A 144,179-nucleotide genomic window follows, 5' to 3' on the forward strand; every position below is an offset into this window, starting at 1 on the left:
TACAGCGACATAAGTAGTGCTTCTATTCTGTCAGCATTGTTCACTCTTTATAAGTTTGCATAGATGCCACGGGTCCCTCAGCAGCAGCTGACCACCCAACGCACTCCGTGGTATCCAACGCTGAGCGGCCTTTACTGCGAAGCTGTCAGCGGAAGCCAGGAGGCGACCCGGGCGGCGCCGCAGGTGTGGAACCCACTGCGCCCTGGCCCCGCCCCCCACAGCTCCCTGGCCCCGCCCCCCACCGCTTCCCTGGCCCCGCCCTCCACAGCCCGCCTGGCCGCGCCCCGCTCCACACAGAGCTTCCGCACCTCCCCGGGCCCGCCCCCTCAGCAGAGCCCGCGGGATCCAGTGCGCCGGCGCAGGCACCACCCTTCTCGCTCGGCCCGCCTCACCGCCGCGTCGCTTAAGGAGCCGGCCGGGCGCCCGCCTTTCCGGCTCGCCCCGCCTCCGCACGTCCTGCGCGCTTCGCTTGCGGAAGCATGGAGGGCGAGAGTACGTCGGCGGTCCTCTCCGGCTTTGTGCTCGGCGCGCTCGCTTTCCAGCACCTCAACACCGACTCGGACACGGTGAGCCCGCGGGGCGAGGCGGGCTCCGGCATCGCCTCGGGAGAGGCCCCGCGCGCGGGCGCCCTTCGCCGCCGTTACCCCCGTCCCCGCCCATGAGCTCCCGGCGGCGCCGCGCCGGTCCTCTGCCTTGGGGCTTTGCCTTGTCCCGCTCCTGGGCAGTCCTAGGTGTGTCTCCCGCCTGCCGAGTCTTTTCCAGGAGTAGCCGTTCCTTTTCTAACCAGAGTTTATTTCTTCGCCCCGACAAGTGTCCCACACGCCCGCGTTTCTCTTCCACACCCCCCCCCCTTTTTTTCTGGTTAAACTTCGTTGTAAAAGGATGGAGAGTTCATACAACATTCTCCTACGACGGTTGGAAGGTTGCGGGTTAACTTTCCGTTTCTTCTAAGTGCCGATTACTGGTTCTCAAAGGCCGCTGAATCTTTTCGTGCAGAGCAGCCACTGTGTGTGTGTGTGTGTGTGTGTGTGTGTGTGTGTGTGTGTGTGTTGAAATTGTAGGCTAGGAGATGCGTCCAGTGGCAGTGCTGGGGCAAAGCTTAGTGGACGAAGAAGCCTAAATTGGTGTATGTGAGATCTGATTTTTGTTTGTATTGGTGTCAAGTTTATGAAGTAAGGCCTCAGCTAGTTCCTTTGTTGATGCTTTCAGTTACAATGAAAACATTTAAATTTATCCTCAAATATTAGATATTCTTATTTCATACTTCTGCCAGGTTCAAAAGTCTCTGGATCCAATAGTGAAGTAGTGTTTTGAATACAGTACACGTTTTGAAAAACTTATGCAATCATAAAAATACTATAAAACTTCGACCCCAAGAAATACTGGCTTAGATTTAAGTGTTTAGTATGCTCGTACAGTTTAGAAACCTCAGTACTGAACAAAGCCTACTGACATCTGCTAAATATTGTCCTCTTCATTTCAGCGTCCTACATTTCATAAGGTCTATTGTTTCCAAAATCGTTTTTTGGCACAATCCTAATAAAGCTGGAATTGATACCTTTCATGTATACAGTTTTAAAGTTGGGGGGGCTGCGGTGATGGTTCTTCATTTATTTATTTTGAGAGAAAGCACAGCAGGGGAGGGGCTGAGAGGAGACCAAATCCCAAGCAGGCTGAGAACCAGCTTGATGCGGGGCTAGCACTCAGGAACAGTGAGATAGAGTTGGGCACTTAACTGACTGGGCCACCCAGGCACCCCTACAATTTTAAATAACCTTGTAGATTAACACCTGGCTGAGAGCAAATATATGGCAATTTAAAATGTGTGTGGCTGTGGCAATTATTTTGGAAAGTCTTAGTGTGAATGTAAACAGAATGGGTCCTTAAGTCTCTGTGGTTTAAAGGATTAGCCCTCGGGAAGTACCATCGTGTTAGAGAGACCATTACTCTTACATCTTTTCCCTGACATCTTTAAAAGGTGATTCTCTGGATAGCTGTACTTGCATTGACGCTGCTTCCTTTCCCAGGGTTTGTCTCGAACACTGGGCTGTAGAGTTCTGGATTGTTCCCTCCAGATTCCAGTAAAAACTCATTATTGAAACGTTCATTTTGTCTTTTTTTTTTTTTTAATGGAAGGGGGAGGCATTCTTGACTAACTATAAAGAAGATAAAATCTTTATTGTCCATCAAGCATATTGGGTCTTCAGATGTGCCAAGGGAAATAATTGAATTCTCTGAAACTCAAAGATATCACTCCTGTTGTGGCAAAATGCCTGCATTTTAAAAACAATTAGGGTTCCCAGTTCCCCTTTTCGAAATCAGACTTTGATACTGAATTCCAAATCTTTAATATTTACAACTTTTAATCTAAAAACGCTGATCATTGTGTCATTTCATAGCTCACAAGTGCCCCCTGGCTCCCAGAAGCATGTGCCATTAATCCAGAGCCCTTGGCTGGGTACTCAGGATGTTCCATTATTGGCTATGTTCCCACCTATCTGTGATTTCCTTACTCTGAGAGGGGAGCCTTCTGTTGGAAGACAAACTACCCTGCTGCTCCTCCTTCACACAGTGTGTGCTCATTTCTGGCGCTAAGCCTTTTATATTCCAGATGTGCTAAAATCACAGCAGTATTTACAATCTCTTCTGTTCATTTTTATTAAATTGTGCATGTTTCCTAACTAAACTGAAAATGCACCTGGTCTTTATTTTGTGTGTCCCTCACCTGATCTTGGGATATATTGGTTAAGTGATTGAGCAGTAATTCTATCACGATATTCCATAGACTGCTTGTTTTTACCCTTTTAGGAAGGTTTTCTTCTTGGGGAAGTGAAAGGCGAGGCGAAGAATAGTATTACTGATTCCCAAATGGATGATGTTGAAGTTATTTATACAATTGGTGAGTCACTTATTTTTTTTTTAAACTTTGTTTATATATTTTGAGAGAGTGAGAGTGAGAACACAAGGGAGGGGCAGGAAGAGAGGATCCCAAGCAGGCTCCACAGTCAGAATGGAGCCTGACATCCGCACACCGCAAGATTATGACCTGAGCAGAAACCAAGAGTCAGATTAGTTTGTTAATTGCTTTAAAAAATAGATAAAACCTTTTAAAGCTGATTTTAAAAGATACATTGTATTCATTTCTCAATTAAAATTATGGCACTGACTTCTGGGGATGAGCACTGGGTGTTATATGGAAACCAACTTGACAATAAACTATTTGTAAGAAATAAATAAATAAATAAATAAAATTATGGCTGTGGCCTAAAGCAAGAGTGAGGGACATAGGATGCAGACAAGATTACCGTGAGGAAACAAGGATGAACTAGCTCCTATATATTTAAGTGGCAGGAAGATGGCCCAACAAAAGGTAAAGGAACCGGTAAGCAAGACCAATAAAAAAGATAAAACAGTTTGGACACAGACTTTAAGTACTGCAGAAAAGTTGGAAGATAAGAACTGAAAAAGCTCAGTTTTTCGGCCTCTGTCTTAGATCATTGTAAGTAACTTTGGGAGTGTAGTGTGAAAAAGGCAAGACTGTGAAGGGCTCCAGGAGCGGGTGGTGAATCACCTGCCTCATATGGCAGCTGGTCTTTCAGGGAGGAGAGAGAAAAGGGAGCTTTAAAATATATGGGGGGTTTTCTGATTACCTAACATATTTTTCTAAGCATATTTTTAAAAACAAAGTTGGTGGTTTGCTCTATAAAACATGTGGCACCATGACATCATATTGTGTCATGACCATTTCCATATGTTAAACAATCCTCTAAAAATCATTTTTTATAACTCTACTGTATTTTCTGTTAGCTTACTTACTCTTAATAGCTCTATGTGATTTCAGCAGTCTTTTAAATTATAATCAGTAGTTTCCATTTTTTCATTATCATAAATTACGTGACCATCCTTGTACATAAATATTTTTTTACACTTATAGATAGATTCTTGGAGGTGGTATTAGAGTGTCAAAGGGTATGAACATTTTTAAGCTTCTTGATCTGTATTAGCAATTGCTTTCCAGAAATACTGTGTCAGTTTATATTCCTACTTTATGTAACTTTTTTGTTTGCCACTTTAAAAGGTTAAAAATGGAAGTATATGTGCAAATTTATATATGTATATAAACGTAGTATATATGTGTAAATAAATATGTAAAGTAAATTTAAATTCACTCTCAATAGAGTCTTCTTTGGTAACCACTGTCAGTGGTATTAGTATTTTTTTGCTCATTAACAATACACATGTATATAAATGTGTATAATTTTTTATTTACATGAAAGGGATTATTACTATACATGGATAAATATCTCCAGGATAAATTATCTCCATTGATACTGTTCTGTACTAACGGTGTATAGTTTGCCATTCTTTCTAACGGCTTTATATTCCCAACTGTTTCTACGTACCATCTCTTATATAAAACCAGTTACGAATGACTTTCTATTTTTTTGTTAATACAAAACAATATAGTAGTGAACACTTTGTAGTCCATATATCTCTATGACGTTGAGTCTGTTGGAAAGTCAAATTCCTAGAGGTAGACCATTGCCTTTGGAGAAGGCATGTTCTTAAGACTCTTCCACCGTATATAAAAGTGCCCAGGTCCCCATATTGTTGTCATCACTAGGTATTATCCAATCTTCTAATCTTTGCCAATTTGATAAATGAAAAGAAACTATATTAATTTGCATTTCTTAATTACAAATGAGGTTAAGTGTTTATGTATTGCTTTAGGGGCAGCTTTTGGTTTTTGAAAAAGACAGGACTGTTGCATACTTTTACTCTCTTTCTACTATACTATTTTGCTTTTTCTTCATTGATTTGTAATACCACATTACAACTTAAGGAAATTGGCCTTTTGTCATGTGTTACAGCTGTTTATACAGTTTGTAGTTTTACTTTGTTAATTATTTTTTCTTCTCAGAAGCTTTAAAAACAAGCCTTTGGGGCATCCCCCCCCTCAATTGTAATTGGCATGCTACCCACAGTAAGCAAACATATTTTGAGGAGTTTAATTAAACAACCACATTGAGCAACCCCATCGTGCTGGAACAATGCTAATAAACATTAAGGTATTAGGCAAGTGCTATAGGAACGCTTAAGTATTTGCTCAAATTATTTTAAAATGTTGGATTATTAGATGATAACAAGTAAAATCCAAGGTCTACATGTTACTACATTACTTTGGCTAGCGGTTATTTTTGTATTTTCCCATATCTACACCAGACTGTGTTTGACCAGTTACCAGTTGCAAAGACTGTTTCTGTTCATTTTAAACAGGAATTTATCTGAGGGTAACGTACATTTTCTAGAAGAAAAAGGTCTCAAGAAGATGATCACTTTTCCTTTTTTTTTTTTTTTTTTAAAGAGATTTTATTTTTTTTTAAATGTTTTATTTATTTCTAGGAGAGAGAGAGCGTGAGCAGGGGAGGGTCAGAGAGAGAGGGAGTCGTAGACTGAAACAGGCTCCAGGCTCTGAGCTGGCAGTCAGTGCACAGTGCCCGACGCGGGGCTCGAACCCACGAACCGCGAGTACATGACCTAAGCGAAAGTCGGACGCTTAACCGACTAAGCCACCCAGGCGCCCCTCACTTTTCCTTTTTTAAATAGACTGAATTACTTTTATTAATATACATATGGAGTTATTGAAATGGTGATTTCATGTAGTTTTCTCTTTAAAGATGGTACTTGCAGGTACAAAGATGCAGAGATGTCTACAGCCTTCAGATGTTTACTTGAAGAGATTCAGCAGCAGTTTGATGTGGGTTTCCTCATCTTGCTGAAGGTTCACAAATTCCCCAAAGTCACACTGATGTCTTTGATTTAAGTAACTAAAAAATTTTGTAGTAATCTGGCTAAGATCTGCCCAAGGAAGAGATACACAAATAGGACATGTCACAGGAACGATCTGAATAGGTGATTGCTATTACAGTAATCCCGTAAATACTGTCTGGTAAAATTTGATTTTGACACAAGTCACACTTAAAAGTGGGAAGCCCAGAAGAACCTGTATTCTCTTCTGTAGTTGTTTTTAAAGTATTCTTTGCATCCAATGTGGCGCTCACATTCACAATCCAGAGATCTAGAGCAGCATGCTCTACCAACTAAGGCGGCCAGGCGACCCTGGACTCATATGCTCTGGATAAGTTTCTGTGTTATCAGATGTGGATGGTTCACTCATACTGCTCCTTGAATAATTTTGGGAGATCTGAAAGTTTGGAATAATAGAGGAACACCACATTCATCTGGATATTTCTTACAAGATTTATAATAGTGTCTTGTGCAATAGAATTTAATCTGTTTTACCCAGCATCTGTAGCTACCAGAATTTGGATGTATTTAGATGTATTTCTATTGACAAGAGAATAAAAGTTACTTCCTAAAAGATACTAGGTTTTTGTTTTTTTTTTAAGTGTGTAGTTAACAAATCCTTTAGGAAGCAGCTGCTTGGAATAACAAGATAATCCTTTAGCAGCTGTTGTTGTCAGTTGGGTAGAATTAGAGCATAACCTTTTTAGAACCCAATGAAAATATAGCAACTTTAAATTTATCTCTTGTGTTGCCATTATTAAACCTATTTAGAGGGAATGTAGTGTTCTAGTTAAGACTGAGGCACTGGCTTTGAATTTTGACCCCCCCCCCACTCTGTCTGCCTGTTACCTCATCTTTAAAATGGAAGGGACTATAGGTCTCCTAGGTTTGTTGTGAGGATTAAATGAGATCATGGTACAGTACTTACTCAGTATATGCTGTTCATGTATGAAGTGCTCAGTATATGCTATTCAAATAATAAGTAATCATAGCAAAAAATTCCTATTTTCCAGACATCCAGAAATATATTCCATGCTATCAGCTTTTTAGGTAAGTAGCGAGAGGAGATAAATGACCTATTGTGAAAACTATTCTGTGCGAAAGAAGTAATTAAAAAAAAATTTTTTTAATGTTTTTTATTTATTTCTGAGAGAGAGAGAGCATGAGCAGGGGAGGGTCAGAAAGGGAGGGAGACACAGAATCTGAAACAGCCTCTGAGCTAGCTGTCAGCACAGAGCCTGACACGGGGCTTGAACCCACGAACCACGAGATCATGACCTGAGCTGAAGTCAGACGCTCAACCGACTGAGTCACCCAGGCACCCAGCGAATGAAGTAATTTTTAAAACTAACAAAATATCTTAACTATCAGTTATATATGGTGGTACTGATAAAAATGAAAAGACTTTTTAAAAAAAATATATCTGAAAATTCACTTGTTCATTTCACCCTAATAGTTCTTTCTCTGTATTTATATGCTTGCTTTAGCTGGTCTCCACTGCCTCTCCCAGGTACCAGTTTACCTAGAGGATTGTTTTCTCACACCCAGTCACCTCATTGCGTATTCTAAACTCAGTGACACGTTCTCATACGTCAACAGCAGCCCTTTTTTCTACTTGGCTATGATATTTCTTAAAACTTTTCATTGAGGTATAACACACACTTAAAAACCAAACCCCTATAACTACAACATGGTGTAGTTTTAATGAAATGCCTTTATGATTTATATAAACTGTACTTGGAAAATCAGCATTACTATCTTCCAGTCACACTGTGTGTACACATAGCTAAGGTTGTATACGAATTGCAGTGGAGCATATGGTAAAGGTGGAAACATCTGGTAGGGAGGACAAAAAAGGCTTTTGTGTGGTCTTAAACTGCTATGCCAGAAAGAGCTAGAGTTTGTATGGTGTTCTGTATACAGTGGACATACAGAAATATTTGTTGAATGAAGGATTCCTGGATCCTCTACTCCTTTTCCTTTTTCATTACTTATGGATCTCATATTTCTACCACTTTAAGTCTGTTAATTTGAGAACTTTATTCTTATTTTTTAGAACTTCATATGACCAGCAAGTAGGTATATGGATTTTGGGTGGGTAAGGAGTAACTAATATTAAAAATGCTAATAAAATCCATATTTTTAGCCTGTTTGAAATGCCTTTAAATTTGGCTTTTACAGCTTTTATAATTCTTCTGCTGAACTAAATGAGCAAGCACTGAAGAAGATATTATCAAGCACCAAAAAGGTATTCCCTGACTTTTTAGAGGTTTTTTTGGTATTCTATCCTAAAAATGGGTAATATATATATTTTTTTAATGTTTTATTTATTTCTGAGAGAGAGAGTGACAGCTTGAGCAGGGGAGGGTCAGAGAGAGAAGGAGACACAGAATCTGAAACAGGCTTCAGGCTAGCTGTCAGCACAGAGCCCAACGAGGGGCTCGAACCCACAAACTGTGAGATCATGACCTGAAAAATGGGTAATACTTTAACAGAAGTTTTAAGCAACATTTGTCTTCGCAGTGTTCTATAAAGCAAGTGAAAAAAGAAAGGCTTCTTCTTTCCAGAAGTTTAAAAGGATTGCTCTGAGAACAAAACCAGTCACTAAAAATATTAATCTTGTTCTCATTCTCGGCTATTTTTTTATTTAAAAAAACCATTTTTTTAACATTTATTTTTAAGAGAGACAGGGGAGGGGCAGAGAGAGAGGGAGACACAGAATCCAAAGCAGGCTTGAGGCTCTGAGCTGTCACTGCAGAGCTCGATGTGGGGCTTGAACCCACAGACCGCGAGATCATAACCTGAGCTGAAGTTGGATGCTTACCCGACTGAGCCACCCAGGTCCCCCAGATCGTTGACTATTCTAATTAGCATTAATCTCTTCCTCTTCTACATTCCTACCATACCTCTTCCCATACCATTTATTTTAGGACTTAACTCCTCTGTTTTTACATAGCTGCAGTTAATGCACTTTGCTATGTAGCACCCAATTTGAACCTTCCCTAGTATACTTGGTGTCTAGGTAAGACTTGCTGAATGATCAAAACAGGGTTTTTCCCCCCTATACAAAATTGCAGGTTCTTAAAACTTTTTGATCTCTGAGTTGAAAATAAAAGTAGATACAGTAAGTTTCTTTTAAAAAACATCCTTTGTTGAAAATGCTTGGAGCTTGCCCCCCAATTATATTTGGGTATTTTAAAATGTACCTATAAAAACTTTATTTTTAAAAAGAAAATTTTTAATTTTGTCAGTTTAAATGTGCAGATAAAAAACTTAGTTGCTGACATTGTCACACACAGACCTTTAAGCAAAGTAGTTGCTCTTTGTTATAATTACAAAGTTTTCAATAAATGAGATTTATTTTTCCAGCTTTTAAGAAAAAGTTTAGGAATACTAACAAATTTGTTCAGCAAATGTTACAGTTTATGAAACCATTTCATATGATCTTCCTCAATTTCGAAACCCACTCTAGAGGTGGTATCATTTCCATATAAATTCCAGTTAAAACCTATTGGGTTCAGTTTATTTAGCAAACCAAATATCCATACAGGAAATAAATTTGTTTTCATTGACACTTTCTTCATTTAAATTTTGACTAAAGATTAAGATTTTAAATCATAAATGCTATGAAGAAACTAGAAGTTAGGAATCTTTTTTCTCTATATGAATAAAATAGTAGCTCCGTAGCTGAATGGAAAATAATTTGACTACGCAAGTCAGTTTGTATGCGTTATTAAAAGTAAAGAGTATACTGAAGTATGTGCTTTGTTTATGTATGTCAAAATCTTGCTAAATTTAAGAATGCCATTTTTAAGGCTGTCAATTTTATTGTTTAATTATGACAGTAAGACAAAAAATAATTGTAACCATTAAGGCCTACACCTGGTATTTTTTTGTATTTTTCCTCAGGCTGTGGTTGGATGGTACAAATTCCGACGTCATTCAGACCAGATCATGACATTTAGAGAGAGGCTGCTTCATAAAAACTTACAGAAGCATTTTTCAAGCCAGGAACTTGTCTTTCTGCTGTTAACACCAAGTATAATAACAGACAGCTGCTCTACTCATCGGCTGGAGCATGCCTTATATAAACCTCAGAAGGGGTAAATGTTGGGCCAGTCACTGGCTGTTTCTGTTAATAGAAAAGTATACTCAGTGCTTTCAGTGTACTTTTTGCAACTTAACAAATATTTCAAATCTTGTTTCACTTAATTGTCACAATAACCCTCTGAAGTTAGTGTACCATATTTTTTTATAGATGGGAAAATGAAGGTTACATAAGGAAATTAGAAGCCCAGTATGGAATGATGACTTGTGTTTTTGGCACAGAGGATTTGTCATAAGGTGGAAAAAATATGTGTGTTTTAGTTATGGTTGCTAAAGGACATAATAGAGAACTGAGCCTAGGTACTTGAGTAGCTTTTCTGTAACCTGCAAAGAAGCAAGGTCGTTCTTGGTGGCCCACCAAAATGAGTTAACAGAGATTCCCAACAGGTTATATAAACAACATTCTCATGGAATATGAGGATTAAGTGAAAAGAGTACCAACTAAGATTAATTTTATTATTTTTTTAAGTGGGCTCCATGCCCACCCCCAATGCAGGGCTTTGAACTCACGACCCTGAGATCAAGACCTGAGCTGAGATCAAGAGTCAGATGCTTAACCAACTGAGTCACTCAGGTGCGCCTAAGATTAATTTCTTTTAATGTTTACTTATTTTTGAGAGAGAAAGCATAGGAGGGGCAGAGAGAGAGAGGAACAGAGGATCTGAAGCAGGCTTTGCGCTGACAGCAGAAAGCCCGATGCAAGACTCAAACTCACAAACCGTGAGATCATGAGCTGACCAAAGTCAGAAGTTTAACCGACTGAGCCACCCAGGCCCCCCTACAATTAATTTTATTATTCATGGAAGACAGGATAAATCTCAACAACACTGCCTATTTTTACATGTTAAAATAGCCATTACAGCATTCTTTTAGGGGCACCTGGGTGGCTCAGTCGATTGAGCACCCAACTCTTGGTTTTGGGTCAGGTAATGATCCCAGGGTTGTGGGATCGAGCCCTGCTTTGTGCTGTGTGCTGAGCATAGAGTCTGCTTGGGATTCTCGTGCGCGCACTCGTGCTCTCTCTCTCTCTCTCCCTCTCTCTCCTCCTCTCCCACTCCCTCTGTTCCTCTCCTCAGACCATGCTCTCTCCAAAATAAAAAACAAAAAAAATTTTTTTTAAAGGTATTGTTTTCACACAATTACCTTACACTGTGCACATTTCACCACTTTTAAAAGCCATTTGCTTCAAGTCAATACTGTCTCAGGTAAGTAGTATAGAATGGGGTTTTTGGTTATTTTTTAATCTTGTAGGGGAAAGGTACTCTATACATAATATGTATAAGTATATATAGAAATATAATAAGGAGAGGCTAATATTTTACTTTATTCTAACTTTATATTTTAAAATTTTATTATTTCAGACTTTTTCACAGGATACCATTAGTGGTGGCCAATCTGGGCATGTCCGAACAACTGGGTTATAGAACTGCATCAGGTTCCTGTGAGTCCACTGGTTTTAGCCGAGCAATAAAAACACACAGGTGAGATTCTTTGGCTGCTTTCCCACTAAATTTTCATTCATTTTTTGAAATTAATTTTTTATTACACAACAATGAAAATTAAAGGAAAACTAATGAGCACATTATTCAAATAAACTAGACTGTTTTTACTTTTTCCATATTTCTTTCTAGCACTTGTCCATTTATAATATACCAAAAAGAGAAGGGTTGTTGTATATCCTTTATGTGTCAACATGTATTCTGAGAGTAAGTAGCTGGCTTCAAAATAATTTTCTATGGAAGCAGTTTAGATCATAAAGGCATAAAATTAGACTGGATATGAGACTTCAGCCAAGTAACAACAAAAATATGAGACTTTAGCCAAGACTCATTCATACTATAGGCTATAGCTATATTGCCATAACTGTTGTTTGTTAAGGAAATAGTTAATGTCAGAAATAACAACACTGGGACTACAGGGTACTTACTGAAGAATAAGAAACTAGATTTTATTTATTTTTGTGTTCCACAAGAATTTACAGTTTTAAAGAAACTGAATTCTGAGAAACAGAAACCTTAATTTTGAGATGCACAGTTTTATATTTATCTCTAATTGGGGTAATTTACAAACTATGCCTTAGCGGTTTGTCTTTTGGTATATAAAATAATGTTGCCTCTTTCAATCACTAATAACTTAAATTCAGTATAGTATTTTAAAAATTGACCGGTCCCTATTACCAAGAAAGAAACCTCTTTCCCCTTCTCCTTCAGTCTTGATTTTTCTTAATTTCTTTTGAGTCCTTAAGAGGCTTTGAAGTCTGCTAATGTGAAGATATATGAACTAAGTTTTCTGATTGGTTTTGCTATGAACAAGTAGGCTGACAAAATATGTTCCCTGCAAAACCAGTCAAAAGAATCTTGTTGCTCCTCAACTACAGATAGGTTTTCATCGTAGTATTAAAATGATTTCTATACATTTGCCTGACAAAATGGTAATTTTTCACAGCTCTGAATTTTTTAAAGAAGATGGATCTTTAAAGGAGGTACATAAAATAAATGAAATGTATGCTTCTTTACAAGAGGAATTAAAGGTAAGTTCACATATCAAACAAAGACTACTTCTAAAGTTCATATCAAATTGATAACAAACCTTTTAGGGGTAACTTGACATTTGATTAGATTCACATTATTCTGATAGGTTTGTTTCAGTAACAGGTTAAGACCTCAATCTCAGAAGTTTAGTCTCACTCACATTTTATCTCGGCTGCAGCTCTGCTCCTATTCTAAGTGTTGTCTTCATCCTAGGATCCACCCTGAAGGAGCAGCCCTTATTGGGACATGCTCTTCTCATGACAAATGGAAAAGAGCAAAAGCTGGTGGAAATTCACAACAGCTTCAAAACTTCTGTTCAGGCGCACGTGGGTGGCTCAGTCAGTTAAGCGTACAACTTTGGCTCAGGTCATGATCTCATGGCTCATGAGTTCGAGTTCCGCCGTCAGGCTTTGTGCTGCCAGCTCAGAGTCTGGAGCCTGCTTTAGAGTCTGTCTCCCTCCCCCGCTCATCTGTGTGTCTCTGAAATATAAACATTTAAAAATATTTTTTTTTAATTAAAAAAACAAAGAAACTGACAGTGGGGCCAGTACTAATATCCCACTGTGTTCATTCATGGAACACAGCAGCCAAGGGGAAGTGTGGCTTCAGTAGTGGACTTGGAAGTTTGGTCACTGGGGCTGTCCGTCCACTATGCTTCCTCCACTGGAGATCTGAGCAGTATATTCCATGGCCATTGTACTCCTCAATATAGCACCCTAAGAGGGGGCACCTGGGTGGCGCAGTTGGTTGAGCATCCAACGTCAGCTCAGGTCATGAGCTCACAGTTCAGGAGTTTAAGTCCTGCATCAGGCTCTCTGCTGACAGTGTGGAGCCTGTTTCACATCCTCTGTCTCCCTCTTCCTCTGCCACTCCCCCATGTGCTCTCACTCTCTTTCTCAAAAATAAACACCAAAATGTATACATATATACATATCACACTAAGAGAAATAGGGTTAACACATTTTATACTACTAATGAACACTGGTCTTTAATGTGAATGATAATACAGGAATTTTAGAAAACAGAAACATCCAGAATCCCAAAATTGTAACATAGCTATTTTCACTTAACCATAATTTCTAGTTTTTCCCTAATCTGTCCATTCTTTTACATAGTTGATAGTGAAGGGGACTGTCAGGATTTTCATTTGATGTCATTAAGCATTTTTCATGTTGCTACATAGTCCTTAGTTTTTAATGTCAGTATATTTCATATAGCAATATATGAGAAATCTAATGTCAGAAGTACCAACTTGGGCTAAAACAGGGGATGTAGAGGTATGTTACAGGAGCTCCAGGCAAAAACTGAGCTTCAGGAAGAAACTGGAACCAGGAGCCAGAATGCCATCAGAACTTTCTTTCCCTGTGTGTCGGCACATTAATTTCCTTCATAGTGTCAGTAAAACATAGTTACTTTATTGTCAGCTATTCTTTTTTTAAGATTTTATTTTTAAGCAATCTCTACACCGAACATGGGGTTCGGACCCACAACCCCGAAATCAAGAGTCACACACTCCACCAATTGAGCCAGCCAGGCATCCCAGCCCCACTGTCAGTTTCTTAATGTTAAATCTTTGCAGTAGATATTCATCTCTCAAAATACTACAGTATTTTTTGTTTCAAAGTAAATAAATATTTCTGTTTTCCGTGTATAGCATGCAGATAACAGGTATGATACGGCTGTGCATAAATTGGAAGTTAATACATCTGGAAAGCATTGTATAACCTATAAAGCACCATACAAGTGCCTGTTGCATTCCTTCAGAAAATAGCAAAATAAGATATTTATAAAGGCTAATAATAAAAATATAATATCCACAAAGGATTTTCTGTTATTTGTGAACCTAGGCTATAGTATACAACTTGGAATTTTATCTATGCCCTTATTTTGTTTTGCAGGGTATATGCAAAAAAGTAGAACACAGTGAGCAAGCAGTAGAGAAACTGCTAAAGGATGTACACAGATTGAAACAGGAAATTAAAAAAAGAAAACAGGCACAAATTCAAGCAGCACGTAAGTAAAAAGTTCACACATCACTGCCTTCTGCACTTTAAAAAAAAATCCCCACTAAACTAACTGATGAACTTACCTACTTCAGGATTAAAAATAATTGTTTTATTAATATACTCTTAAATCTTAAAGCACTTGGTACTATTATAGCTTTACTATACTCTTGATATTAAAAAATACAACTTAAATTCCCTTTTAGAATATAGTGGAATATAAATTAGAATTTGGGATTATGCACATCATTTTTCCTCAATTTAGAGGATTTGATAGAACTATTCAGTTAAGATCTTTTTGACTTTACTTAACAAATAGATCACTACAAAAGCTTAGTAAAACAAATGTCATACATTGAACTGATAATTTTATTTTGTTTAGGAGAGACCGTCGAAAAAGACCCTCAGGAGAACATTTTTCTCTGTCAAGCTTTACGGACCTTTTTTCCAGATTGCGAATTTCTTCATTCATGTGTTATCTCTTTGAAAAATAGGCATATTTCTAAAAGTAGCTGTACTGCCAACCACCATCTCGATGTGATAGACAACCTGACCTTGATGGTAGAATACACCGACCTTCCTGAAGCTAGTCCAGCTAGCAGTACACTGCAAACAATTAAACGTAAAGCTTTAGATACCGACGATGGATGGCAATTCAAAAAGTCACGGCTGTTAGAGACACAAAACAAACCATCTAAAACAGATACTGATAGTAGCAATCCAGAAAAAGCATCTACATTGAGCAGCCCTGAAACAGATGAAGAGATTGAAAAAATGAAGGGTTCTGGTGAATATCCACAGTCTCCTACATTTTGATCCTTTTAGGCCAATAGGAGATTTTTGACTGGCTAAAGGGTAAAGCCAGATATTTATACTGTCTCTACAATGTTCAGCTGTTTGCAGTGACATATAAATTCTAGTGCATTTATTTTTTAAAGCACTTTACTTTAAAAACCTTTTTTTTGCCTCCCACCTTTTGAAAGATTTTATTTTTAAGTAATCTTCTCTGCACCCAGCAACGAGCTCAAACTCACAACCCCAAGACCAAGAGTCACACACTCCACTGATCAAGCCAGCCAGGGGCCCCTTTTACAAAACTGTTGAGGGAAAGGCTTAATTTAAATAGATATTCTTTTAAACTCATATAGCATACTTTAGAATCAGAAAAGAAAGACTAGCATTAGAACATAATAGAAAAGGAAGATGTCTAAAGGTAACATGAAAAGATACGTTTTTATTTAAGTCATTACAGTTTCTACTCCTTAAGTTATAAGTGGCTAGAGTTGCCAGATAAAATGCTGGAAACATGCAATATTAGGGACATTCATTAAAAAATTATTCATTGTTTATCTGAAATTCAAGTTTAATTGCATGTCCTATGTTTTTATTTGCTAAATCTGGCAGATCTGATTATGGCACAACTATAATACAGCACAAACAATCCCTCCCTAGTCGAGTCCTCTACACAAAATTGAGTGAATCCAGTATTTGAGTACAGGACAAGCCTGGTAATGCAGTGTGTCTGAGGTCAGCAGCTGGTCCAGTAGCTAAAAACGGGGGATACGCCTAGGTGGCTCAGTCGGTTAAGCATCCGACTTGGCCTCAGGTCATGATCTCACAGTTTGTGGGTTCAAGCCCTGCGTTGGGCTTTGTGCTGACAGCTAGCTCAGAGCTTGAATCCTACTTCAGATTCTTTCTCTCTCTCTCTCTCTGACCCTCCCCTGATCACACTGTCCCTCTCTCTCAGAAATAAATAAAACATTTTAAAAAAAGGTAGCTAAAAACACCAGTTAAAGTGGGAACCAAAAATGGTGCATATGTGTATATACATATGTCTATCACAGATTTCATTTTAACATAAAGTAGAGCGTACATTCATTTTGTCAACCTTGCGTTGTTGGGCTAGGAACTTTTCTAAGAGTATACTGGTGTTCCTATATAAGTCACATTCATTACTTAATTCCCAGTTTCTTTAAGGAATTTAAAGAAATTTGCGAAGCAACCTAAGTACAAAATGCTACTTTTTTTTTTTTCATTTCACAGCATCCTACTTCTACCCTTCTTCAGTTGTCCTAATCACACTTAACTTGACAATTATCTTTCTTTTTAATGTTTTATTTTTGAGAGAGAGACAGAGCTCAAGCAGAGGAGGGGCAGAGAGAGAGGAGATACAGAATCAGAAGCAGGCTCCAGGCTCTGAGCTGTCAGCACAGAGATTGATGTGGGGCTTGAACTCATGAACTACGAGAGCATGACCTTAGCTGAAGTGGGACACTTAACTGAGCCAGCCACCCAGGCACCCCGACAACTATTTTCTTAAAGCTAGTTATTGTAAGTCTTTTGAAAGTGCTTACTTAGTTTTAATTGCAACAGTAACTCTCTTTCCAATGCTCCTACTTCATCAGGACAGTGACAAAACTGACAACAGATTTGGGAACAAAATAGCTGACTCTTGGCAATGCAGAACTCAAGAGGTTTGAAGAGTCATCGGCTTCAGTATATTTGAGGATGTAAAGCCCCAGTTGAATCTGGTGAGCTGGTTAAATGAGGTTGGCTAAGAGCTTTTACTGTGTGTTTTTTGTATTTGTCTTTTATAGAATTGTGAGAATTTTCCACAAAGCCTACACACATTATGAGAAGCCTTCATGATTCATTCACTGGATGAAATGCTGAACATACACTTTGACCATAGCTTTTCCATCTGCTACTTCCTAAGTGACAGAACCAATTCGTAGCTACTATCAAAATTATCTTCTATCTATGTTACCATGTATTAGTTACCTTGGGGTGCTAATGAAGCCCACATTAACAACAGAGATGTTTTGTATAAATAATGAGTTTCTGTTGGGGCTGTTTAACTGGTCACCTAACAAGCACTGTGGTGTAACAGCCCAGGGCAGAGGGAGGGGAAGTAGGTTGGCAATCTGAAACCTGACTTAAAAATAACCACAAACAGGTGCCTCAGTCGGTTGAGTTTCTGACTCTTGATTTTGGCTCAGGTCATGATCCCAGGGTTGTGGGATCGAGCCTTCTGTTGGACTCTGCACTGAGCATGGAGCCTGCTTAAGATGGCCTTTCCCTCTGCCCCTCTCTCCTGACTCACACACTGAAAAATTTAAAAAAGTAATAACCACCACCACATCAGCAGAGCATATAGAGGGTCACATAGAAAGTAATGACTAAATGCAACCAATAAATGAACTGCCAGAAGCCACTGAGCACACGTGATCTGGTTTACCTGCAAGCTGGACTGAGACAAAGGTTCCTCACCCCCTCCCATCCTGGAATGTACACTTTGCCTACTGTTCCCACATTGGGCGTGTTCCAAGAACATAGCCTTGAGAAAGTAAGGTGCTGAGACCATATGGATTGTGTGTGACTGAACCCAGTTAAGGCCTTGATATAAACTTTTAAGACTCTTGCCAGACAGGTGCAGAGATCTGTTTTTCTTAGAGATCTATTTGTCCTGTGGTCACCCAAGACAAGCTTTGTAAGCTCTCTTGCTTATTAAGCTGCTACCTACCAATCTGAGGTGGTCTGCCTCTTTAGTGTTTCCTTGACTTCCATGTACCAGTCTACTAATCAACAGATAAAACAAGCTAGACTAGGACTGGCAGAAGCAATAAGCAACCAACGTATGTAAATGTGTTTTGAAGACAACAGCTTAAGAGTTTTCAGACACCTTACAAGAAACAGGCCTTCATACAAAGTTCAGTTTGCTAAAGCACTATCGAGAGGTAATGTATTTAGCTCATACTTTTGCACACTGATCCATCTTACATGAAAGCAATACTAAACTTTCAATCATAGAGAAGTTTGCTAAGGTCAGTACTGGCTCAACTTCCATAATTAAGTTTGATGACCCACCTTTCAGGGTATTAAATGAAAAGAAGGAAAAGGGTCCTTATAGATCATTCTCCCCTAGTTACTCTCATCTTTTGGCAATTAGTTCCTATCCCTAGAGTAAGATAAGATGATAATACTAGACTATTTGCCCATGGATCATTTTAAAGTACACTACCAGTTTCAAGATGGACTGACTAGCCCAGGAATAAGTTAGGACCTGTGACCACACCACTATCCACACCTGTATAGCTGACATCTCTACAAGGGGAAGCCCTGCGGTAGCCAGGTATACTTACATAGTGCTAGTGAGAAAATCGGAGCAACTGCAAGCCCACACTCTGTCACATGGAGTTAGTGCGTGCATACAAGCATTCCACCTGCATGCAATCATATGCCTAAAATTCCATTTACGAGACAATCGGGGCCTAAAGCAAAATCCCAGTATAAGTCCTCCATTCCATATTTAAAGTCCCAATGTGAATTGTATATGGTATGTGCTAACTGGGGACCAGATAAAGTGACAATCCTACAGTACCAATTTTTAAAGTTTGTATGTATGTAAAATGTAATGAGTATTAGCATTTTAAATAATCTGTTTAATGAGCAGTGGAAAGGAAACACTTTTTCCTTGTTAAGCTCGCACTTATTGAGAATTTAAAACTTAAAGCATTTGGTAAGATTTAGCCTATTTTCTACTCAAAGGTTATAAAATCTTGTAATTTGAGTCAATATTAAACCATACAACCATTTATTGTAAAATATGTTTATTGATGGTAAGACATGTAATTTACTCCCGATACTTGATGTTACAAACTTTAGGGTCTTTGAGATATGCAGGATCCTTATATGTAACTGGCATAAACCCTGAAAAAAAGGTAATGAAAGTTCTTCACAAAAGATAATCAGCAAAAACTTCATTAGCTCAATTCAGTTTTTCAGATGCTCTTACCCATTATTTGAGCTCTCTTAATTGCTTTTGTGATTTCTTTCTGTTTCTTCCCACAAAGACCTATAAAAGAAATGCTTTCATATTCATTAAGAAATGTCAGCACTCATAATGCAGAACAACTATTTTAAGGAATGGTTGGAAAACCTGAAAACAGCAAGGGAGTAAATATCCTAGGCTTTGCGGCCATACTGTTATTGTCATAATTAGTGTGATGTAGCTCACAAAGTGGCTATAGCCACTAAAGTAAGCCATTTACAAAAACAAGTGGCAGATCTGACTTGGCCTAGAGGCAACAGGCCCCTGGTTTAAATAAATAGGAATATTATAGTATACTCCAAAACACCAATGCATTTTCTTCAGCCCTAATTTTTGTACATGTCTGCCTGTAAACTCTGAGCATAAGAAGACTTACGTAAAATGATAACCCTTTTGGCCTACAAAGAGGCTTTCTCAAAGTACACGTCATATCTGGTCTAATAGCAAAATCTGAAATCTGCCATTTTTCTTAAATAACAAGTAGATTTACCTAATTTTTATAAGTTGCTATAATAGAAAACAAAATACCTGTTATGTGCCTTCCATAAATGCATCCAGTAAATGGAGATATAAACTGCGACAAAAGCTGTTTTGAATTTAATTTGGAGGAGAAAAAAAATTTTTATCAATACAATTATTCAACTTTGAGTAAATTAAAAAATGTATATATAAACTGTCAAGTTATGTAAAGGTTTATTAATAAATTTCAGACAAAATTCATAAAATATAAATACTGAACTATGTCCATTCTATTAATAGATCATCTTTTTAAATGAAAAAGCTAATTACCAAAGTTAACATCTCTCATCCAGTGTGTCAAAAAAAAGTCTATACAAAAGCTTAATGAGCACTTGTTTTCAGTGCTAAACCTGTTTTCTTGACTTCCACAGATACTTTCCTAAAATACTATGCTTAAAACAAGGCATGAAACATTTCATGTATCATGAGAGTTTGTCACATTATTCTAGCAGTCTACAGTGGGGTCTTCAACAGGTACTTCAAGCTACTTGCCATACTTTTATGTTTTATTAAATTCTTCTTTAGTGCTTTTCAGGTAGCAGGCACTGTTCTGGCACTACGCACAATCCTCCTGATATGCTTTAAATTGAATGGTTTTGCTCCTAAGGCAGCTATCACTTGATGCTACTGTCAGGATACTTAACCCCAGAACCATTCTTGCCCCTAATTTGCCACTTTTAATTTGCTGAGCCCTGGACAACAGACAAAAATACATTTGAAGCGGTGATGTTGGTAGTGTATCAGTACAGAGATCAACTTCAGCAGAGGAGCTTTTTCCAAACTGTTCAACTCTACCAAGAATCCCTGCATAACAAGCTACTGTTAAGACCTTTAAGGTAGAGGGAAAAAGAGGAAGAAACACTGAGCTGAAATAATAGTAGATGAGGGAGAGCCAAAGGGCTCTCAGTTGAATAAAAGAGATGCCTTGTACATAGAAAACCAGATTTGAAATTCTGAAGTTACTACAACAGGTGGCTCTACACAAAGCCTGTTATAAAACTGACTTGATTCTCTTTAGTTATGACTAACAAAGGAGCAAAAATCCTAAAATCAAGTATCATAGTGAAGTAAAACCATATCTTACCTGTACATTCTTATAATCTACACGTTTTCCACACAAGATACACTTTTTAAGAGGCTCTTTATAAGGATTTTCCATTGGAATGGGCTAAAATAAAGGAAAGAAAAAAATCTGATAATACAGTTTAATGTGTTCATTTTAAAATAAAAAATTAAATCCTAAGGTCACCACATTTGAATCTATCAGAAGGATTAGTTGTACCTTTCTTAATATAAAAATAAATACGATAGCTTGGCTTGTAGAAGAAAAATCAGGGTTTCTAAAAACGGAGTCACTATTTTAAAGATTTCAATGTGTTCATACAATTTTGTACATGTACTTTGGTTTGGCTAAGGAGGAATTAAATCATGCAGGAGGATTCTGGGATAGAATACAATCTCTGTTTATGGGAAGATACCTTTCATGGCCCCAAAGTGCTTTATATGTCAGCCTTTTTGGTTTTTCTGTCTTTACGACTACCTCTAATGCTCTGTCACAATGCCTCCCTTCTATAATCAGTATAGGTATGGCTCCAATCACGACATTCTTACCTAGAAATGGCTTTGAAGTCCTTACCCCCTGTAGTTGCATGCAAAATTTCAACTGAATGAGACTGAGCTTTTTTCTGAAAGCCCGTATTTCATTAGTGCCTCAGGGTAATTTATGACCTATAAAAGAGCTCTAGTAATTTCCTTTACTCTCTTGAACTATGGTGTGCATCAGATGACCAGGAAGGACGCTTAAGGGACTAGAGTCCGGTTTTCAACCTTTCAGACTTTCTTAATCCAATTTAGATGCAGTGCACAGGTAATGATTACGTACGTTCCTTGTCTACACTGTGCTAAATGTTCTGTATGGTTTGACTACTGTCAAATCATCTTTGCATATAGCAGGAAAACCTATACTGGCCAAGCCCAAAGCTAATACTTGAAAACCATAAAAATATATCTACAGGCTAAAAGAAACTGTATTTAATGTCCTGGTGTAAAACTTTAATTCTGATCACTCATTTATGAAAACCCCGAACCTATTCCCCCAGTAATGAATGACACAAAGAACTGTATCTGAAATGGGGAACAGACTTTGTTGAATTCCTCTCTTGGATATTCTGCAATTACTGCACCCACCAAAACTACCTTTTTTAATTTCTAAAGCATATATCCTTAAATTTAAGATCTAGGAAGAAAAGTATGGTCTTAACACAAATGATGCTTCTTGTAGGACTCTAGAAATTCTCTTACTTCAAAGTCCACTTAAGTGCTGATTCACCAATGAATTATAATTTTCAAACTTTGATTATAAATTGTTTTCTCCTCCAGCTGCACTTTATTCAACTAGCTAAAATATCATACAAATTTGCTCATATTTGCACATGCCTTAAAAAGGAGAAGAAAAAAAGCCTTACCAGGTCCTCATTGCTGGCTACCTGCGTATATTGTGAACAAGTTCTCCACAGCACTGCAATTAAACAAACAGAAACAAACCAATTCTTTTTGTTAGCGCAGCAACTAAAGAAAGATTTTTTATTTTTATGGAAGCAAGGTGAATCAAGGGATACAATATAAAAGAAAGTTTTGGAGGCACCTGGGTGGTTCAGTCAGTTAATCGTTGACTTCAGCTCAGGTCATAATCTCGAGGCTCATGGGTTTGAGCCCCAGGTTGGGCTCTGTGTTGACAGCTCAGAGCCTGGAGCCTGCTGGATCGTGCGTCTCCCTGTCTCCCTGCCCCTCCCCAAATCATGCTGTCTCTCTCTCTCAAAAATAAACATTAAAAATTTTATTTAAAAAAAGTTTTATATTCACAAACACGACTGGATAAAAACCTTTAGAAGTGACGCAGAGTAAGACATGATGAATATGCTTTCCAAGGCTTTGGGGAAAAGGCATATATTTCTCCACCCCTACAACGTCTCGCCTGCTCTCTTCCTGAAATTTATTTTCACTTCACTCCACGGTTAGAGACAGATTTTAATGGAAATAACGGGAAGGCAACAGAAAGGCACTGTTACACCAAGGGAAAATGTAACAGACCTCCTAAAGAGAGTAACTGGCAGAGAAGATAACGTGCAGAAATGACAGATTCGAGAACCCATGTCACCATTTCGCCCTGATCTGAAACCGTAGACATCCCCTGTAATCTGCTGCTGGGTGACTCTGGAAATGTACCTTCCGTACCCACTGTACCCAGAGCTCTCAGGCAAGTACTCTTGAGAATCACGCGATCACTCTCTTCGTGTGTTTAAAAAAGTGTACTCGACGACAATCACGCACCCTTCTGTCGTAAAATACTAGTCCCGGGCCATATATAGTCCCACCTATCCTGGAGAAGGGCTTAATTGCCTAGAAACCGGCGTCGTTTGGCTAATAGGGACCACTCCACCAACGTAATTAGGGGTGACGCTACCGCTGCAATGCCCCAAAAGAGCACAGGATATGGAAACTTTACCCGCGTGAGCCTTAGAATCTCTGAGGCAGAGAGCTGGCTTTATGAAGTACGCCAACTTTTTCCTCCCTAGACCACTGCAAACAGCAACCAGCGCCGCCATGGATCCTGGCTCCTCCTCTTCCTTTCCTGTTTCCAGACAGTCCTGACAAGTCGCCTCCGGTGCTCTCCCCTGTTGGCCCGAATACTCGATTCAAAGGTTCCGCTGGCGAACAGAAGTGGGTAAGGTTTTCAATGCGCCTGCGCAGCACCTTCCAGTTCAAACCTTCACAGGCGTAAGCCTGGGACACCTGTGATTGGACAAGGAGAAGGCGGGACCCTATGCTCGTGCCGCCGCTTCCGGTCTGCTAGCGCCCGGCAATTGATTTGCGATCCTATCCTGAGGTGGATGGAGAGGCGAGCGGGGTTCCCTCTCATTTGCTACCCTCGCCCAGTTCCCCACTCCCTCTTCCACGGGGGGTTGGCGGCTGGGTCACGCGGGACGAAGTTCGGGCGGGGTCCTCAGCCCCTGCCATGGATGAAGGTGGTTCCCGCATCCGCCGGCGGGTTGCTGTCCGCAAAAGGAACCGGCCCACCCTAGAGAGCATCTTTGCCGCCTCCACCGCGGCCGAGCTCCAGCCAGGCGATGAAGAGGAGGAGGAAGAGGAGGAGGAGATGACGGCTGGGAGCCGGCGGAAGAAAACCGCGGAGGTGCAGCCGGTCGAGGTACAACCTCAGCTCTCAGATTCCCAAAGTTCCTTGTCTCACTGTATATTTTTGGAGCCATAATATAAACCCAGGTCTCCTATCGCGCCTGCCCACTGAAAGGCTTCGGGAGACGAGCTGTAGAAGTGATGGAACGTGAAACTTCAAAATTTTGGCAGTTCCTTTCCTAGATGCAAACAGTTGACCAATTATCTACTAGTCTTCATTTGCTTACTTCGTCTTTGTTATCAGTTAATCCTCACTTGTGAGGTATTAATTGCTTTGCTAGCCTCATTTTTTTAAAATAAGTTTGAAAGTCATACATGCAAATAAGCGGCATGACTGAGATGCACATCTAGATACCCAGGTTACTGCTGTTCCTCCTGAACTAATAGAATGTGCCATTTATTGGACATTCATTATGTGCTGAGTACTTTGTTAAGCTATTTGTATTATCTTGATTTTACAACAGAAATCAGGCCCTGAGAAGTTAAGAAAAAACACTATTTTCTTTAATGTTTATTTACTTTTGAGAGAGAGAGAGCATGAGCAGGGGAGGGGCTGAGAGAGAGTGGACACAGGATCTGAAGTGGGCTCTGTGCTGACAGCAAAGAGCCTGATGTGGGGATTGGGGATCAAACCCACCAACCATGAGCTCATGACTGGAGTGAAAGTCAGACACTCAACTAACTGAGCCACCCAAACCGCCCCACACCCAGCAAGAAACTGCATTTCTGACTTCAGATCTTGTCTTATTAAACACTTCACTGTACTGCTGTCTAAATTTACATCTCTTCTGTTTAGTGGATCATCCCAAGTCAGTATACAGACCCTCCCTTTCAATTCCAAATTCCTAGGAACAGAATTTCCTTGGAATGTCCAGTGGTACAAACATGGTTCTATTACAAGCCGATCTCTATAGATTGCAGTGTGGGAGGGGAAGAGGTGCTGCAGTTACCAGAAACATCTAGTGAGATGACATTCCAATAGATGTCTATTGGTCTTGCTACCTTTTTTTATTTATTTAATGTTTATTTATTTTTGAGAGATAGAGAAAGACAGAGCTTGAGCCAGGGAGAGGTTGAGAGAGAGAGGAAGACACAGAATCCGAAGCATGCTCCAGGCTCTGAGCTGTCAGAGTCGGACGCGGGGTTCGAAACCACAAGCTGTGAGCAGAAGTTGGATGACCAACCGACTGAGCCACCCAGGTGCCCTAAGTTCTTGCTACCTTTATAAGGATGTAGCACTGGCTAAATTAGGATCCCAGTATCACCATACACGAGGAGTGCAGTTTAGGCAAATCACTGAAACACTCTGGACTTCCATTTCTTCATCTGTAAAATAGAGATGATAATACCCATTTTATAGGGTGATTTACATTTAGGCGTATGATCCATATAATTATATACCTGGTATAGTCTGAGGCTGAAACTTTTATTCGCATTGAAACTAGAATTGACCGTTAATCTTTTCATTTTCTTTCCAGAATAATGACAGTGAAGAGGACATGTTTGGTTACTCTGATAGCTTTACTGACAACTCTTTTTTAGCTCAAGTTGATGACCTGGAACGATATATGCAGCGTCCTGAACATAGGAAACATGCCTCAGATCTTTCTCCTCAAGATTTTTGTTCAGAAAGCAACAAACACAACAAACTCAGCATTACTACCATAGACAACTTTACCGAATTAAAAACAGATGAGCACACGAACAACCAGAGTAGGCATGAAGATGTCTGTATTGAATCCGAACCTGATCTTTTGTATGATATGCCTTCCTCACAGGTTTTATACTTTGAAAATTTGCAGAATTATTCAAACGATTTGGGCGATCAGTCAACTAAAGAGAGGGATTGGAACTCATCCTCTCACAAGACAATGAATGAGGAATTACCCCAGAACAGCGTTGAACAACACCAGCAAATCAATGATTCCTCTTCTAAAGTCAGAACTAGCTCAGAGGAGAATAGGAGAAAAAGTCTTAAAGAACACCTAAAAAGTGCCATGACTGGAAATGCCAAGGCCCAAACACCAATATTTTCTAAGACTAAACAACTCAAAGAGACTCTCCTATCTGAGGAGATTAATATTGCTAAGAAAACAATCGAGTCATCATCAGATGACCTTGGTCCCTTTTATTCATTACCCAGCAAAGTGAGAGACCTTTATGTTCAGTTCAAAGGAATTGAAAAATTATATGGTAATGCTTTTTGCTGAAATGAAGAAACACCATAATTACCATAATACTTGTGCAAATCAATAGAAAACAGATGCTTCCGTGGTCATGTATCTCATCTTAAGACGAATCAAAATATCAGTTCTCTCTCGAGCCTTCTATCCCCATCCTGCTGCTAACTAAACCTCTTCCCTTCCCTTCATGGTCACACTTCTCAACTCTATTATCTTTGCTATCTCCCTTTCCTCACCTCACAGTTCTCAGCCCACTCCAACTCTGGGTTCTGTGCTCTCACTTGAGGTATGACTAGGGTGTCTAAATCCAGTGATGCTTTTAGTTCTTACCTGACACAAATAACCAGACCCTTGAAACACTGACTTCTTGACGTTCCACTCCTGGTTTTTTCTCAGTTTTCTTAGCTGGTGTTTCCTTGGCTGGCTCTTCTCTACCCAAACTTGAAATTCCTTTTACTACTCATGTCTTAAATGACAGCGTCAATCAATATTAGTAATACCATCGATTAAAACTAAATATCTCTAAAGACAGCTGAAGTATGGAGTTAAGCACAAAGAGGGGCACGTGGGTGGCTCAGTCGGTTAAGTGTCCGACTTCGGCTCAGGTCATGATCTCACGGTTTGTGGGTTTGAGCCCCCCGTCGGGCTCTGTGCTGACAGCTAGCTCAGAGCCTGGAGCCTGCTTCGGATTCTGTGTCTCCCTCTCTCTCTGACCCTCCCCTGCTCACGCTGCCTGTCTCTTTCTCAGAAATAAAACATTAAAAAAACTGTTTTTTTTTTTAATAAAAATAAAAGAGTTAAGCACAAAGAGATAGTATTAATAGCAATATATGTCATAATGTTCTTCAAAGATCTGGGGTCCTTGCATATAGTTCAGATATGTGTCATTTTAGACAAAGAGACAGTTTCTACCATCCTCAGAGACGAGCCTGCCCACCAATCACTTCATAAGCATTTCTGAAACTCCTGTGTTAGTACCTTATGAACCATACGAAAACATGATTCTCTCAGGGAGGAGACAATCAGGTGAAGAAGTAGAACTGCAGGACACAGAGTCTAATATAAGACTAGAGAGTCTAATAAATTCTAAATTGTGGGGTTTGCAGTTAAAGAGCTAAAGGTGTGTATTGCCCTTGAAGCAGGCATTCACTCTCTTCCATCTGCTTTTCTCCTAGCTCCCTGAACACAGGGCTCTCTCTAACTCATCTTTTTCTTACATAACTGGCACTGTGCCTGGTAGGCTCTGGTTGGTTCTCAACTGCTAGGGCCTAGCCCAGTTGTGAATTCTGACCTTGTCACTTAAACCCAAGTTTTGCACTCTGAACCTTAGTTCCTGGCCTATTAAAAAGTAAGTAACGATAATAGTTGTTTTGCAGGTTACGTTCTGCATCAAGGACATATGAAATTACACTTGAGTAATGACCGTCAATAATTATATTGGTAGCTTCTAAGGAAGAACTTCAGCAAATGACAAGTTTTTAAACCTTTTTACTTACTAATCTGGTTTGATGACCAATTTAAAACATAAATAGGTGTGTCATTTTTCATTGTGCTAAAGTAGTGTTTTCAAAGTGTAATTCCTGGACAACAGAATCAGCATCACTTGGAAACTTGTTGAAGTAAGTATTCTCAAGCTCCACCCTAGACCTACTGAATCAACCTCTGGGGGTGTGACCAGCAATTGGCTTTGACAAGCCCTCCAAGGGATCCTGGTGTGCCGAAAGTTTGAGAACCGCTGAGCTGGAGACCCTCAACCTTACACTGTTATTTTTGCTTTTTTATCATAGAATTGCATGTTTAATGTGTTTTATATAAGTGCTGAGAACTCAGTTAATCATTTTTTAATGTATGAAGATAAGTGATATTACTAAGGATTTGTTATTTTGGTCATTTTACACTTTAACAATCTGAGATAAAATGTGGATATGGTCAAATTGTATTTTTGCACAGATACCTGTAGTTTCATATATAATGGGTAATACCAGCCTATATTTAATATGTAAGTATTAAATATTAAACATAAGTATTTTTGAAATATTTTTATTCTTAAATGTTTATTTAGTTTTGAGGGGGAGAAGGAAAGGATAGAGAAGAGGGAGACAGAGAATCCCAAGCAGGCTCTGCTGTGTCAGCACAGAGCCTGACAGCCCCACATGGGGCTCAGACTCACAAACTGAGATCATGACCTGAGCTGAAATTAAGAGTCAGATGCTTAACCAACTGAGCCACCAAGGTGTCCCTTTTGAAATATTTTTAAAGTGAAAAGTCCTTTGCAAATATTTGGGAATCACCAAAATGCAAGAAAGTAGTCATTTGGCTGTTATTCAGATGTAACTTTTTGAGGCTTTATAATATATCTTATTAGCCATACTTTTGTATTTATTTATTTTTTGGAAAATGTAATACATTCAAGTCCAACTTTTCTATGTCTATATTATTTTCTAATATTCTGTACATAATTGGCTAGTTATAATCTAACACACATTTATCTTTCATTTGAGCATGTATAAATCAGTCTACCACCTGCTTTCAAGCTGCAAAGAATGATATATGATTGCAATAATTTATTCAACCTTTACCCTTTGATGGCTCTTGCTGTGATGAACATCTTGCACATAATCTTTAAATACCCTTAATTTTATTTTTGCAGGTGTAGAGACCTAGAAATAATACTACTAAATCAAAGACAGTGTGCAGGGCTGGGTTTTTTTTTTTTTTAAGTTTATTTATTTATTGGGGGGGGGGGTGGGCCTGGGCGGCTCAGTGGGTTAGGCATCCGACTTTGGCTCAGGTCATGATCTCACGGTTTGTGGGTTCAAGCCCCACATCAGGCTCTGTGCTGACAGCTAGCTCAGAGCCTGGAACCTGTTTCGGATTCTGTGTCTCCCTCCGTCTCTGACCCTCTCCTGCTCACGCTGTCTCTCTCTCTCTCTCAGAAATAAATTTGAAAAATATATATATTTATTGGGGGGTGAGGGGCAGAGAAAGGGAGAGAAAGTATCCCAAGCAGGCTCTACATTATCAGCACAGAGCCTGATGGGGGACTTGATCCTGCAAACCAGAAGATCTTGACCTGAGGCAAAATCAAGGGCCAGACACTTAATTGAGCCACCCAGGCACCCCTAAAAAGATGATAGTATTTTATGCTCTTATCAACCACACATAAGAATGTCTCTTTGTCGGGGTGCCTGGGTGGCTTAGTCAGTTAAGCAGCCAACTTCAGCTTAGGTCACAATCTTGTGGTTTGTGGGTTTAAGCCCCATGTTGGGAGCCTGCTTCAGATTCTGTATTTCCATCTCTCTCTGACCCTCCCCTGTTCATGCTATGTGTGTCTCTGTCAAAAATAAATTTAAAAACATTTTTAAAAATTAAAAAAAAAAAAAGAATGTCTCTGTCCCCAGTCAGCTCTGGCTTTTATATGTGTGGTGCTACTTTTTTTTAGTAGTTACTTGTATTTTATTTGCGTATTTATTTTGCCAACCCAATAGAATGCCAACAGTGCCAACCCAAATGAGAATCTTTTCATGTATTTGTTAGCCATTTGTATTTCTTCCTGCTGTGAAATGTCTTATCATATTTTTTGCCCGTTTTACTAGTGATTAGGTACTGATGCACATTTTACAAACCTTTAATGATCTGCATTGTCAGATTATTCTACAGAGTAGTTACTCAAGTTTGCACAGGTATTTTGGATCTGATTTGATCCTTTTCATGAATTCCACCTTGCTACGTTGTGGAATTCCTAGAGATACCAGTTAAGAATTCTAGTCCTGTGGTTTCAGTATTAGAGTTCAAAATGGTATTCAGGCCAGAGTTCAGCTTTCCATAAAAGCCAGTTGAATAGCCTTTCTAGCCATGTATAAAACCTCATTTTCCCCCTCCTTCCTCTACTTCCCTCTAGGATGTTGTTTGGGTAGACGAGAAAGGGAAACACACAATCTCCTTGCAGAACATGAGAGCAAAGCATTAGAATTCACACAGATCTTTGTACTGTCCTTTAGCTCCTCCGATGGCTCAGGTGATGCCCTCTACCTGCTCTGTTAGAATCTTAGACCTAAGGGTGCAGCCGGTAAATAGGTGGCCTAGTCGCCCACTCCTCTGCCCAGGCCTGAATTAGAATTAGACTCAGTGGCTTGTCCATAGAGTACTTCGGGATGTTTGACATTTAACAAGGATGTATAATGAGAAGATTGATACACACAGTGGGATTTGGTTTTTCCTTCTTAGAAAAGTTTCTTAAGACAATTATAGAAGGGGAAAGTAATGCTTTTTTTTTTTAATTCCGCAGAATGGCAACATACTTGCTTAACACTGAATTCTGTGCAAGAAAGAAAAAACTTAATATATTCCTTGCCAACGAGTGGCGGAAAAACCCTCGTTGCTGAGATTTTAATGCTACAGGAACTGCTTTGCCGACGGAGAGATGTTCTAATGATCTTACCATATGTGGCAATTGTCCAAGAAAAGGTGCAATTTTTTTTTAACAAGCAGTATTTGCTAACATTTTCATATTAAGATAGAAAAGCTACCATGAATGTAACAACTATTTTTTTTAAGTTTAAATTTAGTTTTGAGAGAGAGTTGGTGGGGGAAGGGGGAGAACAGGCGGGTGAAGGGCAGAGAGAGAAAGGAGACACAGAATCAGAAACAGGCTCCAGGCTGTCAAACACAGAGCCCAAAGCGGGACTCACTCACAAACCATGAGATCATGGCCTGAGCTGAAGTCGGACACTTAACCCACTGAACCATCCAGATATTCCTGTAACAACTTTTCATTGACTAAGAAGAGGTATTTCTATTAATGATGGAGAATTAATACTTTTTAGGATGTGCAAAGCAGTATGTTGGACCTACCAAAAGTCTTTTCTACTACTCGTTGCCTCTTGAAAGAAGAATTTTATTTCCTAAACTGGTGGATTAAACTCCATTGTAAAAGTTCTGTTGATATTTAGCCTGCCTTTTCAAGCAGAAAGTAATCGATTATTTTATCAAAATGAGTTATGCGGATTTTCTTTAAATCAAGAGGAGACATTTGAAATTTATCTTCACTTTGACTATGTAGTTTAAAAGCTGCGTTCATTTTGCAAAGAGCCACACAGGAATTATAACATTTCTTAGATATATGTGCCTTATCTGTGACCTTGTTCTCATTCATTGGTATTACATACTGTTTAAGATTTTTAAAAAATAGACATGAGCTCTTAATGAGTTAATTATCTAATTTTTTTGCTTATTTTAAATGATATTCTAGATTTCAGGTTTGTCAAGTTTCGGTATAGAACTGGGTTTCTTTGTTGAAGAATATGCTGGAAGCAAAGGCAAGTTTCCCCCAATTAAAAGAAGGGAAAAAAAGTCTCTCTATATTGCCACAATTGAAAAAGGGCATAGTCTGGTGAACTCCTTGATTGAAACTGGAAGGATCGGCAGTCTGGGTCTGGTTGTTGTAGATGAGGTTGGTAGCTACGTTTATAGTTTACCAACATTTTATTAATAATTATTTTATAATTATATTTTATTAATAATTAATAGACAATACAAGTGAATACATTTCATGTTTAGTAATTGTAAATTTGGTTTTGTGTTAAGTGTTTTTTGAAGAGTGAATGTATGTGTATGTGTATATTCAGTTTTATAATGACAGTTATGAATTCCAGATGTGTCAGGATGTTGCCCCCAAACCTCATTAACATAAAATCTCAGTAGTACAATGCATATGTATTCTAATTGCCATATCCAAAATGCTTAAGAGTTCTAAAACAAAGATTACTTGATTGCATATCAATACATGCATGTTCTGTATAGGCATATGCAAATTTACTTTTCTCCCTTTTTTTTTTTTAATCTCAAAGTTGCACATGATTGGTGAAGGAAGCCGTGGGGCTATACTGGAAATGACCCTAGCAAAAGTCCTCTACACTAGCAGTGAGTATTTTTCCAAATATAATTGATTTATACTCAGGAAGCTTGTATAAGACTTAATTCTATCATTAGTTAGATTATGTAACATAGAATAAGATACTTAAACATTCTGCATTAGCTTTTTACTTCTTTCCTTTTTTTAAGCCTAGCATTCTGCATTAGTTTTACTTCTTTCTTTTTTTTTTTTTAATCTACTTAGTTTGAGAGAAAGAGAGAGAGAGAGAATGAGCAGGGGAGGGGCAAAGAGGCAGAGAGAGAGAATCCAAAGCAGGCTCCACTCTGTCAGCACAGAGCCCAATGCAGACCTGAACCCATGAACTGTGAGATCATGACCTGAGTTGAAATCAAGAGTCAGATGCTCAACCAACGAAGCCACCCAGGCACCCCTTAGTTTTTTTTACTTCTAAAGTGAACTTACAAACTTTTGTTGGAGGAATCACGAGTAGAGCTGTGAATATGAAGGAAATTAACGTTAGAAGACATTTATGTGATTATCCTCCACTTACTAGCTGTGTGTGCTTAGTTGTGTGACTAAACATTTCCTCATCTATAAAATGGGGATAATAATGGTTCCACCCAGATGGGATGGTTGTGAAGACTATAAGAGTTAACAAGGTGAAGCCTTCAACAATTGCCTAGCACACAGCACTAGCTAAGCGTTTGTTGTTGCCACCACCATCAATATCCTCATCGTCACACCAGTAGCTGCTTTAAGGAGCTATTTGCAACATCAAAGAGTCTTTCACTGTGCATGAAATATTTACTCTAAAAGTCTTTCTACTCATAGATGTGTTGTTGCAAGACTAATTAAGTTATATTTTGCAATAGCTCTTATATGGAAAAGTAATTATAAAGGGCAGATATTAAGAATTATTTAAAAATTTTTGATAGCAATATTATTTAGGCAGGTTGCAGCACTTTATAGTCATTCGTTAAAAGAATTACTGAGTTCCGGGGCACCTGGGTGGCTCAGTCGGTTAAGTGTCCGACTTCGGCTCAGGTCATGATCTCGCGGTTCATGGGTTCGAGCCCCCCACCGGGCTCTGTGCTGACAGCTAGCTCAGAGCCTGGAGCCTGCTTCATATTCTGTGTCTCCCTCTCTCTCTGACCCTCCCCTGCTCATGCTGTCTCTCTCTCTCTCTCAGAAATAAATAAAACATTAAAAAAAATTACTGAGTTCCTACTTTGTGCCAGACACGCTATTTTAAGTGCTGAGGATACAGCAGTGAATGACACAAAGTCCCGGCCTTGATTGAACCTATAATTTAGTGAAAGTGAGCAGACAGTAAACAGACAAACAAGAAAACATATGGTGTATCAGATGGTGACAAATTCCATGGAAAAAATAAAAAGCAGAGGAAGAGAGGCGAATCGTCACCTACTTGTCAAACCTAGTGTACACTGGCTGTCCTTGCCTTATTTTTCTTCAGCATTGGGTTGTTTATCATTCTTTTTTCCATTAGGTGCTGAAACATTCTCTCTTGGTTTCCCTACTGTCTCTCTGTAGAGGGGACCATGTGTTACCACTGGGAGATAGCATAGCATTGTGGCTGAGGACAGACTCGAGCTGCAGTAAAATCCTGACTCACTTTTAACGACATATGTGACCTTGAACAAGTTATATTAACTGTGCCTCTGTTTCCTTATGCACCAAAAATAGATGACATTGGGATGGGTAAAATAAGTGAAGGGGATTAAGAGGTACAGACTTACAGTTATAAGATAAATAAGTCATGAGGTTGAAAAGTACAGCATAGGGAATAGAGTCAATAATAATATAATAATGTTGTATGATAACAAATGATAGCTACACTAACCGTGGTGAACAGTGTGTCATGTTTTGAATTGTTGATCACTCTTATACACCTAAAACTAATATAACACTGTATGTCAGCTCTATTTCAATGATAAAAAATTTTTCAAAATGGATGATAGTAATAAAACCTGCCTGAGTTGCTTTCCTGTGGCAAAAAGTTGTCAACCTGATAGCAAAATCCCATAAAGAGTTTTATATAACAAGAGTTCAGGACCTACTCAGCCCTGCATCCTACCCTGTTCATCTGCCTATAGCCCTACCTGTGGAACATGTCATAACTCTTTCTCACAACGGTCCAGATAGTCAGCAACAAGCATATTTATACTCATTATTGTTGCTTAGAAGTCTTGATAAAGATCTGACTTGGCAAGTGTGAGATTCTGTAAAATTCCAAATAGTAACTTTCAGGATCCCTAAAGTTTTCAGTCTTTGATTGCCACAATAATACTCTCATAATATCTTTGTATTTTTCTTACCTCCTCCCCACCCTCCTTTCCCAGATCACTCAGTTAGAATACAGAACTCATAGAGACTGCTAAGGGCACCTAGGTGGCTCACTTAGTTAAGCATCTGACTCTTGACTTTGGCTCAGGTCATGATCTCGTAGTTCATGAGTTCAAGCCCCACGACGGGCTCTGCCGTGATAATGTGGAGCCTGCTTGGGATTCTGTCTCCCTCTCTCTCTCTGCCCCTCCCCCTCTTGCACGCTCTCTCTCTCTCTCTCCCCCTCTCCCTCAAAGTAAACAAAAATAAACTTTAAAAATAAAATAAAATTTTAAAAAGGTTGCTAAAATTACTATTATAATACACTAAAAATAATACATTTTCCTCCATCCTTTGGATTTTTTTTTTAGAAACAACTCAAATTATTGGCATGAGTGCAACACTGAACAATGTTGAAGACCTTCAAGAGTTCCTTCAAGCAGAATATTACACCAGTCAGTTTAGACCAGTATGTACCTAAGGTTTGCACTGCATGGATTTGTTATACATCATCTTACTCAGAAAGAAAAGTCGCTGGGGTGCCTGGGTAGCTCAATCGGTTAGGCATCTGACTTTGGCTCACGTCATGATCTCACAGTTCTTGAGTTCAAGCCCCACTTTGGGTGAGCTGGATCCAGCTCCACACTCTCTCTCACCCTCTCTTTCTCTGTCTCTCCTCTCTTTGCACCTCATGGGATTCTCTCTCTCTCCCGCTCTCTCTGCCCCTCCCTCACTCATGCACACGTGCTCCCTCTCTAAGGCTCTCTCTCTCAGAAATAAACAAATAAATAGTTAAAAAAAGAAAAGTAGCTAACATACCATGTAAAAAATACCATGGAGGAGTGAAGGGGTATAATTCCACTCACCAGAGCTAAATGCTAATAAGAGTTTGTGTACAGAGAACATAAACTCTGTGGGGTCAGATCTTAATCTGGGTCACTTGGGTATCTGTAGCACCTGGAACAATGCTTGGCTCCTGGACCTTCAATGAATATTTTTTGAATGAAATTTTCCAGATACATTCTATTTTTCTACTTATTAAAGATTTTTTCATTTGGTCAAAATTTAGTCATTCATGTTTTGAGTTATTGGCATATAAAAACATTATCTTAAAAGTTAAAATGTTTTCATATATTTATGCATTGGTAGTTACAATGCTTTTTTTTTTTTTAATTTTTTTTTTAATGTTTTATTTATTTCTAGGAGAGAGAGAGAGACAGCGTGAGCAGGGGAGGGTCAGAGAGAGAGGGAGTCACAGACTGAAGCAGGCTCCAGGCTCTGAGCCGGCAGTCAGCACAGAGCCCGACGCGGGGCTCGAACCCACGAACCGCGAGATCATGACCCAAGCGAAAGTCGGACGCTCAACAGACTAAGCCACCCAGGCGCCCCAGTTACAATGCTTTTTTAATAAGCTAAGACTTCATGTGGATTTAAGTTTAAACTCTCTAATAACAGTATTCCCAAAAGACTTAAGGAAAGTAAATAAATATAATTCATAATTATCTGAAACTAGCTTATAGTGAACATATGCTCTATCTGCAGTACTCATGTGCATATTCAGTTGTCTAAATAGCTTTTCAGAAAATAATTATTGAGAATCACCAGATTTTATTTTAAAATTTGGTGCTTTTATATTTGCATCAAAAAGTAGAACTTTTGAGACACTTGCTGACCTTAATAGTCAAATTAGACACTATTCTTTTAAAAATGCAGTAAACTGTATTCATAAACATCTTTTGTCTACAAATACTTAAATTAAAAACAATGTGGTGATGTATAGAATTAAAACCGATGACTGATGAGACAGAAAATTATAGATCTTGAGGAATAACACAGATAACTCCTTAATAAAAGACAGAATGTGAACATTGACTTATTTTTACTTCTTGTGACAAATAACAGAACTGTCTGGTTTCCTTTTAGTGGTTAGTCAATTTAGAAGTATTTCTTCAAGAGTATTAATCCCTATTTTGATTGAAAGGGAAAAAGAGACTTAAAGAAATGGTAAAGAAAAAACTTTTAAATTGAATCATGTTTTGCATACCTTAGAAAAGCTACAATTTTTCTATTGCTGTCCTTTTTTACAACATATTTCACAAAATTTTAAACTTGGAAAGAGGAATTTATATATGGTATTAATTGCAAATGTCTTTTTAATGCAAGGTTGAATTAAAAGAATATTTGAAAATAAACGATGCGATATATGAGGTTGACAGCAAAGCTGAGAATGGCATGACTTTTTCACGTCTACTGAATTATAAGGTAACATTAATATCCCTTGAATATGAGGTTCCCAAACTTTGTTTCCCATGCAATGCTCAGTTGTGGGTACATCCTGTTAGCTGGCTATTATGGTTAAGAATGAAATAACAGTATTTTTTTCATTCAGGTGATGTGTACTATTTATTCAAACGGCTACAAAATTGTGAAGAAGTACATACTTAAGTTGTTTGCACCTAAATACCTAATAAACAAAACTGTTAGGTATTTCTTTTGGCCCTAGGGCTCCATGAACCAAGAAAATCTGGAGACCTCTCCCTTAAATGTTTATTCATTCAGTAACAAGCACAAAACAAGAAGAAACTTTTGTGGGCTATGTAGTTCAGACATTGGATATAAAATGTTAATGTCTACTATGTTAATGTTTTTGACTTATAGGAGATGTTAAAAAGAAGACAAAGGGATTTTACAGTAGTTTAGAGTTCCATAAAGGTATATTATTCTAAATCTGTATCTTAGTTTTCAATAAAGTTGAAAGAAGTGAGATTTTTTTTTATTTTTACTTTTTTTTCTTTTATATATAGTTTATTGTCAAGTCGGTTTCCATATAACCCCCAGTGCTTTTAAATAATTTTATATTTTTCTTTTTGTTGAATTCCTTGTGTCTGCTTGATGAATACATATTTAATTTCTGAAAATATATCCTGTAGTGTGATTGAATCTATGCTTTTGAAAACTATTAGTGAAAAGCATTATCTCATCTATGTGGTCCTTTGATCATTATTAGGCTCAATCTGTGTTTCTCTCTGTGGACTTTTTACTTTTGCTGTACTGGAGCTGAACTTGCAGGGGGGGTTATTAATAACGTTTACTCTTTTCATTTCTGTAAATGAAAATAACATTTCTATTATGAAAATAATAATGAACTTAAAACTAAATACACCTAACAAAGCCCTGATAACCTGAAAGTGGGACTTAACATTTTGAAATTTAATCTGGGTTTCTTCTTTTCTTTTAAATGATCAGATTTATTCAATGAGAACTTCAAAATTAAGGATGGCTTATGTGCCTTCCAAAGCACACTGGCAAAGTGACAGGTTTTCATGGTTGCTAACTGTCTTGTTCCTGCATCTTGTTGAACAGTATTCCGAGGCTCTGAAAAAGATGGACCCTGATCACTTGGTAGCATTGGTGACAGAAGTTATTCCCAATTATTCCTGCTTAGTTTTTTGTCCCACTAAGAAGAACTGTGAAAACGTAGCAGAAATGATATGCAAATTTTTAAGCAAGTATGTTAATCTTTAAAAAATACTGTTTTATTTTATCATAATTTACATGCTATATGTTCTGTTTATTCAAAAAGCACTGATTATTTCTTGTAGAACATTATAATAAGTTGCTATAGTCAATTTTAAGGCCCTAACCTTGAAGAAAGTTTAACTGTGAAATTCATATATGTGAAATAGACAAAGAAAAATTCAAGGCTACATGTAAGAGAATGCTGACTGATAGAACAGTTTAGATCAATGATTCTAAACCTTGACTGCAAATGCATCCTCTCAAGGGCTTTTAAACATCCCAGTGCCCAGGTTACATCCCAGAAAATCAGAATCTCCGGGAGTGGGGCCCAGGCATCAGGATTTTGTAAACCTTCCAGGCAGGTTCAGCCTACAACCAACCATATGGTTCAACCACAGCACCCACTGGCTATGGTAGTCAAAGGACCAGTCACTAATCACTGAGGATATGAATCATATCTTTAGCTTAAACTTCTTTGTTATTAAATAATGTTGTCTTTGTTTCCTTAGTAAACTTTACATGTAAGTAAATAAATTTGAATTTGAATTGAATTTCTTAAGTAATTAAGAAACTTATCAGTTTTAACTTTATAGTATTTTAATATTGGCTCTTTTATACTCATAGCAATGAGTATAAAGTGACCTTAAGTATGAACAGTACAGTTTTTTTCTGTATCTTTGTCCCATGTGTAGTTTTATTGCATTTTTCAGACTTCTTTTTGGCTCCTTAGCCAGGGCTGTATCACCATTCATAGACAGTTATTACCCTGGATTCTAATTCAGCCGTCACGTCCCCATCCAGTCCTACTGTCATGGATTGGTCTAATATAGTTAAATTTACTGACCAGAACAGTGATATAGATGTTTAGGATAAAGTCAAGGAGTTTCCCATTTTGGTAACAGTCTGCCTTTACAATGATGACATTGATTATAAAAGCCTAAGGAAATGAAATTATCACTAAGGTAGTCTCAGTAAATCATTAGTTTTCATAGAATAAGAGAATATAGCACTGGCTAAGTGATGCGGATATTTAAGGATTAACATTTGACTGCAAGACATGAGATTTATTAATTATACCCTTGACTTATTTTGCATTTGGTGAAAGCAGTTTATTTGGGTCATAAATGTTGTTTAACAGCAAAGCACTTAAAATTTTGCTTTTCTATAACTCTTAGTTAATGAATTATCGTAGATACTTGATACTTTCTAAAAGAGATAGGACTTAACTGCTTCTCAAGGAAATTGTCCTCTAAAATATATTTTGCATATTACTTGCTGCTCTCATTAGCTGAATGTTCTTAGTATAGTTTAGCACCCCTTTTTTGTGGCTCTTGATTAATCTATAATTTACATGTAGATAATTTACATGTAGATAAAGTAAATCTAGAGCTAAATGGGTTCTAAATGAATATCTTTAAAACATGATTTCTTGAGGAGGGTCTGGGAAGCTCAGTCCATTAAGCATCTGACTTCAGGTCATGATCTCATAGTTCATGAGTTCGAGTCCCACATGAGGCTCTGCACTGACCTCTCTCTCTCTCTGCTCCTCCCGAGCTTGCAACTTCTCTCTCTCAAAAATAAACAAACATTGAAAAACTAATTTAAAAAAAAAAAAAAACAGGATTTGGGGACACCTGGGTCGCTCAGTCGGTTGAGCACCCGACTTCAGCTCAGGTCATGATCTCACAGTTCATAAGCTCGAGCCCCACATCATGCTCACTGCTGTCAGCCTGTCAGCGGAGAGCCTGCTTCAGATCCTCTGTCCCCCTCTCTCTGTCCCTACCCCACTTGCACTCTCCCCCACAAAAAAATAAAAATTATAAAAATTATAAAAAATAAAGATGATTTCTTGAGAGCCCTGTGATATCTACTTGTATCTTAATTATGTGCCTCTTTATCATAAATATCACGGGAAGCTAGTACAGTAAAATCCCCTAAGCAGTAGAATCAGGCAAAGACTGGAACAGATTTTTCCCAAGTGATTGTCTCAGTCTCAAGGAAAATTATGTTCTGATTTATGGCTGTCACTTCCTTTGACTTGTAAGTCAATAATGACTTTTAAACGCTATTTGCTGGTACTGGCAAAGCTTTAGTCCTATCACTTTCCCTAGAAATCTCCCTAAAAATGCTTCCACGGTGCTTCTTAGTTTAGAATTCATGCTGAAATCTAACTTAAATTTTCCATCCTTATTTTTTCTACTCTTCATTCACCCTGAAATTCATCCAAATTCCATCCTTTTTGTTTATGCTTTGAACTTCTCATTTCCAGGCCTCTGATCATGCTTTACCCTTTGCCAGGAAAGGGGGCTTCACTGCCCCTTCCAGCTCCGATCTCGGCCTCTGCCATGAAATCCGTCTCCATGTAACCATAACTCACTTGGTCAGTTGTAAACGATCTCCCTTCTCTAAAATTATATGGTAATTATCCGTATTTCACCCCGTGGAAGACTGAGTTTCTTGAGTTCATCCCATACTTCTCTCTCAGGACCTTACATGCTGACTAGCAGAGTAAGAGTGTGCTGCTCCCTCCTCAGCTATCACTTCTAAATCTCACACCCGTAACTCTTGACTACTTTCTTCCCAATTCTTAATTGTTCTTCTTCCACCTCCTTGAACCCTGTTCCTCAGCTTCTTATGAAGTTACTGGCCTTCTGCAGTTAACATCAGAATAATAGAGCCAGAGCTCTATTCTTTCCGTGAAGCACACTGGAACAACACAGGCTGTGAGTCTACTATGTTCATCATAGATTATATTTGGTTGTTACTGGTATTCAGAAGTTGTTGCTTTACAGTCAGTAATTAGTTGTACTTAGTCTTTCAGTCCTTCCTCTCTTTTCTAAAAGGAATTTAGAATAATAAGGTACTCTTAGATGCAGAGACATTGTGGGATATTATTGAAGCTTCTAAAATTCTAGTGTTTAGACTGTTGGTATTTTACATAAATACATATTTGATAATAAATGTTTCCATCTTCAGAGAAGAAAATGACTTAAAATTTCTTTAAAAAGCCAATAAAAATGTATGTTCTAATAAAAAAACTAATTGTAACATCTACAGCAGAGGTCAAAACCTAGCATCCATGGATTCATAGCCAATATGGGAATGAACTTCAGCAAGTCCATGAACTTATAAGCAAAGTGTTATGATTATTTTATGGGGTTTTTTCCCTTAGCTTTAATCACATTTTCACAGGGCTCTGTGATCCACAAAAAGATTGAGAGTGCCTAATAATTGAGGAAATCAGAATCAGAATTCTAAGAACATCTTATGTACTTATTAATGAAAGCAATATGTTTTTGAATAGAGAATTTTTACACGCATCTACTGAAGTTAAAACAGCAGGCATTTTGTCACTATAATATCAAGGGTTCGTATCTCTAACAGATCGCTTTTCCTAGGGAATATCTGAAACACAGGGAGGAAGAAAAACATGAGGTGATTAAGAACTTGAAGGATGTCAGCAATGGCAACTTGTGTCCTGTTTTAAAGCGTACCATCCCCTTTGGGGTTGCCTATCACCACAGCGGTTTAACGAACGATGAAAGGAAGCTCTTGGAGGAGGCCTATTCCACAGGAGTTCTGTGCCTTTTTACCTGCACTTCCACACTCGCAGCAGGCGTTAATCTACCAGCTCGAAGGTAAGACACCAGGAACTAGTGGCCGGGCTCAAAACTTTTTAATTCTCAGCATGCCAGGAGTTCTTTTGTTTTATTCTTTCTCGGTAGTGGGTGAGAATTTATCAAATGTTTTTCATTTACTGAGTTAATTGTGTGGTTTATTTCCTATAATATTTTAATGAAAAATAACTTTAGTAGATTTCCTGGTATTAGAATTCCTTTCTTTGGTGGTCTCCCTGTGTGGTTTTGACATTAAGGTTTATTTTTTTATTTGTAAACAGTTGGCAAGTCTTCTCCCATTTTTTATGATCTGAAAGAGTTTATGTAACATAGGGATTTTGTCGAAAACTTAGAGAACTCATCCATAAAGACTTCTGAGTCTAGTATCGTTTTTTAGAGTAAGTCTTTGATTATCTTTTCGGTTACTACCAAAGCTATAGGCCTGTATAATTGGTTTCTGATCTTTATAATTTGTGACTTTAAACTTTGTGACATTTTTTCAAATACATGTATTTTCTCTTGGGTATGCAGTTTTAGACATCTCCATGAGACCACAGTTGTTAATCTTGCTATCAGTGTCTCTGTTTTCTTACTCTTTGTGATTTTTTGATCTGTCAATTTCAGAGACCTGTGTTAGTCTCCCCCTGTTATTACAGAGTTGTCAATTTCTCCTTTTTGCATTTCTAGAAGTTTTGCTTTGTATTTCAAAACTGTTTCAGTAAACAAAGATTTATTTCAAATATCTTATTGCTGAATCATACCTTTTATCAATACAGTAGGTCCTTGTTTTTCTCGTTGAGTGATTTCATTTTGAACACTAGGACTACATTTTCTTTGCCAAGTATATCTTTTTCCATTCTTTTATTTTCAACCTCTGTCACTGATTAAGTTTTCCATTTTTCAGACAATTGAAGAATAAAAAAGAAAATTATATATCCTATTTCTCTTATTCAAATTGTACTCTTAAAATCTTAACAGTTACAATCAAACATGTTTTTCTGTCATTTTAGAGTTAATAACTGTGTCCTCTCCTGGACATAACAAGTCTTAGCACTTGTATTTTCTCCTATACTGCCTCATGTATATGTTGCAGCTTCCTAAAGTTTTAGTTCCAGATTTTTAAATTTCTTTTATCTTATAGGTCATAATTATTTAAACCACCCTATGAATTATACTTGGGTTTTTTTGGTTTACCACTGCCTCTTATATCTCACATACTCCTTCTGTGATATACTCTTAGTTTTGCCATCCTTGATTACTTATTTTTTTTTAAGTTTGTTTATTTTGAGTAAGAGAGAGTGCAGGGGAGGGGCAGAGAGAGAGGGAGAGAGAGAATCCCAAGCAGGCTCCACACTGTCAGTGCAAAGCCCAAAGTGGGGCTACCATGAGATCATGACCTGAGCTGAAATCAAAAGTCCACACTTAACCAACTGAGCTACCCACATGCCCCAAGTAATTTTTTTAATGTTTATTTATTTTTGAGAGAGAGACAGAGAGTGTGCACGTGAGTGGGAGAGGGGCAGAGAGAGAAGGAGACACAGAATCCAAAGCAGGCTCCAGGCACTGACCTGCACAGCACAGTTGACAGCTGACACAGGGCTCGAACTCACGAACTGCAAAATCATGACCTGAGTGGAAGTCGGATGCTTAACCGACTGAGTCACCCAGGCATCTCCTGAGTAGTTATTTTTTAAATGCTGAATTGGGTGTAAAAATTTTTGAGTCTTTTTATAGCTGAAGATATTTTTATTTTAGCCTCATACCTTAACGTCTTTCCAGGAATAGAATTCTAGGTTTAATTTTTTCCCTTTGGGGACTTTGTAGTATTGTTCCATGTCTTTTAGGAGCCACTGTTGCTCATTTTTGTTTTTGCATAGGTTTGCTTTTTCCTCTCCAGAAACCTAGATTTTTCTCTGTAACCTTAAAATTTCATCATAGTGCATAATTATAATTGGAGCCATTACACTCCCTCCTGTGTCATAACAGCTTTTACCTGCATTGACTTAATAGAGCCTCACGACAACTCTGTGAAGGTTATATTTTATTATCGACATTTTATAGAACAGAAAACTGAGACACTGAACAACTAAATAATGTACCCAACCTCATGCCAACAAATGAGTTTCAAAAACCAAGATTTGAACCCTGGAAATTTAATTCTTAATCCCAACTATCCCAGTTTAGCCACTTTTATTCATAGGTCCTAACACTTGGGAAAATGCTTTCAATGTAAAGTTTTATACCTTTTATACCTCTGGCACCTGGGTGACTCTGTCGTTAATGCATCTGACTTCGGCTCAGATCATGATCTCACGGTTAGTGAGTTCGAGTCCCACATCAGGTGAGCTTGTGTCCTGCTTTGGTGAGCACAAGCCCCACTTCAAAGAAAAAAACAAAAACACAAGCCCCAGGTGAGCCCCATTTCTCTCTCTCTCTCTCTCTCTCTCTGCCTCTCACTCATTTGCACCCTCCCCCTCCCAAGAGAAGTTTTATGCTTTCATCTTACTTTTTTTTTTTGCTTTTTCTTTTTTTCCTTTTTTCTCCATTATCTCTGTTTTCTGTTTTTATAACTTCACTTGGACAGGGTTGAAGCCTGGTAGATTGGGCTTTCAAATCTCTCAAGTTTTCTTACACAGTTTTCAGTCTATATGAGCTATGTGATTTCTTCAACTCTACCTTCTATATGACAAAATCAGTTTTTTACTATTTCCCATTAACTATGTTTATTCATTATTCAGTTATTCCGTGAATTTTTTAATGAATTTAAATTTTTTTCATAATTTCTAAGAACTATCTTCTCTTATTGCTCTTTGTTTATAACAGTCTGTTCTCATATTGTGAATACAATACCCTCTAGAATTTTCTGTGAATACTGATTTAGAATTAAAAAAAATTTTTTTTTAATGTTTATTATTGAGAGACAGAGCATGAGTATGGGAGGGACAAAGAGAGAGGGAGACTCAGGATCTGAAGCAGGCTCCAGCCTCTGAGCTGTCAACACAGAGCCCAACGCAGGGCTTGAACTCACAAACCATGAAATTGTGACCTGAGCCGAAGTCAGACGCTTAACTGACTGAAGCACCCAGGTGCCCCAAGATTTAGAATTTTTTAAAGTTCTTTCAGTTCCCTATTTCTACCATTTATTCTGCATATTCTTGTGTTTCTTTTATGTCTTTAGTTTTCTTCAAGTGTTTATAATCTTGGCTGTCCATGGAGATTTATAAATAAAGGAGTAGGTTCATTAGTAGATAAATGGCAGGTTTCCTCTCACTTTTGAGCAGGAGAACTGGCTACAGTCCTCGATATACATGAGCAAGATTGAAAGCACCATGTTCGTATGTCAAAAACAGTTGAAACTTGTAATTGTATATGGTTGACAGTAATATACATACATACATAGGCAAGCATATGTTGGTAGTGCAGGGTCAGATTTTACATTTGTGGAGTATAGAATCACTTTTGTTCTAGTGGCAATCATAAGCTTTGTAGCTAGGCCAACACATTCAAACCATAGTTGTGGTAAATACTAGTTTTGTGTGTTGAAGTAAGCCACTAGCTAGTCTGTGCTTCAGTTAGCCCCTTTGTAAAAAATAAGATAAAATAAAATAATGAAGAATATTGTTACCAAGAATTTTCTAAGAATTACTGATAATGTACTCAAAGAATCTAGGACATCACAGGTCCTTGGTAAATAGTAGTCACTTATTATTTTGAGTTAACATGTCATTAAATTTAATATCAGATAACTAAAGAAATTCAGAATTTAAAAAATAGATGCTATTATTATAGATGGGCTATCACTTTTAATTAATATTATCAATTCCATAGAGTTATTTTAAGAGCTCCCTATGTTGCCAAGGAATTTTTAAAGAGGAACCAATATAAACAGATGATTGGCCGAGCTGGCCGTGCTGGGATAGATTCCATTGGGGAGAGTATCCTTATCCTGCAAGAAAAAGACAAGCAACAGGTAACAATCCATCTGGTTGTTGGTTAGTCATTTGGTCTTTTTATGGTCTTTGGTGTAGCCCTTTTATGATATATATCATCCTTTAAAAATTACTTATTAATATTTCTTTAAATAATGTTTCTTTGTCCTCTATGATTAAGAATTAGAACAAGTAGTTTGAATACTTTTATATTTCAGACAAGCAATAAAAAGTATTTTCCTTATTTATCTTACTTCCATTTCCATGAAAACACCTGCTAAATTCTTAGTTGTTTGTCTTTATGTCTTTAAGTTCCCCCTACTTCCAGATCTATGCAAAATAGAAAATTTTCTATGGAACACTTTATTTTTTTGTAATAACACAAAACTTAATATTGCTTTAACTTTTGTAGGTATTGGAGTTAATAAGCAGACCGTTGGAAAACTGTTATAGCCATCTTGTTCAAGAATTCACCAAGGGAATCCAAACTTTGTTTCTCTCTTTGATTGGTTTGAAGGTATTTTTCAATATTTTTAACTATTATTACTGTTACATGAGATAATAGAGATAAAAGTTATAAGAACTGTAAAGTAGAAAAAAATGTTAACTTCTAATCTGATGTGGAAAAGAACAGTCTGACATGATAAATCTGAATCTAGATTTGCATGTGCATTTTTAATGCTTTGAGTTGTATGAAATACGAAAAATCAACAAATCATGACTGGGCATCATTGTAAGTGAGAGACTTTTTGGATACTCTGGGGATTATAAGAAGCTGTAAAGACACGGCTCCCAGTGTGAGGTAATTCATCATGGCTACGCTTACTAATAATAGAATAAAGTTCACCTGTAGTCCTATGATCATTCTAGGATATTATAAACATTTGTGAGATCAGTATAGCCTTTATTAGACAAAAAATTGAAAAAGAAAAGGCATAATAGGAAAACACTCCTTTTCTTAGAGATTAGCTCTCTTTTAGGGTTACTCTTTAGTTAAACTTCTTTTTTAGGGTTATTCGTAAGTAAATTTTAACTTTGTGTCTAAGGGCACTTGGCCATAAAATGGCAAAGCCAGGGTTTGAATTCAGCTTTGTTCAACTACAAAACCAGTGCTCTTAACCCTACCTACCTAATTTGCAGACTACCTTTATTAGCGCAAACAGTTTGGGTGAAAATACAAAAGGTACCTAATAAAAAAAGATACCATACGATAAGTTTTGATTACCTTATAGATGAATAGTGTAATATTATAATATTCCCTAGAAGTTCAGAATAGTGAAAGATTATAAGGAAGAAAAGGAATCAGTGGTAGGTAGTGACACCTAGGTGGCTCAGTTGGTTAAACATCCAACTCTTGATTTTAGCTCAGGTCACGATCTCACAGTCCTGAGATTGAGCCCCATGAGCCCCACAGGCTCCACATTGACCATGGAGACTGCTTAAGATTCTCTCTCCTCTCCCTCTCTTTGCTCCTCTTCTGCTTGTGTGCTCTCTCTCGCTCTCGCGCTCTCTCTCTCAAAAAAAATAAATAAATAATAAAAAGAAGTTGTAGATAAGCAGAGGGAAGGAATAAGCTATTCTAAAATATAGACTAAATGATGAGAAAGCTTAAGATGGTGTGGGGTATCAGTCAACAGACTAGAGTCTGTAGTTCTAGAGAAGGGCTACAGATCCTGAAGAGGTGAAGGTTGGGTGGAAAGAGTTGGGCCAGATTGTGTGCTATAATTTGGGGAAGATAGGAGAGCATCCTTAAATAGTAGACTAAAGGGTTGCGACACTGTTACTTATCAGTGGAGAATTAGTAAAGTGTGCTGGTTGAGAGCAAGAGCTCTGATATCACACAACCTGTGTCCCAGTCCCAACTCTGTCTCTTATTACCCTGGGTAAGTTATTAGCTCTCTCTTAAACCTCACTCAGTTGCCTTATCTGTAAAATGGGATCATAGCATGCATAAGTATTGCAAGACTAGTTTAAAAGCAATTGTAGTAATCCATGTATAATGTAATAAATCCTTACAATAGGCAGGTTGCCAAGGAATTAGTGAAGGAGGGAGAGATCATAAAGATCATCAAGTCTTATTATATTTATATATTAGATAAGGTAACAGACTCATAGAATTGGTGAGTAGTCTAAGATCATTCAGTGAATTATGGTTTAGATGGGACTATAATTTAGTTTCCTGCCATGCTGGCCTGTACTCTTTCCAGTGTATCATTGTGTGTGTTTGGATTATTTTTCAAGTGCACGGGAAATATTTCACCAACATGGACCATATTCTGAGATCATAGACAAGTCTCAATACATTTAAAGGATTGAAATCCAATGTGGTATTGTGTGTAATGAAAACAATTATAGTATACCAGCAATAATAGAAGGATAATAGGGGATTACCCAAATATTTGGAAATTAAATAGCATAATTTGACCAGTGGTCAAAGTAGAAATCACAAGGGAAATAGAAAATATTTAGAATGGAATGAAAATGAAAACAGATATACTAAAACCAGTGGCATGAAGCCTAGGAAGTGCTGAAAAGGACATTTGTAACTTTAGATGCTTGTTAGAATATAAGAAAAATCCAAATTCAATGGTCTAAGTTTTACTTTAGGAACCAGAATGGGGGGGTGGGGATCCCAAGTAAAAAGAAGGAAATAATTAGTAAAAATAAAAATGAAATAAAAAGTAGACAAACTAGAGAAAAAAAATAATGAGACCACAATCTAGTTCTCTGAAAAGATCAATAAGATTATTCACTGATTTTATAACAGATGAAAAAGAGAGAACACATAAATTACCAGGATTAGTAATGAAAGGAGGATCATCACTAAAGATTTTAGAGATATTAAAAGGATAGTAATGAATAATCCTTAAATAACAATCCTTGAATGCTGAAAAATGAATTCAATTATTTAAATGAAATGAGGAAAATTCTTGGAAGATACAATTTCCAAAATTGTCTGAAGAAGAAGCAGAAAGTCTAAATAGTTCTATTAAAGAAATTGAATTTATAACTTAAAACTTGCCACAAAGAAAACTCCAGGCTCAACTGACTTCACTGATAAACTGTATAATACCAATCATACACATATTCTTCCAGAAAGTAGAGGAAGAGGGAACACTGCTCATCTCATCTTTTGAGACCAGCATTATTACCCTGACACAAAAACCAGACAGATATTATGAGAAGAGAAAACTACAGGCCAATATCTGTGGTAAAAATAGATATAACAATCCTTATCAAAGTATTAGTAATACAGCAACACAATCAGAGTTTATTCCAGTAATGCAAAGTTGGCTTAACATTCAGAATTCAGTGTTATTATTTATTTGACAGAATGCAACACCCACTTATGATAAAAACTCAGCAAATTAGAAGAGAATGTCTTCAACTCAATAAAGGGTGTTTATTTTAAAATAACAACAACAAACCACTGCTGGTAACATCACACTTAATGCTGAAAGACTACATGTTTTTCCCTCTAAGATCTGGAAAGAAAAGAGGTCTGCTTTCACACTACTTTTCAGGATATATCAGAAATCAAAGCCAGTATGAGACAGGAAGAAAAACAAGGGCACATAGATTAGAAAGCAAGAAGTAAAACTGTCTTATTTGCTGATAGTAGGTTCAAGGAAAAACCCAAAGGAATGTACAAAAAAATTAGAGTGTAATCAGCAGTGTCATAGGATACAAGATCCGTGTACAAAACTCAATTGTATCTGTATACTCACTACAAATAATTGGAAATACAACTCCAGTTACAATAGCATCTAAAAACATGCAACACTTAGGGATAAATTTACCTACTGTGTGTCATACCTATATACTGATAACTGTAAAACTGCTGAGACAAATTAAAGAAGACCTAAATAAATGGAGAGAGGTACCATATTCAAGAATTAGAACTCTGAGTTTTGATCAGATGTTACTTCCCAAAGTCTATAAATTTAGTGCAATCCCAACCAAAATGTCAAGCTTGTTTATGGAAATTGAAGGCTGATAGAATTTATTTGGAAATGCAAAGGAGTAGAATAGCCAAATTTTGTGAGCAAATAAGTGTTCACAAGATTTATTGTCAAGCTTCAGTAATCAAGACAATGTGATATTGGTGCAAGGATCATATGGAGCAATAGATTAGTAAGTCCAAACTTAGGTCAACACCTATATGATCAATTTTTTTTTTAAGTAGCCTCTATACCCAACTGGGGCATGAACTCAGGACCTCAAGAACAAGAGTCCCATGCTCTACCAATGGAGCAAACCAGGCATTCCCCATATATGATCAGTTTTTAACAAAAGGTGCCAAGATATTTAAATGGACAAAGGATAATGTTTTGTTTTGTTTTGTTTTTCAACAAATGGTGCTGGACTGACTAGATATCTACAGAGAGCAACAACAAAATAACCTCTACTCTTACTTCACTCTAATTTTATCCAAAATAATGAACACAAAGTGGATCATAGACCTAATCTTAAAAACTAAAATAGAGGAACATATAGGCATAAATTTGTTACCTTGGGTTAAGATTTCTTATGTGGAAACAAAAACATAAACCATGAAGAGAAAAAAAATCAGTAAAATAGACTTCATAATTCTTTAGATTATCTTCAAAAGACACTGCTAAGAAAATGAAAAAGCACAGAGGAAATATTCATAATACATACCTCTGACAAATACGTATATGAGTTAGGACTCAGCAAAAGGCAGTGGAATTGGGAGGGAGTTGAGACTTTACTTGAGACCAGTGCGCCCAGATAACAGGGAGACTGGGAGAACTGACTTGGCCACCAGGGTGTGGTTTTATGGGCCTGGCAATGCAAAATCCACAGGGAACAACAGTTGCATTTAAATTCTGTTTTAACAGCTGGAGCACAGCAGCAAGAAGTCCAGGCAGCAGTTGGTTCAGGAGACTAGCAGGTAGGCAGCTGTGGTTCCACGCCTGCCCATGGAACTCGAGAAACTGGACCCAGTTGTGAGGGGGACAAGTCATCAGGGCTCCTCTTACGTCCTGGGGTAAGGGTTCACAACAGGGCCGAGAACAGGAAAACCTTTGGAGTTGGAATTGAAGCAGAAATCAAGTCCTCTGGACAGGGAAAACCAGGTGGAAGAGAGGTGAGAGGCAAGAAGGGCAAGGGCTGTGACTTGGGCAGCGAAGTTAGGGCAGAAGGGTACTGATGAGCAGCCCAGGAGAGACTAGATCCTTGCTTTGGTGGAAGAGAAGGAAACTCTAGGAATTATGAGAGGACAGAACAGTGGCTGGGCCATGGCATTCAGGGAACCTCTAGTTACCATTTATTTATCACAGCCATATTTCAGACACCCTTGCTAGCCACTGTGTGTTTTGTCTCTGATCCCTGCATACCTTTGAATTAAGTAATAATCTTCAAACAGTAGAGTTAGTGTATCAGTCTCGAATATCTTAAAACTGCCATTTTGCCTCATCGAATACTCCATTAAGAATGAATTTTATTAAGGGGCACCTGGGCGGCTCAGTTGGTCGGGTGTCAGACTCTTGGTTTTGGCTCAGGTCATAATCTCACGGTCTGTGGATTCAAGCCCCCCATCAGGCTCTGCACTGACAGTATGGAGCCTGCTTGGGATTATCTTTCTCCCCCTCTCTCTGCCCCCCACCTCAAAAATAAATAAATAAATAAATAAATGTTTAAAAATGACTTTTATTGGGGCACCTGGGTGGCTTAATCGGTTAAGCGTCCAACTTTCGCTTAGGTCATGATCTCGCGGTTCGTGGGTTCGAGCCCCGTGTCGGGCTCTGTGCTGACAGCCAGCTCAGAGCCTGGAGCCTATTTCGGAGTCTGTGACTCCCTCTCTCTCTGGCCCTCCCCTGCTCACGCTGTCTCTCTCTCTCTCTCCTAGAAATAAATAAAAATATATTTTAAAAAAAGAGTTTTACTAAGCGAAAGAAAAGCAATAGGAAATGTCTATGCCTCATCATATTTTTTTGTTAACCCTTATATTGCTTTAGTATGAAATAACTACTTAAGCTTTCCAGTTGAAAGTATCACCAGTAAGAGAAATGTGTTTATTGATTAACTTCATTTTAGTATAACATGCTGATTTCTTTGAAATTGGCTAATGTAAAATTATTCTAATTCAGCATCAATTCTATATCTGAAAACCAAATGGAGGGTTAAGTGTTCCTTACGATTGCCATTATAGGTTTTAAATAGTGAGTATGAGGGGAGGAGAGACAGCAGCAAAAGAACACAGATGAGAGAGATAAAAAGAGAAGAAAACTATTTTTAGGTGATATGTTAGGAAGTATTGTCTGATCCTGTTTCAGAGGAGACTTTCAGTTGTGTTTTGCGTGCGTGCGTGTGTGTATGTGTGTGTGCTTTAATACAATTTTTATTGCTAAAGAATACTTTCACAGGTGGCTGGAAAGGAAGGGGGGGTAAGCTGGGAAAGGGGCTGTGTGGGAATTAGGGATAATTGGCTGGATAGTAAACAGAGCATAGCGCTGGAGATTATTGTGAAAAATTATTGAAAAATCTGAGCAGTTTTTGAATGAAAAATCGGTAGATGTTTTCATAAAAAAGTAAGAATGTGATATCTTCTTCAACTTGTTTTTTCTTATTAATCTCAAAATGCCACTATCTTTGTATATGCAAGTATGTTGATTTTATACAAATTTACTGCACTAATTTTGAGGTGTGGAGATTAACATGCATTCAAAATGATGCCTTGAATTAAGGAAAATGTCCTAATCATGTCCTGAATTGTTTCAGATTGCAACAAATCTTGATGACATATATCGCTTTATGAGTGGTACATTTTTTGGTGTTCAGCAAAAGATTTTGTTGAAAGAAAAAAGCCTGTGGGAAATAACTGTGGAATCACTTAGATACCTGACAGAAAAAGGACTCCTGCAAAAAGACACTGTTGATAAGTGCAAAGAAGAGTTCCAATATAGTTTTCATATTACAAAACTGGGACGAGCTTCTTTTAAGGGTAAGAGTTTCCCTAACTTTCCAAGGAAATGTGCTGGGAAAAAAAGTAGAAATTAAATCATCCTGTTTCTTTAAATTGGAATTGTAAGTTCGTATTAATAACATTAAGTTTATAAACTGTCCGACTACTTTAGCTTTTAAAAGTTGAAAACGGGGAGAGCCTGCCTGGCTCAGTTGGTAGAGCATGAGACTCTTGATCTTGGGGTCGTGAGTTCAAGCCTCATGTTGCATGGTAGAGCTGACTTTTTAAAAAAAATTTTTTAATAAATAAAAAGTTGAATTACAAATATTTTGGGTACTGCAGAAGTATTTGGGGAGAAAGATGGTCATTCCCCCTTCACACCCACCTCCCCTAGCTATCAAACAAATCTTAATATCCTGCCAAGAATAACAGTTTGGTGTATGTCTTTTCAGACATTTTCTGTACATTCCACTTCAATACATTATATAAATATATATACATATACAAGCAAATTTAAGATTTAAAAAAAATTTTAACATTTATTTATTTTTGAGCGAGAGAGACAGAGAGACCAACATGAGCAGGGAAGGGGCAGAGAAAGAGGGAGACACAGAATCTGAAGCAGGCTCCAGGCTCTCAGCTGTCAGCACAGAGCCCTATGCGCAGCTGGAACTCATAAACCATGAGACCACGCCCTGAGCCGAAGTTGGACGCTTACTCTACTGGGCCACCCAGGCGCCCCAAATTTAAGATTTTTTAAAGCTTTTGCTTTTAAGTAAACAATCATTTGTATTCCAAAATTTGCTTTTTTTATTTAATATAGTATCTTGGAAATTATTCATGGAATGACAGTGAATATTTTCTTAATGGCTATATCATAATTTACTTAATGAAAAATAATACATCTGTTGTTTAAAAAAACTCCTTAGAACTTAGAATTATATAAAGAAAAATCCCATTCTCCTGCTCCATTTTCACTCTCCCGGGGGCAACCACTGTTAATAATTTGATGTGTATTTTTCCATGTATTATTATAGATAGATTAACATGTGTATGTATATATATATGTATGTGTGTATGTACATGTGTATAGATTATTTTATGCATCTATTTGTACATATACATTTATATATTTTTTTCTATTTTATTTTAAAAGATGAAATCACAGCTGTAAGCATTTTCTGGTAGCTTGCTTTTCTCACTTAAATATTAGGAGAATCTTAAAATGTCAGTCCCTTTAAATATACCTCATTTTTCTTTTACTACTGTAATCATCTGTACTGTGAATTCTGTAATTTAACGATTCCCCTGTTGGTGGACATTTGCACTGTTTTTTATTTTTCTCAATTATAAACAAAGCTACAGCAGGCATCTCTATGTATTCTTGGGTATGTGTGGAAATGTTTCTCTGGGTTAGATTTCCAAAAACAGAGCAGTTGAGTCAGAAGGTATGTACTTGTCAAATGATCTCCAAAATAGTTGTGCTGAATTACATAAGAAAAGGTTTTGGTGGGGGGATGGGTGAAATAGGTGAAGGGGATTAAGAGTACACTCATGATGACCACCGAGTAATGTATAGAATTGTTGAATCACTATATTGTACACCTGAAACTAATATAACCCAGTAACTATCCTGGACTTAAAAAAACTTCTTTTAAAGAGCTTTTAAAGACTTTTTGCTATATTTAGGTAACTTCTAAATAAGACCTTTTTAAAATTCACCTTTTTTCCCCTCTGGTAATCATGAAAGATAAAATATTTGTATCTTTCTTTTAGGAACTATAGATTTGGCTTATTGTGACATTCTCTACAGAGACTTGAAGAAAGGTCTCGAAGGACTTGTGCTCGAAAGCCTTCTTCACCTAATTTACCTAACAACTCCCTATGATATGGCTTCTCAGTGCAACCCAGACTGGATGATATACTTCAGACAGGTGAGAATACAAGGTTCTTCAATATAGAGTATTTTGTTTATTAATGACAATGTAATTTTTGTCAAGTGATTATTCACTTTTTTTCTCTGCCAAAAAATATATATGAAATTGGGCCTTTCATGCTTCCATTTTTAAAATAGTAATATGGTAATAGCACTTTTGGTTTATGTAACTTAAGTATTACTTTTCTGTTAAATATGAACATGTTCATTATTGAAAAAATAAAGAAAGATCCAAAAAAGAAAGGAAAATCATCCCTAGTCCTATTCCCCAAAGATAGTTATTGTTATGATTTGGCGACCACTCCATTTCATAATGCCTAGAAGCTGAAGAAAATTGTGAAAGTTATTTCTTGAGAGTTTAATTATATGACAGCTGTATCAGAGCCAAGCGTGACAGACCCAGTGATATTACCACCTGAGCAGGAATGTCAGTTTTATCACCAACAACAAGGTGGAGCTGATCCCGCTGTCACAAAACCAGGCAGTAGAGCACAGTCTATTATGTTTTTACTGTGAACAGGGCAGAGACATGAACACGGACGAGGCAGAGGCAGTATGCAGCTTTGAATTGCAGGAAATTAACTTTCTTTTTAATGTCACGTTGTTAAATTATAACTAAGTTTGGGGGGTTTTTGATGTTTATTTATTTTGGGGGGGGCTCATGCATTCGAGCAGAGGAAGGGCAGAGACAAGAAGAAAGAAACTCCCAAGCAGACTCCTTGCTGTCAGCACAGAGCCAGATGTGGGGCTCAATCTCACAAACCATGAGATCCTGACCTGAGCCAAAATCAAGAGTCTGACACTTCAGCAACCGAACCATCCATGCATCCTATAACTAAGTTTTTTTAAATGGTACTTTACAATACATTTACTTTCAAAAGCTTAACCCTCTTCTCACTCTCCCCCAGACATCTCAGTATTAAACATAACCACACAGTCCCTGGAAACCATAGTCCATGGTCATAGTGTTCGTGACTCTGTCTTTAAATGTTCTGCTAAAATATGTTATATTTTGATAACATATTTTTTAAGCTTGAAATATGTATAAATAAAATTTTTGTTGTTTCTTCATATACTTTAAAACCAGAAAATGTGATATCACAGGAAATACTGGATTTGGTTCAAATAGCAGATTTTTAAAAGTTACAATTTGATTTTTTTCTATATTTACTCTTTTTTAATGTAGTTTAGCCAGCTCAGCCCAGCAGAACAAAATGTAGCTGCTCTTCTTGGAGTCTCTGAAAACTTTATTGGGAAGAAAGCATCAGGTCAAGCTATAAAGAAGGTACCATAGTCCTTTTTCTCTTCCTAAATAACTAAGTTGATTTAACAAAATTAATGCTGTTGTATCATCCCTTTTGTTAATTTGATCTTTTTGTTTCATATTTTTTTCTTTAAGTTAATATAATTCCCAGTTTATTATTTAAAACATCTGAGGGCCAGAAATTTGGGCATTTTTTTAAAGACAGTATTTATTTTTGGATGATGTGATGTCCTTTTTGTGTGTGTACCTTTGTATTTCTGAAACACTGTCATGCACGTATGAGCTTCTTATCATAGAAGAAGGTAAGCCTTAATCTATTTTTCTTAGTCTACTGATGGCTTATGTGATAAAAATTGTAAAATACTTATAAAATATTTTTATGGTAGTATATAATTCTGAAATCAGTTCAAGGGAGAAAAAAGTATTTTCTAGAAACTTTTTTTTTTTTAAGTAATCTCTATGCCCAGTGTGGGGATCAAACTCACAACCCCGAGATCAAGAGTCAAATACTCTACTGACTGAGCCAGCCAGGTGTCCCTCTAGAAACTTTTTTTCGCACCCCTAGAAACTTTTTATTAGGCGTTCTACTTGGTATCAGGGCTTCTAAGATAGGATGGGTTTGAGGTTTCTGTTATTGCTGTTTGTTGTCCTTAAAGAACTTCCAATCTCGTACTTGAAGTATATTCTATAGAAGGTTGAAATGGATAAGTTAATACTTTTTGTGCAATATCTTATATTTTGGGGTTTTGAAGTTTAGTCAACAAATATGAAGCCAGTGTCTATTACACTAACTTTAAGAGGAATGGAAATAATTCTTTGGCAAACATACCTTCAAATTCCTTAAGTTAATATTTTCCACCTTATAATACACTTTTTTTCATTTTTAATTTTTTTCTGGTAATTCAGTCTTTTGGATTGGATAACCTAATTATTTTACCTACCATTTCCCCCTATATCTTTAAATTTACATAAATATTACTAATTATATTTTGAAAAGTGAAAGATGGTGTTTATTCACATTTGAATCAACTGATGCCCTCTCTCAAGTACTGCTATATCATAAAATTATAAATACATGTTTAGTACTTCAGTCTTCATGTTATCACAATATTTTGATTGGGTCAGAAATAGCTACCTTGCTTTAAATATCTAAAATGCTAAATAAAAATATTTCTTAAAACAAACCTTTTATATCCAACCTTAAAATACAAAATGAAAACATATTAATTCAGAACTTATTACCAAATAATAAACATCTACAAAATCTTATTAGAATAATGTATCTTTTAAAACTTGAATCAGAATTTATTTTTGTTACATTCTAATGAAATACAGTCAATAAATGTTCAGTTGATTTAAATTCTAGAGAACATATTTAGTTAAAATCAAATTTATTTCTCCATATTGAAAATGACACCCTCACTTTTCTTTACACATTTCTTGTAAAAGACCTTGAAATTGGCATAAAGCATCTTATCTTGCCATATAATACAATTATATCATTTTTCTTGGCTTAGAAAATCCATTCTAAGCAAAATGTGCATTGACTCAAATTATAGTTAATAATGAAGATGCACTAAATTTGGGAAATTAAAAAGCAGTCTCTCCCCACTGGCAATTCAGCTATCATGATTTTTCAGCTTAATCCTTTTTAAAAGGTGATCCAGTATCAACATGCAGAGTCTGTAATTCATGTCCTTCCATGTGCCACCCTAAGTTCTCATCCCAGACATTCTTTTACTATCACTGAGGATATCATTTTATATTTTATACCTACTTTTTGTCTCTCAAGTTCATCCTTTCTTTCCTCTGATTTTAAGCATGAGCTACTCAGTTTCTAAGGTAGCTTGTTGACGATGAAATACTTTGAATGAACTGGTCTGTAGACACCGTAGGCAAAAGCAGGTACACAAATAGTCAACGACAGGAAGCGTTTTTCTCTGTTTGTGTTTTAACTTTGGAAACATAAATTATCACAACTATGTGGAAATCATAGAATCCAATATTTACTCTTAGTTTACAATATGGACAAGACACATACCTTTCAAAAGAAATGCATTTGTCTAATCACATTCACACCTATATACAATCTATAAATACCACAGTAAATGTAAAGTCCTTCCCAGCTCCTTCCCTTCCTGTATTCTTCTCTAGGGCTACTGTAACTAATTAGCACTAAGCATCTTAAAACAACAGAAATTTATTCTCTCACAGTTCAGGAGGCCAGACGTCTGAAATCAAGATGGCTCCTTCTGGAGGCACTGAGGAAGAAAACATCTTTCCTCTCTCTTAGCTTTTGGTGGTTGCTGGCAATCTGTGGTGTTCTTTGGCTTGTAAATGCCTCCCTACCAGTGTCTCCACTGGACATCACCATCTTCACACTGCCTTCTGGTTTGTGTCACTCAGTGCCCTCTCCTCTTTATAAAGACATTAGTCACTGAATACAGTACCCCAAAGATAGTCTACTGTACATCCAGGGTGATTTCATCTCAAGATCTTTAACTAATTATATCTGCAAACATCCTGTTTCCAAGTAACATCACATTCACAGGTACCACAGGTTAGGACTTAAACATATCTTTTTTGGGGAGCAAACACAATCCAACCCACTCCAGCTTCCCCGTAAAAAGAAGTTTAAATTGGAAATAATTTGGCCTATTTCTTTTTTTTATACATGGAAAAATGATAATTTGAATTACTATAAAGTACATATGTTAGAACTTAGTTTTATTTCTGTGGAATGATTCTATTCTTACTTTCTTGTAGTATAAGTTCATTCCCGTTACCTTTGTCCAACTTCAATATAATGTACATTTTTAGCAGGTCCAGTACGTAAATTTATTTCATTGTGTCTTTCTAGAAGGTGGACAAGGACACTGTCAACAGACTATACCTGTCTTTTGTTCTTTATGCCCTGCTCAAAGAGACCAACATTTGGAGTGTGTCTGAAAAATTTAATATGCCTCGAGGATACATCCAGAGTCTTCTTACTGGAGCTGCCACGTTCTCCTCCTGTGTGTTACATTTCTGTGAGGTAATTCCATTAAACAGATGACACATGCTTTCTGCATCTTTTGTTTTAACTGCTACTCAGCTCACAAACCATTTAGTCATTCTTTCCTCATTGTTGATTTATATTTGTTTTTATCTGCTTAAAAAGTACTATATACTAACTTATGGTAAAGATACAAAAATGACAGAATCAACTAAAATAAATAGTGAACAAGTAGAAAGCATCTAGTTATCCCTACTCTTAGAACCACTGTTAATAGTTACAAGTATTTGGGGGCACCTTGGTGGCTCACTTGGTTGAGTGGCCTTCTCTTGGTTTCGGCTCAGGTCATGATCTCACGGTTCGTGGGTTCAAGCCACACGTAAGGCTCTGCTGTAACATCGCAGAGCCTGCTCAGGATTTCCTCTCTCTCTCTCTCTCTGCCCCTCCTTCGCTCGCTGTCTCTCTCTCTCTCTCTCAAATAAATAAACTTTAAAAAAGTTAAAGGGGCGCTGGGTGGTTCAGTTGGTTAAGCGTCCAACTTTGGCTCAGCTCATTCTCTAGTAGTCTGAGTTCAAGCCCTGCCTCAGGCTCTGTGCTGACAGCTTAGAGCCCAGAGCTGCTTCAGATTCTGTGTCTCCCTCTCTCTCTGCACCCAGCCTGTCTCTGTCAAAAATAAAAATAAACATTAAAAAAAAGTTTTTTAATCAATAATTTTTAAAAAGTGAAAATATAGTTATAAGTATTTGGAATCAACTCTTAAAACAGCAATTCTCCATTGATGTAGACTCTGTGGGAGAATTCTTCTCATGAGTGATAACCATGTAAAGTATTTCATTAGTGTGTTACCAGTATCTGGCAGCTACCTTATGACTTCCTGGGACCATACTTTCTTGATTTACCCAGTATTTTGTCATTTTTGATTCCAGAGTTTGACAGCTGCTTTAGGTTTCTATGTTAAGTGTTTAGCTTATAATTCAAGAAGAAAACTATTTTGGCCATATGCATTTGGGATGGATTTAAGACTTTCCTAAAAGAAGCTTTCAGAGTGTCCTTAAATACAACAAAGCTTACCAGACTTTTCTTCTTGGATAGTTTTTTCAATGAATTCATAACATAAGCCCTTTTTTGCTCATTTAAATTTCTTCTTATTGAGTGGTGTAATAATCCTTTCCATATTTGTTTCTATATTCAATTTTTTAAAAACATTTTTCTCCCATGAATTTTATTTATTTTTAAAGCATACATGTTGTTTTCTTAAAAAATTTATTTGAGAGAGAGAGAAAGAGAGAGAGAGAGCATGAGAGCAATCGGGAGAGAGACAAAGAGAAGCCCAAGCAGGCTCCACACCTTTAGCGCAGAGCCCGATTCAGGATTTGAATTCATGAACCATGAGATTGTAACCTCAGCCAAAATTAAGAGTCAGACACTTAGCTGACTGAGCCAATCAAGTGCCTCGTGAATTTTATTTTTTAATTTAAAATCTTCATTTTCCCATCTTAAATCTCCATATACTATGTGTGTGTGTATACATGGCAATTAATTCTATAATATGTACTGATGAGTAAATAATCCAAAATACTTGACTTTGGGTTGAATGAGAATTATTTTAGCAAATTCACATTTCTAAATATCTCCTACTTCTGCTGAGTTTCAAATATTAGCTTGCATTCTCTAATCATATGCTGGCTAAGCCATAGACAAAAACTATGGGTAATAAGGAGAGACTAGCCTTTAAAACTATTTTCTTAAGTTTTCTATGTTTGTTGTTCTTCCTATTTAAAGGCACTTCCCCTCATATTCCATCCCTTTGTTTTACTTATGACTATAAGGACTTTAGCCTTATAGAATTGTTCAAGTAAAAGAATCTATATGTTGAATTTGAAAAACAACTATAATTTGATGTTTGATCCTAGAAACAATCTACTCAGACTTACTCTCTCATGAGTGTATTTTCAGTATTTTAAAGTGTTTTTTTTCTTTTTAAAAAGTTACATAAGTAGTATAAAATAGCACATCAATGGTATTAGCTAGCTAAGATGTCTTTAACTGCAAATAAAGGGAAAGTCCCATGGAAGTTTAAACAGTAAGTACAAAAGAGGATCAAATGTAACAGGAAAGCTAGAGCTAAGGCAGTCCCAGGGTTGATGGATTCTAGTTCTGTCCAAGGTTTTCTTCTCTTCTGTGTGTTCTCTTCAGTGCACAGACTGCCTTCCTAGCGGCCACAAATAGCCAGCTAATGCTGTTCTATGTATCACATGGGTTCACAATGACACCCAAAGGTTAGAAAGTGACTTTTAAAATAAAATATTAGGGGCGCCTGGGTGGCTCAGTTGGTTAACTGTCCGACTTTGGCTCAGGTCATGATCTCGCAGATTGGGAGTTCAAGCCCTGCGTTGGGCTCTATGCTGACAGCTCAGAGCCTGGAGCCTGCTTCAGATTCTGTGTCTCCCTCCCTCTCTGCCCCTCCCCCACTGTACTCTGTCTCTCTGTCTCTCTCAAAAATAAATAAACATTAAAAAAAAATTTAATTATTATAGAAAATTTCAAACATAAAATAACACAAAATAATATAATAAATACCCATTTACCCACCCAGCTTTAACAGTTATTGACCCATGGTTTCCAGTGTTTTATTATCTTAAATATTGCTTCTGATATTTTTGCTGCTTTAAATATTGCTGCATCTTGCATCAGAATCCTTCCACATGTAATATTCTGTCTTCAGGATGAATTCCCAGAGGTGGGAATTGTTTTCAGTCATTTGGGGAAGAAAAACTATACATTCACTTGCTGGTGTTTTGATAAAAATGAATAGAACTCTTCTTACTGACCTATTTTTCAATGTTTAATCATCTTCCTCTTCCTAAAACCACTGCATCAAATTCCTCAGTCTCTGCAATGTTTCTTTAGAATAATTTTGCTTGGAATTATTGTTCATCTCTGGCTTACCCCAAGATTCAGAACTTAACCTAAGGGAACATCCTTTCTGAGCCCTCCACCACACCAACCAAACTTTGAAATAACACCAGATTTAAATTCTGTATATTTCTTTGTATTCTGCAGGAACTTGAGGAATTTTGGGTTTATAAAGCCCTTTTGGGAGAACTGACCAAGAAGTTGACTTACTGTGTAAAGGCAGAGCTAATTCCCCTCATGGAAGTGACTGGAGTTTTAGAGGTTAGTAGCTTCCCAGTTAGTTGGGAAAATGGGATGATTTCAACTAACAGGAAAATCAGATTTTACTCTTCTGTGAAGTCTTATCATGAGGTGAGTCATAATAACAGCCTTATTCCTCATTTGCTCTGAGAGTTGTTGTTTGTTTGTTTTTTTAATAAATTACTGCCGTGGCCTCCCAAAAATCCACTGTTAATCTGGAAGTAGCCTGTGATTTTACAAAAAATCACATTTGTGAAAAAAAAAAAAATAACAGTAGGGATAAAACTGACACTCCCACATATATGTGGGCTTCCATTCGTCTTTAGCATCTCTCCCTTCCTCCACGCTAATGAAGAATTACCTTCTGTCTGTTTAGACTCAAAGCTCCGTTTGGGAAGGGCTGATTTGGTGGCAACAAGGCTGATTTCCATTTCCCAAGAGAGTGAGAAGAAAATGTCCTCAGCTGGGCTCTCAGCCTTATGTTTTTAACCAACCCTTGATTTCAGCTTATTCTGTTACTCGGTCAGAAGCATTCTTCTGCTCGGGAACACACATGCACATGTGCATGCACACACACCCCAGTAGTGCCCTGAGTAGATGTGAACACGCTTTAAGGCTGTTGTTGGACTAGAACATGTTGATGGGGAGTCTGAAATAATGCCGCTCACCCGACTGCCTTAATGGGTTTCTCGTTCCTGGTTGCAACACACATCCGTCAATATACACCACACAGAAAGCTATCTTGCAGTTTGGAACCACCCAAATTCATCTTTTAAAATTTCTCAGGGTTCTGTTGTTATCTCTTCATATTTTCTTTATTACTTGAATCTATTTCTTTCTCTTGTGTGTGAAATTTTTCCCTTTAGGAAGACACTTTATTATTTTTTCCTAATCCCAAACTCTGATCCTCTGATTTTTGTAATACCTTTCAGGGTCGAGCAAAACAGTTGTACAGTGCAGGTTATAAAAGTCTAATACACTTAGCTAATGCAGATCCTGAAGTACTGATAAGAACAATTGATCATTTATCAAGACGCCAGGCCAAGCAAATTGTTTCATCAGCAAAGGTAAGCAAACCAACCATTTTTTAACCTTCATGATATTTTGTAGTGTTATCAACTTCTACTTTGGACATAAAAACATTTAACTACAAGACACAAAGGTATATACTCATAGTATGGGGCTAAAAATTGTGCATCTGTTATGATACAAGGCTTGCTAAAAAGAGGAAAAGGATCTCCTAAAAATTAAACAATCTCAAGAGTTCACTGAACTACAAGGAACACTGCATCTTAGGGAATTCTGCCTCCTCATCTTTTTCACAGAAGTCCTTTCCCAGCATCCCCGACATCTGGCCTTGAACCACCTTGAGCACCTTCACTGACATGGAGCTTACAACCTCAAAAGTTAGGTAGTTTTATTTTTGGACACTTGTAGTGTTACATAAAGCATCTCAAGATAATGAGGCTAAATGTTGCCTTCTTACAATACCTACCGTTACACTGTAAGTGCTTCCCCCTAGAACTGTTCTGTTATCTTTGTTTATATGGTAGTTTTTCACATACTTGAAAACAGCTCTCTATGCTTCCAAAGGTTCCTCTTTTCTGTTTCTTTCATACATATTAAATAATCTTGTTTTAGGAGCACCTGGGTGGCTCAGTCGGTTAAGTGTCCAACTTCAGCTCAGGTCATGATCTCACATTTCGTGGGTTTGAGCTCTGTGCTGACAGCTCAGAGCCTGGAGCCTGTTTCAGATTCTGTATCTCCTTCTCTCTCTGACCCTCCCCTGTTTCCGCTCTCTCTGTCTCTCTCTCTAACTCTCTCTCAGAAATAAAATAAAAACATTAAAAAAATTTTTTAAATAAATAAGTAATCTTGTTTTAGGCGATTTACTGTCCTGGTTACCCTTTTCTAGATGTAGACCAGTTTGTCTTTTTGACCTGTCCCCATCATTATTGGACTTTCTTATTTTGGGGGAATATCTCTCAGGGTCTAATTATTAGGAACAGAAACCACACAGTAATTTGAAGAGGAACCTTTAATGTAAAGAATGAGTAACTAGTAACAAGGTTACTTACTAGTTAGTTTCTAAGGGGTAAATGGAACTTTTAACAAATAAGAAGAGCGTCCACCCTCACCTGACACCACCCCCTGGGGATGGGATTCATACTTCACTGGAGAGGGTGCGGCTTTGGCTCACTGGACAGCAAGTAAGTTCTTCGTTGCAGCCAAGGCCGGCAAGCAGGAAACTGCCGGCTAGGATGCTGACGAAACTCCTGCTCCCAGGAGTGTGCTGTTGGACTTCCTTGGAAGGTAGCTTGAGTAACCGTTGAACTTGCTGGAAAGCTGTCTGCAGGGATACTGTGGAAACTCACCGTAATGAGTGCCACCAGCTGTTCAGCTCACTGGACTAGCACTGCAGGAGCCGTTAGAAACAGACACACAAAACCAAGAAGAGAAGCCCCTGCCTACTACAGTCTCTCCAGTGCCCTCTGTTGACAAAGCTTAACATTGTACCAGCTGCCCGAGTGGAGGTGTGTCCCGGATCTAACCGTAGTGTCTCCAGCAGGGCAATGAAGGATGGATTTGAAACTGAGAAACAATAAAGTTAGTAACTAGTACTCTTTTTTTTAATGTTCATTTATTCATTTTTGAGAGAGAGAGAGAGGGCACAAGTCGGGGAGTTGCAGAGAGAATCCCCAGCAGGCTCCATGCTGTCAGCACAGAGCCTGATGCAGGGCTCAAACTCACGGAGCGTGAAATCATGACCGGGGACGAAATCAAGAGTCAGACACTTAACCGACTGAGCCACCCAGGTGCCCCTGTAACCAGTACTTCTTTTTTTTTTTTTATAACTAGTACTCTTGCACATATATAGGTTCAACTTGCCTTGACCATGGAATCAGCCATTTTTCCATAAAGCCCTAATTCTTTTTAGTAAAGAGTGGTATTTCAAAACCCAAGTTTTGGGGGCTAAGTATGCTCATTACCTGAGAGATATGATCATTGCTTCTAGGTTCTCTCAGCAGACAGAGTCCATATAATCCTGTATATTTTTCTATACTTATGTGTAAATTATTAAAGGCCATGAGCTCATACTGATAACTCCAATTCTAATTTTTCCAGGTACACACTGCTGCATTACAAAGTTTTACCTCAAAACTTGGTGGCTTAGGGGCACCTGGGTGGCTCAGTCAGTTAAGTATCCAACTAATTGATTTCAGATCAGGTCATGATTTCAGGGTCATGAGTTCAAGTCCCACATCAGGCTCTGCGCTGATAACATGGAGCCTGCTTGGGATTTTTCTCCCTCCCTCTTTCTGCCCCTCCCCAACTGGTGCACGTATCTGCAAGTGTGCTCTCTCTCTCTCTTCCTCTCTCTCTCTCTCAAAATAAATAGATAAAATTTTAAAAAAAGAAAAACAACTTACTGGCTTAAAACAACTATTTTATTTTGCTTATGTTTCCAAAATTAGAATCTGAAAAGGGTTAGCAGCATGATTCTCACTTGAACTCTCATGCAATTACAGTCAAATTTTGACTGGGGCTATAGTCATCTGAAAGCTTGACTGAATTGGAAATCCAAGATGGCTTCCTCACTTGGCTGACAATTGAAAATTGGCTATTATCTGGGGCTTTCAACTAGAGCAACTACATATGGCCTTTCCTTGAGGCTTGGGTTTTTATGGCATGGCAGCTCAGTTTCAAGAGGAAATATCCAGAGAGTGAACATTTCAAGAGACCGAGGCAGAAAAGGCAGGACGTCTTCTGAACTAACCTCAAAAGTTAGGTAGTGTCACTTCTGCTGTATGTTGTTTGTTACTAGAAGGCCATTAAGATCAGTCCAGATTGAAAGGAAGAGGAATTACACCCCACCTGTACATGAGGGGAGTGCCAAATAATTTGCTGTCATCAGTAATGTTTGCCCTCTGGTCACAGATTATTTACATTTCTCCCATATGCAAAATATACTCATCCCTAACAGATTTATTCTTTATGGCATCAGACTCAGGCGCAAGGTCTAATATTTCCTCTAAATCAAGTCTAGGTGCAGGTGATGCTTCTTGAGCACAATTTCACAGTTACATTCCTGGAGCTCCTGGGTGGCTCAGTTGGTTAAGTGTCTGGGTCTTGATTTTGGCTCAGGTCATGATCTCTCAGTTCATGAGTTCAAACCTTGCATCACGCTCTATGCTGTCAGCTCAGAGCTTGCCTGGGATTCTCTCCCTCTCTCTCTGCCTCTCCCTTGCTTGTGCTTTCTCTCTCTCAAAATAAATAAATAAACTAAAAAAAATTATATAAAAAAAGGAAGAAGTGGTTCTGCTGGAAATTGGCAGGTATTTTTAGCTACCAGTAATTTGAAGTTGATGGTGTTCTCTGTATTCTAGTAATGCTGACACGTGAGTTTTGTGCAGTTTACCTGCTCTTGTCGATCTGTATCGTTTTTAGAGGATCTATTGGGAGATTAATTTTACATGGTCACCATTACCTCAGCTACTAGAAAGCTTACCTAATTGCATTTTAATCTCTTCTGTATACAATGCTATGTAATGCTCGGAGTGGGTTTTTCTCTTTCATCTTGTGTCATATGATTTTTTTTCTCTCCATGTAATTTTGCTGAACTTTTTATTATAAAACTTTTGTAACAGATGCAATGCAGATACTGCACCCCAGTATCCACAGAACCCAGCTACACAAATACCAGAACTCTATTTCTGGGCTTTTGTTTTTAAAGCTGTTGTTGTTTGGTTTTGGGTTTTGGGGATTTTTTTTAAGTGATCTCTACACCCACTTACAACCCCAAGATTAAGAGTTGAACACTCTGCTGGCTGAGCCAGCCAGGCACCCCTAAGTGTGTTTTTTAAGAGGGAAAATCATTACTCAGCAAATATTCATTGACATTTACTATGTGCTACATTTAGAACTACTTTCTTGGCTCTTCATGTTTCTTTTGAAATTAGGCACGTTAATTTGAGGAGCTTGAATAAAATTTTCTTTGAAACACTGATAGGTTTTTAAAAGATAGCATACTAAACTTTGAGGAATAATAAAAAGCATATATAAAGGATAACATTTTCAAGAGCCAATTAAATTTTTGCAAAATTGTCTTCCATTTTATAGATTAAAAGTTAATTTTTAAGTGGCTGAGTCTTCAATAAAACAAATCTTTGAGGGTCTTAAAGCTCCTTTACTTTTGATGTAGCAAATGCATTGCTCAGCTAAATTGGCTTTAGCTAAATGCCTCAGCTTCATTTACTATAATCACTTGCTCTTAAGTGGCTATTTTTCAGTCTCTTTATTAGTTTTAATGTCTAGATCGCTGATGTATTAAGATTCAAGTATCTAATAGATGGTGGTAAAAATGTTAACAGTTCTCTGGCAATGCCTATTTTGGCCTCATGTCTTGATTCTTTATTGTAGATGCTGTTGCGCGAAAAAGCAGAGGCTTTACAAGAAGAAGTGGAAGAGTTGCTGAGATTGCCTTCTGATTTCCCCGGGATCGCGGCCTCTTCCACCGAGAAGGCGTGAAGCCACCTGACAAGAATTTTCTAAGATGACTGATTTATTGTACATATTTTTCTTAAAGACTCCCTATAATTTAAAAACAAAAAAAAATACATTTTAGTTATACACAAGAACTGTGGATGATGTTTAAATATACCTCTCACCCTTCCCACAATTCATTTTCTTCAATATCCGCACATGTTTTCTCTGCTCAAAATCTAGTGTCCTCCACAATATGACAATCCAATTGCCTCAAAACATCTCCAGCCTACGTTTGCAGCCCGCCCTTTTATTATTCTCTTAATACATTTTTTTCGCCAATCTAGACTATTTGAGATCCCATGATTTCCCATGCGGATTTTCCCATGATTTTCCCATGATTTCCAAACTCTTCATTTCCTAATTGCTTTAATGCTACCCCCAGTGCATGAAAAATCATCTTTAACATGAACAATATGTGTCAGGTGTCAACTAAAGGTGCTCAAGTCCAAGGATGTCCTCATCCCCACCCGATACATGCTTCTTTCCCTCCTGTAAGTATTCTGAGCCCTTCATTATGCCTGTGTCTTTTTTCATACTGCTAATTTGAAATCTCCTGGAAGGCCAAGACCTTTTTTATCATCTTAGCCCAGTGCCGGTTCCACCAAGTAGGAACCAGTGCTAAGATACTTCCCGAATCAACAATTCAAAGATTCTCTTAAAACACAACCTAAATATCGCCTCTCTCCCACCCCTTTTTATAGCTCAAATGTACATGGCTGATTATCTGTAAGGAAAAAAGATAATAAGTAGCAATGATTCTTTTTTAAAATTTTTTAATGTTTATTTTTGAGAGAGAGAAAGAGTGTGAGCAGGGAAGGGGCAGAAAGAGAGGGAGACACAGAGACTGAAACAGGCTCCAGGCTCTGAGCTGTCAGCACAGAGCCCAACGAGGGGCTTGAACCCATAAACCATGAGATCATGACCTAAGTTGAGGTCAGAGGCTTAACCAACTGAACCACCTAGGCGCCCCTAGCAATGATTCTGAGTACTGGACCAGTTTAAAGTTTTACTCACCTGAGATATCCATTGGAAACTTTGCAAAAAGATCCACATTCTAAGTTCTTCATGCCTCTACATCTTAGACTATTATAACAGTCATTTACCTCATAATTTCTATGTGCCAAGTACGTTGTTAAGACTTTCATGTGACTAATTTAACCCTAACAACAACACTGTACGGCCCATACTATTATTTCTATTTTACAGATAAGTAAACTGAGACACAGAGAAACTAAAACAACTTTCCCACAGACATTGGAAGCTTGAATCCCTAACTCTGAGGAGTTTTACAAGCCACCTAAGTCTATGACATCTTCCCAAACTTTTTTTTTCTCTCTTAAATGGGCATAAAGTATGTTATCATATTATAGTATTGTCTGATCACACAAAATTGGAAAAAATCCACAGGCAATAATAGACTGACTATTCTGTGTAGAGTGCAGTAACTGGAGTTTGATTCTCTATAAATTTGTAAGCACTTTGAGCACTATGATAACACCCTATTGCCCATTCTAGGGCGATGAAGGAATTCAATGTCATTTTGTTGAGATTCGTCAAAGCTGTTTGAAAGCTCAATGAAAATATCTAAGTGCATTTAACTGAACAGTTTCAATATACTTAGCCTGATGCTTGACACTGATGGAAAACAACAGGTGGAATGTCTGGTCCTTGTTTCTTACACAGTTACCCATGAGCCACTGACAGTAACAGAATGAAACGCTTATAGGCACTAGAGACAGAGAAGTGGGAGGAGGAGTTTTTGAGAAAGCCCTGGTGAAAGAGACCATGAACTATATGGTAGAAGGGCAGGGCAATTGGGAATGTCTGAGACAGAGGAAGAAGGGCGTTTAGGGGAGGGCAAGCATAAAGGTGGTCTTCTAGCTGGAGGTAAACAAAGTAAACACTATAAATCACACCATCTGGATATTTGGGCTCTTAAAACAGTAATGAGGAACCAAAAACAAAACCAGCAGCAAAAGGTTTGTGCTGAGCCATCTCTACTTTCTAATCTGGCGTCCCTCCTGATCAACGAGAGGCACTCTTGAAACACCTGACAGAGGTGTGCACATGTGGCCACGATATGGACAGAGCCAAATGGAGATCAAGGTCATAACCTTAGCCTTGTTAGCACTGTGATCTAACTAACCCTTGCTCGCTAGGGCAAGAAAATGTGGATTTGACTGTAGCAGGATTCTGGAAGAGTCGTGACACCAAGGCTTTTCTTTACAGGAAGCAACTTTATTCGTGGCGACACGGCTCAGTCAGGCAAAGAACTGAGCCCCGAATGCCACATGGAGTAGTTTTTTTTATACATTTTCGATTTCTTTGTCTCCCATATATGGTAACACACAAACATGTAGTCTGATTAAATCTGATTAGTGGTCTCATGTTACAAGGTCAGGAAGGATGTTGTCACATATACATATAGCCAGGTTGCCTTGATTTTGTTTCCCCCCTCCACCCCGCCTCAGGGAGGGTACCCTATCACATAACCTTTGTCTAAGATAAGCTGGCCACTAGTTGAAGTGGCAAGGATAGGCTTTATTCATTAATAACCACTGCAGTGGGGGAAAGGGCCCAGTGTGAACTGAGCTCAACTTCTATCCATGCAGAGGTGATGGGTATATTAAAGCCAGAATGAAGGAGCAGGGAGGGGACCAAGCTGGAGTCCCAGCAGACTGGGTTTATTCACTGGTGGGTGCTTACCTGGAGGAGAAGCAAACTCCTAGTATCTTTGTGACAGGATGTAGTGGTGCAAGTTAGAGCAAGCCACCCATTGCCTGGGAGGGAGAGCCCCAAGTTATTTACCTGGAGGTTTGCATTTCAACAGACAGCTCTGGGTTCTTGAGCCCACAGTTCTGAGCGGTGAAGGTCTGCATCTCAAAGCTGGGAAGAGAGGATTTACAACTGCAAGCTTTCTGAAGTAACTGTTTTGGGTGGGGGTATTCCTGGGGCCTCTTTGTTACTAGGGTTTGACTGAAACAAACAGTAATTCTTCAGGCAGACACTTTAAAGGGGTTGGGGTCACCCTAAGGGTGCAGCCTCCATCAATACTATGAATACTAACTATGTTAGTATTCAAGTCTTACTTAGCAGGGGCTTGGGAGGGGGAGGGGCTGGGAAATGGATGAGGTCATTTGCGCAGGGAGTCCACAGGTTCCATAGGTCAAAGTTGAAGCCTGGTCACAAATAGGGCTCAGAGGAGTCTGTCCAAAGTGCAGTTAAGGAGAAGATCTTTATCACTCTTGAGTTATGTTCAAAATGTACCGCTTAGCCCACCTAAAAAAACTGCCATCACTAAGATTGATACTTGGTTTCCTGCCATCTATGTTACACAACCTTAGTTCTGGCTTCTTTTTCTCAGCATGATCACAGGGGAGGAGGAAGAGGGGTTTGCATCAATAATCCCAGCTCTTCGCATAGCTTTTCAGTTCATCTTCAAGACTCCTGTAGCGGGAAGAAGCCTTTAGAAACTGGAATGACCTTGAACAGCTTCCTCTCCCTCTCTCTCGGGCCTGAGCAGGTGCAGTTCAGAATGACCTCAGAGGGGCTTGAACTTTTATAGGCAACAGGCTGCACTTTAGTTGTTCCAGCCAGCGCAGACATACTAAATCAAAATTAAATGTTAATGATTGTGGTGTCCATGCCACTCTGCTGGGGAAACTAAAATGCAGAGAAATGAGGCTCTAACAGCTGTCAGTAATTGGGTCACTGCCTTCCCCTGTGCCCTGGTTCCTCGATTTACACCAGCTCCTACTATCATTAATGGCCCTGCTGCCAAAAAGAGTCATCTTTGCCAAGATGTTGGGCTGGAGGAACATGTGTTCCTTCCAGGAGAAGCTGGAAAGTCCTTGAGAGAAGCATGAAGGGCACAAGCCCACACACATACGGGAAAGGGAAGGACATAAGCGGGAGAAGAACGAGAACAAGCAGAGCAGTGGTGGCCTCTGCCCTTCTGTTAGTGAGGGCGGGGCGTGCTTTGTTAGCTCTTCCTGCAAAATGACCAGGTTCTAGCAGGTGCTGCCAAAACTTCGTTCTGGTCAATTCAGCAGAGAGTCTTTCCCATAGTGTATTCTAATGCATAACTGGGATGTTTCTGATTCATAATGGCTGGTGGTTTCATTCATACACAGGGACTGATTGGATTCCTATGTTGGATACAAGCCACTAAACAGGCTAAGGCCCAAGAATCCCATTCCAGATTTCTGCTCTTCCCATTGTGAACTTCAGTGATCTCTGGGGAAAGAGAAGGTGGAATCCCACCCTTGAAACAGGTATTTCCGTCTGGTATCTGCCAGAACAGTAGGACAATTGTCCCATAGGTATGATGGTTTCATTCCATATCTCCAGAATGTGACACTTGTCACATCTACCCTGTGAATTAAGAAGCTTCCAAGTGTTATTATGGTGTTTTATCTGTTTGGTGTTGCCTATAAACCAACGTAAGTTGGTAGTTTTCACGTATGTGACTTTTGGGGAAATGGTGGAGGTCTCTCAAATACAAAGTTCTCTGCTCGCTATCTAGTCAGTACCACCAAGTTAGCAATGTAGGTAGACACAGAAGTGAACCACTTGGCTTGCTGTTTAACAGGTGGGCATTGTTTCCTTCATCATGGAGGACTCGAGAAGAGGCAAATGGTAAAGCTCGATCGCAGGTGACCACAGAAAAAGAGATGGGCCAGTCCTTTGCGTGTTTGCTCTTAAAACCATTCCCTGCTTCTTGTTTCTCTGAATTTCAAGGCCCAGAGTCTGAACACTTCTATTTCCCAGACTCCCTTGCCTACTGGCCCTCAGTTACGTTAAGCCCGTGGGGACTTTTTGAGGTAAAATCTTTGCAACTAAAAAAAAAAGGAGGGGAGATTAAGATCACAGTGCTCATCCACCTCCACCTCCCCATCCATTTGGGAAGAAAGGAAAGCTTCAAGAATCTGTGAGTGCTGCATGCCAGCTAGACACTCAAGTCCCAGCCCCAGCTTTGATGACTCGCATTAACAGAAAATTCAGGAACAATGGTTTCAGGAAGGGCTAGATCCAGGGCTCAAATTTTGTGTCCAGGCTGTTGTTTCCTTGTATCTCAATTGTGCTTCCCACTGATTGGCTTCCATTCTCAGTCAGCCTCTCCCATGATGGTGGCCAGATGGCTGCCTGCAGGATCATACCCTCAGAGCCAGGCAAAACTATCCAAAAATGCATTCCTCGTTCATCTTTTTCATGATAGCCAGAAAGAAAGAGTGTGGTGATCGGCAAGGTCTCGGATGCGAGACAAGCCCTGGAGCTACAATGATTTGGGTCATAATCCTCCTCCCTGCATCACAAGGACTGAGAAAGAATGACCAGAGTCATAGTTGGGGTGGGGGTGGGGAAGGAAACCGGTGGCTGGGTGGTAAAAACAGAGATGTCTTCCACTAAGAGGACTGACTCTCAGTCCCTCCGGATAGCCATGCTCTGGCCATGCACCACCTCCCATGGCTCCAGCATGCCTCAGACAGGTGTGGCTCAGGTAGTGAGGGACAAAGGCTTGCTGGCATCCCAGCTTAGGCGAGGCTCAACTACTTGTTTGGGCCATGTTTTTTGATCATTTGTCTACACTGGTGCTTTTCACCCAAGGGCAATTCCCACCCCCACTCCGGCTAGGACACTTGATTATGACTGAAGACATTTTCAATTGCCAGAAGTTGGGGGAGGGGGTTGTCCTAGGGGCAGCTAGTCGGGGGAGAGGCCAAGCTGCTGCTAAACATCCTGCAATGCACAGGTCCATCCCAACCACACAGAATCATCTGCCCCCAAAATGTTTATAGCGCAGTGGTTAAGAAACCCCTGTCTAGGCAATCGGAAAAAGAGTATGTTTCTCCTGTTTTGCCAAAAAGGAAAAACTGCACATTTGACATTCACCAAATTACTTTTCCCACCTCATTATCTGACACAGGTTAGGTGAATTGAGAAATTACCCCATAGTATATGTAAAGGGCTTCAAGATAAGCTTAATTCTTCCTTTTGGAAACAAGGAAAGAGACCCTTCCTTTCCCTTTCCTTTCAGAATTTCTTTCTGTTTTTCAAACATATGTAAATCTTTTTTTTTTTTTTTAATGGCTGCATCAGTCTCTTGCCAGTCTCACAGCTCAGGAATGTTTCCCCCGAGGGCCAAGAAATGTAATCATCAAGGAAGATGGTGCCCTACCTCCCAGTTTCCTAGGAGAAGACAAGCTTAACTTCAACTCTCATCTGAGTCCACATTGCAAAATCTACCAGAAGTTCACATTTGCAAAACCTACCGAATGTCACCGGTGCATCTGCTCAACAGTAAGGGAGCAAGATTTCCCCACTGTCTCTGCCATCTCTTTAGCAGATGGCCAGAGACGCGTATCGCAATCTGGTTTAATGCTCATTCAATAAAATTATTTTCTTTCTCTTCCTTGTAGAGAGGTTTTCTGAGTTATGAAGGCATTTCACTTTTAATCGTATTTCTGCAACACATGCTAGTTTATTAGAAGAGTTAAAAAGCTGTCAGAGATGTGGACATGCATTTCTCATTTCCTAATAAGGCTATTTGACACCAATTTATTCTTTTCTCTTCATTTTAATTCAGTTCAAGGTTAAGTTCTCTGTTGTAGAAGTGTTCTTAGAACCTGTCCCTAATCAAGTTATAATAAACATTAGTATTGTTTTCAAACAGCTTGTATGTGATCTTAAAATCACCTTTGCTTCAAAAGGAAATGTCACTATTTCATAGTCCTTTCCAAGAAATCATTCTATTCCTTTCTTGTTTAAATTTCTCCTTTCCTTTGTGAATAGGAGGTCTGCTTGATGAAAACAGCTCCCAGAGCTGAGCGCTAGTGAGGAGTAGTGACCAGTTGAATATTTTGGGCAGACAAAACAAAATGAGCTCTGGTTTCAGGTTTGCGAGGCGAATGTTGAACCCTGTGTTAAAAAACAAAATTCAACTGAGTACATTTTAAAGATCTTGTTGGCTTTATTCAAGTCATGAATCAGAATCCCACGCAGCAGGGAGAAAGGAGCTCCAAACACCTGTACACAATGAAAGAAAGACTTTTTTATAGGCCGAAGGGCCAGGACAAGGAAGGTACTAGCAAAGAGTCGATTTTTTTGTGGCAAGGCCACCTTCCTTTTGGGGACAACAAGGGTCTGTCAGGCAGGTTACCTCTCTAGTGCTAATCAGGTAATTCCAGATTGACTGGTCTAAGATTCCATTCCAGGGAGAGATTAAGACATTATGTAAGCGGAAAGAGGGGTCTCCAGATCATCAAAAAGGCGGGACCACCAACAGACCCCGTGAGCTGGACTGGGGCTCCCGGAGACTCTCCCCCCCGCCCTCCGTCCTTGGCACGTGGGTTCCACTTGCCTTTCCCGCTCCCAGAGGCTGCTCTAAAGACAGGGCGTTGAGATGGTGATGTGATATTGACAGCACCTGAACAGTGTACTTGACTGACCCAGTTAGGGCCTCTTTATAAACTCTTACGATTTGGAGGAGGGGTGCGGGGATCTATCTATTCATCGTGCTCGGGCCCAAGACAAGCCTCCTAGGTAAATTACCTTTGCAATTATTAAAATTGCCACCTACCAACCAGAGGTGGCCTGCCTCTTCTTTGGTCGTTCCCCGCCCTCTGATTGCTGAAGCGGGTTTCAGGTTGCACCCGGAAAGCTCCCGAGAGGGCTGTGAACCAGAAAAAGAAAAGGTAAGACAAAGCTTTTGTGAAACAAGAGAAGTCATTTTAGGCCCGCAGCTATTTTCCCCGGTCAGTGCCTCGCTTGCCGGAGCACACCGCTTGCAGAACTTCCCTGGAGGTGCTGAATTACAAAGAAATGCAAAAACCTCAGTAGGGAAGGAGTTCAGGGGAGCAAAGGGAATGCAAAAACTAAGTCTCCACCGGGCCTGGAAACAGACACACCTGATCAGAGATAATAAACCAGGGATTAAACTCCCAGTGCCCTGCTTGCCTTCCTGAGATCTGGAGCCCATGACCCCATCTAGTTTATACCTGCTCTTGGAGTATGCCCGCAGTGCCTTCCTGTTACCTCCGCCTCATTATAGTGGTAAAATCTCCACTTTCTGAATCCCCTTTCTGAATATTTATCCTACCTCTGAATAGAAGAAACCCACTCGCCCCTACTCTGGGAATTACGGCTTTGGAACTTTTCCCCTGTGATCTCCTTACTTGCTGCAAATAAAGTTTCCTTCCTGTGACACCTCCATCTGGAGTCGTCTCTACCCGAAACTCACCAAGAAGCGAACTCACTTTAGTCAGGTTACAACTACGGTTACATTAAGTTAGGTATCAGGTCTTGGGTTGGTGGTGTGGGCTTAGCACAAGTGACTCTGTGGTAGGGTCACCTCCCTAAGGAATGCGAAGGAAAAGAAACCCTGAAGGCAACCTTGCTATACGCACAGATGACATCCTCACAACTTTGTAACATGAGACCATTTAATCAGAATGCATGTTTGTGTGTTACTATATACAGAAGACGAAGAAATAGAAAATACATTTTTTAAAAAAATTACACCATGTGGTGTTCGGAGCTCAGTTCTTTAATTTTTTTTTTTAACGTTTTATTTATTTCTAGCAGAGAGAGAGAAACAGCGTGAGCAGAGGAGGGTCAGAGAGAGAGGGAGTCACAGACTCTGAAACAGGCTCCAGGCTCTGAGCGGGCAGTCAGCACAGAGCCCAACGCGGGGCTCAAACCCACGAACCGCGAGATCATGACCTAAGCGAAAGTCGACGCTTAACAGACTAAGCCACCCAGGCGCCCCCAGAGCTCAGGAGCTCAGTTCTTTAGGTACAAACCCAACTGAGCTGAGCGAGCATGAATAAAGTTGCTTCCTGGAAAGAAAAGACTTGCTGTGCGACAATCCTGCTACAATTCCATTTGGGGCCTGTTGTGTCTTTTTTTAACCCTTGAATAGACTACAAAATTGCAGAGGAAATGACTTTACCTTCTGCTGCCTATATAACCAGCAGCAAGGAATGCTACATATGCAGCATATGTTTTAAAAAAACATGTCAAATCTGGATTGAAGGTCAAAACAAACCAAACAACAACAAAACCCAACAGGCAAGAGTGATCTAGGAAACATTGCCTACCTTGTACATCTGAATACTTTTCTTTTTTATTTTTTGAGCAGGGGAGGGGCAGAGAGAGAGGGAGAGAGAGGATCCCAAGCAGGCCCCACACTGTCAATGCAGAGCCTGATGTAGGGCTCCATCCCATGAACTGCGAGATCAAGACCTGAGCCAAAATGAAGAGTTGGATGCTTAACTGAAGGAGCCATCCAGGTGCCCCTATTTTTAAAATTATATTTATTAGGGAGAAAAGAGAGTTTTTTAAATCATAAAACTGACATTTGCTGCTGAAGATTTAGAAAATAAAGAAAAACTAAAAAAAAAAGGAAGAAGGAGGGGGAGGGGGTGAGGAGGAGGAGGAGGAGAAATGTTTAAATGTCCTCATCCAGAAATACCTCATGCTGACACTTTGGTTTGTATTCTTTCCCTCTTCCCTTGCAAACTGTACACGTTTTAACAATGTAATTAAACTTGCTGCGTATTCCTTGTGTGTAAGGGAAGGAGGGGTCACTGTGGACATCTGTGGTTTGGACATGGTTCAGCAGTTGCTAGAAGCTGATGAGTACAATAATGATCACAGTGATTTGGCTTTTTGGAGCTTTTTGGTTTGTTGGTTTTTGGCAGAATCATCCATCCTTGTTAAGAAAATGTTCCAGGATGCTTGTATTTGTATTTAGTCGAGACACACAGCAACAAATGAAAACAATAGCTCTTTTCCAAAGCCTTTGTAGGACAGAAAAGACTTCTTCCTCTACTCTCTTAGCTTTAGTGCCCATGGCCTGTGAATTAAACTGGAAAAAGACAGATTAACAGGAGAAAAAGGTTTGTCAGTGTATACACAGGAGCCAGTAAAAGAAGCAGCTGGCTAGTTGAATGGTTCAAGTTAAAGCTTTATACATCTAACAGCTTCTATGGGACGAACAAATAGATTCCTTTAGCAAAGACGAATGGATTTTTAGGAGAACGAAGGGGGGGATAGGAAACCCATTGTGATAACATGTGTTTATACAGATGCAGGCGGTCTTTCTGTCTTCATGGCCTTGAATCACCCCTGGAGAGGGTATATACGGTTACGTTTATTCCTGGTCTTGCTCCTAGGAGGAGAAACCACCCCAAAGAGAATTTGTGGCAGGCTCATTTCTCAGAAGTTTCTGCTTTTAGTCACATAAGAGAAGGTCCAAGGAGGCTTTTTTCTACATCCGTTGGATCTCAAATAGCTTCAGCTTAAGATCATCTTCATGCCAACGCTGGGCATACCAAGTAAATCCCCGCACCTTCAAAGAGGGAAACGCAACAAAAGGAAGGGTTGGAAGCTAACGCTTTCTGGACTGTAGCACTGGGCTGGGTACTTTATCCACAACAGTTCCACGGGTTAGTTTTGGTTGATTCCATTTTACAAAGAGCAAACTAGAGAGGCTCAGAAGAGCTAAGCCACAGACCCAGTAATCTGAGCCAATTTGTATCGGAGAGTCTAGAATCATTCTCCTTTTATTCCACAAGCACCTGGTGAGTGAATCCTATGTGGCAGGTTTTATACCAGGCACTGAGGGTGCCAAGTAATAAATTGCTCCTGCCCTCAAGACACTGCGGCCTAAGAGGAAATCAGAGCAGAGCTATGGTTACTGAACAATGTAGCAGGTGCTGTAATACAGATGGGCCCTCTGCACACAGAGGCAGGTGCTTGAGAAAACACAGAGGAGGGACACCGGTGTAAGCCGGTTGACCGCCTTCTAGCTGAATCTTATTTGACCTATGTGATCAGTAGGTTCAATTGTGCCCTCCAAAAAGATATGCTGAAGTCCTAACCCCAGGCCCTCCGAATGTAATCTTACTTGGAAATAGGTTGTTGCAGAAGGGTAAGACAAGGCCATGGAGTACAGTAGGCCCTAAGCCCAGTAGGACTGATGTCCTTATGCAAAGACACAGGAAAGAATGTCATGATGGAGGCAGAGATTGGAGTCATGCGTCTACAAACCCAGGACATCCCTGCTGATATGTAGATTTCATAAATTTCTTTAATGTTTATTTATTTTTGTTTTTTTTTTAAATATTTTCATTTACTTCTAGGAGAGAGAGAGAGAGAGAGAGAGAGAGAGACAGCGTGAGCAGGGGAGGCTCAGAGAGAGAGGGAGACACAGACTCTGAAACAGGCTCCAGGCTCTGAGCTGGCAGTCAGCACAGAGCCCGACGCGGGGCTCGAACCCACGAACCTCGAGATCATGACCTAAGCGAAAGTCGGACGCTCAACCGACCAAGCCACCCAGGCGCCCCTATTTATTTTTGAAAGAGAGAGAGAGAAAGAATGTGAGTGGGGAAGGGGCAGAGAGAGAGAGAGAGAGAATCCGAAGCAAACTCCAGGCTGCTGTCAGCCCAGAGCTCAAAGCAGGGGCTTAACCTCACAAACCAGGAGATCATGACCTGAGCGAGGTCGGACACTTAACCCCTTGAGTCACCCAGGGGCCCTTTGAATACATTTCTGTCGGGTTAAGCCACCCGGTCTGCAGTACTTAGTTACAGGAGGCTTAGGAAACGAATACAACGGTGTGACAGTAAAAAAAAATAATAATCTGGGGCGCCCGGGTGGCTTAGTCGGTTAAGCGTCCGACTTTCACTCAGGTCATGATCTCGCGGTTCGTGGGTTCGAGCCCCGCGTCGGGCTCTGTGCTGACTGCCAGCTCAGAGCCTGGAGCCTGTTTCAGTCTGTGATTCCCTCTCTCTCTGACCCTCCCCTGCTCACACTGTCTCTCTCTTTCCTAGAAATAAATAAAAAAAAAAATAATAATAATAATAATAATAATCTGATGGAGCCGGTGGTGATACTTCTTCCCCGCTCTTGTCTTCTGTGTGGATGGAGGGAGCTCTGTGGTTCCAGTACTCACGAGTACCCCTGGCTTCTCTACCCCTTCGTCCAGCGGAGGAGGAGTAAGCTGGGGCTGCTGAGTTTGGGACAAGGCGCAGGGCTGCTACCCAGCTCTGCCTTCTCTCGGGTTCCTCTTAGGAATGAGGCTGCCTGCAGCCCTTCCAGGTGAGGGGCGTCCTCCCTTTGCGGGTGGGCCTTCGGCCGAGCTCCCCAGAAACAGAACCTGAGACGCAAATTCGCTGCAAGTGCTTTATGGGAGAAGCAGGAAGGGGGAAGCAGAGCGGGACGGGGAGTAAAGTGAAGCAAGCGTGTGGTCTCCGCGAAGCCTCGCTCAGTGCGACCCCCTGGCGGTTCTCTAGGGCACAAACCGCAGCTCGGAAGTTAAGTGCCCTTCATCAGTCAGTCACTGGGCAGCTCAGGGGTGAGTGAGAGCGGAGCAGAGCCTCCCGGGCAGCAGCGACGCAGCTGAGGCCATTCTTGAGTCAAGGCAGCAACTGTGGATTCAGCGACACCCCCCCCCCACACCTACCACAGCAACAGTGGGGGTGGGCACACCTGCTGGAAGGGAGATCTAGGCCCCCCAATACCAACCATCTACCTCAGGGGTGCTGCTGCCGCCCAGGGCTGCTTTGGCCTGGCTGGGCAAATGTGTTTAATCTGGGGGGGAAAAATGGAAAAACCAGACCAGAAGGAGAAGCCCCTTCCTCCTGCAGTGTCCTTCCAGCATCTTCTATTGACTAACTCTAACAAAATGCCTGCTGCAAACAAAAAGTGCTCAAAGTGTCTAGCCCATTACTACAGAGCAGACAATAAAGCATAGATTTTGAGCCAAGTAGCAATAAACTGATAACTGGCACAGCCACTGAGATCACGTGTGGACAACAAACCTTTTGGTTTTCTTCTTTTCTCCATTCTTGATGAGTGTTTGTGACACCCGACCAAAAACATTAGCAGAAGAGCCTGTGCTGCCTGGCATTTTTTGCTGGAGCCTACAGTGCCGGCCGGATGGGCCAGTGTTCAGTCTTCCCGCTGCCAGGAAGCTCAGAGCCACCCAGGGGGCCAGTGTGGCATGATAAGCAGTAGGAGGAAACCCATCTGGGCTCAGCCCCAATGGCCAACTGCTTTGGGGGTGCTGGAGAAAGGGGGAGTCGAAGCCACAGAGCCAGGTTCTGCCATACGTTGTTCAAGCAGTTATGGCTGCTCAAACTTTACTAAGATGACGAACTTCTGGTTGTTGGATTGGGTCTCTAAGGTCATGCTGTTGGGCACATTCCTGGAGTCCACCTTAAGCTTATCTCTCTTTCGTCCTTACGAATTTTCATGATGCAAACAGGGTTGTGACACATTTTCATGGAAATCTTTTAAAATTAAATTCATATTAAAATATATTTAAAAATAAATTTCCAAGAAATTCACACAAGAGAATAGAATAACTTTCTAATAATACCTTTTTTATTGTCATAAAGAAAATGCTTTGTCATTATTATCCCCAGAGGATACAGAGGACAGCGTGCAAAGCTCAGGTAAGGGCTTTTCCCTTCTGTTGTCTGTGATGATTGATCTCCAAAGTCAATTTCAAATCATGTGCTCAGCCTTAACTTAGACTTTAGAGCTGAGTGAACCTGTCAGGCAAAGAGTTCATTTATATTCAACCACACACACACACACACACACACACACACACACACACTCCAAATTGCTTACTGGTATTACACACTTCCTACAATTTTTTTAAGATTCTATTTTTAAGTAATCTTTACACCCAATGTGGGGCTCAAGCCTACAATCCTAAGATCAAGAGTCTCACACTCCACTAACTGAGCCAGCCAGGTGCCCCACATACTTCCTGTTTTTATATGTTAGGAAATAGCTTTATATTACTTGTGGTGCTGGATCTACTTTTTTTAGCTTTTAACTGTACACTTACATACATCAGGAAAGCTATTCATTTTTTTTCTAATGATCAATAAAAAATGTACTAAAAATAAGAAAATCCTTTCATCTTTATCGGATGACTTTAGACATTATTATTATTATGTTCTTACACTTTCTGGAATATTGTCATTTATTTTTTTTTAACGTTTATTCATTTTTAGAGACATAAAGAGACAGCGCATGAGCAGGGGAGGGGCCGAGAGAGAGAGGGAGACACAGAATCCGAAGCAGGCTCCAGGCTCTGAGCTGTCAGCACAGAGCCCGACACGAGGCTTAAACTCACGAACCGTGAGATCATGACCTGAACCGAAATCGGACGCTTAACCGATGGAGCCATGCAGGCGCCCCTGGAATATTGCCATTTAGAGGATTAGTGATAATTAGTGAAAAACATAATACCGTATGTTTAATGAAAATGTCATTGATGTTATTCTATTTAGTTATATTTACTTTTGTGAATGAAACAAATGCTTTAAAATATTTGTCAATTTGATGACACAGGTAGGTCTGGTGAGTAGATTGGAGAAAACACTGTGGAGCTCTGAGCACTAGCAACTTCTCTGTAGCTGCATCCAATGGCCTGTTCTCAGTCCTCATTCTGTTTGACTCCTTTGAAAGGCCGAAGTCCGTCACTCCATCCTCTGCTCTTATTATTCTCAGGTGCTGGGAAAACACTGATCCTCTTCTCTGTGAACCAAGCCATATCCTCTGTTTGCTCCCGTTTCTCCTCTGAGCTGGCATACACAGGCTGTGCCCCTTCTCTTCTTCACTATAATCACAGGATAAAAATGCAGCTTTCTGGTCCTAAGTTCCAAACGCCCGCCCCTAAATTACCCTTCTCCAAAGGTGTCCATGAAACTCCTGTATCCATCTACACGCTCACAGCCAGGGCTCTAGAAAAGCTGGGCCACAAATCAGAAAACCTAGATGTAAATCCCTGATTTACTCCCTGAGTCAAGGGTGTCACCTAGCCTCTCTGAACCTTAGTTTCTGAATCTGTAAAATTGGGATCTTTGTCCTGCCTTGTGTGAACACCATATGAGATTATACACGTGAAAGCACTCTGTAAAAGAATAACTCATCTTGGAGCATCTGGGTGGCTCAGTCAGTTAAGTGTCTGACTCTTGATTTCAGCTCAGATCATAATCTCATGGTTCATGGGATCGAGCTCTGTGTCAGGCTCTGCGCTGACAACATGGAGCCTGCTTAGGATTCTCTCTCTCCCTCTTTCTCTGCCCCTCTGCCACACACTTGTACACTTGCTGTCACTCTGTCTCAAAATAAATAAACTTTTAAAAAACAGAATAACTCTTCTTTATCATGATTACCAAAATGCTGGTCTTATTGAGGATAGTTGACACTTACTATTTCATTTGATTCTAACAACAACTCTATATGGCATATATTCTTCTTTTTACTTCATAAAATGAGAGAATTGGGGCTTGGAATGTTTAAGTACCTTGTCCAAAGCCACAGGGCTAGTACCAAGGACAAGACTAAAGCCTGTGCTTAAGGGGCGCCTGGGGGGCTCAGTCTGTTAAGTGTCCAACTTCAGTTCAGGTCATGATCTCATGGTTCGTGGGTTCGAGCCCCACATCAGGCTCTGTGCTGACAGCTAGCTCAGAGCCTGGAGCCTGTTTTAGATCCTGTGTCTCCCTCTCTCTCTGATCCTCCCCTGCTCACGCTGTCTCTCTCTCTCTCTCTCAGAAGTAAAAGTAAATAAATAAATAAATAAAAAGAACAACAACAACATTAAAACCTGTGCTTAAGTTCCAAAGCCTATCCCCAAGCAATAGTCAGAGTTCTTCATTGTAAGTGACAGAAACTGACACTTGCAATTTTCCTCCTTCCTTCCTTCCTTCCTTCCTTCCTTCCTTCCTTCCTTCCTTCCTTCCTTCCTTTCTTTCTTTTAATGCTTACTTATTCTTGAGAGACAGAGAGACACAGTATGAGCAGGGGAGGGGCAGAGAGAGACACACACAGAATCCGAAGCAGCTCCAGGCTCTGAGCTGTCAGCACAAGGCACAACGCGGGGCTGAACTCACGAGCCATGAGATCATGACCTGAGCCGAAGTTGGACGCTTAACTGACTGGGCCACCCAGGCGCCCCTGACACTGGCAAGTCTAACAGAAGGATAATGCAGGTTTACAACATTGGCCTGAGGCCTGAGGGCCACACTTGGAAAACCAGCTGGAATGAAGGAAGCTGCAGGGAACAAAAAAAGGAAGTACATAAACCATCTTTCAGCCATGGCAGTTGGGAAGGATACTGCGACACCAGACACGCTGCCGTCTCAATAGAACACCACAGCAGTTGCCAAGAACAACTACTTGCTCCAGTTTCAGAGTCCCGGGTAAGCATCAGCTGGAGGGATCCTGGCACATACCTCCTGGGCCAAGGAGAGGGAAGACACTGTGACACGTCAGGCAGGGACTCCGTTTCTGCACATACCTCTACACACACACACACACACACACACACACACACACAATCCCTTTCCGTTCCTCCTCAGGGGATAGTGTTCTCTCTTGTCCCAGGCTAATCTTTTCATCCCTTTTAGAATCAGATAATGCCCCATTTTCTCCATCTCTCTGATCTCAGCCTCTCAGCTCTTGTTTTCAAAGATTCCCATACAAAGGAATTCAAATCTCCCTAGTCCCTCCCGAAGTGTTCTGCACCTAATGGAGCTGCTGGCTTTCACCATAATTGATGGTCACCACATTTATTTCATTTTTGTTTTAAGTTTACTTGTTTACTTTGAGAGAGAGCGAGGTGGAGAAGGGCAGAGTCGGGGGGCGGGGCGGAGAGAGAATCTCAAGCAAGCTTCACGCTGCCAGCACAGAGTCTGATGCGGGGCTAGATGTGGGGCTCGAACTCATGAACTGTGGGATCATGACCTCAGCCAAAATCTAGAGTCAGATGCTTCACTGACTGAGCACCCCCCCATCCCGAGTCCCGATGGCCACCAAATTTAAACAGGATTCAGTCCTGCCCAGAAATCATACTATATTTCTCTGACCAACTAGTCTCCTCTTTTACTTGTCAGAATGGCTATTTCAAACCTGCATCTCCATCAGATCTCTGAAGGCTGTAAAGACCCATTGCCTTCTGAAATGGAGAGAAAAATCTATTTTGCCTGCCTCCGATGCAAAGGGCAAATGATTTCACAAGCCTCAACCACGGAGAATGTAGCATAATGGAGTCTGGACCCCAGGGGACAACAGAGGAGACCAGAGCAAGGAGGGAAGCAGATTTGCAAGTGACCATCCTCAGCTGCCCCTCACAGGCTGAGGGATGCCCTAACTGGAACATGAAAGAACACTCTCCCATTCTTTCTGGTGCTGGTCTAAACCTATAAGTAGGTCGTGGATGCCAAGCAATAGAGTTACATACGAATAACTTTATGACATTATAAAAAAGACATCATTACATATCAAATGCAAAAAGGAAGGCATGTTCAAAAGGTGATGTTGGAATAATCACTTAAAAATTTAGTGAAATAATGGCCAACAGACACATAAAACGATGCTCAGCATCCCTCCTTATCAAGGAAATACAAATCAAAACCACAGTGAGATACCACCTCACGCCAGTCAGAGTGGCTAAAATGAGCAAATCAGAGAACTCTAGATGCTGGCGAGGATGTGGAGAAACGGGCCCCCTCCTGCACTGTTGGTGGGAATGTAAACTGGCACAGCCTCTCTGGAAAACAGTGTGGAGGTTCCTCGGGAAACTAACAATAGAACTCCCCTAGGACCCAGCAATAGCACTGCTAGGAATTTACCCGAGGGATACAGAAATGCTGAGGCATAGGAGCACATGTACCCCAATGTTCATAGCAGCACTCTCCACAATAGCTAAAACATGGAAAGAGCCTAAGTGTCCATCAACAGACGAATGGATCAAGAAGATGTGGTTTATCTATACCATGGAATACTACATGGCAATGAGAAACAATGAAATCTGGCCATGTGTAGCAACATGGATGGACCTTGAGGGTGTTATGCTGAGCGAAATAAGTCAGGCAGAGAAGGACAAATACCATATGTTTGCACGTATAGGAGGATTAGGAGGAACTTGACGGAGGACCAAGGGGGAGAAGAAGGGCGGAAATGGTGGGGGAAAGGGAGAGAGGCAAACCATGAGAGACTCTTGAATGCTGACAAAAACTGAGGACTGATGGATGTGGGGGGGAGGGGGGATGGGCATGGAGGAGGGCACTTTGGGGATGAGCACTGAGTGTTATGTGGAAACTAATTTGACAATAAACTATTTGTAAAAAAAAAAATTTAGTGAAATAAAAATGATTTAGGCTCTCGCTTGAATAATACCAAAATAAGCTCGAGACTTTAGTTACATAAATAAATAGAACAACAAATTAAGAAACTATAATTGAAGAATTGAAGGAAAGATGAGCATGTTTGACTACATAAAACATTTTAACTCCTGTATTTAAAAATAAAATTAGATTTGGAAAAAATGTATTTGGTATGAAAAATGCTGAGAGGACAATAGTTTAATTGGCAAAGAACATTGGTTTTTTGTTGTTTGTTTGTTTTTAAATGATTTTATTTTTAAGTCATCTCTCTACCCAACATGGGACTTGAACTCAAAACCCCAAGATCAAGAATTGCATGCTCCTCCGACTGAGCCAGCTAGGTGCTCTGGCAAAGGATGTTGTTATGGGCTGTGTTGCATCCCCCTAGATTCATCCGCTGAAGCCCTAACTCCCAGTACCTCAGAATATGACTGTATTTGGAGAGAGGGAATTTCAAGAGGTAATAAAGTTAAAATGGGGTCATTAGGGTGAGCCCTAATCCAATATGGGTGGTGCTAGCAGAGGACAGTAGGGGTGCCTGGATGGCTCAGTCGCTTAAGGGTCCAACTTCGGCTCAGGTCATGATCTCAGGTTTGTGGGTTCGAGCCCCTAGTTGGGCTCTGTGCTAACAGCTCAGAGTCTGAAGCTTGTTTCAGATTCTGTGTCTCCCTCTCTCTGCCTCTACCCTGCTCATGCTGTCTCTCTCTATCTCTCTCAGAAATAAATTTTTTTTAAAAATTTAAAAATAAATAAATAAATAAATAAATAAATAGAAGAGGAGATTAGGACAGAGAAACACAGAGAGAAGGCCGCCTGAAGACACAGCTGTCTATAAGCCACAAAGAGAGGCCTCAATAAAAACCAACACAGTCAACACCTTGATCTCAGACTCCCAGCCTCTAGAAGAGAGGGAAAACAAGTTTCTGTTTTTAAGTCACCCAAGTCCATTTACAGCAGCCCGAGCAAACTAATGCCGACATTATATTCTCATAGAGAATACCATTAATGCACAAAAGCACTCAACGCTAGAAGGAAATCATCACAAAAGAGGTGACATTTGAGTTTGGTTCTGAGAAATGAAGGGGCGTTGATGTCCAATAGGCTCGCGATCATTTCTCAGAGTTGATTTGCTTGTTTTTAAAGGAAAGCACGTGGTATTTTGCCAAGAATGAGTAAACCTGAAACACTAAATTTTAGTTAGTACCTTTGTATGAATGAAATAAACACAGACAACCAACTACACGAAGCCTTGTTCAAGCAGGAGTTGCGTCAGATCCAATCTAGAAGCTGCCGGTATCGCTTTGATAGGGTTTTGTGGTGAGCTAATCTTTGGGTAACAGATGACAGATTCAGTGCATTGAATCTGTTTGTGCTGAATCACTGTTGCTGTGGCATTTTTGGCGTTGTAAGCCCCGGGTCTGCAGCTGCCTTGTGGGGATGGATGTGGTGGAGAGCCCTGCTGCTGCCTTCCAGACCCCCTCGAAAGCTGCAGCGGTGGGAAAAACAAAAGTCATGCTCTGCTTCCCACACTTCCTTGCAGCAAGGATCCAAACAGGAAATCAATTGCACCAGTTGGATGCATGCACATCTCTACTGTTACTTACTACTTGTGTGACCCGAATATGCTTACTCTCTCTTTACCTCCAGTTCCTTGCCTGTAAAACGGGGATAAATAATAACAGCATTTACTCCATAGGGTTGTTACAAGGCCTAAGTGAGTTAAATCCTATAAATTGCTTAGCTTGGTACACAGTTATCAGTAAGTGTCAGCTTTATTACCATCATTATTTTGAAGGTGGAAGTGAGGCCCCGGCCATCTTCCTGCTCTCTGGCTGTCTTCCTTTGGCAAGGACTGTTCTGGGGTTTTCTGTAGTGGGGTTCTGATGCTTTCATGGGTGTGCAGAGGCAGTTAGTCCTGGACCATGGCTAGAGAAGCGTGTCCTTGAAATCAGCAAGTCCCGCTTCAGCCTCTGATTCCCTGGACAGGCCATTCTACAAGCTGTCTTTGAAGACCATCCCAGAGGTCCAGCCTAGAGCTCTCTCTTAGAGCTCCAGCAGCAGTCTTGTAAGTACATGCTTACCTTTTTAAAAATCCCTTTCTGCAAAATATACGTGGGGTGGCATCCGTTTCCTACAACTGAACCCTGTGAGCCCCTTTCTCCATTTCCCTTGGCCCCAGTCAGAGCTGTGAAAATAAACAGGAAAACTGGCCTAGGAAAAGGCTTCAAAGAGCTGTGTTAGTGTTGGAAAAGCCCAGTGTTTTAAGGAGGTTTTTAATTCAGTGCTTTTCTGCTAGATCAGTCCCCACGGAAGGTGGCTTGTGTAGACATTCGTGACCATACCCCATCTTCCCATAGAGCCCCAACAGCAGAGAAAGGGGAGAAAGGGAACTTACATATGTTGGTATTCTCTCTTCATGTGTTGGGCACGCCTCTAGAGGCAAAAACCAATCTGATTCATCTTGTGTTCCCAATATCAGCACAATTTCTTCTGTGCTTATTAAATGTCTGCTAAAGGATCTGAGCTAAGCTGAATTACAGAATTCACAAATCTCCACTGGAGAGGGAAAGTTTCTGAGGAAATCAAGGGAAAATGACAATGTGCTTATATTTATGCAATGTTCATGCTAGTATTTTAGGTTGAACTTACTTAATTTAAGATAGGAAGGGAAATCCTAACAACAGTAGAACCTAGTAAAACCATTTAGATGATGGCCTTTCTTTCATTTAAAATTGCGCTACTCTTAAACAGACTCTTAACTACAGAGAACAAACTGATGGTTACCAGACAGGAAGGTGTGGGAGATGGCTGAAATAGGTGATGGGGATTAAGGAGTGTACTTGTGATGAGCACTCGGTAATGTATGGAAGTGTTGAATCACTGTATTTTACACCTGAAATTAATACAACACTGCATGTTAACTATACTGGAATTAAAAATAAAAATGTAACAAAAACAAAACAAACAAACAAAAAAACCCACAACACAGCAGAAAGAGATTGCATTATACTTATCCTAAATAAGTTAATTAAAAAAAAAAAAAACTTCAGGGGTGCCTGGGTGACTCAGTCGGTTGAGCATCTGGCTTCGACTCAGGTCATGATCTCACAGTTCGTGGGTTCAAGCCCCGCATCGGGCTCTGTGCTGACAGCTTGGAGCCTGGAGCCTGTCTTCAGATTCTGTGTCTCCCTCTCTCTCTGACCCTCCCCTGCTCATGCTGTCTCTCTCTCTCTCAAAAATATATAAAAATATTACAAAAAAATTTTAAAAATAAAAATAAAAAAAGTTCAGATTCTGGGGTGCCTGGGTGGCTCTGTGGATTAAGCGTCCGACTCCTGATTTCAGCTCAGGTCATGATCCCAGGGTCATGGGACAGAGCCCCATATTGGGCTTGGAGATGAGCGTGGAGCTTGTTTGGGACTCTCTCCCTCTCTTTCTGCCCTTCCTCCACTTGCACGCATTCTCTCTCTCTCTCTTTCCCAAAAGAAATAAATAAACGTTTAAAAATGATTCAGATTTTGTACCTACTATATAATAAGTGGTCTTTATCTCTTAGTCAAGACTCTTTGGGCTACAAGTAAGAGAAAACCCAAGCAAAGTAACCTAGGGGGAACAGGAGAATTTATTATAAAATGTAGGGTCACCTCACAGATTCCAAGGACAGGATGTGCACTCAGGGTCACATGGGATTGGGAACCATGAAGCCATAAGCAATTAGCTGCTCTGTCTCTTTCCCCTGCTGCCTTGACCTTATCTACCTTTACTTTGCTCCACACATCTGCTTCTCTCTCTCTCTCTCACTCTCTCTCTCTCTCCCTCTCCCTCTCTGTAGATGAGTTCCTTGGGCTCTACGGATGGGGTACAGGCTGGCTGCCCCCCAGCAGTAGCTTCTGAACCCTGTTCACGCAGCCTCCCACGTGCATACCAGAGGACATACTCCTGGGTCTTTGTCCAAATTTCCCAAAAAGGAATGACCAAGTTGAGACTGCATTCCCATCCTTGGTCAATCAACAGTGGCCATCACATGGTGCAAATTTGCTGCACAGAATCAACTCTGTGGACAGGTGGGAGGAGCAGTTCTCAGAGGCATGAAAAGTAGTGTGCGCATGACAATATCGCAGGGAACAGAAACTTGGTAACTTGAATGTGAAATTAATATATCTGAAAGTGCCTGCATATCGGAATATCATGACCACCACATTTAAAGAAGGATGCTTTTTGCATATGAATATGCATATGTTATACATATGCATTAGACCTCATATAGCAACTTAAAATAACCCACATTGGCTCAGTGGTTTTAGTTAGTTCCCTTATCCAAGCAACATGATATGGCTACTCTGAGAATAGTTCTCGAAGTAACTAGAAAGTTAACTAATGAGATAAATAAAAATAGAATTCTAGATGCTGCTGGGTGGCTAACTCATGCTCAGGATGCAAATTAGGCAATTTGAAGGGGGCATCTATTTATTCAGGCCACTAGGGCATCATTTAAGGAATTATTATTCTGTTAAATGAGGGTAAATAGGACCCTAGTGACTCAAAACTTTGAGATTGCTTCCAAAAGCTCTAATTTGCACCCAGGGAGTAAAAAGAAGAACTTGAGTGGAATAAATAGCCAGATAAATAATGCAGAAGTAGAGAGCCTGGGCCAAGAAGGAAGCCATATTTAAGAGACCAGGTACTGATAGAAAGATTTAAAATGTATTTTGTAGGAAGGTGACCATAGCAAATTGATTGACATGGGCCTTGACATTGGGGTGTGAGTATCTAGGGCATAGGCCATATGACTTCAGGGATACATGTTTGAGCTTGGGGCTAAGGGCCAAAAGTGTCACATATGAGGCCTGGGTAAGAGGAGCAGGCTCCTATTTGCACACGTTCACTGGGATCCCTGCTTTACTCAGCCTGTCCTCACCACTTACCTAAACAAGTTTCCTTCATTGGCACAATATACATCATCGGTGCCATATTTTAAGTGTCCTCATGGGTGGTTTTTGTGCACAGAGAGTTATTTTCATTTTAAAAATTAGTATTCAGATTATTCAAAATCGATTTCTTAAGCTTTTAAGAAGTCACAGTTTTAAAAAGTTCGTAATTCTCTTGATAAATCTAGACAATTTTAACCCTCACCTTAAAGAAGGATCTTTAAAGTGAGTAGATTCCCTTAAGTATTTCCAACTATACTGATACATTAAAGATAGTTGATTTTTCTTTCAAGTACTACTTAAACCAACAAACCTTCTTATGTTCTTAGTCCAGTTAAAATCTAATAGATTAAACGTATAACATCTGAAATTAAAATCATGAGCTAAATCAGTTGCTGGATGATACGTTTAGTTGGGAATTACAAAGCTAAAAATATTACTCCAATAGGCCCAAATCACTTAAGCCCTTAATATCAAATACGTATAGTTTTTCATCCCCAAATATTCATGTGTAGGTGTGACTTTCCTAAACATTCCTATACATGGTGCTTTCTGATACCGATGCTTCCCCCACCAAGGAAGAGATTACATTGTCCCACCCTTTAGGCAATTGCCTTCTTAGCAGAACCACCAGAAGATTCATTCAGCTTGGACATTGAGTCTGAACTACAGACCTCCAGGCCAGTGTGTGTGTGTGTGTGTGTGTGCGTGTGTGTGTGTGTGTGTGTATTTTTTTCTCACAGCCCAGACCTAGGGTGAGTTCCCTTTTATAATTACTATAGTTTTCTCTACCATAATTCACGGAAGAAGTGGTCAATAACAGGAAGGACATTCATTTTTGAGAGTGGCATGGTGTCTGGGCCTACCATACTTTTGGGTACCCACAAATATACCTTAATTGGCATTTCTTTTAAAATCAGAAGAAAAATATTTATGCAATAATAGTGAGTATATAATACTAAATCAAGCTTGGATTCTAGTCATCTTTATACCAATAGTAGAATACAATTTCTAATGTTTTTTCTCACAAAGGCAGAAGTGCCCCAGATTCTGTGAAAGTTCTAATGTAACCCTGGTCACTGTCCAGTCCTCGGGTGTGAGTTTTGTCAGGCCCTAATTCTTAACATTAATTCACAGAACTCTGACATGCCACCAAGGCGGGCCCATCTTGCCAATGCATTTTGCATTTCTCTGGCTCTTCAGACATTTAAAACTCGGAATTCATAGTACCATGTATTCATTTTTTAATTTTTACTATCTGTAAGGGGACACAACCCAACATATGTTAAAATGTTATACAATTAGCTAAAGTTTGGACAGTCATTTCACAAAGGAAGCTATTCAAATAGCAAATAAGCACATAAAAAACATTAGTCATCAGAGAAATGAAAATTAAAAAGCCACAGTGAGATAGGACGATATGCTCAGTCCTGTCCGGGCATATAGAGGCTACAGTTTTTCAAACTGACAATGCTCAATGTTGGTGGGGACATAGAAGTATCCAGAATCCTGATACATTGTCCATAGGAGTGTGAAATGGTACAATCACTGAGAAGAACTTCTGGCGATTTCATTCACGATTCTATGACCCAATTTCACTCCTAACTATTCACCCTGAAGAAATGAAAATATATGTCCACAACAAGACTGAGAGAAGTATGTGCTTAGCAGCTTTATTCATCATAGCCCCAAATGGGCAACAACCTCAAATGCCCATCAGTTGGAAAATGGATAAACAAGTTGGGATATATTCATACAATGGAAACTGCTTAGGGAAGGGAAAAAAAAAAAAAAGAATGAACTCTGATACATTCGACAGCCTAGTTTCAAACATAGTATTTTGAGTGAGAGAAGCATTACACAAGACTATGTATTTGTGCTTCTGGAGCAGGCCAAACTCATATAAGATGAATAAAAGCAGAAAGGTGACTGCCTCTGAGGATGGGAACAGTTTGCCCAGAAAGGCTTTGAAGAAATTTCTGGAGTGTTAGAGGTTTGGGGTCATGGATTTGTCAAAACTCATCCAATGCTACACCTAGGATTTGTGCATTTGTGAAAATAAAATTCAATTGAGTCCATTTTAAAGATCTGATTGGCTGTATTCAATGATTCATGAATTGGGCAACATCCAATCTAGCAGATAGAAAGGACCCCAATTGTACTACAAAATAAAAAACTTTTTTTTTTTTTATTTATTTTTGAGAGACAGAGGGAGACAGAGCATGACCAGGGGAGGGGCAAAGAGAGAGGAAGACACAGAATCCGAAGCAGGCTCCAGGCTCTGAGCTGTCAGCCCAGAGCCCAATGCAGAGCTCGAACCCATGAACTGTGAGATCATGACCTGAGCTGAAGTCAGACACTTCACCAACTGAGCCACCCAGGTGCCCTAAAGACCTTTTTTTTTTTTTTTTTTAAGTTTATTTATTTATTTTGAGAAAGAAAGAAGGTGCAACCAGGGGAAGGGCAGAGAGGAGAGAGAGAATGCCAAGCAGGCTTCACATGTCAGAGTGGAGCCCCAGGCAGGGCTCAAACCCATGAACGGCAAGATCATGACCTGGGTCAAAATCAAGAGTTGGACGCTTAACCAACTGAACCATCCAGGTGCCCCCAAAATGAAAGACTTTTATAGGCAGAAGGAGTGGGAACAAGGAATTTATAGTAGGTTAAAAAAAAAAAAAGTGGGTTAGTTATTGCAAGGTCACTCTTCTTTAGAGGATAGCAGGGGTCTCTCAGGCAGATTACCTGTGCCAATCATGTGATTCCTAATTAACTGGTTTGAGATTCCATCTCTGGGATAGCTGAAACTGTAATTAAGTCTAGATTTGGAGATAAGGGATTTAGTATATAAGTGACTCCATTAGAGGCCTATTGTCTTGTTTTTAACTTGCTGTTTGTAAATTTGACCTAAAAAGAAAAAGAACCTTAAACAAATATTGAACTGTAGGTAATGATTATAATGCATGTTGAATTCTTTAAGAGTAAAGTATACAATCTGCAATTTACATTGTAATATTAAAAAGAAAGACAAAAAGATTATGGGCAAAGAACTTAAATAGATATATCTCCAAAGAAAATATACAAATGGCCAATAAGAACATGAAAAGATGTTCAGCAGGATTTGTCATGAGGGAAATACAAATCAAAAGCACAAGAAAATATCATTTCACTTCTATAAGACTATAATCAAAAAGACAGAAAATAACAAGTGTTTGAAAAAATGGGGAAACATTGGAACTCTCACAGACTGCTAATGGGAATGTAATATATTATAGTCACTGTGGAAAACAATTTGGCATTTCCTCAAAATGTTAAACATAGAGTTATTGTATGACTCAGTTATTCTACTCCCAAGGTATATACACAAAGGAATTTGAAACATCTATGCACACAAAAATTTGCATAAGTGTTCATAGGAACATTATACATAATAGCTAAAAAGTTGAAACATGCAAATGTCGTCAACTGATAAAAGGACAAATGCTGTGGTATATCCATACAATGGAATATTATTCAGCCGTGAAAAGGAGTGAAGTACTGATTCATGCTACAACCCAGATGAACCTTGAAAACGCTGTGCTAAGTGAAAAAAGCCAGACACAAAAGGTCACATATTGTATGATTTCTTTTGTATGAAATCTCCAAAATAGGCAAACCCATAGAGACAGATGGAGATTTAGTGTGACTGCTTAATGGGGTGATGAAAATGTTCTGGAATTCGTGGTGATGGCCACACAATTATGTGAATATAAGAAAAACCACTAAATTGTGCATTTTAGAAGGGTGAATTTATGATATGAGAATTGTTTCTCAATTAAAAAATAAGAGGGTTGGTTGGCTGGATAGACATATGATAGAACAGCAAAATGTTAATTACAGAACTGAGGTGGTGGCTAATGGGTGTTTATGATTCTTTCAACTTTTCTATGTATCTGCAAATTTTATAATAAAATGATAGAAAAAGTTATGAGTAGTTAGCAAATTAATTTTTTTTCTTTTTCTTTTAGAAAGAGAAAGCACGAGTCGGTAAGAGAGGCAAAGTGAGAGAGAGAAAGAGACAGAGGGAGAATTTTAAGCAGACTTCATGCTCAGCAAGGAGCCCATTTCAGGGCTCAATTCCACAACCCTGGAATCATGACCTGAGCCAAAATCAAGAGTTGGCCACTCAACCAACTGAGCCATCCAGGCGTCCCTTACATTTTAATTTTTTTTAAGCAGTTAACAACTTTTTATTTTTTTAAGAGAGAGAGTGTGCATGGGGGAGGGAGCAAAGGGAAAGAGAGAGAGAACTTAAGTAGACTCCATGCTCAGCAAGGAGCCCAATTCAGGGCTCTACCCCATGACCCTGAGATCATAACCTGAGCCAAAATCGAGAGTCAAATGCTCAAATGACTGAGCCACCCAGGTGCCCCAGTAGTTAACGTTTAAGATTATTCGACCAACATGTAACAAAGACCTTTAAAAAAAAAAGGCAGGGGCTCCTGGGTGGCTCAGTCTGTTGAGCACCCGACTTAGGCTCGGGTCATGATCTCAGTGTTCTGGAGGTCGAGCCCCACATAGGGCTCTGCACTGACAGCTCAGAGCCTGGAGCCTGTTTCAGATTCTGTGTCTCCCTTCTGTCTCTACCCCTCCCCAACCCATGCTCTGTCTCTCTCAAAAATAAATAAACATTTAAAAAAGCAAGACGTAAATAGATGATAGGTGACAGATAGATAGATGATAGATGCCACAAACCTTTGATCCAGCAAATCTGTTTCAGCAACTTAATTTAAGGAAATAATCATAATTTAGCTGATTTTTTCCCAGCTAAATGGAAAAGAAGTTTCCCAAAATGCTGTTTATCATGACAAAACATTTGGAAACAAACTAAATAAACACTTGTGCAGAAATGAATCTCAGAGCACAAACTGAGGTGTGCACTAAATATAAAACTTTAAAACATTTTCTGTAACAATTTTGGTTTTGAGCATATCGCATAGGAGGGGTAGATGCAATCTCAATCAATTAGGATTTTTCCCTCTTCCATAGGGTTGTATCTGAATGCTAGGGTGCTTGTAGGCAATGCCAAGGTGCTGTGCATGTAGGGAGCAGGCAAGGGAGGGGCAGCCCTGGTCCTCCAGGCATCTGCCCACCCTGATGTCAGCGGGAAGTTTCGATGGTCCATCTGCTCCCTGGTCATCTGCAAGCGCTTTCTGCCAATTGCAGCTTCATCATTCTTTTGAAGCACTTCCTGTGAAACAGTTCATTATATCTAAAAGTCCACTCACTTTATCAGGAAATTCCAACATTATCTTTGCCACAAAAAAAAAAATTGCTGTGAGATTCTTTACATATAATTACCACTGTTTTTAAAAAAATGAAAATTGCTTATAATCTACTTATGTGAGCAAAATTTTATGAAGAATTTGGAGGTGGAGAGATGGGCAAAATAGGTGAAGGGGAGTGGGAGGTACAGGCTTCCAGTTATGGAATGAATAAGTCACGGGGATAAAAGGTTCATCTTGGGGAATAGAGTCAGTGGTGCTGTAATAGCGTTGTATACTGACAGGTGGTAGCCACACTGTGGTAAGCACAACATAACACATAGACTTGTCGGATAACCACGTTGTACGCCTGAAACCAGTGTAATATTGTGTGTCAATTATACTCAGTTGAAAAAAAGAATTTGAATTGGGGCGCCTGGGTGGCTCAGTCGGTTAAGCATCTGACTTCAGCTCAGCTCATGATCTCATGCTTCATGAGTTCAAGTCTGTGCTGACAGCTCAGAGCCTGGAGCCTGCTTTGGATTCTGTGAGTCCTTCTCTCTCTGCCCACCCCCCTCCCTCCCAGCTTGCACTCTGTCTCCATCTCTCAAAAAAATAAATAAACAAATAAATAAACATTAAAAAAATTTTTAAAAGAATCTGAAGGGATTAACATTTAAAATTTTTAATCAAGATGAGGATAAGCCATTTGAAACACAATGGTGGATATTAAAAAGTTTTATCCATGAAATCAAACTCCAGTCTTTTTTTAAAAAAATGGAAGAAATAATATTTGGAAGTTGTATATAAATCAGATATTTATCAAACATACGCTCTGTACTTATTTTTTCTTACCATAATTATATAACATCCAAAGTGGAATGCAGTTTTAACCAAGTATATATATAGATTTCCTCCAAGGCACTAGCTTTTCCCAGAATGCCCTGCAAATGCTTCAGTTGTCTATGTGTGTCAAGATGCATACAAGGTCAGGAGACTGCAACTATTGTGAAATCTCACCTCTGATGCCCCTCATACAATCTCCTTCAAGGATTTAAGTTTAGACTTTTGGAAATGAAAGCTTTTCTTCCTTTCACCTGCCTTTCCACCCCCACCCCCCACCCCCTACAAAGAGCCTGGCTGGCTACTTGTTCCAAAAGGAAGGCTAGAAAGAAAAAAAAAAAAAAGAACAAGGAGAGGTTGGTAAAAGGTTGCAAATTTTCAGTTATAAGACGAATAAGGTCTGAGGATCTGATGTGAAACATGGTGACTATAGTCAATAATACTATATTGTATAATTGAAATTTGCTTAGAAAGTAGACCTTAAATGTTCCCTCCCTACAAACACACACAGAAGTAAATATGTACAGTGAAGGATGTGTTAATTAACTAGTTGGAGGAATTTTTTCACAATGTATACATATATCAAAAAACTACATAGTATAATCATAAATATCTTACAATTTTGTCACCATACCTTAATAATTCTGAAATTAAAAAAAATTAAAGATATAGAGTAATATCTATAAAACAATGGTTCTTGGGGTGCCTGAGTGGCTCAGTCGTTTGAGCGTCAGGCTTTGGCTCAGGTCAATATCTCACCGTTCGTGGGTTCGAGCCCCACGTAGGACTCTGCTGGCAGCTAGCTCAGAGCCTGGAGCCTGCTTCGGATTCTGTGTCTCCCTCTCTCTCTGTTCCTCCCCTGCTCATGTGCTCTCGCTCCCTCAAAAAATAAATAATACATTAAAAAAATTTTTTACATAAAAAATAAATAAGTAAAACAATGGTTCTTAAAATGTGATCCACAGTTCATGAAAGGTCCCAGACACTCCTGAAGGTTAAAACTATTTCCATAATATCAAAATGTTATTTGATCTTTTCATTTTCATTCTCTCATAAGAGTACAGTGCAGTTTTCTAGAAGCTGCATACATAATGCCATAACAGACTGACACAGTGGTTCATATGAGAATCTAGCTGTCTTCTACTAAGCTAGATAAGAAATTTGCAGAAGTGTAAAACAATGCCACTCTTCACACTAATATTCTTGTTTTAGAAAAGATAGCTATTTATCCTAAAAATGTTATTTATATTAATGTGAAATGTGTTTCTTATAGTTATTTTTAAATTAATTAATAAATAAGTCTTTTTAATTGATCAGTTTTAATATCTAGTACATGAAACACCACAGATATAACCTACAAAAAATTCTTTGGGATCTCAATAACTTTTAATACCATAAAGGAGTCCTGAGACCAAAGATTTGGGGAGAACTGCCAAAGTTTTATTCTGCCACACATCTAATTTTGTGGAAAACTCTGCAACCATTGAATCAGAGCGTGAAAACGTGTTTAGAGAATGAAAAGATATCTTCTTTTTTTTTTTTTTATTTATTTCTAGGAGAGAGAGAGAGAGAGACAGCGTGAGCAGGGGAGGGTCAGAGAGAGAGGGAGTCACAGACTGAAACAGGCTCCAGGCTCTGAGCTGGCAGTCAGCACAGAGCCCGACGCGGGGCTCGAACCCATGAACCACGGGATCATGACCTAAGCGAAAGTCGGACGCTTAACCGACTAAGCCACCCAGGCGCCCCGAAAAGAGATCTTCTTTATTGTTAAGTGGGTATGATCCCATACTTAATTAAGATTGTGTGTGTGTGTGCGCATGTGTGTATGTGTATGTGTGTGTATATCCACAGGAAAAGTGTGTGGAAGGGTACATATCAGTTAATGCTAATTATTTCTAGGCCACAAGATTAGGGAGATATTTATTTTCTGCTTTATTCCTTTTCTAAAAGTACTAGCTAAAATTTTTTTTATCGTAGTAAAAAAATCACATAAAATTCACCATTTCAACCATCTTCAAGTGTACAGTTCAGTCGTGGTAAGGCTATTCGTATTGTTGTGAACCAGATTTCCAGAACTTTTTCATCATGCAAGACTGAAACTCTGTACCCATTAAACAACTCCCAATTTCCCACCTACCCCAGCCCCTGGCAACTGCCATTTTACCTCCTGTCCCTATGAATTTGACTAATGTAGGAACTTATGTAAGTGGAATCATATGGCTTATTTCACTTATCTTGCAAGGCTCATGTATGCTGTAGCATGTGACAGGATTTCCTTCCTTTTTAAGACTCCGTAATAGTCCATTGTAAGTATATATGACATTTGTTTATATTATATTCACCCATTGATGGACATTTGAGTTGCTTCTAGATATAGTGATTTTTTAAAAAGAACACAAATTCACTTCATAAATAGAAATAAAACAAAGCCACTTCCACTTTGGGAGAAGACAACACAGACTTCTTCCTAATGCACAGGTAACAGAGATGCCACACGCATCACATACCTATCGCTCTGCTGCGATAACTGTTTGCTCACTGTCATTCTTATTTCACCCAAACCCGTACCCTCCTCCCTCCTCCTGCTGAGCTCATGTTGAAGCAAATCCCAAACACCATATCAGTGTACTCACAAACACTTCAGCCTAGCTCTCTAAAAGATAAGGAATCTTGAAAAATAGCCACAACGTCATTATCTTGACTTAAGAAAATTAACAATAACCTGTTTGATGTCAATAACTATCCAGTCCATGTTTCCCCAATTGCCTCATAAATTTTTAAATAAAGTTTATTTGTCTAAGCTGGAATTATAATAAGGCTATTTCTAGCATTAAAAAATTTTTTTTTGATGTTTATTCATTTTTGAGAGACAGAGTGCAAGTGGTGGAGGGGCAGAGGGAGAGAGAGACAGAAGCTGAAGCAGGTTCCAGACTCGGAGCTCTCAGCACAGAGCCTGATATGGGGCTTGAACTCACAAACCATGAGATCATGACCTCAGCTGAAGTCAGACGCTTAACTGACTGAGCCACCCAGGTGCCCCTCTAGCATTTTTGAGTAAGTTCTTTAATATGAGTTTTTCCTTCAGAAGTAAATGCACATTTGGTCTGCTTACAACCGAAGAACATCAGATCAAGGATAGAGACTTGTCCGTAATCTTCATAATGATTTCCCACCTGTTGCAAAGAAGGAACTTAATGAGGCCATGTTTCTCATTCATAGTATTTTCCATTTTCTTTTCATTTTATTAACTAATGACAAAGTCTAATGCAATATCCAAATAATTGCACAATCATGCCTGAACCAACTATTCAATAAAAGTTGTAGAAGCAATTGTCTGCCCAACTCATTGACCAATCAACACACACTTCTGCTGGATGCAAACAGTAGCCCTTATAAGGCCTCAGTCACTCCCACTAAATAGTTTCCACTGCAAGGACTATTTTTTACACACTCCATCTTCCTGATTAACTGGAGCCAACAAAGCAGGAAATACTTTCAGCTCACTTCGTAGCACTTCTTTATTTCTGTTTTTTAAGTTTTAAAAATTTAATTGCAGTATAGTTAACATACAGTACTATATCAGTTTTGGGTATACAATATAGTGATTCAACAATTTTGTACATCATTACTCAAGGATCTTCATGATAAGTGTACTCCTAATCCCCATCATCTATTTCACCCATCCGCCCACCCACCTCCCCTCTGGTAACCATCAGTTTAATCTCAATAATTAAGAGTCTGTTCTTGGTGTGTGTGTGTGTGTGTGTGTGTGTGTGTGTGTGTGTGTGTGTGTCTTTTTTAAATCTTTGTTCATTTGTTTTGTTTCTTAAATTTCACGTATTAATGAAATCATATGGATTTGTCTTTCTCCAACTGACTTATTTCTCTTAGCATTATAGTCTCTAACTCCACTCTTCTTGTTGCAAATGGCAAGATTTCATTCTTTTTTATGGCTGAATGATAATTCCGTTATATGTATATACACCATATCTCCTTTATCCATTCAACTATCAATGGACACTTGGGCTACTCTTATAATTTGGTTAATTTAAATGATGCTGCAATAAACATAAGGGTGCATATATCCTATTGCACTAGTGGTTTTATATTCTTTGGGTAAATACCCAGTAGCATAGCACTTGGATGCCTGGTCAAAAGTCAAGAACAGAATAGAGAGTCTTGCCTACATATAATATTAGGATGAGGCATCTCCTCCCTATCTCCCCACCCCAACCACTTCCCTATTTCCAATGGATTTCTTAGAGCTCTCCCTTCTCTGTCCCACGTATATGCTGCTTACACCGTTTCCCGAGCCTGGGTGTAACAACAAATAACATCTAGCTTAATTCACATTAGTGTGCCTTTTTGGCATGAGTATAATTAATAGGGTCTTCAGGGCCTTCATCATCCCAGAGACAGGTGATCAGAATTGGGCATTCAGCCCTCCTCTGGGGACTTTTGAATAATCCTTCAGCCTACACCATAATAACCCACCTGGTTAGTGTGTGTGTGTGTGTGTGTGTGTGTGTGTGTGTGTGTGTGTGTGAGACCGCTGGAACTTAGGAGTTCTTATTCTAGGGACATTTCCTACTTTCTCTGGAACCCTCTGGCTTACTTACTGGCTCCAATTAACCATTTTCCTACAGACACAGAGAAATATGTATTTAGAGGGTGTACGTATGGACATTAACTTAAAGAAGAGAATGTAATCTTACTGCTGTTTAGCTGAATGCTTGTCACAAGGTGGCACCCAACAGATATTTGAATGACTAGATGAATAGAGAAATATGTGAAAGCACCTTGAAGAACAGAGTGCACTGAATACATATTAACGTCCTTCTTTCCAGCCCCTATCGCACATTTGTTTTGATTTCTCCTTGTTTCAGAGTATAGTTCGATAACCAGAGAATTTAAACCAAACCTTAAAGTAACTCCAACCCAATAACTCAAAACAATATAGTTTACATGAACTACTTACACAGCCTAGAGGGAACAAAAAATGCTTCAGAAATTGCCCCAGTAAGAGATTTCTACATTAGAAAAATCTTAATTTTCTAGATAGGCAAGTGAAAAGTTTATTCTTCTCTGAAGGTGCTCTGAAGTCAGCCTATTGTCTTATTAGTATTTGTAGTTATTGACCAGGTAAACCTCTGTGAGTCCCTCAAAACCCAATGCCAGTAGAGAAAGGCCACATGGAAATGATACCACTTTATAATGATTAAATAATCCATATGAACTGTCCTAGTTCATATTAAGGCTTTTATTTCATTTTTATTTTTTTTAATTTTTTATTTAATTTTTAAAATGTTTATTTATTGTTGAGAGAGAGAGAGCAGAAGCAAGTGACAGGCAGAGAAAGCGGGAGACACAGAATCTGAAGCAGGCTCCAGGCTCTGTTCTGTCAGCACAGAGCCTGATGTGCAGCTCGAACCCATGAACTGTAAGATCATGACCTGAGCCAAAGTCAGACGCTTAGTCAGCTGATCCACCCAGGTGACCTTGCAAATTTTTATTTCTTTTTTTTTTTTTTGGTATTTTTATTTAATTTTTTTAAAAAATGTATATCTAAGTTAGCATGTAGCACAAAAATGATTTCAGGAGTAGATTCCTTAATGCCTCTGACCCATTTAGCCCATCCTCCACCCCCACAACCCCTCCTGTAACCCTCTGTTTGTTCTCCATATTTAAGAGTCTCTTAGGTTTTGTCCCCCTCCCTGTTTTTATATTATTTTTGTTTCCCTTCCCTTATGTTCATCTGTTCTGTATCTTAAAGTCCTCATATGAGTGAAGTCATATGATATTTGTTTTTCTCTGGCTAATTTCACTTAGCATGATCCCTCTAGTTCCATCCATGTTGTTGCAAATGGCACGATTTCATTCTTTTTGATTGCCAAGTAATGCTTCATTATATATATATATATATATACACACACACATACACACACACACACACACACACACACATCACATCCTCTTTATCCATTCATCCATAGATGGACATTTGGGCTCTTTCCATACTGTGGCTACTGTCGATAGTGTTGATATAAACATTGGGGTGCATGTACCCCTCTGAAACAGCACACCTGTATCCCTTGGATAAATACCGAGTAGTGCAATTGCTGGGTTGTAGGGTAGTTCTATTTTTAATATTTTGAGAAACCTTCATACTGTTTTCCAGAGTGGCTGCACAAGTTTGCATTCCCACCAGCAGTGCAAAAGAGATCTTCTTTCTCCACATCCTTGCCAACATCTGTTGTTGCCTGAGTTGTTAATGTTAGCCATTCTGACAGGTGTGAGGTGGCATCTCATTGTGGTTTTGATTTGTATTTCCCTGATGATGAGTGATGTTGAGCATTTTTTCATGTGGTGGTTGGCCATCCGGATGTCTTTTTTGGAGAAGTGTCTGTTCATGTCTTTTGCCCATTTCTTCACTGGATTATTTGTTTTTTGGATGTTGAGATTGATAAGTTCTTTATAGATTTTTGAATACTAGCCATTTATCTGATATGTCGTTTGCAAATATCTTCTCCCATTCCATTGATTGCCTTTTAGTTGTGCTGATTGTTTCCTTCACTGTGCAGAAAGAAGCTTTTTGTTTTGATGAGGTCTCAATAGTTCATTTTTGCTTTTGTTTCCGTTGCCTCCAGAGAGTCACTGTCCAGAGACATGTTGAGTAAGAAGTTGCCGCGGCCAAGGTCAAAGAGGTTTTTCCTGTTTTCTCCATGAGGATTTTGATGGCTTCCTGTCTTACATTTAGGTCTTTCATCCATTTGGAGTTTATTTTTGTGTATAGTGTAGAAAGCGTTCGTTTTTTTCTGCATGTCGCTGTCCAGTTTTCCCAGCACCACTTGTTTTAGAGACTGTCTTTATTCCACCGGATATTATTTCCTGCTTTGTCAAAGATGAATTAGCCATATGTTTGTGGGTCCATTTCTGGGTTCTCTATTCTGTTCCATTGACCTGAGTGTCTGTTTTTGTGCCAAAAGATTTTTATTTCTAAGTCATTATCATCACATAATTTGTGAGTCACCAAATCTGTGTGACATAGTAGAAAAACTCTGGACTTGGAATCAGAAACGTGGGTCTAAATCCACTTCACAATGTATTGTTAAGATTAAATGAAGTAATAATAATAAAAAAACATATCTGTTGAATACTTACTTCATACTGTATACAGAGCTAGATGTGTTACATATACTGAGTAAATTCTCAAAATAAGCATTGTGAAATTTGTACTATTATTCTCACTTTACTGATAAGGAAATTGAGGCTCTGGGAGGTTGAAAAAGTGACTCAACCTTTCAAGATGCAGGGCTAGGATGCATGTAGAAGGGCTCTAACTAGGATGAATGTAAGCTGGAACTTGCCATAAAAATGTAAAGTGTCCAATTACAAAGTGTCTCTGAAATGATAATTTCTGTTAATATTGCTGTATATTCCCCCTTCCTATGTGCTCATAAAGTCCTCTTCTCTGGCATATGGATCAAACCAACTTATATCCAGGAGCCAGAAACTCAATCTAATCTCAAACACAGACCACTGCATGTGCAAGTTGCTCTTCTTTGCTTCCTCATTTATGTCTTCCCAGTTTCTATATGAGTAACTTGCATATCAACTGCACTGGCCCACATCTCAGGATGTCACGAGGACTCACTGTTTAGAAAACTAGCAATGATCCACTTTTCAAAGCACCCAAATAGTCCAAAGAAATTGTTGTGACTTTTGCCCTTTGAGTTGGTATGGGGGATCGAAGTCGTGGCAAAGGCAGAGAAAGAGCCTAGGCATCTGCTTTTCTGCTTGCATGTCTACCACCATGTGATGTCCTGGTAACTTGCCTTATGAATGAATTTTTTTCTTATGTATAGTTGCAGGATATAAATTTCACTCAGGTTGCAAAATAGTAACTGATACACACACACAATCTTCAAACTGTCAGGTTCCCCAACTAACTGTATAGTTAACTTTTAAGTTGCCTAAGAATAGACAGATCTATGTAAATTAGATATGTTTTAAAAGAATCCATTTTTATTTACCTATGTTTTTAAGTAAGCTTTTCACCCAACATGGGGCTTGAACTCATAACCTTGAGATCAAGAGTTGTGTCCTCTACCGACTGAGCCATCCAGGTGCCCCTAATCCATTTTCATTTATTGCTTTATAGGTGGTCCAATCTCAGTAGAAAATTCTAAGCATTTTGGTGTGATTTGTTAACTCCACAAATATTTATTGGATGCCTACTAAGTGCCAAGCACAAAGCCATGAGTTTAGTAAGTGCAATGGACAAGACAAATGCCATCTCTGCTTTCATGGAGTCTACAATCTAGCAGATGCCCAATATGGGAGCAATAGTCACAATACTAGCGAATGTGGTAACTTCTAGCCCATTCGGGGTGCAGCGAGAGCGTGCCATGGGGACTTTCAGCTGCCTGGAGGTTCAGGCATAGCTTCTTTGAGGAAGTTATGTTTCAGCAGAGACAGGCTGCCATTTGCTCAGGATTTGTGTGACTGTCTTCACATCCCAATTTGACACTGGGCCCTCATGTGTAAATGGGGCATAATGCGCACTTGGCAGAGTTGTGGGAATGAAGAGAAGAGAATACGAGTAAAGCACCTCTTAGGGCTTAGAGTAAGCCCTAAGTGCAGGGTGCTTGTCACGGTTATTTATCAATGTAAGGCATCAGGGGAAAACTGAAGGAGTTTTGCCCAACAGCTAAAGATAAATATACGAGGGGGAATTTGGCAAAGGCTCCAAATTCAAGGGACAGTCACTATCCCGGACTTGTGTGGAGGTTTCGTGTCCTGAGTTTCAGGTACTGGAGCCCCTGATCTGTTAAGGCTCTGCCCAGTACTGTTTTCATGACAAATTGGTAAGGAATTTTTGCGAGTTGATCTCTGTCTAGCTGTAGGTGAACCAACGCCCAGGTCAGTTTTTTTTTTTTTTTCCTGGTGAAAGTAATACGCCTGGGAAACAGTTCTCTGGTCAAAGGACACACGGTTAATCAGGTGACAAGCAAGTGTTGCTGAGCCAAAAGAGAGGGAGAGCGACGAATGCTCAATTGGAAGTTTTAGCTGAGGGTCAGAAGACCTGGCGCCACCCAGGTGAAGCCTGGAAGTGGGACACGTGCGCCACGGCCTTGGGCTCCGGGGTCCAAGGCGCCCCGCGCTGGTCCGCGGGCGCTCCCTCTCCACTCCCGGACACTTGGATCCCGGCCACGTCCGCACCCTCCGAGTGAGTGTGGGTGATTTCGAAAGTGGGCGTGACCGGCCCCGGGGGAACGGGTGCTAGGAAGTGGGAGTGAGCGGGGAGGCGGGGCGGCGAGAAGAGGGAGCGGGGGGAGGGATGCGGGGCAGGAGTGGGAGGGATGCTGGGCGCAGTGGGAGGGGTGAGGCGCGAGGGAGAAAAGGGCGCTGTGGCGTGGCGGGAGGAGGCGCGCGGGGTCCGGGCTCCGGCTGCGAAGCGCCCGCGGGTGGGCCGACCAGGTGAGACCGAGATGCTGCTGCGCTGGCAGCCGGGGCAGCCGCTGCCGCAGCCGCAGCTGCTGCTGCTCCTGGGGTCGCTCGCTCCCTTCTCCCTGCGCGCGCCGGTGGCACTCGCGCAGGCCGAGGACACCGTGGCGCTGGACTTCTCCACCGAGCGGCCGGTGCACCTGGTGAGTCCCGCCTTCCTGTCCTTCACCATCGACGCCAACCTGGCCACGGACCCGCGGTTCCTCACCTTCCTGGGGTAAGCGCCGGCCTCCGCCTGTCCCTGGGTCCTGTCTTCCTGACAGCCACGCCCGAGACCCTTTATCTCTCTGTGCCTGTCGCTCTCCTTCATCCCGTCCCACCTTTCCTCCCTCCCTCTCCCGCGACAGCCGCCCCCAAACCGCTCTTTCCCTCCTTCATTCGTTCAGCAAGAGTTGCCTGAGCGCCAACTAAGCTGCAGGTATTACCGGGAAATTTGGAAAAGTAACTTCCCCCCTGCCCCAGAAACACTTCTGAAGGAGGGGACTCGGTCCAGGGTACCCCGGGGGGTGAGGTGAGGGGGGCGCTGTGAGCCCTTGAACTTGCAGCACAGTGTAGGACAGGTAAGATTGTGGACCAGGCGTCCTTCTCTCAAACTCTATTGGGAAGGTTAAAGGAAAAAAGAAAAAGAAAACAAGTCAAATGTTAAAGTTTTAAAGAAGAGTAGCAGTGTATGTTGTGTGTGTGCGTGTATAAAATATAATTTTATATATTTTAAAATAAACTTTTAAAGAGCAGTTTTAGGTTCACAGCAAAGTTGAGCTCAAGGGACAGAGATTTCCAGTATTACACTTTTTTAAAAAACAATCTAAATATTAGGGGCATCTGCGTGGCTGAGTTGGTTAAGCTTCCCACTCTTGGTTTGGGCTCAGGTCATGACCTCACGGTTTCATGACTGCGAGCCCCTCACGGGACTCTGTGGTGACATGGCGGAGACTGCTTGGGGTTCTCTGTCTCCCTCTCTCTCAGTCCCCCCTTGGCTTTCACTGTCTCTGCCTCTCTCAAAATAAAGAAATAAACTTAAAAAAATCTAAATATTAAGTAAAGGAAACCTAGGAGACTATTGCAGTGACTTACAGACCCTTAATAAAAAGGTATTCTTCCAACATGAGGCTGCAAAATCAGCTGTAATTTTTCCCTCCCCCAAGAGAGACAAACCGGTGCATGTTCACTGGCCCCTGCCTCCTAAGTGCAGGCTGATCCCAGGACAGGGAGCTGCAGGGACAGTCCCAGGTCATCTAGGCCACTCATCTAGGTCATGAGAGCCTCCAGAGATGGCCACACCTCAACCAACCCAAACAGCTGGGAATCTCATTATTGCCAAACACCTACATCCTGTCCTTTCTGTGCCCACACTGTCAGCTGCCATTGCTAATTTCAGTAATTTATTCTGCACATAAAAGCAGGTAGCCTAATGGTTACGAGATTGGCAGTCGGACCACAGTGGCTTGATTCCCAACTCTGCCACAGTTGGGTGGCTTGCTTGGTACAGGTTGCTTGGCAACTCCAAGCCTCTATTCTTCCACCTGTAGAATAGAACTTCTGAAGCCTTTCAGTAGGATTGTTTTGTGGACATCATGAGACAATATGTAAGTACGTAGCACAGTGTTTGACACAAAGTATTCAAAATTTAAGCTCCTTGCCTCTTCCTGGAAAATGGGGAGTATTTGCTAATCATTCACCGGTTCGCTGTGTGTTTCTTTTGGTCAGAGTTAACCTCCATCTTCCCCTGTGGCAGAAAAGGGAGAATTTCCTGGTGGAGAGGAACCCCCACGTGTTGCCCTTCCCCTTGAGAACAGGAAGCTGAATACTGCACAGCAGGTGGTTGGGAGACAGAAAGATTACTCTGCAGAAACGCTGAACTACCGGGATCCATGTCTGAGGACCCCAGGCCTGGCTTAGGAGGTGGGGGAGGGGGGTGATGATAGGAAAAGAGAGGGTGTGGGGGTGCCTTGCTAAAAACAGAGGCACTGACTAAACCACTTTCCTGAAACGGGAGAACTCTGCTGCTGCAGCTAGCAAGTGCCCATCTCTCCCCAAGGAAAGGCATCTGGGGATTCTTCCTGGAGAAACGCGTCCAAAAGAGAAAACACCTACAGCATGACTTTTAGGGTCCAGGCCTGATCCCCCTGCAGTCAAGCTAACACGTTGACTAGCGCCATCCTCATCCTCCCCCCCCCCCCCCCCCCCCCCCCCCCCCCCCCCCCCCCCCCCCCCCCCCCCANCGCACACACGTAACTTCCAGTCTGCAGATCAGCAAGGGTGATACCTTTGTCTCTTGGTCTCCCATAGCTCTCTTTCTTCCCCACTGGCTCCCACCTTTTTGTTAAAGGCTGGAGGATAATGAAAACCAAAAGAGTATATTGTGCAATAGATATAACTGTTTGGTTTACAAAACTCAGCGTATTCCTGCTCATGTGGGCTTCTCCCAGGGCTGGCTCCTGACCATTCCGGTCCCCTGCCTTGGCAGCGGCTGTCACCCATGCCTGCTCCCCAGGGGCCTCTGCAAACACTCCCATACTGTTCTCAGCTGAGACCTGAAAAGACTGAGCCTCAGATAAGCAGGCACACCCTCCCTCTCGCTCTCAGCTAAGACCTAGCTTCTGAATCAGGGTCTGAGAGTCCCTCGCCCCAAGGTAGTTAGCACAGTGCCCAAAGTGACCTGGCCATCTCAGCAGGCAATGCTAAGCTTAACAGCTGTGAGATGGGGTTGTTCTGGTACAGTTCCTCAAAGGGGAGGAGGCTTGGGCAAAGATGGCGAGGGCTGAGCAGAGCAAAGCTGAAGTAATAAGGAGAGGGTAATTAAAATAGCTGGTACTAATTGAGCCTTTGTCCTATGCCAGGCCCAGTTTGTAGCATCTCCTAGGTGTTAATCCATTTATTCCTTCCTATAAAACTATGAGGTCAGTACTATTATTACCTCCATTTTAAAAAATGAAGAAGGCACCTGGGTAGCTCAGTCGGTTAAGCTTTCAATTTCGGCTCAGGTCATAATCTCAGGGCTGGTGGGGTTAAGCCCCACGTTGGGTTCTGTGCTGACAGCTCAGAGCCTGGAGCCTGCTTTGGATTCTGTGTCTCCCCCTCTCTCTGCCCCTGCCCCGCTCATGCTCCGTCTCTCTCAAAAATGAATAAACATTTTTTAAATATTAAAGAAAAATGAACAGATTGAGATTTAGGGAGACTCGGTTACTGACCCCTAGTCAGCCAGCTATTCATGAAGGAGCAGAGTCTGAACCTAGATACTAACTGCAGGCACGTGAGTATACAAAACTAAAGCAAGCACTTTCTATTTTATAAAGGCAGTAGGGTAGGGCATACAGGAAACAGATTGTCCAGAAACAAATTGAGAAGATTGATGTAATGAAAAGAAGCACTGACCCGAGAGTAGGAACATCAGGGCCCAAATCTCTGAGGTGCTTCAACAGAGTCCTAAGCAAATTTAATCAGATGGCATGGTTCTGGTTTCCCATCACTGCAAACAGATGTGGGGTTTTTTCCTCCGCATTTGCATTTAGAGAATGTAGAGTGCACAGAACTTAAGTTCCAATGATAGAACGCTCTAGAATTGGAAAGGACATCTTTTCAGTTTGCCTTCTTCCCAGAGGTACCTAATCAACAACCCGATCAAAAACTTCCTAAGCCTGATTATGTGCAGAGCTCCGAAGAGGCACTGGCCCTCAAAGAAGCGAGCATTCAGACCAGCACAGCTCAATAGATACAACATGAGACTTGTATGCAAACTACATACGTAATTTAAAACTTTTTGGTAGGACGCTTGGGTGGCTCAGTCAGTTAAGCATCCACCTTCAGCTCAGGTCATGATCTCAAGGTTTGTGGGTTCGACCATCAGGCTCTGTGCTGACAGCTCAGAGCCTGGAGCCTGCTTTGGATTCTGTGTCTCCCTCTCTCTGCCCCTCCCTTGCTCATACTCTGTTTCTCTCTCAAAAGTAAATAAAAACACCAAAAATAAATAAATAAATAAATTTTTTTGGTAAGCCATCTTAAAAAAGGTAAAGAAACTGGTGAAGTTAATTTTAATAATATATTTTATGTAACGCAAAATATCCGAAGTATTATCATTTCAACATGTAACCAATATAAAAATATTAATGAGATATTTTACATTCTTTTTCAAACCAAGTCTTCAAAATCTGGTGTATATTTTACAGTCTTAGCACATGTCAATTCAGACTAACCACATGTCAAATCCTAGCCACACGTGGCTAGTGGTTACCATCCTGGCAGTGAAGCCCACAGTGCACACAAGATACACACACAAGCACAGTCCTCTAATACAAGGTAAAAAAGTAGAGCGCGAGTCCGTGCTAGAGTTCCTAGGGACTACAGAGCAGAAAGGTGGTGCCGAATGGCGACAGCAGTAGTAATGCAGCTGCGCTTGCTTTTCATAAAGGTTTGCTTATTTTTTTCCAGCAAAGTTCGTTCCTTTTTGCCAGTCTGATAAATAGTTATTAATAATGACTTTCAATAATCAGATCCCTGCATCTTCATGGACAAAGTTGCTTTTCATATTTGGAAAGTCACTTATAATCAATGTCAAGTGCATGTTTTGAAAACCGATGTTGGAAATAACCTCAGGCCCTCTGTGTGTCTGTTGCTGAGAGAATTAACCACAGCCAGAGAAACAGAGAACTGAGAACAGTTACAAGCCATAGACTCACATTTTATGACCCCCCCCCCCAGCGCCCCCCGCCAAGCACTCTCTCCCTGATGAAGTGCTCATTGTTCCCTTCTCTCTCCCACACCTTTCCTTGTTTCCCTGGAGCCCTTTGCATAGTTCCCTGCTCTATCCTCCTCATAAAATATTCCCACCCTAGCTAAAACTAGGCTCTTCTCTAAAGACCCAAGTGGAGAAGTAGACGTGGTCCTTTGGAGTAGAAACTGTGCATTCTCCAGTACCGCAGCCCTTTTCCGGTTCACCAACGTACCCACCATTTTGAATGTAGTTCAGATCCCTACTGGATTGTTACCTTGGGCAATAGCCTTCTTTTGTTCAGGTTCCTTGTCTGTAAAAAGAGGATAATAATGACACCTTCCTCGCTGGTTTGTTTTGGGATTGAGTAAAATAATGTATGCAAAGTGTCCGAAACACTGAGTTTTCACAAACCTAGTGCATGCTAGAGATGACGGTCATGACTCCAGTGTGAGGCACACTCCCTCTATGTTTGGCTCTCATCCTATGCTCCTTAACTGCACTGTGCTTTGCTCTGACTCTTCTTATCGATTAAAGATCAGCATTGATTTCAATTTTCTCACCTCTCCCATGTTCCGCCATCATCCTAGATGGCTTCAAGTGTACTTGAATAAACTGTCTCTCAATGTCTTCACATCCACGCTTCACAATCCTCTTTACTTGGTGTTGTATTGGAAACAGCTTGTGCTGTCTTATGAAAATGTGTGCATCTCTTCCCAATTCCACATTCACTGACATCAATGCTGCCATCTTGAATCTGCCTAGGTGAGTATTTACACCATGGAAATTGGCAAGTGCTAAACAACAGGTCACTTGCTTTTAGGGAGCCAGCTTACTAGCACACACCGCTTCACCCCATTTCAACCACCTAATGCCATGGCCATGGCTCTTTTCATCATTAAGAACCTTTCAACATCTGAAGACTTAAATGAAAATCTCCGATTCTTAGACTACACTCCTTACCCTCTTACATTTTCACTCTGTGGATCCACCACAACTCTTTGTTACCTACCTCCACTGAAGAGCCTTTTCCTATCTCTACTATTTCTACATCTCATCTGGCTTACCACATGAATCATTCTTGTGGGAACATCCCCAAACTCCTGCCGCATTGTTCTTCCTGCTAAACCCAAACCAAGCTTAGTCCAGCTGTAGTTTTCCTTTCCAGGGGAAGGTTACCACAAAGTCTGGGAAGGGAAAATATTACCTAATTATGAATCATAGTGCATATTAATACACCACTTTTATGTATTTGCCTCTGCCTCCTGTCTTAGTGTACCTCCCTGAATAGCTGGGCTATTAGGTCCTGGGGCCGAGGGAAATGTCCCAGCCACATGGGTTGCCCTATAAATTCGTGACCTCTGGACTTACTTGGCCCTAGTGCTACCCCTTAATTCTTCATTTCCCTGCCTCTCATGCTCTATGTCCTTACAATTCTGATACCACCTCTGCCTCACCACTCGGCCTATGACCACATTTCTGCTTTCCAAAGAAAATGAAGTCATTGGACAAACCTGCCACCAAACCTGCACCCATACCATGGCCACATCTAGCTTTCTTCCTTTTTCTCTCCTCAGGCCAGTGCTTCTAGCTCTGCACTGTCCCCTGCAACCTCCCCAAGGACTTTGCTGTATAGTCATCTCTTCTTGTCTTCTCTCCTGTCTTTAACGTCTCCCTTTTGCCTGGGTCCTTCCTCACAGCGTAGAAACGTCTCAAGTCTTTCCTGTCTCAAATGCCACCTTGTATGTGTGCCTCTGCAGTAACTGCCCTCTTTCTCTCCTCCCCTTTGTGGACTTCCTTACTGCCCACTCCTCCCTTGGTCCACCTTCATGATGTCCCTAACACAGTGTCAATGTCTACAGTACCACCAATGGCCTTTTACCGCAAAATCCAATGAACACCTTTCAGTCTGTATCTTATTCGGTCTCAGTCATGGGTTGAATTTCTCAGTGTCCCCCACAGTTCATACATTGAAGTCTTAGCCCTGTACCTCAGCATGAGACCATATTTGGAAATAGTACCAACTGAGGATATAATTAGTTAAGAACTAGTTGTACCGGAACGGAGGGAGCCCTAATCCATTATGACCGATGTTCTTACAAAATGAGGAAATTCGGAGACAGATACGCACACAGAGAGAGTGCTGTGTGAAGACTGGAGTTAACGCTGCCACAGGGAAATCACCAGAAGCTGGGAGAGAATTTGGAACGGATCCTTCCCCAGGAACTTTAGAGGGAGTGTGGCCTTGCCAACACCTTGATTTCGTATTTCTAGCCTCCACATCTAAAAGAAAGTAAATATATTGGCACCTGGGTGGCTCAGTCAGTAAAGTGTCTGATTTCAACTGAGGTCATGATCTCACAGTATGTGGGCTCGAGAGCCCCCTGTGTTGGGCTCTGGGCTGACAGCTCGGAGCCTGAAGCCTGCTTTGGATGCTGTGTCTCCCTCTCTCTCTGCCCCTATCCCACTCATGCTCTGTCTCTCCCTGTCTCTCAAAGATGAATACACATTAAAAAAAATTTATTTTAAGACAGTAAATGTCCCTGTGTACTTTGTTACTGCAGTCCTAGCAAAGTAACAGAGGCTCTTGGAAGCATTTGGCAAGGTTCAGGATCGAAACTCTATGTTGCCTCTGTTTCTGGGGCTTCCCCGCCCCCTCTTTAACACTTCATCTCTTTCTCTAGCTTGTCTCAAATGTTCAACATTCCTCAGGCCTCGACGTAGGCCTTCTGTAGGCCTTCTTTGCACATCACGGAATCTCCTGAGTGGTCTCACCCCTTCCCAGGGCTTGAATTCCTAAGTGGTGTGCTAGAAAATGTTTGGCAATGGGCTCTTGGGGAGGAGGGGAAACTGATTTATGGGTTTGTTTGTTTGTTTGCTTGTTTCTGGGTGGTTATTTTTTTCTGATTTCTGTGGTACAAATACTCCCCCCATGGCTGATTTCAGACTGCCAACAGTTTAACAACTTGTTCTCAAAATACAACAACTGGCTGTCACAGCTGCTATGAGCCCCAGCACACCTTTGCTTCTTTGTCGGAGATAAGCAGCTTATTTTTACACCTAAGGTAAGATAAAAATACCTGCAGTCTTTTCCTTCTCCTAACAAAGTGCTCCGGAAATGGAAGATCTGCAGCTGCTTTTATGTGTTCTTTTGTTATTTCCGTAACACGTGCTGGTGGTAGAATCTCCGCCCCCTTTACTTTTTCTGTATATGATAGAAGCGGGGTTTGCAGCTGTTTAAAGTCTGGTTTTTGTCAGAGGGCATCAGTATTGTATTCTCAAAACAAGGAAATGTTTCCCTGCAAAGGAGATTGTCAAAAGGTCTTTAATACTAATACTTTGAAGCATGTGACTTTCTTTACTTGGCAGGAGCTATAGCATTGAGTTTTGATCGTGTTCAGAAAACAGTCTTTGTTGGCTCTACTTGCCCTTTCACCAGGATGCACTCCTTTGTTCATTCACGTAACAAATATTTATTAAGCGCCACTGTGTGCCTTGCACTTATGTAGGTGCTAAGGAGATCCCGATGAGTCAGACAGATAAGAGCTTACAGCAGTGGAGAGGAGACAGATAGTAAACCAAGCAAATAAATAAGGAAGTTAATTTCAGGAAGCAATGAATCCTTTGAAGAACATGCAAGGCAATGTGATCGAGAGTGACCCCAAGGTGGTGTAGTCACTATCTCTGGGAAGCAGGCTCTGGGACCCGGGCATCTGACATGGGCTGTGCACAGATATGTATCTTGAGGTACCATAGCTCCTTCTACATTGTGCTAGCTTTCTCTCCATTTCCCAGAAAGCACCAGTGTCTGGTATTGCTTGCAAATACCAGCTACATAACAAATCTAAATGAGCTTCCTCTATCATCCAATGTGATCAGAATGCCAAGGACTGGAATCAGTGCCTGGCCAAAGGCACAGGGAACAGAACCAGTCTGAAGCGACTCTGAGGAAGTACCTTGTATCAGTTTTAGGGCTGTGTCTCTGCACCTGTGGGCTGGGGGTTACTAGTTTTTGGCAGTTTGATTGAGGACTCTGCGTTCTGAGTTCCTATTACACATGATCGAGGGCCAGATGGAAATAACGTTTTTTGGTGTTCCTTTAGCACCTCAAATATTACAAAACTGATACCCTCCCCTTGCCCTCATCCCCGTCTCCAATCTATCACCTGTTCTTTATCTCCGCAACATTACCATCTTCCAAGATGCTTCCCAGAGGTAATCCTTGACTCTTCTGCAGTGTCTAATTAAACACCAAATCTGGTAGTTCTACCACCACAGGTGTCTTGAATGTATCCACCTCTCTCCATCCTCACTGCTGTTATCTCAGCCCATCACTTTCTGTTTATGTAAATATGACCATCGTCTCGGTCCTTCTCTTCAATTATTTACACTACAATCTGAGATTCTTTTCCAAAATAGAGGTCTAGTGAGCCTATTCCACTGCTTCAAATCCTTCCGTAACCCTATGTGCCCTCACAGAAAGTTGGAGTCCAGGACATGGTGGCTCACAGTCCCTCCATGGTGCGCCCCTGTTTGCCTCTCCAGTCCGTCCTCCACTGCAGCTCCCCGCCCTCAATCTGTAGGCTCTACCCACACCTGTTAGCCCTTCAGCGGTGCCGTATTCTCTTGTACCTCTGGTCTTCACAGACATTTCCCTCTGCCTGGAACACTTCCTTCAGTCCCACCTATCTTTGATCTGGATCAGATTTATTCCTTTTGAATGTCTAACAGTGAAACTACTTCTTCTGAAAACTTCTAGCTACACCCTATCCCCAGCCCCAAAATCTGGGTTAGGATCCCCTTTGTATGTTCTCATAACACTCTTTTGGAATTGCCTACTTACTTGTATATATGTATATATGCAAGATTGTAAATTGTATGTGAGCAATCTCTGTCTTGTTTGCTTGTTTGTTTAATTTCTGAGAGAGAGAGAGAGAGAGATAGCATGAACAGGGGAGGGTCAGAGAGAGAGGGAGACAGACTCTGAAACAGGCTCCAGGCTCTGAGCTGGCAGTCAGCACAGAGCCCGACGCAGGGCTCGAATCCACGAACCATGAGATCATGACCTGAGCCGAAGCTGGACGCTTAACCAACTGAGCCACTCAGGTGCCCCTCTTGTTTGCTATTTTATCCCCAGCAACTAGCATAAGGCCTGGCAGAATGGACCTGCCATGTATATTTATTGATTAGTGGATAGCTATGTCTCCCTTCACTAAATTCTGGTTTATTCACCTAGTCTTAAAAATATAGAAACATATATACAAAATCACCTTGTATGAATTAAAATGTCATTTGCTTGTTATGGAAAACTCCTAAAATCAGAAAAGAGTCTACCATCCATCTCAGTACATAGTAATGCCCCCTGTTATCTCCTTCTATATATATTATTTTCATTATTGAAATCACACTATGTGGGTTTTTTTAAATTATGGTAAAATATGCCAAACATAAAACTTATCATTGAACCATTTTAAGAGTGTAATTCAGTGCCATTAGGTATATCCACTGTTGGGGCGCCTGGGTGGCTCAGTCGGTTAAATGTCCGACTTCGGCTTAGGTCCTGATCTCTCAGTTCTTGAGTTTAAGCCCTGCTTTGGGCTCTGTGCTGACAGCTCAGAGCCTGGAGCCTGCCTCAGATTCTGTGTCTCCCTCTCTCTCTGCCCGCCCCCCCCCACACACACTCTGTCTCTCTCTCAAAAATAAATAAACATTAAAAATTAAAAAAAAAATGTACCCACTGTTGTGCAACCATTACTACCACGCATCTTCAAACTTTCTTATCTTCCCAAACTGAAACTCTGTGCCCAGCCAATGACAGCACTCCCTTCCCCTCCCCACAGCCTTTTTTTGGGGGGGGCGGGGGTTGTAGCAAAGTGGAAATGGCTTTCTTCTGATCCTTACATAATCCAAGTTAGCATTTCTGTTTATTTTCAAGTGGTGTAAGGATTTCATTTCTGAAGCCTGACTTTGTGCTGCATTTCCTCATACTAGGACCAACAACATATTTAGGCACCCATGAAAGTATTCTAAGTTCTTTTTTTTTTTAAGATTTACTTATTTATTTTTGAGAGACAAAGCTCGAGCAGGGGAGGGGCAGAGATGATGAGGGGGAGAATCCAAAGCAGGCTCAGCGCTGTCAGCACAGAGTCCAATGTGGAGCTCAAACCCATAAACTATGAGATCATGACCTAGGTGAAGTCAGATGCGTAACTGACTGAGCCACCCAGGAGCCCCTCTAAGTTCTTTTAAGATCCAAAGAAAATGAACTTTTAGGTCAAAGAAAATATTTCAATATAATCGTGTTTCTCTTTATAGAAATATCATCATAAAATACAATTTTAAATATTTTTTTTATTTTTTATTTTTTTTTACAAATAGTTTATTGTCAAATTAGTTTCCACATAACACTCAGTGCTCATCCCCACAAGTGCCCTCCTCCATGCCCATCCCTCCTCCCCCCCACATCCATCAGTCCTCAGTTTTTGTCAGCATTCAAGAGTCTCTCATGGTTTGCCTCTCTCCCAATGTTAAATATTTTTTAATAGAGAAATTGGATCATGAAGGCAAAAGTGCTTACAGAGTACAGTAAAAATAGTGAGGAGGAGTCACTGAAATTTTTAATGCAGGAGACTTATCCTTTGGTGTATTTCCATCGTTTAATTTCTCTTTTCTAAGCATAAATAAAGTTATCTTTTAAAATTTTTTTAAGTTTATTTATTTTGAGAAGGAGAGTGAGCAAGCAGGGGAGAGGCAGAGAGAGAGGGAAAGAGAGAATCCCTAGTGGGCTCTGAGATTTCCGCACAGAGGCCGATATGGGGCTCAGACTCATGAACCGTGAGATCATGACCTGAGCCAAAACAAAGAGTTGGGTGTTTAACTGACTGAGCCACCCAGGAGCCCCTAAAGACATTTTTCAAACATTTTATATAGCAGTATGTATGGTTAAGCGATATCCTAAATTTTTAGATTCAGAAAATTTTAAATTTCAAAGTTTAGGTAAGGTCTCTGTTTATTAGGGTGTTAAGAGGTATTGTCGGGGGCGCCTGGGTGGCTTAGTCGGTTAAGCTCCGACTTTCGCTTAGGTCATGATCTCGCGGTTCGTGGGTTCGAGCCCCGCGTCGGGCTCTGTGCTGACTGCCAGCTCAGAGCCTGGAGCCTGTTTCAGTCTGTGACTCCCTCTCTCTCTGACCCTCCCCTGGTCACGCTATCTCTCTCTCTCTCTCCTAGAAATAAATAAAAAAATTAAAAAAAAAAAAAGAGGTATTGTCGATTAGTCTTCCTAGAATGATTTTCCAATATGAAAGGACTTACATGCACATTAATTGATTGGACCATGACAAAGAACTACACCGCATGGATTTTATGTGTTTAAAGAGAATTCAGAGCACAGGGTGGCCAGAATCACATGTGTGAGATTTCAGAAATGTATGGCAAGTGTCCCTGTCACCTGGCTCTTCTATTCTCTTAATTTTGTTCACTTAAATATTCATGACATCTTGACCTTTCTGAGGGAAAGGATTATAAAACATTCTATAGCATTTGGTGCCATGTGAGCACATACTAGGCACCTATCAGAAACATTTTTTACTTGATGAGATATGCATTTAGAATTGCTCAAATTGAAGGGGCACCTGGGTGGCTCAGTTGGTTGAGCATCTGACTTTGGCTCACGTCACGATCTCACAGTTGGTGCATTCGAGCCCCATGAAGGGCTCTGTGCTGACAGCTCAGAGCCTGGAGCCTGCTTCGGATTCTGTGTCTCCCCCTCTCTCTGCCCTTCCCTGGCTCACACTCTGTCTCTCTCTCTCTCTCAATAAACAAATAAAAAATGAAAATAAAAAAGAATTGCTCAAGTTGAAGTTGTTGATGATAGGAATTAGAGTCTTATCTGTCTAATTCATCTGACTTACATTTAGAAGGATGGCTTTCCTTGAAAGCTAGAGTTAGGGAGAAGAGGAAGAATCCTAAGTCATTTATGAACTTCTCTGGGAACATAAAATTTTTTGAAAACAATCTATTTTTCAAAGAAACACAGAATCATCTTTCCTGTAGTTTCCACTCTCTTAACCTCTTTTCCTCCATCGATCATAAAAGGTTACAGGTTTTTTGAAAGTACTGAACACTTGCTTACTTGTCAAGTTAAAATAAAAGTTCTTGCCAGAGTCAGAGCTCCAAGTTGCCTGCAGGTGCCTTGAAGTGTGACCTTGCAATTATATTCAGGCTGAAGGGCACCTGGATGGCTCAATCAGTTGAGCATCTGACTCTTGATATCAGCTCATGTCATAATCTCATGGTTCATGGGCTGCAGCCCTGCGTCAGGCTCTGCATTAACGGTGCAGAGCCTGCTTGGGATTCTCTCTCTACTTTTCTCTCCCTGCCCATTCCTGGTTCTCTCTCTTTCTCTCTCTCTAAATAAATAAATAAACTTAAAAAAGAAAAAGATTCAGACTGAGAAGATTTGCCCATGATAGCCATAGGACTTCTCCCTCTAAGGCCCGTATAGCTCGATATTAAGAAATAGGTCCACCTGTAGAGACGAGAGTAAACAGGTTTCACTGGATTGTCTTGGGAAAAAATAACTTTAATTTCTTGCTTGTCTTCCAACAGTTCCACAAAGCTTCGCACTTTGGCCAGAGGTTTGTCTCCTGCGTTCCTGAGATTTGGTGGCACCAAGACAGACTTCCTTATTTTTGATCCCAAGAAAGAACCAACCTTTGAAGAGAGAAGTTACTGGCAGTCTCAAGTCAACCAGGGTGAACTTTTTAAAGACTCACGATATCTTTTGATTCACTTGAGTCAGGCTTGAGCTTTCTCAGAGAAGCGTTATTACCGAGATCTAACAATTAATAAGAAACCAAGGGCTCCCAACTGACCACTGAAGGTACCCACACAAAAGGAGGAAGCAGTGGGCAGGTTTCCTCCTCCTGATGTTTTCACGAACGTGAGACCTCACCAAAAAAATGTGTGCTGGGTATAACTGAGAGTTAATTGTTCTGTAAATAGGACAATGATTGTAGCTGAAGGACACAGCTGCTTAGCAAGAGTGTGTGGTAGAAATGTGTTGATTTGAAAAGAGTATTTCCAGCTGAAGACGCAAGCTATGGACTGAAATCCATTTATTCTGAAAATAGAATGTGGATGAAAGGTATGACAAGAGGCTGTGGAGATACATTCTGCTTCTTAGAATGGATTTTAAGACTGCGTTGATTGGGCAGTGATGGTCAAACTTTATTGACCATCCAGTCAGCTGGGGTGAGTTTGAATATCTGGATTCTGTGTTCCAACCTTAGATTATGAGTTTAGAAGCTCCTCAGGTGATCCTGATATTGGAAGTCTGTTGGCTCCTCCTGAGAAAAATGCCTTAGGGAGTGATGAGGATTTGCTCTATGTCTTTCCTAAGTGCTATACAGCCATCAAATGGAAGTTAAGTCATTATCCTAACAATTATGAAAAACAAGGTATACATCATTGAATTATGATAATGTCTGTCTTAGTGAATGGTATGTCATTATTTCATATATTACATATTTTCCTTCTGTTTCCTTCGGTTAGGAAGTGTCCAGAACAGTTAATCAGTAATTGGGCCAAAACTGATAGAAGACTAATTAGAAAAAAATGGAAAAAAAAAAAAAGGCAGGAGAGTTCTCTTAACATAACATATGGGAATAGTTGATGTCCGGACTTGACACTGCCCGTCAGTCGTGTGTGTCCGAAAGGTCTTGAGTTCAGACCGGGGACTGGCCTTTCCCCATCCATTTTCTTCATCCTGTGTGTGTAAGTGGTGGAAGAGGGGAAGTGCCGTGGCCTCTGAAGCATCCTCTGTGAGCCCAGGGATGGATGAGGCAGCGGCTGCCAGAAAGCCAGAAAGTGCAGCTTCCCAGAAAGGAAGTTGCGGGCAGATCAGCCAGCCATGGTAGCGAGCGCCCAGAGGCTCTGCTGGCTTGTGATAAAGAAGCACAGTCAGCCTGACAGTGTAGTGGCTGAGTTTTCCAAGTGTACATGTCTGGTCTCAGAAGCTTTGAGGACACCATAGCTGAAGGAAAAGAAAAAGTCAACATTTCCTGTCCTGCTACGACGGCAAGAACAAATAATCACAAAGCAGATAGAGTCCAGCAAAACAAATTTTTATGTACCTTGAAAGTGAACCTTAAGAGAATTGAACTGTTCTCTCTTTTTTTTAACTGTTTATTTTGAGAGAAAGAGGGAAAGCACAAGTGGGGGAGGGGGGAGAGAGAGAGAGAGAGAGAGAGAGAATCCCAAGCAGGCTTCACGCTGTGAAGTGCAGAGTCGGACATTCAGCTTGAACCCACAAACTGTGAGATCATGACTTGAGCCGATATCAAGAGTCAGACACTTAACCGAGATCCAGGCATTTCTGAACTGTTTTCTTCAGTGGGATTCTCTAGTAATTTCAAGTTTCTGAGGAGTTTTCTGAATTGTTAAATAACTTGAAGTTATGCCCAGTATATTTGTGTCCAGTGTATGTCCAGTATCTCTTAGGAAACCTGCCCTTTGGTTGTTTTTTTGTGTGGTGATTGGTTAGCTGCAAATTTGACGTATGTAACAGAATGTATCTTTTTCTGATCTCTTTCCTAAAAACCAAGAACATAATTATCCTGCTTTAGTCACATAAATAGGTAACTAAATAAATATATGGGATTTCAACCTTATCACTGTGAAAACAGATTCTCTAAACTATTTCTCCCGTTTGCAGATATTTGTAAATCTGGATCCATCCCTTCTGATGTAGAGAAGAGATTACAGTTGGAATGGCCCTTCCAGGAGCAATTGCTACTCAGAGAACAGTATCAGAAGAAATTCAAAAACAGCACTTACTCAAGTAAGAGATGAAAGGCACCTGCAGGTGTCCCAGCCCCCAGAATACATGGAGAGTTTGAACTTGGACTTGAATCCCATAAATCCTACTGCAGTTGTATAAAGCGGCATAATACTCAAATGTTATCAGGAGTTAATGGAAAATCTTGAACTTCTGGGTTTTTTTTTCTTTCCTTCACCTGACTTTGTCCATTAGACATGAAGTGAAAAATCATTCATTCACAAGCTAATAATGACCTTTACTGCTCTGAAGAACTAGGAAGTCAAGGAAGACATGGATACACTCTTCATGGGTGAAAGTAAAGTACAAAAGTATGAAGAATAAATAGTGGGGGCGCCTGGCTAGTTCAGTCTGTAGAGCATGTGACTCTGAGTCTCAGGGTTGTGAGTTTGAGTCCCATGCCGGGTGTACAGATTACTTAAAATCTTTTTTTTTAAAGAGTAAATTGTGAAAACCATTCACACCTCGTCATCCATTCTCTCTCTCCTCCCAGAAGAAACCCCTATCATTAGTAGGTATGAGTAGGTGTAACATTAGGCAGTGGAAGCCCAAGTTATACAAGTCTTGGCCACCAAGCAGCTCTCTCTCTCTTTGCTCTGTGGTTTTGTGTAGAACTAGCTCGACTGACCAGGAATTTATTTCCATTCACTGAAACAGTTATCCAGTCTTCAAAATGGGATGATGTTGTCATGCAGAGCTTCAAAACAACTGGAACCAAGCAATCCTCACTTAACTATAAAAACTATTTTTATCTGAAAGTTGATGTTTTATACCCAACTAAGGGATGATATTGCCCCAGATCTCAGTTAAGGAAATAATCCGCTCAGATACAACTGTCTTCTTCGGATTTTTGAAAAATAAATTCTCTTGAAGTTAATTTGAGTCCTTTGGCATTTCTAAGAGCATATTTGTTGAAAGTAGATTATTTGTCTTTGTGATATTTTACTGTATACTATGTGGATTTCAATGTATCTGGTGGATTTTTATTTTTGTATTTTTTATTTATAAGGTACAGAAAAAAATGTGACACACAGGAAATCAGAAAGTAGTTTACATGTTAATAGAGTCCTCTAAATTATTTATTGCATTTTAAAGGAGGGGGACTACTCTGACATTTTAGTTAAATGACCTGTGGTTGAATGGAATTTGGCATAAGGCAGGCCTGTCTCAGACCCCGTGAAAGGAATCACAGGAAACCAATATCAGTAAGGTCTCACCTGTAATAACTCATTATGATATAGGTCTGCTAGAGAAGACTCCATTGTATTAGGTAATCTATTGATTTCTACTTTATTTTGTATCATGTTAAACTTTATACTAGTTTATCTTTAATTTTTCTAAAAAAAAAAAGGATTTCCTAGCTCACATGATCTTTCTGGAATCAAGATGATAGGTTTCCATTTTTTTCCCCTGCCTACAGGACTAGGACCTTCCTAGTTCCTTCCCTAACTGTGTAACTAGGTCGTTAAAACTGCAGCCACTCTTTCGACAATGCTCCAATATTTAATAAATATTTGACTCCAGGTTTGAAATTTTTTATTTTAATATATGTGTCTTAGAACATACAGATAGGAATCTATTGTGTTTCATCTGGGCCCCAGCTCAGTATAATGACAAATATCTCAGAAGCTTATAAGTGTTTCCACACATTGTTCCACACTGATGTCCACACAGATGTTCCACATTGATATTGGTAACGTGTGAGTACCTTGGGCTGGCATTGTCCCCTGGAGGGGACAGCAAAAGTCTCCTGTGGTGAGGACAGGGTAATTGCCCAGTCAGTGGCCTGCACCCTTAAAACAGGTGTCTTAGAAGATACAGCTAAGTTTTCTAATTACAGGACCCATTAGATGGTGGGTTTCACTTAGGTAGAAGATGACAGAAACATTTGTCACAAGACTCCAAACTTTGTAAACCTGTGTAGGCAGGAAAGGGAAGCAATGTTATAGATGTAACTCTGGGTGCGGCTGACTGCATAAAGGACTTCCTTCTTACAATCATCATATTTAATGAGCTAATTCTTTGTTGTCCTTCTCTACCTCTCTTCTTCATCAATTGACTCCTCCACCTCTATCCCCCACTAGAACTGGACACATTTACGTAAACACACCTGTCAACGCCAGGGAAACGGTCAGTGCCGGTGTTTTGTTTTGTTTTCTTGTTTCTTCTTGTTGTTTGTTTCTTCTTGTCTTGTTTCTTCTTGTTGTTGTTTTCAATGCCAGCTTTTCATGTGCCGTTTAGATTATCTTTGTCCCAGGGATCTTTCCACCCTCTCATAGAGTAAGAGATAAGAGACTGGGTAATGATTGGGAATTGGAAAATTAGCGCTGAGTTTTCGAACTGTTCTTATTTTGAGCTGGGTGCTGTTTGGTTGGTTTTATTTTTAAGAGTAGGTTCCACCTCAGTAGTGTACAGCCCACATTCTAGATGTTACTATTCTGTTGTAGGAAGCGTATGATAAAATTTTAAGCTATGTAAATTCCAAGTGCATTTGGAAAGATGAAATAGAAAAAGAGTAAAGTATAAGTGGGATAAATACTCTAAAATGCAAGCATTCCGGGCTTTGTGAAAATGCCATAGAGGGAGGAGGTGATAACAGTGCCTAACGTGTATGAGGGCTTTTTATCACTTACAGAGGGTTTTCACATCTGTTGTTGCCACCCCAGGTTTGTGAGTGGGCACGTGATGGTGCCAGTTCCAGGATTGTGGACGCATAGCTGAGGCTCAGGCAGGGTGAAGGGGTCACCTCATTATACAGTCTGTAAGTAGGAGCGCGGGGCTGGAGCTCAGGTATTAGGATTCCTGATCCAGGAAACTTTCTGCCGCGTGATTTTGCAATATATAAGTCTAACTCAGAGCTGTGACTAAGACAGTTGAGTCACCCCTATACAACAGGCTCTAGTAATGGCACTGCCACCAAATAGCTATGTGGTATTGGGCAAAGCACTTCACCTCTTTGGTGCCAGTTTCCTCAAAGGAAAATGGGGGTGGAGGTTTGAGGAGAAGTCAACAACCCCCAGGGCTCTGTGCTGTCCCAAACTGTGCCTCAAGGTCCAGTGGAATGCTGGGCCACAGGACTGGAGAGCTTTTCAGCTCCTGTTGTCTGTAACTCTTTAATGATAGGCAGCAGCCCCGTGGAAGTGGGTGACACAGCAAACACCCTAACCACCTCGAACAACTTGCTAGAGTCATTCTGCCCCCTAGCCTTTATCGGCAGTTTCACTGTTATGCTGATCCCAGGAATTCACTTAGATTTTTTTTTTTTTTCAGTTTATTTGAGACCAGAGAGAGTGAGAGAGCATGAGTGAGGAGGGGCAGAGAGAGAGGGAGAGAGAGAATCCCAAGCAGGCTTCTCACTGTCAGCGCAGAGCTCGATTCGTGGCTCGAACTCACAAACTGAGAGATCATGACCTGAGCCTCAACCAAGACCAAGAGTCAGTTGCTTAACCAACTGAGCTACTCAGGCTCACCTCCCACTTAGATGTTTTTAAACTAGGAGAGTTCAGAGAGTGAATTTCTGTTCAGCAAACAATTCTAACTATACCCATATGATACTTGACTTAAAGATGATATTCAAACACATTGTTGCTACTCTCAAGAAGTAATTTTAGGTGAGTTAATGGTTAGGAAAGCTGAGTTCAAAAGTTCCCAAACCTTTACGGCACTTTAGTGACTCAGTAAGTTTTTTCACATCTGACTTACCCCCAAGAAAATACCTAAGAGTTTCAATTACTAAGTTTTTGGGTCCAAACAACCTAATAGTAATAGTTCTCATCGTGTTTAACACAGTTGAGGTTTCCCTTGTAAATTTATTTATTTATTTATTTTTATTAAAAACATTTTTTAAAGTTATTTTTTAATGTTTTATTTATTTCTAGGAGAGAGAGAGAGAGAGAGAGACAGCGTTAGCAGGGGAGGGTCAGAGAGAGAGGGAGTCACAGACTGAAACAGAAACAAGCTCTGAGCTGGCAGTCAGCACAGAGCCCGACGCGGGGCTCGAACGCACAAACCGTGAGATCATGACCTAAGCGAAAGTCGGACGCTTAACCGACTAAGCCACCCAGGCGCCCCTAAAAACATTTTTTTAAATGTTTATGTTTGAGGGAGAGACAGAGACAGAACGTGAGCAGGGGAGGGTCAGAGAGAGAGGGAAACCCAGAATCTGAAGCAGGCTCCAGGCTCTGAGCTGTCAGCACAGAGCCCAAAGTGGGGCTCGAACCCAAGAACCGTGGGATCATGACCTGAGCGGGAGTAGGACGCTTAACTGACTGAGCCACGGAGGTGCCCCTATTTATTTATTTTTCAAGTTTATTTATTTATTTTGAGAGAGAGGGAGGGAGGGAGGGGCAGAGAGAGGAAGAGAAGGAGAAACCCCAGCAGCCTTCACACTCTCAGTGCAGAGCCCCCACATAGGGCTCCAGCTCACAAACTGTGAGATCATGACCTGAGCCAAGATCAAGAGTCAGACACTTAACCAGCTGAGCCACCTAGGAACGCTGTTTCCCTTCTAAGTTTAAACGCTTCTATAGTGCTCCTGGGAGTAGGGTTGCCCGGTTAACTTAGAATTTCAGATAAACGAATTTTTTTATTATAAGTCTTTCCCAAATATTGCATAGACCTGCAATACAAATTACTCATTTATCTGAAGTTCAGATTTAACTAGATGCCTATATCTTCATTTCCTGAATCTGACAGCCATGTGGTGAATGTATTGAGGCTTGCCAGGAGGCCTTGGCACATAGTTTGGAAACCACAGATCGATAGCCCTGGGCCAATTTTTTAGTGTCCAATTTTACTTATTTATAATTAATAAATCATATACATGAATTTTCCCAAAAAACACTTTAAATAGAGTTAAATTTACCAAAATATTTTGTGACTGCGTTTGTGAGTAGAGATGTTTAAATTATGAAGAATGGGGCTTATGTTGACTAATGACAGTCAGCCTGTGCATGAATTCACCTGAGGTCATTTGAACAAAACCCGAGCGCCCGACCAAAGCGTCTGGTACTTTACATGGTTCAGTATGGAAAGTTGATTCAAAAGCGGAAGTAAATTAAGCCATATTAATTTTTAATCTTTAATTAAAATTTTTTTTAAATTTTTATTAAAATGTTTATTAAAATTGCCTGTCCATTTTTTGTCTCTTACTTATAACGCATTAGGATTGGAATACTCTCAATTTAACAGCCAAAATGGTAATTCACTGGAGAACAAATCTGGAGGCTTCATTATTGAGATGCTGACCTAACTATTATATTGCCACTATTTTAGGGAGCTCCGTGGATATGCTGTACACTTTTGCAAATTGCTCAGGACTGGACTTGATCTTTGGTCTAAATGCCTTACTACGAACAGCAGATTTGCAGTGGAACAGTTCCAATGCTCAGTTGCTCCTGGATTATTGCTCTTCTAAGAATTATAACATTTCTTGGGAACTAGGCAATGGTAAGTGCCCTGAGGAACATTTCCTTTTTTTTTTTTTTCTTTTAATTTACATCCAAGTTAGTTAGCATAAAGTGCAACAATGATTTCAGGAGTAGATTCCTTAAGCCCTGTTACCCATTTAGCCCATCCCCCCCCTCACAACCCCTCCAGCAACCCTCTGTGTGTTCTCCATATTTAAGGGTCTCTTATGTTTTTGTCGCCTCCCTGTTTTTATATTATTTTTGCTTCCCTTCCCTTATGTTCATTTGTTTTGTATCTTAAAGTCCTCATATGAGTGAAGTCATATGATATTTGTCTTTTTCTGACTAATTTCACTTAGCATGATACCCTCTAGTTCGATCTGCATAGCGGCAAATGGCAAGATTTCATTCTTTCTGATTGCTGAGTAATACTCCATTGTATATATATACACCATATCTTCTTTATCCATTCATCTGTCGATAGACATTTGGGCTCTTTCCATGCTTTGGCTACTGTCGATAGTGCTGCTATAAACATTGGGGTGAATCTGCTCCTTCAAAACAGCATACCTGTGTTCCTTTTATAAACACCTAGCAGTAAAATTGCTTGCTCGTAGGTTAGTTCTATTTTTAATTTTTTGAGAAACCTCCATACTGTTTTCCAGAGTGGCTACACCAGTTTGCATTCCCAGGAACATTTCACTAATAAAGAGATTACTCTTTGGCATTAATTGTTCCTATTTATGACATTCTTTTATTGTTAGTAAATATTTTTCTGGCTCGGCACACTTGTACCAGTGCTCAACAGTGCAACTTTACTGCTTATGGCAGAAAACTCCTTTATATACCCCAGAACACTTGAGCTGAAACAACTAGTTGGACCCAGAAACTTCCATGGCTCCCAGGTTCACTTGACATTTTTAGGGTCACTTAACCCTATTATGGATGGCGGGCTGGACTCAGCAAAACTGTAAAGCAGGCATTTTGCTTTTACCTCCTTCCATTTCTTTCTCTATTTCTCTACTTCTCAGTTAATCTTAGCAACTCCATCCCAACCATCATGATATGCTCAAACTAGAAGTTCCTAGTATAGAATCCTGCCCAGGTCAAGCTCCTGATTATTTCCCTCTTCACTTTTTTGCAAAGAACTCGTAAATTCCAACTAAAGTACTAATGATTAGCCACATTCATTTAAACATATTAATGGCGCTTTTACCACACATGAGCCAATGGAACTAAAAAAAAATGGGAAATGAGATGTAGTGATATCATGGACACATACTCCATTCCAGGAACAGCTCTGAGCATTTAACAAGTATTATTTTATCTTTATAACCACCCTGGGGTGGATATAGGTATGACCTTCATTTTACACATGACAAAGCAGGCGCAAAAATTTAGTTAAATAGCTGTGTGATGCTGGACTACCAAGTGGAGGACTGGGGATTTGAACCCAGGCAGTCTGGCTCCAGAGCAAGGTCCCTGCTTTCTTGGGCGATCCATTCTAGAGGAAGGGAACCAGGTCAACAAGAAAGCAAGCAAAAAAATAAGATACATGTCTGTAGTGGTACGTATTATAGTAATGTCTAGATGCAGATTTGGAGATCAGGTCGCTGAGGGTTACTGGCAAATTGAAGCACAGGGCATAGAATATAGGGGCAGAGGTAACCATATCTTAGCTAGATGCTGAACAACTTTGAATAATGGCAGCAACATGGATAACAGGTTGTCTGAACTCATCCTTAAGCATCTCTATATATCCTTCCCTCCCTACTTTTCTACTGTACCTATTCCCAACTCCTTCTGCTCTTCAGAATAAGATAAAAGAGCTATACCATCACGCTTCCCTCTTCCTTGGGCTCCATTTTGCAAGGAAAGGTCTGTTTTCCAGAGAGAAGGAGAAGGGAGAGCCTGTGCCGGGTGTTTGGGGGAAGTAGATCAAACACTTCTGTGTTCTCCTCCCATGTCTTCAGCATGGCCATTTCCAAGCTCACCTGCACATATGATTTGTGAATAAACAGTCTAAATAAGGCCTTTAATGACATTGAGAAATTAGTTTTTAAATGTCTTCCCTTCCCAGACATGAACAGACACTTCTCCAAAGAGGACATCCAGATGGCCAACAGACACATGAAATGATGCTCAGCATCCCTCCTCATCAGGGAAATACAAATCAAAACCACACTGAGATACCACCTCACACCAGTCAGAGTGGCTAAAATGAGCAAATCAGAGAACTCTAGATGCTGGCGAGGATGTGGAGAAACGGGCACCCTCCTACACTGTTGGTGGGAATGTAAACTGGTACAGCCCCTCTGGAAAACAGTGTGGAGGTTCCTCAGGAAACTAACAATAGAACTCCCCTATGACCCAGCAATAGCACTGCTAGGAATTTACCCAAGGGATACAGAAATGCTGAGGCATAGGAGCACATGTACCCCAATGTTCATAGCAGCACTCTCCACAATAGCTAAAACATGGAAAGAGCCTAAGTGTCCATCAACAGATGAATGGATCAAGAAGATGTGGTTTATCTATACCATGGAATACTACATGGCAATGAGAAACAATGAAATCTGGCCATGTGTAGCAACATGGATGGACCTTGAGGGTGTTATGCTGAGCGAAATAAGTCAGGCAGAGAAGGACAAATATCATATGTTTGCACGTATAGGAGGATTAGGAGGAACTTGACGGAGGAACAAGGGGGAGAAGAAGGGCGGAAATGGTGGGGGAAAGGGAGAGAGGCAAACCATGAGAGACTCTTGAATGCTGACAAAAACTGAGAACTGATGGATGTGGGGGGGAGGGGGGGATGGGCATGGAGGAAGACACTTGTGGGCATGAGCACTGAGTGTTATGTGGAAACTAATTTGACAATAAACTATTTGTAAAAAAAAAAAACAAAAAACAAAAACAAAAACAAAATGTCTTCCCTTCCCTCCCAAACTTGTTTTTTTTTTAAGTTTTTTGCCATTTTATTTTTATTGTTTTAATATATTTCATTGTCAAACTGGTTTCTATACAACACCTAGTGCTCATCCCAATAAGTGCCCTCCATGCCCATCACCCACTTCCCCCTCTCCCCCACCCCCATCAACCCTCAGTTTGTTCTCAGTATTTGAGAGTCTCTTATGGTTTGCCTCCCTCCCTCTCTGTAACTTTTTTCCCCTTCCCCTCCCCATGGTCTTCTGTTAAGTTTCTCCAGATCCACATGTGAGTGAAAACATACGGTATCTGTCTTTCTCTGACTGATTTATTTCACTTAGCATAAGACCCTCCAGTTCCATCCATGTTGCTACAAATGGCCAGATTTCATTCTTTCTCATTGCCAAAGCTGTAATCATCAAGACAGTATGATATTGGCACAATAAAGACACATAGACCAATGGAACAGAAGAGCGAACCCAGAACTGGACCCACAAATGTATGGCCACTAATCTTTGACAAAGCAGGAAAGAGTATCCAATGGAAAAAAGTCCTTTTAACAAATGGTGCTGGGAGAACTGGACAGCAACATGCAGAAGAATGAAACTAGACCACTTTCTTACACGATACACAAAAATAAACTCAAAATGGATGAAGGACCTGAATGTGAAACAGGAAACCATCAAAACCCTAGAGGAGAAAGCAGGAAACTTTTTGTCTCTTTAAAGTAAATTAGTTTATTAAATACTGGATGTATACTATTTCCCAAATATCCATTAGTTTAATATCCCCATTATTAACTTCAAATTGTTTTGATGTCCTCTCACACTTCAGTGTGTTGTCATTTAAATTTTTGTTTTATTGAAGTATCTTCTTTATAAGGGGAGGTTTTACTATTCTTGCCTTTGGACTACATGTAAGTCTTTGTAATTGAGAAATGTTTTCCTCCTTTTATATGCTGCCATTGTGTTTGCTTTTAAATGCACAATTTCTATATATGTGATTATCTTGAGAATTGCTGTCTTTCAGAACCTAACAGTTTCCGGAAGAAGGCTGGTATTTTCATCGATGGATTGCAGTTAGGAGAAGATTTTGTCAAGTTGCATAAACTTCTAGGAAAATCCACTTTCAAAACTGCGAATCTCTATGGTCCTGATATTGGCCAGCCTCGAGGAAAGACTGTCAAGATGCTAACGAGGTAGGAACTAGAGGAAGCAGAACCACTTTTCTTAAAAATAATATTGCTCTCTGGTGGAGAATCCTCATGTTAGTAAACCATTTGCTACCTAAGCAAATGTTTTACCAAAAGAGGAAACACTGACTGGCTCAGAATACCAAGAATCTGGAAGCAAATGAAACCTGGAGTGTAATTTGTATAAGAATTAGGACGTTTGTTCTTGCCTGATCCTAAAGCAGTAACCAGCCCATTTCTAGGAAATAAAACTCCTGTGCATATATTGTGTGTATATGTATTGTGCATATGAGGATTAAGTGAAGATCATAATAATTTTTTTTTTCTAGTTTCCTGAAGGCTGGGGGAGAAGTGATTGATTCAGTTACATGGCACCAGTAAGTATGTCTCCTGCTCTTCGGACTAAGAAACTGCTAATTTTACTTATTTATTACTTAGTTTTCAAAAAATTATTTCCATTTAACCGCTAATACATAGTTCAAATAAGAAACAAATAATATCTCAAGCAGCACTGTACTAGACACTTAATATTAATAAAACAAAAATTTAAACTTTAATGTGGTAGTTTCTATAAGATCAAGGCATACTGTCATTTAAATCATGGAGCAGGTAAGTAGCTAAATCCAATATGCTTGCCAAAGAACGGGTAACCTTTAAGTACCTGCACTTGTGACTATGTCTTTGCTTTAAAAAAATTTTTTTTAATGTTTATTTTTGAGAGAGAGTCAGAGTGTGAACGGGAAGGGGTGGAGAGACAGGGAGACACAGAATCCGAAGCAGGCTCCAGGCTCTGAGCTGTCAGCACAGAGCCCAATGCAGGGCTTGCACTTATGAACTGTAAGATCATGACCAGAGTGGAAGCTGGACACTTAACCAACTAAGCCACCCAGGCTCCCCAGACTATGTCTTTTCAAAACAAAATAACTGATTCCTCTCCATGTTGGTCTCTTCTTACTAGAACTTCTTTTTTTATTATTAAATAGCAGAGGGGTAAGAAGAGGTAGGAAGTAGAGCAAGGTAGCCAACTAACTTAAAAGCAGAAAGTAAGGTTTGTTTGTTTGTTTCTGAATATTTTCCAAATAATTTAGCTACTACGTGAATGGACGAATTGCTACCAAAGAGGATTTTCTAAACCCTGATGTGTTAGACACTTTTACTTCATCTGTGCAAAAAATTTTCCAGGTAATAGTCTTTTTTTTTTTTTTTTGTAAATGTAGAGTGATCCCCTTTATCTGTAGGGTATATGGTCCAAGACCCTCAGGGGATGTCTGGAACCACAGATAATATCAAAACGTATATATACTTTTTCCTATATGTACATTCCTAGGATAAAGTTTAATTTATAAATTAGGCACAATAAGAGATTAACAACAGTAACTAATACTAAAAGATAACAATTCTAATAATATTCGGTAATAAAAGTTATGTGAATGTGTTCTCTCAAAATATCTTCTCATACTGCACTCACTCTTGTGGTGATGTGAGATGATAGAATGTCTACGTGATGAAGGCATTCCTACGTGCCTACAAAGGAAGCGAAGTGAATGACATGTGTATTGTGACATAGCATTAGGCTACTATTGACCTTCTGATGACAAGTCTGAAGGAGGATCATCTGCTTCCAGACCACAGTCGACCGTGGGTGACCGAAATTGCAAAACCATCAATAAGTAGGCACTTCTGTAAAACCAGTCTTTATTTTGTAGTCTAGCTAATTCTAAATTCCATGAGTATATAAGTTTACATGTTTTTCCAATTTTAGATAACAGGTACTTACTCACTGTCAGTCCCCCCTTAGCATCAGGTCTTATCCATGTATATTGATTAAAAATTAAAAATACTCCCAATAACCTTTTGGAATAGCCTCACAGCTCATCAGAATGGGATTATTTAAATTCCTTCCACAATTCAGCATTCTAGTAAAAGTAAATTGCCCAAGATCTCAGTGATCATGAACATGTTTTGTAACTATATTGGACAAATCAGTCTGGGAATACAAGATTTTAAATGTCCTTAATCTTCAACACCATAGTTGGTCAGCTTGTTTGCAAACATAATGCGGACTTTCCTGTTCCATAGGTTGTTGAGGAGACCAGACCTCACAAGAAGGTTTGGTTAGGAGAAACGAGCTCTGCGTACGGGGGTGGAGCGCCATTGCTGTCCAACACGTATGCGGCTGGCTTTATGTGAGTGAAGCAGCGCTGCCCCAGGGACTAGGTGCAGCCTCTCCTGGCCTTTGATTAAACAGATTCTGTTGAAACAGCTTGTCAGCCAAAAAGCTGATCAAAGGCAGTTTCTATGGCTGAGACCCAAAATTCATGCCACATTTTGTAAGAAAGTGTTTTACTCAAGTTTGTTGGACATCTTTAATGGGTGTTCCAAATTAATCATTGTATGAATGAATTGCTTTAGAAGTGTTGTTCCTTAATTATGGCCCATAAATAGTGCCAAGGGTTCCTTCCTCTGAAAGCGATCGTAAAAGAGTGCATCTAGAGGTTTGAGTCTGCGAAGGATCCTCGGTGTACGCATAGCTCTATTCATAGATTCCCAAGGAGTTTAGAATCTGAAGTGTGAGGTCTCACCAGAGAGACTACCAATAAGTTTAAAGACTTACTAAATCACCTCATAATCCAACCACCAGAAACTTGATTGCTTTTTTTAAAATTTAAATTCGAATTAGTTAACATTCCATGTAGTACTGGTTTCAGGAGTAGAATCCAGTGGTTCATCACTTACATGCAACACCTAGTGCTCATCCCAAGAAGTGCCCTCATTAATGCCCATCACCCATTTAATTCACCCCCCACCCACCTCCCCTCCAGCAACTCAGTTTGTTCTCTGTATTTGACTCTCTTCTTATGGTCTGTCTCCCTCTCTGTTTTTTTATCTTATTTCATTTTTTTCTTCCCTTCCCCTATGTTCTTCTGTTTTCTTTCTTAAATTCCACATATGAGTGAAGTCATATAATATTTATCTTTCTCTGACTTATTTCACTTAGCATAATACACTCTAGTTCCATCCACATTGTTGCAAATGGCAAGGTTTCATTCTTTTTGATCACTGAGTAATATTCCATTGTGTATATATACCACATCTTCTTTATCCATTCATCCATCAGTGGACATTTGGGATCTTCCCATACGTTGGCTATTATTGATAGCGCTGCTATAAACATTGGGATGCATGTGCTCCTTGGAATCAGTACTTTTGTATCCTTTTGGATAAGTATCTAGTACAAACTTGATTACTTTAAACAACTGGTTTACTTACATTCCGTAACCCCATTAACACTCTTAATCTATAGTTCTATATCCTCACACTGAGACTTATTCTCTTTTCTCTCCTATCCTCATTCTTATAAATCCAGAATAAAAAAACAAATCCTTTTTGCTCATGAGGGGCATGAGGAGGAGAGTAAAGAATAAAGGTGTTTGTTTTTGCCATGACCCAAAGACAGAGGGAGGGAGTGGAGGGAGATAGCCATAAAAGTCTAGGTATGATTTTACGTTATTTCACATTGTACTATTGCGGAGTACAAACAACCTTGTCTTCAGCTCTCACATGGGTGGAGGAGTGGGGAGGGCATCCAGCAAGATGGAGAATGATTGCCTATAGGGTGAGAATTTGTCTACTCTGCTTGTAGAAGTTTTCTTACCCTGAAAGAAACTCATATGGCATATTAACAGTATTCTGGGATGTATTATCATGCTCAAGTGTGGGAACATGTGAAGGAAAGGATAGTCTTCATTTCATTTGAATGGCTTATTGAAGTTTAACACTGCTTTTCTGGTTTCCTGTCAATTCTTCCCACATGGAGGAATAAATCAGAATAGTGCGTAATTAGAATTAAGTTTTTTTGTTTTCGAAACCCGAAGAAAGCTGGGCCTCCCTCCGTTCCAGGTGGCTGGATAAACTGGGCCTGTCCTCCAGAATGGGCATAGAAGTGGTGATGAGGCAAGTGCTCTTTGGAGCTGGAAACTACCACTTAGTGGATCAAAACTTCGAACCTTTACCTGTAAGTGATTGTTATTTTCCTGTTGCTGTGAGTGGAATAGAATATACTGAGCACCTCTGTATCAACCTTCTGTGAAAAGTCAATCTTCTCAATAAATTCAGTACTCTCAACAAGTAACCAAACCATGGAATGATGAGTTGGAAGAAACCTTATAGATTATCCTTTCTAATGTGCGCGTCTTGGGGTGTAGTATGGGGTTTTTTTTTTTTAATGTTTTTTATTTATTTTGAGAGAAAGAGAGAGAGAGAGAGAGAAAATTCCAAGCAGGCTCCACACTATCAGTGCAGAGCCTGATGTGGGCTCAAATCTGTGAACTGTGAGATCATGACCTGAGCAGAAATCAAGAGTCAGATGCTTAACCAACTGACCTACCCAGGCACCCTGAGATGTCTTTTTTAAAGGGGCAGTTTGAAACTTTGTGACTCCAATTTTACAAGATAACAAACTCAGATCAAAAATAATGTTTTGCAAAGTAAATCAAAGTTAAAACTACCTACAGTATCCAAAGCTTCAAAACTTATTTATGTCATGAAATTATAATCTATTTAACTTTGAGATAAATCAGTACTATGTACTTGTTAAAAAAAATCTCACCCTAAGAATTGGCCTTTTTGTTAATAATCTTCAAAATATTTATGAATACAGTCTAAGTTTCACCCTACCTCCTACTGCATCTGGTGCTAAATCAGGAGATGTAGACTTTTATCTAAAAAGCCACCTGGAAATATATGTCTAAAACTTGGAATAGTATAGATATAGCCCTGAGAAGTAGGACCTTGATTTTTGTAGTCTAAAATGGCATTTGAGGATATCTATTTTTAAGGAATAATTCCTAAGGGAATTATTTGAATACTGTAGGAAAGCTAAGAAATTTTGCAAAAAGCACATGACAAAATATAAGCAAGGTTTTGTGGTTTGTAGGTAGCTTTCCCAAGAAAGTTCTTTTAATCTATAGTAGTCCCGACTCAGAGAGCACATGGTTCATAACTTTTAAAAAATTTTTACAAAAATGACCTTGTAACAAGTGGAATATATCTTCCCTAAGTATATTATGAATCAACTATAGAGTTAAACCCAACATGATCATTTCATTAGACAAATATCCCAAATCTGCTGCTGGCCCTTTCTGAAATGGACTTTGAACAAGGAAGGTACATAAATAGTTTCTACAAAGTTGACTTTGCCTAGAAATTAGCCAGCTTATCCTGTCAGCGTAAATAGTACCAGCTATTTATTATGTTGTCTATATCTTTTCAGTGGCCAAACATACATCTTTGGTTCAAGATCCTTTGTGGTTTTTTGTTTGCTTGTTTTAAAATTAATTAATTAGTTAATTAATTAATATTTCATTTTTAGAGAGAGGGCGCAAGCAGGGGAGTGGGGCAGAGAGAGAGGGAGAGAGAGAATCCCGAGCAGGCTCCATGCTCAGCGCTGAGCCCAAAGATGGGTTTGGTCACACAACCCTGGGATCATGATCGGAGCCAAAATCAAGAGTCAGAGGCTCAACCAACTGAGCCACCCAGGCTCCCCTTTTCTCAAGGTTCATAGTCATCTAGAAAAACTTGCAAGAGTAAATGGCACCCATAACATCTGCAGGGTCCAAGGAAATCAGTCTTAAATCCAACATACCTGATTGTTTTCTTATTTGATTTATATAGCAATCCTGGAAGCTGGCAAGGCAGGTATCTTAGATCTATTTTCCAGACGTGGAAGTTCAAACTGAGACAAGGCTGTGTGACAAGCTGGATGTCACACAGTTGTCCTGTGTTGCTCTAGAATTCCATACAAATCCTGGCTCTGAGGCCTGAATGCTTTCTATCCTACGAGTCACCAAACCACGCTGAAGTTATGTCTCCTTTGTAAATGTTTAATTGATTCTGCTCTTGTCTCCAGTGAAAAATTTCAATGTAAGCAGAGAAACAAAAGCTGTTTGTCCTGTTGAGTCTACATTTCCTCAGCTCGAGAAGGAAGAGTTGGAATATATGTTGAGTAGGGTTCTTCAAAACAACAACAAATTTTAGGGGCATCTGAGTGGCTTGGTTGGCTAAGCCTTCAACTCTTAATTTCAGCTCAGCTCATGATCTCAAGGTTGTGAGATTGATCTATCAGCACAGAGCCCGCTTGGGATTGTCTCTCTTCCTCTCTCTGCCCCTCCCCTGTGTGCACACTCATGGACACTGTCTCTCTCAATATAAATAAATGAACTAAAAAAACCCCAAACTTTTTAGTATGGAAATTTTCAAAGTAGAGAGAAAAGCATTTAATCCTCAGTTTTGTTTAATCCATAATCCTACCCACTCCTCACCTCCCACTTACTAGATTACTTTCAAACAAATCTCAGATATATCACTATCCATCAATAGGTCAGTATGAATCTCCTTTAGACAAACATAAAGTATTATCATACTTTAAAATATTAACAATAATTCCTCAATATCATCTAATGTTTAGTCAGTGGGTGTTTCACATTATCCTTATTGTCTCAGATGTTTTTATTTTTTATTTTTCAAATGTATTTAATAGTTGGCCTATTCACATCAGGATACAAACAATATCCATATATTGAACTTGGTTGAAATATCTCTCAAGTCTGCTAATCTTAAAGTTTCCCCTCCTGCTCCTTTTTTGTGTTATGGAATTAATTATTGAAAGAGAGCAGGCAATTTGTTCTATTGTGTTTTCCACATTCTAGATTTCACTAAATTTCTTCCTGGACTGTCCTTTAGTATGTTCCTCCATTTCTTATAAACTGGCAGTTAGACCTAGAGGGTTGAGCTTATTCAGCTTTTTGGGTTTTGTTTTGTTTTGAAATAATTTTTAAAATGTTTTTTATTTGTTTATTTTTTTGAGAGGGAGAGGGAGAGAGAGGATCCCAAGCAGGCTCCATGATGTCAGCGCAGAGCCCGACGCAAGGATCAAATTCACGAACCATGAGATCATGACCTGAGCCAAGATCAAGAGTCAGATGCTTAACCAACTGACTGGGCCACGCAGGTGCCCCTGCAATAATTCTTCAAAGGAGATGTAGCATTCTTCCATCAAGAGGCACTTGATCTCTAGTTGTTTCTCTCTTTCTCTCTCTCTTTTTTTTTTTTTTTTTTTTTACCTTGATAGCTAGTGATGATTGTTGCCTAACCCATTCAGGAAGGGGGATCATTAGGTTATTTTAGAGGCTCTTAGCTGACTCAGTCCATGGAGCATGTGACTCTCAATCTCAGGGTTATGGGTTTGAACCCCATGTTGAGTATAGAGATTACTTAAAAATTTTTAAAAAAATCTTAAAGAAATAAAGCATTTTATTTTTTAATTTATTTTTATTTATTTATTTAAAAATTTTAATGTTTATTTATTACTGAGAGACAGAGAGAGACAGAGCATGAGCATGGGAGGGGCAGAGAGTGGCGGAGACACAGAATCCAAAGCAGGCTCCAGGCTCTGAGCCTGATAGGGGGCTGGAACTCACAAACCATGAGACCTGAGCTGAAGTTGGATGCTTAACTGACTGAGCCACCCAGGCGCCTCAGAAATAAACTATTTTAATCTCTTAAACAGATAGAAATTTTATTGTAAAAACCTGCCTTTGTGTGTATGTGCATGTGTGTACATGTGCGTACCTAAAAGTTCTGCTTTGAGCTTTGTTTTGAATTCTTGGTGATAGACAGTAAAGAACATTTAAATTCTCTCAGCAATGAATTGCATTCTTGAAGATGTATCTCCTAGAGTTCATGGCTTTTGGAATTCTGGATATACAGTCCTCCAATGATAAAAAGCAGCAAACAAGAAATTGCCCTCAGGTTCATGGTGGGAACATGGATCAAAAGATGTATTCCATTTAATAGTCACAGTCTTCGTACAGTTAACTATTTGCTCACACTGTTTTTGTTAAATAAAGAAATAAGTAAAGATCTACTTTTGTCCCTCCTCTCCCCACCTGCCCAACTAGGATTATTGGCTATCTCTTCTGTTCAAGAAATTGGTAGGCACCCATGTATTAATGGTGAGAGTGAAAGGTCCAGACAGCAGCAAACTTCGAGTATACCTTCACTGTACCAACATCAATCAGTAAGTATGTAACACACCCTTTTCCAGTCAACTTTTAATCATTAATATGTCCTTCCATTAATATGTCCATCCATTAATAGGATGATATTAAAATAATAACTGTAGCCCAAAATAAGCCATTCATCATTTCTGGTGAGTGGGAACTCTTTAAATAGTGAGGACCCACTGAGAAGTAGGCGAATGGTCTGGATGGAAATTCTGAAAAGTGTCAATAGATTTAATTTTCTTGTTTGTTTGTTTTTTTTAAATAAGGCTAGAAAAAGCTGCTGTTTACATGGTTTATAATTTGAATTCATAAAAACTCACAAAATTCACTTTATTATTTATCCTTCCTGTGTTTAAACATGGGTGGGCTGACCAGCTTCCTAGCAACTGAGCCTGGCTAAGCAGCAAAGATCTCGGAATGCTGTTCCCCAGAAAATGGTAGTGTGAAGAGCAATAGTTTAAATCATCTTTTCAAATAGGACCACATCAGTGGTCCAATGTAATCATGAAAGAAGGATAAAAAGAAGGCCCATCATCATTATAGATACTAATACTTAGTACCCATGATTATGTTTGTAACTGAGTTTTTAATTGCTTAAGTTAGATAAATATTGTTATTGAGTTAATCTATTTGCTTTTAGCCCAAGGTATAAAGAAGGAGATTTAACCCTGTATGCCTTAAACCTCCATAATGTCACCAAACGCTTGCAGTTGCCATATCATTTATTTGACAAAGAAGTGGACAAATACCTCGTAAAACCTTTAGGGCCTGATGGATTACTTTCTAAGTGAGTAATTTTCCTTTTTTCATTTCAAACTTTCACCAAATTGATTGGTATTTATCAGAATAGAGAGTGTTGATAGGGAGCAAAAAAAAAAAGTCAACGATTTCAAGTTCTAACAATTCTTAATATTCAGGAAGTTTATAAATGAATACTTATCCATACAGATATAACTCACTACTCAGAGTCCAAACGCAGAAGGATATGAATACAACTTACCAGTTAACTTAGGGAATAGTTTGCATTTCAAAACAACTTGATATGTCAAGATCCCCTCAAGACATTTAGATTATTTGCTCAAATAAGAGTTATGATTCTTGGTAACAGAGTCAGTAAAGCAAAACATACCTATGTATAATTGCTACTAAGGACATGGGGGTTGGTGTCAATACACCATGTGAGCTGAGTGTGATTCCCTCAAAGTGTTAAAGTAGTTTGGTTTGTTTGTTTGTTTGTTTGTTTTGGCTAAAGCAAGAAAATAAAATGTCTAGAAGTGTAGCTTTTAGGTAGATTATTTGAAGTCAGTCATAATACATTTTGGTTCTTGGATATGTCTTATAAGAGACCATATTCAACAGAACATTCCAAAGGGCCATGACCCTTGAAAAGTCAGGCACAAAAACATTGTAAGATTCTGTCCAACGTGTGTTGGAAGGAGCTCTCTTCATCATGACTGTTCTCACACTGGAGCATAAAAAATTAAGAGTTTACAAAATTCTCACCATCTCCTCCCATCTTTGCAAATGGGTGATGTTTTCAGTGATAATTAGAACCTCAGAACCTGACAAAGGACAGTAAGCATGCTTTCTCCAAAGACCTATCTATCTTCCTTAGACAAACATCATTAGCATTGGGTCCATTCTTTATTTTCCCCCTTTGTTTTATTTTACTACAACTGTAATCACATAATTCTAATGGGAAAAGAAAAAGGGAGGGGCACCCACAAGTTTTCCAAAATGGCTTTCCTTACATAGCCTTCATAGACATTTTTAATGGGCTATATGTTTTATAAAATATCGTGGAGTACTCACCCATTTTCCTGCTGTTTAAATCTTTTTTGTAATATAAATAATACATATTTGGTAACAGATACTTTTTTTTCTATTTCAGTTCTGGCTTTTTGAAATGAGTATTTTTAGGGGCACCTGGGTGGCTCAGTCGGTTAAGCTTCAGACTTTGGCTCAGGTCATGATCTTGGGACTTGTGAGTTTGAGCCCCATGTTGGGCTCTGTGCTGACAGCTAAAAGCCTGGAGCCTGCTTTGATTCTGTCCCCCTCTCTCTCTCTGTGACTTCCCTGTGTGTGCCCTGTCTCTCTCTCAAAAATGAATAAACATGAAAAAATTTAAAAAACAAAAACAAAAAATAAATGGGTATGGGTATTTTTAGCATATTTGGGTCTGATGCTGACAAGGGAAAAGCTTTTCTGAAGTACCTGAATAATAGTTGCAGAGTTGGAAGTATGTTAAGAGATATTTTGGTCCAACCTCAGATGGGTAGTTTAGGCCATTCATCTGCTGGATGGCTCTCCTGTTGAATCTTGAAGCCTCTCCAGGCAGCTGTCCTCTCAAGGGTAATGTGAGCCTCTCTCTGCCTTTCATCTGCTGTTTTGAGTTCTGTCCTGGGGATCCGAGGTCGGAAACTGCACCTCATGCCTGTGGACAAGTGGGTCCAGAGAGCAATTTTTCCTCTTTTTTCTGGTAGGGGAGGTTGTCATGCGCTCCGTATTAATTCTTATTTTTACTAAGTTGTGAACATTTGAAAACTGACCACTATGAAAATATCTGGATTTCTAGCTTTTCTTTAAACACAGATACTCTAGCAACTCTGGGCTTATTTTCCCAAGTAGATGGAGTTGAACTGGGGCTGTTTACTTGAGGCAGGTTCTCCTCAGTCCCTCCATGATCCTGTTCTCTCTAGGACTCTGCCCTACTACACTTGAACGTATAAATTCCTTGGCTCTTGTGGGTACTTGAGTTTGGTACCCTTAATCTGGAACAATGCCAGATACCTCTTTTTCTCCAGAATAACTCCAATATCTGAAGGACAATTGGATTGTCCTCTCTCCAGGCTAAATATGCCCAATTTCTTCAATGATTCTTCTCTTTGCTCTATTTATCAGACCCCATTGCATTCTTTTTTTTTTTTTATATTTTTATTTATTTCTAGAAGAGAGAGAGAGAGAGAGAGACAGTGTGAGCAGGGGAGGGCGAGAGAGAGAGGGAGTCACAGACTGAAACAGGCTCCAGGCTCCCAGCCAGCAGTCAGCACAGAGCCCAACGCGGGGCTCGAACCCACGAACCACAAGATCATGACCTAAGCGAAAGTCAGCCGCTCAACCGACCAAGCCACCCAGGCGCCCCAGACCCCATTGCATTCTGCACACATTTCATTCTTATTATTAATGGAAAATTCATGAAATTATGGATGTTTTATTGCCCTAAATTCTTTTTCATGAGTGTATATTACTTTTACTTTTCTCTCTTTAAAATGTTGCAAAAAATAAAATAAACTGTTGCAAAAGTATCCCAGGTTGGTTTGATGAGTGTACAGTCTGCAGCTTGTTCATTATAATGACCTCAGAGGGTTAAACAATGATCATCTTTAAAAAATCATTTTTTTTTAATGTTTATTTTTGAGAGAGAGAGAGAAGCAGAGTGTGAGCAGGGTGGGCTGAGAAAAAGGGAGACGCAGAATCTGAAGCAGGCTCCAGGCTCTGGGCTGTTAGCACAGAGCCCAGCGCAGGGCTTAAACTCATGAACTGTGAGATCATGACCTGCTCTGAAGTCAGACACTTAACCAACTGAGCCACTGTGAAGTTGGACGCTCAATCAACTGAGCCTCTAGGCGCCCCCTCCCCCAAAATAATTTTTTAGTTGAACAATGTGTATACTCCCCACAGAAGGTCTTCCATAGTAAGCATTTAGTAAATATTTGAGTGAATATATTTTTAATATATTTGTAGTATTCTATATTTATCTCAGATCAACTTTGTCCAGAATCCCTAATTCAGGTGACTATTACTTGCTAATTCTGTTCTGCTGTTTTCATCTGAAACTTGACAAGCATGTCTTCTATTTCTTGTCATCATGTTACTGACTTCAAAATATGAAACAAGGTACTAATCTTGCATAAAATCGTACCCTGATTCACCTAGCCTGATGCAGAAATAATCAGCATGCTTTAAGCTCATACTCAATGTATTGATAGCCTCCTTTAGCAGTTTTTACAGCTGATTAAACAAAATAGCCAGATGGTATGAGGTATTATTTTGCCCATGTTTCATCATCTTAACCCACAGCAATATTAATTTATAATGATGAGATTTACCTTTAAGCTCTATGGCCTCTCCTAAAGCATTTCTGAAACTTTTTTATGTACCCTTGAAAATAGTTCTCAATTTCATGTAGAGTAGCTCTTACTACTAACATGTAGAGATGTTTTCAAGGCCTGTTTTTGTTTGTGGTTTCCTGATGATGGTCATGGCGTTTCCTCCTCCATCCCCTCTAAAAATTGATGTGATATAGGAACTAAAATAAAACTCATGTGGATGTGGACAGAGTATAAATGCAGTGTGGGCTTGATAGCTTCTAGCACAATCATGGTTATCTTATTAAGTCTTTAGGTACAGACCCCAGAGCTGGGCATCTAACAAAGGTTAAATGGAAACTAATTTTTCTGCTGACTGAAACTTGGGATAGAGTTTGAAGGATCTTTTTTTTTTTTTAATGTTTATTTATTTTTGAGAGAGATAGAGTGCAAGCAGAGGAGGGGCAGAGAGAGAGGTAGACACAGAATCCGAAGCAGGCTCCAGGCTCTGAGCTGTCAGCATGGAGCCCGATGTGGCACTCAAACTCACAAACCCTGAGATCATGACCTGAGCCAAAGTCCAACACTTAACCAACTTAGCCATCCAGGTGCCCCGAATTTAAGGAATCTTTAATAATTCTAAATTGTAAACAACCAAACGTCTAACACTAGACAATAGGCTAATATACTCACACAATGGAATCCTGTACAACTGTTAAGATGATGCAGTAGATGAATGTTTAAATGGTGTGAGCAAACATTAAGAAGTGCTAAGGAAAAGAGAATCAAGTTTTAAGAGACTGGGGTGCCTGGATGGTTCGGTCAGTCAAGCATCCGACTTCGACTCAGGTCATGATCTCAGAGTTTGTGAGTTTGAGCCCCACATCGGGCTCTGTCCTACTCTCTTTGCCTCCCCCCTTTTCAAAAATAAACATTAAAAAAAAGAGAGAGAGACTATGTA

General features: G+C 39.9%; 4 protein-coding genes and 1 long non-coding RNA gene across 12 annotated transcripts in view; 4 read left to right on the plus strand and 1 right to left on the minus strand.

Moving 5' to 3' along the window:
* Positions 1 to 406: 406 nt before the first annotated feature.
* On the plus strand, positions 407 to 17,467 carry ABRAXAS1 (abraxas 1, BRCA1 A complex subunit). Of its 5 annotated transcripts, none has more exons than XM_039253990.1 (10): positions 407 to 566; positions 2,809 to 2,899; positions 6,822 to 6,858; positions 7,990 to 8,056; positions 9,718 to 9,911; positions 11,277 to 11,396; positions 12,361 to 12,445; positions 14,345 to 14,459; positions 14,832 to 15,236; positions 17,047 to 17,467. In XM_039253990.1, exons 1-10 carry the CDS (start codon positions 480 to 482, stop codon positions 17,052 to 17,054), a joined length of 1,209 nt encoding a protein of 402 aa, XP_039109921.1. In that variant the 5' UTR covers positions 407 to 479; the 3' UTR covers positions 17,055 to 17,467. The 5 variants fall into 5 exon arrangements, with proteins under 5 accessions (XP_039109921.1, XP_039109920.1, XP_039109918.1 ...); XM_039253989.1 differs by having other exon boundaries at positions 408 to 566; positions 16,855 to 17,467; XM_039253987.1 differs by lacking the exon at positions 17,047 to 17,467 and having other exon boundaries at positions 408 to 566; positions 14,832 to 15,428.
* A 1,575-nt stretch (positions 17,468 to 19,042) lies between these two features.
* MRPS18C (mitochondrial ribosomal protein S18C) lies at positions 19,043 to 23,504 on the minus strand. The gene is made up of 6 exons (XM_039253972.1): positions 23,305 to 23,504; positions 22,265 to 22,317; positions 20,884 to 20,967; positions 19,809 to 19,866; positions 19,245 to 19,304; positions 19,043 to 19,159 (listed from the first exon to the last, which is right to left on the minus strand). The coding sequence occupies exons 1-6, from the start codon at positions 23,402 to 23,404 to the stop codon at positions 19,083 to 19,085; spliced, it is 432 nt and encodes a 143-aa protein (XP_039109903.1). The 5' UTR covers positions 23,405 to 23,504; the 3' UTR covers positions 19,043 to 19,082.
* A 140-nt stretch (positions 23,505 to 23,644) lies between these two features.
* HELQ (helicase, POLQ like) lies at positions 23,645 to 67,346 on the plus strand. Of its 4 annotated transcripts, XM_039253967.1 has the most exons (18): positions 23,645 to 24,006; positions 25,472 to 26,186; positions 30,465 to 30,643; positions 31,428 to 31,628; positions 32,026 to 32,098; positions 34,766 to 34,863; positions 36,558 to 36,656; positions 37,758 to 37,903; positions 41,312 to 41,551; positions 45,359 to 45,500; positions 45,872 to 45,976; positions 52,204 to 52,426; positions 54,164 to 54,321; positions 55,510 to 55,608; positions 58,448 to 58,621; positions 61,646 to 61,759; positions 62,671 to 62,805; positions 67,160 to 67,346. In XM_039253967.1, exons 1-18 carry the CDS (start codon positions 23,815 to 23,817, stop codon positions 67,265 to 67,267), a joined length of 3,201 nt encoding a protein of 1,066 aa, XP_039109898.1. In that variant the 5' UTR covers positions 23,645 to 23,814; the 3' UTR covers positions 67,268 to 67,346. The 4 variants fall into 4 exon arrangements, with proteins under 4 accessions (XP_039109898.1, XP_039109899.1, XP_039109900.1 ...); XM_039253968.1 differs by lacking the exon at positions 37,758 to 37,903 and having other exon boundaries at positions 41,298 to 41,551; XM_039253969.1 differs by lacking the exons at positions 23,645 to 24,006; positions 25,472 to 26,186 and adding an exon at positions 26,959 to 27,795.
* Positions 67,347 to 83,215: 15,869 nt separating this feature from the next.
* On the plus strand, positions 83,216 to 105,803 carry LOC120246451. Its single transcript, XR_005532053.1, has 3 exons — positions 83,216 to 83,511; positions 104,649 to 104,754; positions 105,441 to 105,803. It is a non-coding gene; the product is annotated as an uncharacterized LOC120246451 (long non-coding RNA).
* A 78-nt stretch (positions 105,804 to 105,881) lies between these two features.
* HPSE (heparanase) overlaps positions 105,882 to 144,179 on the plus strand; it is a 41,465-nt gene continuing 3,167 nt past the window's right edge. Inside the window, exons 1-11 of the mRNA XM_039253946.1 lie at positions 105,882 to 106,211; positions 119,310 to 119,455; positions 121,417 to 121,542; positions 126,814 to 126,987; positions 130,905 to 131,073; positions 131,397 to 131,444; positions 132,156 to 132,249; positions 133,147 to 133,253; positions 134,968 to 135,082; positions 139,026 to 139,144; positions 139,771 to 139,917. Of these exons, the coding sequence (XP_039109877.1) occupies positions 105,979 to 106,211; positions 119,310 to 119,455; positions 121,417 to 121,542; positions 126,814 to 126,987; positions 130,905 to 131,073; positions 131,397 to 131,444; positions 132,156 to 132,249; positions 133,147 to 133,253; positions 134,968 to 135,082; positions 139,026 to 139,144; positions 139,771 to 139,917 (1,478 nt within the window). The 5' untranslated portion in view covers positions 105,882 to 105,978. The remainder of the gene's footprint in view (positions 106,212 to 119,309; positions 119,456 to 121,416; positions 121,543 to 126,813; positions 126,988 to 130,904; positions 131,074 to 131,396; positions 131,445 to 132,155; positions 132,250 to 133,146; positions 133,254 to 134,967; positions 135,083 to 139,025; positions 139,145 to 139,770; positions 139,918 to 144,179) is intronic.

Source organism: Hyaena hyaena, unplaced genomic scaffold (genome assembly GCF_003009895.1).
Source record: "Hyaena hyaena isolate Hyena2069 unplaced genomic scaffold, ASM300989v1 scaffold_469, whole genome shotgun sequence".
Classification (NCBI taxonomy): Eukaryota; Metazoa; Chordata; class Mammalia; order Carnivora; family Hyaenidae; genus Hyaena; species Hyaena hyaena.

Bases quoted from the DNA above. Each gene is read 5' to 3' on its own strand.
- ABRAXAS1 (XM_039253987.1), top strand. From the start codon at position 480: ATGGAGGGCGAGAGTACGTCGGCGGTCCTCTCCGGCTTTGTGCTCGGC. The intron at 567-2,808 runs GTGAGCCCGCGG...TTACCCTTTTAG, and splicing joins TCAACACCGACTCGGACACG to GAAGGTTTTCTTCTTGGGGA. The intron at 9,912-11,276 runs GTAAATGTTGGG...TTATTATTTCAG, and splicing joins TTATATAAACCTCAGAAGGG to ACTTTTTCACAGGATACCAT.
- MRPS18C (XM_039253972.1), bottom strand. From the start codon at position 23,404: ATGGCGGCGCTGGTTGCTGTTTGCAGTGGTCTAGGGAGGAAAAAGTTG. The intron at 19,867-20,883 runs GTAAGATATGGT...AATTCAAAACAG, and splicing joins TAGATTATAAGAATGTACAG to CTTTTGTCGCAGTTTATATC. The intron at 19,160-19,244 runs GTAAGAGCATCT...CCTTTTTTTCAG, and splicing joins TAAGAGAGCTCAAATAATGG to GGTTTATGCCAGTTACATAT.
- HELQ (XM_039253967.1), top strand. From the start codon at position 23,815: ATGGATGAAGGTGGTTCCCGCATCCGCCGGCGGGTTGCTGTCCGCAAA. The intron at 24,007-25,471 runs GTACAACCTCAG...TTTTCTTTCCAG, and splicing joins CGGAGGTGCAGCCGGTCGAG to AATAATGACAGTGAAGAGGA. The intron at 31,629-32,025 runs GTTGGTAGCTAC...TTAATCTCAAAG, and splicing joins GTCTGGTTGTTGTAGATGAG to TTGCACATGATTGGTGAAGG.